The sequence below is a fragment of the Anastrepha obliqua genome, chromosome 4 (assembly GCF_027943255.1).
Source record: "Anastrepha obliqua isolate idAnaObli1 chromosome 4, idAnaObli1_1.0, whole genome shotgun sequence".
Classification (NCBI taxonomy): domain Eukaryota; kingdom Metazoa; phylum Arthropoda; class Insecta; order Diptera; family Tephritidae; genus Anastrepha; species Anastrepha obliqua.
In genome coordinates this window covers 100,425,579-100,569,757 of record NC_072895.1, presented here as the reverse complement: position 1 = coordinate 100,569,757, position 144,179 = coordinate 100,425,579, and the positions used below count along the sequence as shown (strand labels likewise).

General features: G+C 34.6%; 1 protein-coding gene across 2 annotated transcripts; it reads right to left on the bottom strand.

Annotated features, from left to right (window-relative positions):
• Nucleotides 1–37,498: 37,498 nt before the first annotated feature.
• LOC129243521 (CDK5 and ABL1 enzyme substrate 1) lies at nt 37,499–136,786 on the bottom strand. 2 transcript variants are annotated; one of them, XM_054880592.1, is made up of 10 exons: nt 136,092–136,786; nt 124,833–127,103; nt 49,253–49,627; nt 48,945–49,068; nt 48,716–48,867; nt 44,532–44,564; nt 41,239–41,353; nt 40,966–41,156; nt 40,630–40,834; nt 37,499–40,562 (listed from the first exon to the last, which is right to left on the bottom strand). In XM_054880592.1, the coding sequence occupies exons 2-10, from the start codon at nt 125,822–125,824 to the stop codon at nt 40,422–40,424; spliced, it is 2,328 nt and encodes a 775-aa protein (XP_054736567.1). In that variant the 5' UTR covers nt 125,825–127,103; nt 136,092–136,786; the 3' UTR covers nt 37,499–40,421. The 2 variants fall into 2 exon arrangements, with proteins under 2 accessions (XP_054736567.1, XP_054736568.1); XM_054880593.1 differs by lacking the exon at nt 44,532–44,564.
• Nucleotides 136,787–144,179: the final 7,393 nt, after the last annotated feature.

Sequence of the window (144,179 nt, the reverse complement as noted above, 5' to 3'; positions counted from 1 at the left end):
TTTTGAGGACTCATTTTCCAAATGCAAACAAATAATGTTCTGGCTGCGTGTGAAAAAAGTGTGCACAACAAATTTCACGATCTATAGGAAATTGAAGGATTACCTTTCGCTTCCCTTTCGACCTGCAGTCATATTTGTGCGCCTGATAAATTTAGTAAACTCGTTTTCTTACATTACGCAACTAGATGAACAAAAATTTTCGCACCCTCACTTAAGCTATGTAGTCCTTTGGAAAATATTTCCTTACCCACAAGCAGGCAGACTTTGATTTAAAAAGACAATGCAGCTCTTTGAAAAAATTTCCTTCTTTTGTTAACGAATTTTCCTTGTGAAACAAATATTTGCATCTTGTTTTGCCTTTCAACCTACAGTAATATGTGTGCGCCTAATTAAATTTAGTAACTCGTTTTCTTACATTACGGAACTCGTCGTACTCATCCATACTCGTGGGAAAATGAAAAAAAAAAAAAAACGTGAACAATTGAAGTATACTAGAAAATTTGTTCGCATCTATTCAATCATAATGGATCGGCAACGCTCTAAGTAAGTTGGCTTAAAGATTGACTGCCTACCTATCATATACCTACCCTATCTACTTGCCTACCCTATTCAACACTGAAACCTACGCAGTGCCTTAAAAAATACTTGTTTACATACCTAACTCAGAGGAAAATTAAGTGCTTGTTTTCTTTTATCTTGAAAAAAAAAACATGCTTTGTCTCTTCTCATTTCAACTGGGATTTTCTATTTGCCTGTTACGTTTGTTAGCCCGTTTTCTTGTGTTGAATTACTTCATGTTCCACTGGTAATTGACTACGAGGTTCTGTTGATGTACGGCATCCTTACTCAACTATAGAGAGAGGAAATGCTCGTAATCTAAACAATTTCTTTAAATTTTAAGAGGATAATAATTATTCACGTTTTCCCAAATTCAACTCAAAAATGTTTACCAACATTTGGCGATCTTTCTCTATTTTCTGATGTCCTGTTAATTAAGTTATCTAACTTTGAAAATGTTACCAAATATTTCTCACGATGCTGGTGGGGAAAAGATCTTCATTATGTGGACGGACAAGAAAAGGAGGAGGATGTTGTTAAAAAAATTGTCATGACACTTCTGGGAAAAAATTGAACAGAAAGTTCTCATGAATTCAAGCACAAGCCAACCAAAGTAAATCATTGAAGATTTCCCACGGTGATGAGAGAATAGATTATCCTTTTCGTTTTGCCTTTATTATTCTTTAGGTTTTCCTTCTGTTTTGTTAGGAAAAGTGTAATGGAAATCGAAATGGAAGTTTACTGACATACTGGGACAGCATTTGTTCTGTTATCCTGTTAAATTGCTACCCTATATCAACCGTGCTGAGTGCTAAGAAATGAAACAATAAGCATATAAATAAATAAACACTGCCATGAATAAAGTTTTCTTGGAAAGCATAATTTTGGCAGCCGTTGAGAAAAGACAGTTTTGGTAGCATTGAATGCAATGAGTTACTTATACCAGTTTTATGAGATACTCTGACGAGGCACTGATATGCGCTTGTGACGAAAAATTTGTTGTTGCTTTCACATGCCAATTTTTCATCAAACAAACAGAGCCCACATAGAGCAGCGAGGTATCGAATAGAAGACGCCTGCTGCTTCGTGGTAAAACGGAGTGGAGTAGGACTATTTTGCGTAGATATTTCATCTTATATTCATACATGAATACATTTTAATTTAACTTTTTGCTTTAATTCTAGTAAAAAGATAAATTAAAAATCTAAACACGAAATTAAAGCGACTTAACTACAATAACTATGTATGTATATCAAAAAGAAAATGCTTCAATATAATCTGTACCTTTATTATTATTTACATAACAAAAAAATTCCGTTTTCGTACAATTTGCAATCAAATTCGTTGACGCACTGTTTATATCAGACGCGTGAGCGAGTAGTTCTCTTCATTCTCACAACGTTTTGCAAAATTGAAATATGTGATTGTGTGAGGTTTGACTAGCGCTGCTTTAGCTAGTAAGTAAAAGTACTAGAGATGTAAAATTGCGTCATTTTACTGTCATCGGAGTTTCCGTCCTCTTATTTTGTGATCTCGGGACTCCGGGACTGGCATCGCTAATGAGCGCATTGACATGCCTAATAAACACATTGACATCCCTAAGAAGCACATTGATGTCCCTAATAGTGGCTGTATGCCCAAATATATATTACAATTACGTTGGTTCCATTTCTTTTGTGTTTTATGAAGGCATTTTGAACTTGCTAGATCATTTTCTAACCATTTTAATTCTAAAATTCTAATGTTAGCTAGAGTTCTCTGGTTCTTCTTTAATCTTTATAAATTTCTGCCGACCTGTTCTTTCAATAGGAAACTCTTTTGTTTGTTTTCGTTTTTTGTTTTTTTTTTCTTTGCGACGATGAGTTTAGATTTTTTTTTTCTTCTTTGAGTCTAAGAAAAATTTCTTCTTCAAATCGTAAAAGGAAAAAATGCTGCTTATTTCAACTGCGCGCTTGTTAAAAATATGTAATTTACATTTATGTAATGGAGCAATTACGAACAAGAAGCTAAAAAGGACGAGCGAAAAGGGTCGAAGAGACCACCCACACGGGTAAGAAAAAAATTTTCCGTAAAAATGCGCCATTAAATTTCATTATATCGATGGCTTTCGAGAAAAATGACATAATTCAAAAATAAAAATGCGACACCACTACTGAGTTGGGTCAGTTTTCTAGATAAGTGACGCGCCAATTCGATCACCTGACAAAACAACACTAACGCCATCTCTCAGAATTGCTTCAAGATTCGCTTATGACGCTTTTCCAGATAAAAATATATACACTCTGTAGTTGATTTTTGCCTTTAACGGCAAAACTCCGAATTTTGAGTTGTGTCGCTTTTCTCGAAAACCATCGATATACTCTTAGAATGATAAATGTACGAGTTTATTTCCATTATTTTAGGCCGAATTAAAAAATCCTTAATTCAATTCAATCTTTTTTAATTAGAAAATCTTCAATTCACTGTTGTTGTTGTTGTAGCAGTTCATCAATTCCTGCTAGTACGATGTAGTCATCGATCGTTATGGCCTACCTCATCTAATGGAAGGGCCAGGAAGCGTACTGTTTCGACGGGTTGAGCCCAAAGGGAGAGGGGTATTAGGTGCGTAGGTTTATGAGGACATGTGAGCAGGTGGTTAGTATCGTGCGGGGTACTTTCAGATGCCCACAATTGCAATGCATTCCCTTGGAAGCCGGTTCCATGTACCGGAATGACTCGGGTTTTTTCCCGAACAAGGGCTGCTGCGCCAGTAAACGAGTCCTGGTTAGTGCGCTAAATCTCCCCCATCAATACATTTGAAAAAAATTGCGAAAAAGCGACAAGTGGCCCAATATTCTACAGCGCTTCTATTTTCATAATTGGTAAACCACATTATTATCCATTTATGGTATTTTTATTTTCATCCCATTTTGCTGTACAGTGTAATTAAATCCTTTTTCATTCGTTTTCTTACTGCTATTTAGAACAACTCATAAATAATGATTATGGGCTAAAATATGGACAGAGGAAGTTTATTTTGTTTATAAGTCAAGATCGGTCTCCTCTGCAATTATTCTTATTTAGTTTTTTAATTTTCTCAAACTTGTCTTGCACTCAGCCTCGTTATATCGACATCCAAAATTACTAGGAACAAAATTGTAATTTCAAAGTTGTTCTTTAAGGGGTTAGGTGGGTTTGAAAATTTCAAAAAATCGATTTTTTTTTTTTTGTCTTATTAAATAGTATAATATGTTTAAAATATTCTCCTAAAATTTCAAATTGATCCGAGTAAAATTCTACGAGATAGACCCTTCAGAAGTTCCGCCCATCAGGCCATGTCAGTGCAGCGTTTCGCAGGTATACGCGTTTATCTCAAAACTCAATTTTTTAAGTCGGTGGACACGATTTCTCGAAAAGTTATGAAGCGATTTTGTTCAAATTTTGCACACATCTTTGGAATAACATTATCAAGTTATTGAACGAAGGATTTTTTTTTATTTTTATTACAACTAATTTTTTCGAGCCAACACATGACGAAAATTTGACCAAAAAATGTGTTTTTTTGTTCAAAGTCTGTCAAAAATTCAAATTAAATTTTATTTTTTTTTCCTTCGTCCAGTAACGAGATTTATCCATGTACTAACGAAATATTTTTGGTTTTTTGATTTTAAATGAACCAATAATGAGTTATGCTGTCCACGGCAAGAGCATTTTTTTGTGAGACGTTAAGGGAGATGAGGTACCAACGGCTGAGTTTTCGGAATTTTTAAATAAAAACTTCACAAAATACTGTTTAAATATGTATCTTTGATATGCTGAATTGTTTAAATAAAATATATGATTGTATATATTAAAAAAAAAATAGTAAAAATACCCTTTTTTTGAACCTCTGTAACCCACCTAACCCCTTAACTACAATATACATTTTTTGTTTTTTCATTTTAACAAAATTTAACGAATCTGTGCTGGTTTTCCCGAATTTCTGTTATTCTTTTTATTTTTTACAATTTCTATTTTTCACACTTTGCTTCCATTATAAGAGCTGCTTCATTGACCAACTGACCCAAAACTCGCATGCATGTAGCCCTTCCTTATTCTTCTTCTCTCCTAATGAAAACATCCAATTAGTTATCAAGTGGCTGAAACAAATTAGAATTTCAAATAAGCATTTCGTACTCTTTGGAAATGGGGGTTGCTGATTACTTCCTTAAATCCACTAAGAAATTAATTCTTTGCTTTGGTAATTATTGCGCTTGTGCTGTTTCTGCTGTGTGCCTGGTAGAAAATTCCAATTAACATGCTGAGAAGTAATTAATTTGATGTATAAGAAAGAGGATAGAAGAAAAATGAGCAAGAATGGACAAAATGGGGGCGCTTAATTGTATTGAAGACACAAAAAATACTTATGTGTGTTTTCATTTCGATTTTATTTTCAGCTTCCACATTAGGATATGCGTTAATAACTAACATTCACATTCACGTATGAATGGCTAATCAGTTCTGTTTGTACTGAAATAAATGGTTTGAAAAATACATCGCACAGGAAAAATTAATGTCTTTCCTGTCTTCACTGTCTGCTTGCTGCTCACTTAAGTCTCATATAGACTGTGCCGATGACTACACAGAAAGAAAATTTTCAAGCCAGCATTTCGATGCATATACATGTAAGTAGTTAGATTTGTTTCAAATATCGTCTACGCGTTAAAAAAATACAAGGAATGCATATACATTTTTTACTTAAAGACTATTGCAACATACTAAAGTAAATGTAGTTATGGACCTAAGATAAAATATCTTTCACTTAAGGGGTTAGGGGTAGTCAGAGGCCCGAAAAAATGATGATTTTCATGAATTTTTTTTTGCTACTTAATTAATTTATTTAACAAAAATAAAAACATAGCATAAAAACATCATGTTTTAACTTGACTTCACCAAAATTTCAAAAAAAAAAAAAATTAATAATTGCAAAAGTTATCGCTGTTTGTGTGAAGCCCGTTTCTCCAGAAGTCCCTTGCGGTGAACATCACAAGTCCTTGCAGATTCATCTAAAACCAATCGGATGAGAAAAATTATTTTTATTGATAGATAATCTCGAGCCGGATCGAAGCTTTTTTTTTCAAAATGAACAAAATGGCGGCCTCAGAAAATTTTTTCCAGATTTTAGAAAAAAAAACCAACAGTTAATTGTTAAAAAAAAATCGAAATTTTTGAAAAAAAAAAAATCCTTCGATCAGGCACAAGTTTTTTATGTTTTTCAAAAGCTGTATAACTTTTTTTGAAATCTACGTAGCGGTTTTTAAGTTACAGTGTTCACCAGTTTGAAAAACATAGTTTTGAGAAAAACGCATTTAAAGTTTTGCTATCGGCTCCGGAGCGGCCGAGCGCCCTTTGTTAATTGTTGAATAACTTGAAAAGTATTTGTCGGATTCACTTCAAATTTTTACACAATATTTTTAAAACATTATACTTTAAGAAAATGCAAAAAACAAAAAATCAATTTTTTTTTAATTCTGACTACCCCTAACCCCTTAAGGGGGTCTTCTGGTCTCGAGGCCCTGAAATGAAGGGTTTTTTTGGGGATTGATTGTGACAAATCCTGTGAATATTAAAAAAATTTTTTTTTTTTATTTTAAAGGTACATGTCTTGGCTTTTAAAAAATGGTTTTGACTTTGAAAAAAATTAACACCCGCGACCTTGAAATGGCGCTGAAGACGTCCACCTCCAAACGAAACAGGTCTCCATTTTGGTCACGGTTTTTCCACCTGGGTAATCAGAAAGCAAAAATTAGATATGCGTTGTCTTCAGAGTTGCCCTGGTTAAGTTTTCCCGTGACAGATTTTTTTTTTTTTATTTTTTTCAAAAGTTATGCAACAATTTGCAAAAAAAATTTTTTTTGCTCATTTTTTGAACTTTAAAAGGTTATAAAAATGGAATGAAAAAAAATTTCAAAAATCGTACACGGGGAAACTTAGCGGTAAGTTTTCCGAACCTTTTAAGACCAAAACCATTGAAATTGGAGTATAACTACTATGAAAAGTGTGACCAAAATGCTTAAAAAACACGATTTTCGGTGAAACGCGTTTAAAGATAAAGTTTATGATAAAATGGCCGAAGGAGGGTACACTTCGGTGCCCAGAAAAATGTGAAAAAATGCGATTTTCAAAAAATCCTTTCTGTGGCGTATTCTCGCATACACATACAACAAAATTATGCAAAAAAAAAAAATCGATTTTTTTTTCGCTGGAGACCAGAAGACCCCCTTAAAACCACACTTTCACTTTAAAGCAGGTTTTATATTTTAGTCAGTAGTAGATATACCGGATTTAGCTGAAATGAGAAAGAGTAATTCCATGAAATGAAAAAACCCCTGTCTCGTTTTTTTTCTTTTGTCGGGGCAGATTAGCAAGTTCAGCACTCAGACACAATTAAGTCCATTGTATTGCACTCGGGTTGCCTTTTTAATTTTCTTTAAACCTACCCGACCTCTGAAGAACTCCGCGTAGATCTTGTGCTACCTAGTAGTCAAGGTGGTCGTTTCTTAACACATCAGTGCCAAATACCTCAAGTGGTCCGCCGTCTCATCCTCCTCTCAACATGCTGGGCAGAGTAGACTGTCTGAGATGCCCACCTTTTCCATGTGCTTAGTTCATAGAAAGTGGCCCGTCATCAGCCCTATCAGCTGCCTACAGTCTCCTCTGCTTAGTCATAGGAGGAACTGCGACATTGGTTCGGACATGACAGGTAACATCAGTATTGTCCATCTGCAGCCTCTCTCAGCCTGCCAAGCTCGCTTGTGGGGTAGAGTAACCAGTTTACTAATCGTGGCTTTGAAGGCCGCAGACCTAAATAAATCACAGTGCTTATAACATGAAGCTTATCGTATGCAGCGAACTAGCATTTCCTGTTTTTAGTCGGTTCGATAACCTGATAATTATTTAAAATCATCACCAGCTGATGTCCTGTTAGTAGTTCAATGCAAAGTTTTATGTCCTTTCTGCTTAGGTTAAGGATTGTTTCTGCCTTTATCCGTTCTGGATCTATGAGTCCTTTCGACTGCCGCATGCCCGATTGGGCTCTCCAGTAGTCAATTAGGCCTCGTTGTTCCTGCTCACGCAGAAAGGCACTTTGGAAACTGTTATTTACCCCGCAGAAAAGTTCAAGACCTATGAAGGGAGTCTTTGCCCCCTTTTTCGTTAAAGTGTCCGCAATTTCATTCCCTTCGTGCCCCTCATGTCCCGGAACTCATATCAAGGTAGCAGAGTTTCTTGATGCTAGGGTGTTGAGGATTTTAAAACTTTCCCAGACCAACCTTGATTGGAATGAGAAGCTATCCAGCGCTTTTAGAGCTGCTTGACTGTCAGAGAGACTATCAAAAGAAAAGATATGATACTTAAAGAAGAAACCGAACGCGATCTAGTAGCCATTGCGCAAAAATTCTATAAGCCGATGTAACACTTTTAGTGCATAAAGGCAGTAAATAGACTGATTTATAGACTTTTTATTATTATATTAATTAACTTTTTTGTTTTGCTCGAAAATGCAATGATTGTTTTGTTCGGAATTCGTTTGAATAAAAGGTCATGCGATAAAATGCACACGTAAAAAAATATGCGATAATTGTTTCGCATGCCGTAGACACGATAAATCGCGTGCGATAAATCAAAAAAAATCTAGCTGCGTTCGCGTACGCAAGTCTCTCTACTCAATTGAGAGAGGGAAGCGACATTTCATTAAGGTACTTTGCCAGTAAGTTAATTTCGCAGAATTCGCTCTCAAAGAAAAAAATATCGAAGAAATTACATGAACGCACATAAACTAGCAACAATTTGCAAGTTTTACGAACAGCTGATTTAATTGTTGACGGGAAAAATCACAAAACGTAAAATAAAAATTCAGTTGAGTACCTCGTATTAAATAAATAAAGCAAATAAAATGCAAAATAACAAGCTTAGGATCGCATGATTCTACTTTTTCCACAATTATTTGTTCCATTTCATCCTCGGTGTCAAATGAAAAACATTCCATTAGCATTTGAAATTCGGAAATTTCAATTCATGCTAATTTTTACTTTGCGTTTTTACTTTGTGTTTTTTCTTACATCTAAAAATGTATCCAGTAAAAAGCAGCAACTTCCCCTCAAAATGAAACATCATTTTACTCTTTCACTTTCCACTACTTTGCAAGTTTTTTGGGTTCACGGACACCAAAACGTGATAATTTGTAACTGTTGTTACAAACTATTTGCTTCATGAACAGACCCAATTTTTGTTGGAATAATTTTTACCAGCAGGAAGAACAGCTGATCGAGCACAGCTGGTTACAATTGAAGCAAATCACATAATTTAAGTTAACTTCGGAAAGTGTGAATATAAATAATTTAATTATGGAAGAAGTAAGTAATTATACTTGACCTCTGCGGAATATGTCTTGAAAATACACTATGTCCAGCTTTTTTAGTTTTTATGTTTAGCTTTTTACACTATTCGCTTTTCGTGAAACTTGTAATTTCTTTTAGGGTTTTTTTTTTCGTTTGGATTATATATACAAGGTGAAGTCCAAAATAAACAAGAGTGGGGTCAGGAAAATGTTTGTGAATGCGCCATCTTTTTAATAAGTTAGTTCGTTGGCAGTTATATCCCTAGCTGACTTCCAGTGAAAGCTTGGTGACATTCGGTTCAGTGGAAGCGAAGTTATTGCGTCTAAAGTGCGAGTATGCTTGTGTCATCGGTACAAAAATGAGTTTCAAATAAAGAGCTAATATCAAATTTTGTTTTCAAATCTTTAAAACGTTTACCGAAACATTTGAATTGATGCAAAAAGTGTATGGCGATGATTGTCTATCTCGTGCCAGAGTTCAAAAGTGGTTTACATGTTTCAGAGATGGTTGTGAGGACATACAAGACAATGAACATACGGGCCGCCCAAAATCAGTAATCATCAAAAACTCCATTGAAATTTTTCGTAAATTTATCAAAAATCAACCGAAATCATTATTGAAATTCATGGAATCGGAGTTGAATATCTCCAAAACATCGACTTATCGCATTTTTTACTGATCATTTGGGCTTATGAAAGGTCTGTGCACGTTTGAAGTTGAGGACCGCACAAGTTAACTGAGGACCAAAAATTGCTCTGAATTCAACATTCGAAAGACTTCATTAAAGAGGCGAGAAAACACGAGAACTTCCTATACAACATTGTAACTGGTGATGAAACGTGGTGTTTCCAACATGAGAATGAAACTAAGCCTCAAAGTGCCGAATGGAAGGCCACAGACGAGCCACCTCCCAAAAAACCCCGTTTGGAGAAGTCAAAAATCAACTCGATGTTCATTTGTTTTTACGATTCTAACGGAATTGTTCACAAGGAGTTCGTGCCAACAGCGTTTTGAAGCGTTTGTTGCATCGCATTCGTCGAATTCGCCCTGAATACCGCGACTTGCGCTTATTGCATGATAATGCACCATTTCAACGATCCACTCTTGTGACTGATTTTTTGACTAGAAATCGCATTTTAACCATCATCCACTCACCGTATTCGCCTGATATGGCTACCAGTGACTTCTACATATTCGGAAAATTGCATTTGGCCGTGAAAGGAAAAAGTTTTGCGTCCATAGAGGCCATCCAATAGGCTTGTACCGACATCCAGAAGGACATTCCGGTCAGTGACCTGAAACACTCTTTCGAAAAGCTTGTAAATCGCGCAAAACAGTATATCGAGGCCAGAAGGGGCTATTTTGAATAAATAAACTCGAAGTCATTAGAACAAAGCTCCTGTCGTTTCTATTTTAGCTCATTCTTGTTTATTTCGGATTTCACCTTGTATATTAGCGTCTTAAGAGTTTGAGAAAAGCATTCTTGACGTCTTGTTGAGCAACAAGGGTGAATTGAATTGGAGTGAGAATTGGCACTGATGTGGTAAGAAGCGACCACCTTGGCTCCTTGGCAGCACAAGATCTACTCGGATTTCTTCAGAGGTCGGGTAGGTTTAAAGAAAATTCAAAAGGGAACCCGAGTGCAGTACAATGGATTTAAATATATTTGAGTGTTGCACTTGCTAGTCTGTCCGGAGAAAAAAAACTTCAATGCAATGATCGCTTGCTGCTTCATTTTCCATTGCCGCACGTTCCCTTCTTATTTTTGTGTCTAATTTTTTCCTTTAAAATTTGTATGTACGTACCATGCCCTTCACAGGCATTTGCTGATCGTCTGTGGAAATGTAGAAATTTACTTTATTTGTTAAAAGATCTTTATAAATCTGCAAGAGAGTTTATTTTTGTTGACTAATTTTTACTTCAATAAATAAATAACAAATAAATGAAAATACAAAAAATCCTAATTTCCGTGCGTCCATCTCTTGCCACAACCTACAACTCTCATTGCCTATGAGTTTGTTTTTATTTTGTTTGATTCCAAAAATTAACAACCAGCTCAAATGAAATTTTACTAAAACGTGCACGGGTATCGAAAGTTCGATGCGGATCGAGTTTAGCACTCCCTTACTTGTTCTCAATGCACTTATGTTGTCGTATTTTCCTTAGTTTCTAATCGGTCTTGTAAATGTAATTGAAACTCTTCGCATTAGCTTGCGGCGCACATCTCTCCCCCAGTCAAGGGTAGGTTTCGCATCAGCTCACAATTGCTCCCGAAGTAATTTCAAAATTCTGATTTCATTGAAAAGGTAACAATAGAATAACCTTTACAACGAACAATCAATGATCTTCCACACATTTCTTGTACATATTTGGCTTTTCTTCTGTATTATCACAAACTGTAACAACTCGCGCTGCAATTACCCGCTGTTATGTGGCCTTTGCTGTTCGCCTATTGCCCATCTAGATTTTAATCCTTGCAAAATAAGTGCCCAATGTTGCAAATGTTGCAGTGTATAAAAAGAAGAAGACATTTTCGCAAATTGCTCCAAAATCATAGGCAATGAAAGAGATGTTGTCCTTGCTGTTGTTGTTGTACTTTCGAATTTATTTGTCATTTTGATAGCCACTTGCTGCTGCATTCTGTGCGCTTAGTAAAAATCAGGGTCAATTAAATTAATTTGCGCTATCAAAAAGGATATCAAATGATTGCTTGTAACTGCTTTTTTCGATAAGCAGACAGTTTGAATGTGCGCGCTTGTGTGTGCTGTGTGCGTGTGTGTGTGTGTTGACATAATATACGACGAGGATGCCAGTGCAGTGGTTTCTACATATAATTGGCAGCGTAGATCTTTTGCTTTTAAGATTTTTTCTAGGGGCAATTAAAAAGATTGGTTGGTGGCTTTTGTACGTCTGTACATACATACACACATGCTATGTATTTATGTGTATATATGTACGTGCGGAGCAGCAAACGTTTGTGTGTCGCTTGTTTGGAGCGCTATTTGTGCGCCCGCCTGTTTTTATGTTTGTGGAGCGGTGTTTGCACGGCAATTAATTGCTATGGGATGCCTTTGCTGCCGCCTGTCGGCTCGCCTGTTTGGCTGACGCTCTGCTTCATGGCTGCTTCATCGTTTTTTATTTACGGCATAGTTGGCCGACTTTTTAGCTGCCCGACGACTAGTTGATGTGCTCGTTGTCTATCGTTGGCTCCAATAGCCGAAAAACGCACGCTCATTGACATTTGGTGCTGCTGCATACATACATAGGTACGTATGTGTTTTGTTGGTTGGTCGTCGCGTTGTGCTGGAGGACGGTCGTTCAGACCGTGAGCGTCGCGATGGACGCCGCTTCTTTATTCGACCAATTGGTTTGCTATCTCTTTGTTTATTTAGCCGTTTGAATACCCGAATGTTTGAGAATGTGACTGGCTGGCGCGAAGTGGCTGGTTGGTTAGTTAGCGAGAGCGGCAAGTAGCAGCCGGCGAATGCCAACAGGTAAGCGTTTTACTTGCCACACACACGCACGTAACATTTTTAGAGCATATGCAAGCATACATACAAAGTGTTGCATATAGGCTTTTATGTAGGTATATGTGTCAAAAGACTAAATACTGAATTTTCACTAATGAACTTCCTCATTCTGCTGGCAACATCGCCGCCACTGCTCCTTCGTCGCTCCCTGCGTTATAGTGTGGGTACTGGGCTGTGGTTGCTGTTGCTGCTGTTTTTGTTGTAGTTGGTGTGCTACGGCAGTGCCTTACGGCCAACGGCAAGCCAGTCAGCCAGCCAGCCAACAAGCGAGCTGGCAGACAGTTTGCAGTCCGTTCGTCGTTGAATATCAGCCAGCCATCCAGGCAGGCAGGCAGGCAGCAAGCCAGTCAACGCCAGTCGCCTGGCTGCATGTTGCTGTGCGCCTATTCGAAAATCCAACTAATTGCTTACTTTTAACCCCTTCAAATTGTACTTGTTATTATTATTTAACAAAAAACATCACCGACAACAACAACAATAACAATAACAAAGCAAACTGCTACGGCAACGGCAACACCGGCGGCAACAACCGGCAACATAACGAATGAACGGTACTAACGAGCTGAAAATTGGTGGCAGCAGCATTCACCCCATCCGAGCGGGGGGCGATGGCTCTGACACCGAGTGCAGAGTTGAGATGAGTGAGTGAGTGAATGGCGAGACGAAGAGCGGTGTTTGGACCATAGATAGAGTGAAGTAAAGGGAGGTGGTGCAATGCATTGCAGTGCCAAATACAAATTTAAGCTTAACAATAACAGCAATAATAATAACTAAAAGTGCAAGAACAACAGTGAGTAGTTGCGGCAACAGTAGCAGCAACAACAAATAAATACACCAACAACATTGGCATCATTCCATTCAGTTCCATTCGCTTGCTATACGTGCCGTGCCGTGCAGTACCGTGCCATTCATGCCACATATCAATTCGTCCCTCCACCCTCGTTAACTACTCACTCCCCGTACTCCACATCTAACGTACCTCGTGATACACATTCACGTACGCTCATGCTGCCCTCATGCCGCTCATGCCCCCCATGCCTTCATTCATTTGTGGCTTTGGATTGCTTACTGACTGTTTCGCACGTTCGTTCGTTCGTTCGCTCGTTCGTTCGTTCGTATGTTCGTTCGTTGTCTTCCATTCATTAGTGTTCATTAGTGCAACAAAATGCTCATTTTCCTGTTGCCAATTAAATTTCCACTTATGCCAAGTTAACTCACTTCGTTAATTGTTGTGGCTTTTTAATTGGGCCCTTTTCACAAATTGAATTGAACGAACGACAATAACAACATGCAGCACACATACAATTGCAATAACAACAACACCGGCAGCAAAACCATAAATAACCATACAACAGCCAGCCGCCAGCAATGCGCCAACAATAACAACCAGCATCGCAGTAGTAACAGCGGCAGCAGCAACAACACGCTACGCCGCCGCCGCCAGGTAGGCAACGAACATTCATTACGGTTTAGTCGAAGCAGCAATCGTAGTAGCTGCAAAAAAGGTCGACCAACCGAAATGTACGCTAGCAAACATATACACACACATACATTCATATGTATGCATGCCATCATCGTCTGTCCGTCGATAGCGCAAGCCAAGCGGCGGCTCCTCCAACTTTGTTGCCTCGTTAATGAAATGAAAACTCACGACGCATTGTGAGGTGGCGCTTTGCTCGTTCTCATACCATCGCTTGTTTACCTGTCTGCTCGCACCTTACATACCTCCATACACCTATACCCGTATGCACACACGTACATATGTTTGGATGTAGCGGACGCTCTCATCGCCTGCCACCCGCCCAATGTCATCCCCGCTCTGGTCTTCACTAGGATTACGTTCTGTTGTGTTGTTGTAGTTAGCTTGCAAATGAGAATTCGTGGCAGAGTTGCCGCCTCAATATATTTAGTTTTGTTCTGGCATCAAAGGGAAAGATGAGTTGAGAAAATTTCGATGGCTTGAAAAATTGTTTGTTTTTAATATTTAAAGTTTAGTATTTGCATAATTCAAAATTTCCTTGATTTCTGGTCTTTTGTAATAGTGGAAGCTGATCTAATTAACAAATCAACGTCGAAGGTAGAACGCCATGCCTTGGAACCAGCATTAACACCAGTAATAATGTCAGCCTTGAAATCCAACGGATAATCTCGCTTGCCAACAAGTGGTACTTTGGACTAAGTATGCAATTGAGTAGTAAAGTTTTCTCTCGATGAACTAAACTAACACTGTATAAGTCGCTATCATGCCCGTCTTATCGTGTGACGCAGAAGCTTGGACGATGACAAAATCCGATGAGGCATCCTTTGAAGAGTTTGAGAAAACGATTTGGAGAGGAAGATTTTTGAACGTTTGACTTTTGGTGCCGAAGGCGTTTATTGTAAGAAGAAGATGGAGAAAGAGAACTTCATACCAAGCGTTCCAGGGGATATATGTAACTAAAGCGTCGTTTTGATACCATTATGAGACCTCCAACAGTCACATATCTACAGCCAGCTAGCTGCCTAACTCGGACATTTACAAAGAAAGTTCTCAACAGTCCCTCTGAAAGTTCCCCAGACCTTTTGAAATAGAGATTCAATGGTAATCTTCGCTTTTCCGCGTGTGTGCTGATCGTCCAATGACGGGCAAGCACAGCACCGAGTTTGGAAATTGAACGGCGTGGACTGCCCAGGATTTTTTGAGTCCAGCACTTTACATATTCAGGCAACCTTAGTGCCTGGAGCTCTTGGCATGAAGTTTTGCTTCCATCCAACCATAGCTTCTATCATTTTATTCACAATTTGTTGGTGTCTTCATAGGATTTAGTTGTGCTCCTTTTGTGCCTCGTACTATACAGGTATGTAGACGTTTGAAGTATGCCAAAGCTGTCAGCAATTTACTTCGACCCGACGAGAATGACAACTAAAAGCGAGGCTCATGATTTTTATAATATTGTAAGAGGTTGCGTTAAATTTTATTTGAGACAGGAAATTTCTATTGCAAAAATATTAAAAACGTTACAAAAAGCCTTTGGTCATTGTGGATGGCTTGCTGAATATAAAAAACAAGTTAAATATTCTAAGAAGAGATAAGCACAGTTTTAATACACTGAATTCAGTTATTACGGGGCACTGCCTAATCGGTAGGCACGCCCAGAGAATGGGTTGTCTAGACGAGGAAGAGACGATCCCGTACCTTCTGTGTCACTTTTGGGCGAACAATTCTTTAATGAATCAGAAGAGCTCGGCTCTGTCGAAATTAAGGATCTTAGGAAATTTGTACAGTTCTTTTCAGGACATTTATATTAGCACCAAATTTCGAAAATTTAAAGTAAAGGGTCTTTCTCTAGATGTCAATAGTGAATAATACTTAGACGTTACTTTTTTTATGCACCTTTATCAAGTAGCCAGATGTAGAAGATTTTACAAGACAGAACAACGCATTAAAATTATTGAAACTTATTATGAAATTGGTCGATCTTTGAGAACAACATATCGCAGAATTCGTGATTTTTTTGGTGGAAATAATCGCCCGAATGAGTCGACCATTCAAAGGTTGGTGCAAATATTTCAAGAAACTAATCATGCCAAGTATAGAAAAGGAACTGGCACTCAAAAAACTAGTGTTGCTGAACAACCTGCAACATGAATATCTCGACGTTCAACGTTCTTAACTATTAGATATTCGTGAATCAACTGGTTGGCGAATTTTACCTGTAGAAGTGGTGCTCATAGTGGACATTCATTTTTCACATTTAATTCACGTAAGTTGAAAACCATATTTATAGTAAAAATCGTAAAACCTGAAATAATCTAACTTTTTACATGTTTTATTCCTTCAACGTCTAGGCGCGTCTTTTTAAAGATCCTTAGGCTTGCGCACGAAAATTAAAAAGTCACCTTAGTTTTTGAAAGCACGTCGTATATTGAAGCCCATTAAAAAGTAGTTATGTATGGAACGAAATAAAATGTTTTACAGTATCAGTCCTATAACTTAATAGCTACACCTCGTATTGTGTGTTTCATTGGAAAATTCCAGATCCAGGTTTGGCTGTATGCAATTTAGAATCAACTAAAACTCAATTCTTACACTTCAAAAAATATATGTGTTATTTTCAGCTTAAAAACGGCACATGGCAACTCTAAGGAAACATTAGACACCGACTTTATAAAAACCCTAATTAAAATGCATTTTCATTTTGGGCTTTTGTGTACCAGCAGCGCCAGCAGCAGCCATAACAGTGGCAATATGATCACACTGGTGGTGGGAATAGTGCAGTGGTGTGGGTACGCTGCTGCACCTGCGATGGCCTCATAGGGCACGTTGTATGGAACAACTTCGTGCTCGCATGAATCATTATTGTGTGTCGGAATGTCTGTAGCCACCATCGCCATTAAGACCTACACTGCCGTTATTGTGCTCGTTGCGTATGCGTTTGTGTGAATATGTGTTATAGTAATTAAGTTTTCAAACATATCAGTGAGTAGTGTGCGTTTGTGTGTGCAGCACTATATGGCTGCGGGCATATTTAATTACAAAAGCTGCTAATTAGGACGCACAACGCCCACGTTAATTTGTTTGCAAACCAATTAACTCGTCGCGTAGTATCAGGCGCACAGCAAATCGCAATAGGCCACATTCAGACGACTCCCTGTTGCTGTAGCTGTAGCCGTGGTTGCTACTGCTGCTGCTGCTGCCACTGCCACTGCCGTGTGAAATGCGGCGTAGCGCGGGACGTCAGGCCAAACCAAACCCAGCCAAGCCAATTCAGGCAGGCAGGCAGGCAGCCAGCCAGCCAGTCGACCAGACAGCCAAGTACTGCACGACATGCGACGGTACGACACAGACACGGATGGACGCAATAAACAGCCAGCGCTGGTTCTGGGCCTGACTCGAGTTAGTTTCGGGGCAGAAGTAACAGCTAAAGCAACAGCAGAACAGCGCGACGACCGAACGACCAAATATTGAACGGACGGACGGACTACCGTATGGCGGTTAGGACAGAATGACGGTCAACAGGCGAGCAAATAGTCAGCTAGTCAGACCGACCGGCCGTGGCGGTTAGTTTTTTGGACAGTCAGCATGACTAGATGACGGCGCCGACGTGCCGTCAGACCAAAACAACTACAATAACAACAGCACAAACCAAAGAGCACTGCATAGTAGCAGTGACAGCAATAAAATCAGTAGCAAGTTGCTATAATATTGGCCAACACAGCGAAGGAGATAGCAATAGCCAAACCAAACGAAAGTGAGACTTAATGAAATTAAATGTCGAGATTGCAGCCGCGCCGTGCTGCTGGCAGAAGGTCGAGGAAGTAAACAGCGGCGGCAGCGGCAACAAAGCGAAAAACGAACGAAAAGAACGCAAACGCTGCGTGCTAATGAGCAATGAACTTGAATAGCGCTGACACCTTCAACGCTAAACCTAGTATATGTGTATGTGTGTATGTATGCATGCATGTGCGAGTATGTGAAAATAATGATAACATGACGATGACTTCAGCATAGGAGCGTCAAGTTCAAGCATCGATCGTTACTGCGGTCATAGCAACAGTCGTTTTAGACTGCTGGGCGGCTGAGTGGCGGACATAGTTTGTCTAGATGCTTGGATGAGTCAGTCAACAGTCGAGTGGATGTGAAGCGCTAATACTACGTTTGCGCGTTGCAGCGAAATAATGGCGCTGCATTGCGTGCTTTGGCTGGCAAAGTTTTGCCAATACGTAACCCCCGCCCCCCCTCGCTTTTGTGTAAGTGCACACATACTATAGGACGTGTGGGGGTTTGTTTGATTGTTACCGAGAATTGCGGTAACCAGAGTGGCTTTAATTCAATGCATTGCGGCGCGGTCGGTTTCGCATGTGATTAATTAGTGCTACAACCAACAATACAAACGCACACGCAGAAAGTGATTACCCTCTATATACACAAACGTACATACACACCTACAAACTGGTCTAGTTGCCGCTTATCGAGAAATAGCAAGCAACCGCCAATCAGCTTAGGGTCAATGCGCCAAAGGGGCAGATGATGTAGCAGTTAGAAGGTGGCGCATTGAGGTGGAAAAAGAAAAGTGAAAGTGAAAGCGAAGATGTGGAGAAAAATTAATTATACGCGAATCGGCGCGAGGGCGCAAGGGAAAAGTGTCCACCCGGCATTGCGTTAATTGCTTTCTGTGTGTATGCAATAGAAGCTGCCTGCAAGTGCCTATGAGTTCCAACTAACGAAGGGTGGCCAATGAATGCACGATGTGGCATAAGCAAAAACTTCCGTGTGGTATGGGAGGACCCACTTTTTACAGTTCTTATTCGCTGAAATCTAAAGCGACTGCTGATTTCTCATTGCTCTCATTGAATTGTATGGTCGTTAAAAGCGTTTTTAATTAGTTATTGTCACTCAAGGGGACAACTGAATGGGGAAAGTAGCAATTAAGGCTACAAGTGAACAGAAAGCTCGGTAGTGCTAATGCATCAAATATCTTTTCACTTATAAATATGTATTTTTGTATATTCATTAGGGATGTAATGAACAGATGACGAATATTAGAAAGTCCACTTGATGTCGACCGCCGTAGTTCTGGTTATTGTAACAGCAGAAAACATTCCGCATACGCTTTTGGAATACGACAGTCTTTGATGGAAAATAAATTTGTATGTAGAACCGACTCTTGTGGGATTACGGCCGCAAACGAGTGGGCTTGTGAGTGACTACCTCAAGCAAGTTCTGGATCAGTTCAATCTACATCGCTCAGGCCAATAGTAGATGCCTCACAGATCAAGGTAACGAGACATGCCTGTCCTAGATGTAGCGCACACAGAACTAGGTCCCTCAGCAATCTAGACCGGCCTTCTATTGGAACAGTGGTTGGCATATTCATCCAGCACTGCCTAATGGGGCACACGAAAAGCATGTGATGACTTCCGTCGTAGCTGCAGAAACAAGGAGGAAGTGGAGAATGTTGAATACTTTCAACTCTATGCTTGCCAGAATGCGAGATCGCTGTCTAAAGCCTTACTGCTTTGAATGTCTGGCAGACTATAAATCCGCAACTACAGGTATTCACAATATTTCATCATTCGGCTTGGAAATGAAGTGCCTTCACCACACCGAAAATTAGAGGGGAGACTTGTGCCCAAACAAGTGGTATCATGTGGTATCAATGGATCTCAGGACCTAAGTGGAAGCCTCTACATTCTCACGAAGAGTAGCAACCACCGCAACGTAATCTAACCTAACCATTCGTTTTGTGCCAGCTAAAGTGAATCATCATGAGAAAAAGAGGTATTTTCTAACAGTGGTCGGTTCTTGACAGGCATTTCCGAGTACTTTTCTGTTATGCGAAAGCCATTCGCAGGCAACAAGAAAAAATCTGCATTCGAAGGCGACATTAAACTCTACATCCTCACATTTCTAGGGAAACATTGACTTTATTAAGCCATAATGCACTGCGATCTCTGATGTGGTTTGAGGAGTTAGGCGACCATAAGTCGGTGTTATGTGGTCATGGAAATTTTCAGCCTTCCTTTCACCATCGCTTTATATGATCGCTGTCAGATCTAGTTCCTTTGAAGGACTTTATAGTAATATTTTGTCTCAACTCAAAACCTAAAAAAAGATTGAAATTAAATGGACTGATTGAAATATGGTAAGGCAGTAACCGGCGTAGCTGAATGGGTCGGTGTGTGACTACCATTCGGGAGTGCGTAGGTGCGAACCTCCGTGCATGGAATAGCAAAATGACAGAAATGAAAAATGATTTTTTCTAATAGTGTTCGCCCCTCGACGGGCAATGGTAAGCCGCCGGGTGTGTTTCAGCCATGAAAAAGCTCGTCATAAAACCATATGCCGTTCAGAGTCGGCTTAAAACTGTAGGCCCTCCATTTGAGCTACAACATCAAGACGCACGCCACAAATAGGAGTAAGAGCTCAGCCAAGTATCTTACAGGAGTGTATGCGCCAATTATTTTCTATTTCATTTAAGTGAACTCTCCCAGAGGCGACCAAATAATCGAACTTACTCTCGTCTACTACTAAAAGTTTTTGTATAGCCGCGACAAATATCTTGCTTTTGACAACGAAATAAATATTCTTTGTTCTTTAAGATGTTCCTTTTAAAGCGTTTTATAACAATAATTTGTCTCAACTCAAGACCTAAAAAAGAGATTGAAGTTGAGTGGACTCATTGAATTGAGGTAAAGCAACGAGTTCTTAAAGCTACGTTTCGATATCAAGAAGTTGCTCCAGCTGCATCATTCATTTTAAGCCCAGTTAGAGCTAAGAGCTCTTGACTATAGAAGAAATACAAATATAATAAAATAATAACTGAAGGTCACCTTGCTATGACTTTCAGATACTTACTTTATATCGACCTATAATGGCAGGCTCGCCCTAAATCGTTTGAGTATAGTAGTACACCAGGAAGAAGAATATTTCATAGGGGGCCGTGTAACTGCACTGGGAGAAAAAGCGGTATGAGCGATGAAGACAAATACGAGTACATCCGGATGGAATGGATTAAAGTCACGTGACGCTCACACATCCGCCATTCCTAATGCCATATTTGCACATAATAATATTCAGTATTCGTTGCCCTGTGCTCCAATGGGAGATCAAGGAAATGATGTTGATACGTTATACCGTTTGGCCTCGCATTGCTGATAGTATTTGCCAACCTCACATGCATTTATGTAACTAATATTACTGTACCACGGGCACTGATTAAAGAAACTTAGCTGATGTACTTGATACACACACGAATTAGTGTATGTGTGTAAGTTTGTAAATACATGCTCTTCACATTTGTTATTGTACTCTTCATACAGCTTCTACGATTAACTTTTTCCTTTACCAACGCTATTGGTGGTGGTTGCAATGGTTCACTGCAGCGTCCCCCCTTCATCATTGGCCATTATTTCTTTTAGTTTATCTCGAGTTTAATTAGCTCATGTCACTCGCTTTGTACCGCATCGCGTCGTTTGCTTGCTTATCTGCTTCGCATACACAACTTTGTGGCGCTTAATTAAAGCGGACGTTTCTCGTATTATGTCCCCTTCTTAGATTGCCATTACTTACCGTTGCTACTTACCATCATTTCTGCCATCCAAAACTTTGTCTGCTCGGCGCTGCTGCCGATGCAGCTAACTTGAGCAGAAACCATGTCCAACAGCAGCAGAAGTGAAGCGTTAAGAACACATGGCGGCGCATAGCAAAAGTTCTGTTTGCGTTTGTGTTTCGGCTGCTTCATCGTCATCATCTTAATATTATATGTGGATGTACTCTTAGATAATAAAACAGGCAATTAAGAAAGTAATCTCGTTAGTGTTTGGGCGCACATAAGTCAAGTATGCCTGGGCTCAGTATGTTTGTATGTACGTTTGTACGTAGTTTGGGTGCATAGGAAAGTTCATTGACTAGTACATCCTTGTAATAGTAATTTCAATGTTGTGCCACTAAAGTTCTGAACGCCAAAATAAAAGTTAATTTGATACCAGTATTTCATGTACTGAGTTTAATAATGCAAATTTAGTAGCTACCGGCAAATTTAAATATAAAAAAATATTTAAAAACTTTATGAAAGCTCATGAAAGCACATATCGACTGTAGATTTTATACCCTCGCATACCTACGATTAAGTATGATACTTCAATACCCTGGGAGCAAGGCACACCGTTTTGCTGGGCTGGTTACCAAAACATAAAGGCCAGGAGAGCAACAACAGGTTAACTGCCTAGCGAAATTAGATGCTACACCAAAATTCCAAGTATCAAATTCGGTTTACCACCGCAGATATAGAAGAATTTATCAAATGGAAGAACACGAAATGCATACAACACTGGATGAAACGTCCAGGATGATAGAGGCAGGCATAAACCATTCATCCTTCCTCCTAGAAGGGAACGAGTTAGCTGATAAACTGGCCAATGAAGGCTCCACTGAAGTATGCCACTAGGCCCTGAACCCTTTCTAGGTGTCAATTCTGCATCGATTCAACTATTGATTGACGACTATTGATGAGGTCTACCCATAGAGGACGTTGGTCTGGGTTGAACTCGTGCAGAGTAGCCAAGAGCTTTGTGAAAGAACCAAATAGGAAAATAGCGACCTTTCTCCTAAAACTCAGCAGAAGGACCTGAGAGTACTGGTGGGTGTACTCACAGGGCGCAACAACTGTATTCAGCATATGTCTGCCATGGGGGTCGTCGACAGCCCGATATGCCTATCCTGCATTGAGGATGACGACACTGCAGAGCAATTTCTCTGAAGCTGTCCGGCATTTTTCAGAATCAGACTTAGGATATTGGGTTGCGATACACTGAGTGTGTATAAAGTTCATACTCTTCCTCTTCCGGATCTCTTAAGATTCATCAATGAATCCAGAGATTTGTGGAAGAGTGACCACAAACTAATCTATCCGTTATACCACCCACTTTTTATCTTTCGTATCTCTATTCTTTCTACTGAAATCTTTGCGGGTGTAGTACAATGGTCTCCTGACTGAGTGCTGGTCTCCTCCTGTGCTCCAACCTCCCATAAGTCTAATCTAATCTAATCTAGTCCTCCAAGAAGAGCGTCAAGTAGGGTGCCAAACCTGAATAGAGTGGATTTACGAACTCTCACTGGGTACTATATGAGATACTGTAGTCTTCGTTATCATTTCAGGCAACTAGGACTAGTAGAAATAAGCGTCTGCCTTTTTTGTGAACTGGGCGATGTTATGCCAGAACACATCCTCTTCGAACGTGCGGCTCTTACAATACGAAGACAAACTCACCTAGGTGGTGTGACTCTCAATCCATCGGTCATGTGGAAAAAAACCTGGAAAAGTACTCAAATTCATTTGAAGCCTCCAACAGACTGCAAAAAATTACTTCAGAGGTCTGAATTGGGAGACCTAGAATCATATAATTTTGGATACTTGTTCTTCTACGGAGCTGTGATAACAGATTATCTAGTAGACATTGGCATAGTGGCATCAGGGGAGCTGCGGTTTAGTATACCCCATTCATATAAACTTATTGAAATTTTCTGTAAATTCAAATGCAATTGCTCCAATGGCACGCTGGCGACTTGTCCAATCATTCTGAAAAAGTAGGCGATCATATATAATATTTCGAAGCGCTTCGGGCACGAGCAACTGTAGTTAGATTTGACGCGCCTTGAGATACCCACATAGTTTATTTTTGTTTAGTTTCGGCATTATCTACATATAAAGATCGATAATTTGTCGTCGACTGCCACGCACTTATAGATATTTTTTGAAGTACCGAAAGGGAATTTTGCCTACATTTTTTCCAAAAATCATTTCTACCCTTTTTCAGCGGTGATCATCAAATTATGCGACAACTAACAAGAACAGATTTTTTTGACTGCCAATTGTTATTGTAATATTAAATGTGATGACCAAACTTGTCTTAACCTGGAGTTGGCACTTCAGCACCGCAAGTGAATTCAAATTGAGCGGCGGACTTTTGTTGTCATGCAAACTCCTCGCTTGAAAATCACGATGCAATAATATTTTGTTTTTTTAAATATAAGTACCAATATTTCAAGAAACTGTAAACAACGCAAAGATCAATCGATTATCTTTGGAAATGTCAAACTTTACGATGGCAGTATCAGGTTTGACATGTTTGCATTGATGTTGATATATCTCAAAAACTAAAATAAGCACCCTCGGATACTAACTTCAGTTTTCTCTAGCTCAGAGGTTCCTATGCATGCTCATATGTGCTTGCCTCATTAAATATTTTAATGCTATTGAATTAAAAAAATTAAAAAAAAAGTATCATAAAATTTAGGAAAATTTAAAAATAAAAAAATGGATCTAAAAATATATGAAATATGAAATTATGAAATATTGAAAAATAAATATAAAAAATTAAAGTAAGAAACTAATGAAATTAAAAAAATAATAAAATTTAAAAATAAAAGAGTATAAAAATTGAACGAAAAGGAGATAAAAAATAGGAAATTATAAAAAATTAAATGAAATTTAAAAACATTGCAGAATAAAATAAAACCATTCATAAAATTAAAAATATATGCAATATGAACTGTAGAAAAATAAAAATATGAAATTATAAAAAATAATAAAATTTAGAAAATAGAAAAATAAAAACAAAACAAAATATAAAGAATGAAATTATAAAATTAAAAAAAATTGAGATTTGAAATTAAGGAAAATTGAAAAATAAAAAACTATAACAACTTAAAGTACAAAATTCAAAAATATGAAATTACCATATAAAAACTTAAATACAATTAAATCATTTAAAAAATTAAATTAAATTTAGAAAAACTGAAAAATCATGAAATAATTAAAATAAATGTATACGAAATATGAAATGTGAAATTCAGAATATAATAAATAAAAGGCTACTAAAAATGAAAGCAAGAAAATAAAAAATTATAATTAAATTAAATTTAGGCAAAAAAGAAAAATATATAAAATTTCTAATTATAAAATAAAAAAAATTGATAAATAAGAAATATAAAAATAAAATAACACAAAAACAAAAAAAATTGCAAATTAATAGGATTATGAATAAGTTCGTGCGGTTTTACAACAGATGGCGTAACTTGATTATTATTCCATCGATCCACATTTCCAAACATTCATTGGAGAGCTACTGTCGTAAGGCACAAACGTCAGTATAAGTTTTTTATTTGAAGCGTAAACAACAATATTTTTACCACACTTGAAAATGTCGAATTTCGTGCCAAATAATGTGTTTTTGCGGGGAATTCTTCTTCATTATTTTAATATGAAGAAAAAAGCAGCCGAAAGTCATCGTATCTTGGTGGAAGTTTATGGTGAGCATGCTCTAGCTGAGCGAACGTGCCAGAAGTGGTTTGCACGCTTTAAAAGTGGTGATTTTGGCTTGGAAGACGAAGAACGCGAGGGTGCGCCGCCAAAGTTCATGGATACCGAATTGGAGGAATTGCTCGATCAAGATCCGGCTCAAACGCAAGAAGAGGTTGCGAAAACTTTGGGAGTTGATCAATCAACCATTTCCAAACGTTTAAAAGCCATGGGAATGATCCGAAAGGTAGGCCATTGGGTGCCGTATGAATTGAAGCCAAGAGACGTTGAACGCCGTTTTATGGCATGCGAACAACTGCTTCAACGGCACAAAAGAAAGGTTTTTTTGCATCGAATTGTGACTGGCGATGAAACGTGGGTCCATTACGACAATCCAAAACGTCGGGCAACGTATGGATACCCTGGCCATGCTTCAACATCGACGTCGGCGCAGAATATTCATGGCCTGAAGGTTATGCTGTGTATCTGGTGGGACCAGCTGGGTGTTGTGTATTATGAGCTACTGAAACCGAATGAAACGATTACGGGGGATGTCTACCGACGACAATTGATGCGTTTGAGCCGAGCACTGCGAGAAAAACGGCCGCAATACGCCGATAGACACGACAAAGTTATTTTGCAACATGACAATGCTCGGCCACATGTTGCACAAGTGGTCAAAACATACTTAGAAACGCTCAAATGGGATGTCCTACCCCACCCGACGTATAGTCCAGACCTTGCGCCATCCGATTACTATCTCTTCCGGTCGATGCAACATGGCCTGGCTGACCAGCACTTCCGTAATTACGATGAAGTCAAAAAATGGATCGATTCGTGGATTGCGGCAAAACCGACCGAATTTTTCACAAAGGGAATCCGTGAATTGCCAGAAAGATGGGAAAAAGTAGTAGTAAGCGATGGACAATACTTTGAATATTAAATTTGTAACCATTTTACGTCAATAAAGTTTCAAATTTCGAAAAAAAACCGCATGAACTTATTCATAGTCCTATTATAAAATTGTAAAATTAAAAGAAAATTAAGATATGACATTGAGAAAAATTTTAAATTTATGAAACTATAAAAAATTAAATGACATTTAGAAAATTTAAAAATAAAAAATTATTAAAATGAAATTATAAAATTTAAAATATGTATATGAGATAGGAAATTTAGGTAAATTGAAAAAATAAAAAAACTTAAAGTACAAAATTATAAGGTATGAAATTATGAAATTCAAAAACTGTAAGATATGAAGTTTAGAAATAATTAAAAGGGAAACAATTTGGAAATGTGAAATTATAAAATGTGTATAAAATGTTTTAATTTTTCTAAATTTCATTTAACAATTTAGAAAGAATAAAACATAAAAATATTCCAAAAATGAAATTATAAAATTTAAAATGTATGAATCTATAGAAAATTAAATGACATTTAGACAGTTTAAAAATAAAAAACATGCAACTATAAAATCAAAAAATTTATGTGATATGAAACTTACAAAGATTGAAAAATAAAAAAACTTAAAAATGAAATTATAAAATTTGAACAAATTAAGATATGAAATTCAGAAAAATTTAAAAATAAAAGAATATAAGAAATGTGAAATTATAAAAAATTAAATGAAATTTAAAAATGTTAAAAGAAAAGAAATTCCCAAATTGAAATTATAATTTTATAATTAAAAATGTATGAAATAATAAAAAACTAAATGAAATTTAGAAGAATTTTAAATTAAAGGAATATACAAATTGAAAGCAAAAAAATTAAAAAAATTAAGTGGAATTATAAAATTAAAATTAAAAAAAATATGAGATAAGTTTCAAGAAATTTGAAAAATAAGAAAATATAAAATTATAAAAAATATGAAATATGAAATAATAAAAAAATTAATGAAATTTAGTAAAATTAGAACATAAAACCTCCAAAAAATAAATTTCAAAATTGAAAATGTATGAAATTATAAGCAAATAAATGACATTTAGAAAATTTAAAATTAAAAAAAAAAAATAAAAAAATTAATAATAATAAATTAAATGAAACTTAGAAAAATGTATAAATAAAGAGATATACAAATTGAAAACAAGAAAATAAGAAAATATTAAATTATAAAAAATTTAATCAAATTTAGAAAAATTTAAAAAATTTAAATAATATAAAACTGCACTTGTCTGACTGTTTCATTTCCTTTATGAAAATATGAAGGTTAGACAAAAAATAAATATATATAACAAATTGATTTTAAATAAAAAAAAAAAAAAGTTTAATAAAAAATATACAAATAAAATAAATACAAAAAGAAAAACAACTTTAAACTGTAAAATTGTAAAATAAAAAAAAATTAAAATAAGAAATTGAGAAAAAATAAAATGTATGAAACTATAACAATTAAATGACATTTAAGAAATTGAGAAATAAATAAAATAAATTATAAAATTAAAAAAATATGATAGGAAATTTAGAAAAATAAAAAATATAAAGATAGAAATTATGAAATTTAAAAAATTTAAGAAATGAAATTTAGAAAAATTTAAAAATAAAAGAATATAATAAATGTAAAATTATAAAATATTAAATTAAAATGAAATTATAAAATTAAAAATGTATGAAATTATAAAAAATTAAATGAGATTTAGTAGAATTTTAAACTAAGGGAATATACAAATTGAAATAAAAAAAATATTAAAATATAAAAAATTAAATTAAATTTAGAAAAATTTAAAAAATAAAAATAATATAAAACTGCACTTGTCTAACTGTTTCGTTTCCTTTATGAAATATGATAGCAAACCACTTCTTTGTTGTAAGAACGTCATAACAAAAGAAAAATTTGCTTAGGTAAGCACCAACTCTTCTTTTATGCTGTGGAAAAATGCATGTAGGTATCAACTAACAGCAGTTCATTAGATGAAAACATGCGTTTACCTTTACTCAGAGAGAGATTTAGTAGTTAATTTATGTGTTAGGTGGTGATAGGTAGTCAATAAGTCAGGCATGTGATATTATTCCAACCGACTTTTTTCCGCAGATTACCAGGCGCCCAAATCACAATAGCAGCAGCCAATGTTTACCGCTATAGCGCTGCAGAGGTGCACGTTTATACTTTTCTGTTTCTGAACATTCAAATAAGTACAATCAATAAGCGGTTTAGTCAAGCAGCAGAGCTAAAAGCTATGCGCAATCGTCTATCAAATCGTTAACGTTTCAACGCTTATCAGTGCGATGCGATAAGAGGAAATATCGATTGTCGTACACGAACAATAACAAATCAAACGAAGTAAAGCGAATAAATGCAATGGATTTGGATTGCATGGCTACATAAAACCAATGCGACAATAGAAGAAGTACTGCGCGCGCGGTGAAAAGGTTAAAGACCTACGAAATTGGGGAACAGCGAATGCAACGAGCCCGCCATAGAGGGAAAGAAATAAAAAACTGAGCTGTAAAAAAACTTATTACATGAAAACGAAAACGAGCATACGTGTACAATAATAAGCTATGAGTACAATAACAGCGCTGTTGGACAGACTATTGCTTTGTGGCTGCTTTAAGGTAGGGAGCAGTGTTTGAACGCAGTGCTAGGAGGCGAAGCTACACGTGTCAATGCACTGTGTGACGCAACTGCCGGACGGACAGATCGAGTCGTTTGTTGAACACCGTGCCCACTTAGCAGCTTGGCTGGTGGCGGTCCCTCGCTCGATAAGCCATACAGGAATGCACGGCACCACTTGTGTTCTGTGTTTGCTTGTAGTTTGAATGCTAAGAGTTGCTTGCTCAGCCGCACGACATTCGCTCGACCAACCTACCGCCACGGCGACCGCCGGGGTACCGTGCGAAGTAGTCGTATGTAAAGTAAGGTATACACATATATATTTACATATATAATATATTATGGAGTGACTCGATCTAGCGGTTGTTGGTTTCTGTGCGCCTAATGAAATGACAAATAATCGATCGAAATAATTTATTGATTTTTGATTGATGACACCCGGACCCATACAAGTGAGTGGCAAAAGCGAGTGTTTTTATGGCATAAAAAGTAGTCGAATCGGAGAAAAGACTTGCAGGTACACACATACATACATACATGCGCAACATTGTGGCCCTTATTATTTATGGCAACTCTTTGAAGGCTGCTATACTTTAAGCTTTTTATTTTTATACAAATGACAAGTTGGACGTTTTCAAAGGGAGTTTCTTTAGTAGTTGATGTTTTTTTGTTTTGTTATCTAGAAACGGCGAAATTGTGTTTATACGTTTTGCTGGCTGAAAGTAAATTGAAACTTGTTGTATTTTGTTACTGGCCACTTATTTATATACAAATATGCATACCTAAGCATGTATGTGTGCATAGGTTTTCTTCTTTTTTCAATTTTTTTTTCAGATGAAACGGATTAGTTAGCTTTAGCTGCACGGGTCCCAGCACGCTCAGCAGGTAGGTGAAAAAAATAACATTTTAACTTAATATTAAAATATTCAAAATCACAAAAATTCGACTACCAAACATTTCATAGTGCATTTGCTGTGTTACCGGGGTCATTCCCCTCTTCGTTGTTAAATGCTCATAAATATTTCTATTTACTATATTTACATACCTACACATGTGTATGTTTGTGTATATGTGTGTTAGCGTGTATATATGTATGCATTCTTGCATATACATACTTGTTGTGGAGTCCATTAGCTCATCACTTGGTTTTCATGTTAATTTTATATGCTCCAAAACCTGTGCGTATGTAAATGCAGTGGAGCACCAAGCCACATATTCATATCTACACGCACGTGCATATATGTATACATACCTATTTAGTTCTCGTAAAATGCGCATTGGATTACCTCTTAAGTTTATTAGTTATGTGTGTCTCTTGCTTTTCATTTGGGCCATTTTTTAAACTCTGCGTGGAATGGGGTATATCGGGGCTTTGTATAGCAAAAAAACAAAAAAAGCCCCAAATTTCTTAGTATTTGGGAAAAGATGCCGTAGCAGCGAACTTTCACATTTGATATTACAGGGTCCGGTACTCGAAGTGTAACCAACTTCAGACAGTTAGTTGGCTAAATGACAGTCCAGAGTAGTGTTGACAAGCGCGCGGAAGCATTTTGGCGAGAGTAAACGCGAAAAAAGAAAATCAGTAATGAATTTCAAACAGCGATTGTTCATGAGCTCGAGCATCTTAAAGTAAAAGTTTTTGTTTATTGCACCATTACTCGTTACAATGATACTGGTAGCATCGCGAAAAGTCATGGAGGTGGTCATCAAAAGATTGCAACGAACTGAAAATATCTGACCGTAGCATCCGGCGCATACTCAAACATAATTTCAAAGTCAAGCCTTACAAGATCCAAAAGGCGCTTGATCTCACACCAAAGCAGCAAAAAGTAAGATTTGAGAGAGCGAAGGAGTTGCTTCGCTAGGCCGAAAGCGGTCAATTTCCGATCATTGTGTTTCCAGACGAGACAATTTTTCAAATTGAGGATTTATTTGACCGACTGTTCATACGAGAATTTGAGTCATCGATTGGCCAGGAGGCAGCACCCGCCACAGGTAATGGTTTAGGCCACTGTAACCGCAGATGGGCGCTCTCCAATCGTTTCATCGAGCCTGGCGTCAAGATAAATACGAAATATTATCGGGAAAGTATTCTGGAGGTTGCTTTGGAAACGTGGGCAGACAAATATCTCGGTGGCAGACCATGGACGTTTTAACAGGACTCGGCACCGTCTCACAAAGCTCGAGTGAATCAAGAATGACTAAAAAACAACGTTCCGAACTTCATAACGTCCACACAATGGCTTTCAAATTCATCAGACGCGAATCCGAAGGATTATTCTCTTTGGGCGATTTTGGAGAGCAAGGTCCGAACTAAAAGATTCACCAGTCTCGAGGCGCAGAAAAAAGCCAATGTCCGCGAGTGGACAAAAATACGTGCAGGTCACATTCGCCCAGCTTTCGGCTCGTTTCTGGACCATCTCAAGGCCATAGTCAAGGCATAGTCAAGCAAAAGGAAATTGATTCTTAATTTTGTATTATTTCCCCCACATTCCTTTCTTTGAATTGAATAAAAGTAATTTCCCAAACTAAATGTATGGCCTTTTTAATTGGTTACACTTCGAGTGCCGGACCCTGTATATCATCTCAGTATATTTAATTATGAGGTATACTAATTTACGACAATTTTTGTTGAGCTATGAAATACGCGTAGACATTTGTTGGCACAGCTCGACTAGTTCATTGCTGGCAAGGATGATAGCTTACAAGGTTTGGCTATCCGAAGCAAAATTGTGCGAGTGACTTGGACTGCCATGTCATAATTGATTCGGCAGCCGAATTGTGCCCGCTCATTCCACACGTATACTTAAGCTCTTTCAATCAGTCACCCTTTAGACGACAACGAAGTAATATGAGCATTAATTTTCAATCTCATTTTTTTCATAAACAAGCCTCTGTGAGATCACCCGTAGCAGCATAAAATATTCCTCGTACATGTACAGTGACAGTCCTTGGCCGGATATAAATCCGGGTCGGTCAGGTAATGTAGAACTGGCTGCCAGGCCACCTGCTCCGTTTACAAATCAGTTGATTGCTTCAAAATCGCTGAGAGCCGGTTAACGGGCTGATGTTGGCCATACCTGTTGAATTCTCTTCGCCCTGATTGCTAGTTTGGTTTATAAGAGGAGTTTTTAATTATCTATATGTATATTAATTAATTAATTTTTTGAAATTCCTTGCTTTAAATGTTTTTTCTTTATGAAATCTTTTCAAATTAGTAAGCAGATTATAAATTGCTTGTTATACATAGCGGCTTAAGGTTTTGTTTTGCAAAACTGCACTAAAAAAATCTCTCAAACAATTTTTAACCGTTCACTTTTCGTAAATTTTTGAAAATAATTTTAAAAAATTATGTTTTTATTGAAATTTTGTGAGAAAAATTCTTTTTTATGCAAAACTGCAATAAAAAATCTCTCAAACAATTTTTAATTTTTTACTTTTCGTAAATTTTTGAAAATAATTTTTAAAAAATTATGTTTTTATTGAAATTTTGTGAGAAAAATTCTTGTTTTTGCAAAACTGTAATAAAAAATCTCTCAAACAATTTTTAATTTTTTACTTTTCGTAAATTTTTGAAAATATAATAATTTTTAAAAAATTAAGTTTGTATTGAAATTTTGTGAGATAATTTTTAATTTTTTACTTTTCATAAATTTTTTAAAATAATTTAAAAAAAATTACGATTTTATTGAAATTTTGTGAGAAAAAATCTTAAAAAAATTATTTATATTAATTTTTGGATTTTTATTTAATTTTTTCATTTAAATTTTTACTTCATTACTTCCAACAGTAATAGATTTTTGTTGTTAAAAGTAAAAAAGATAAATTAGAATAAAATTCTTGAATTATGGTAGTCAATTCATCCGCCAGCTGGGTTGAAGTTTAACCCTTTTGCATGATTCCACGGAATAATTCGCGCACAAAAACTCTTTCTTACCACCAGGAGCGGAATAATCTATAATAAATTATTTTTTTGTTAAAGCTTGAGAAAAATAAATAATATTGGTAATCCTGAAACATTCCTTTACATTAGAAGAAACAGTAAAAGTCTTGCCTACGCAAAGTATTATGGACGCAAGGTATGTATTTTAAGTACATCGCGCATTTCGAGCGGTGATGCAGAAGGGTTAAATATTTAAAATTAAGGTATTTAATTACAAATTAAGAACTTGAAGCTCACCTAACACCTCTCTTTATGGAACTATCTGCATATACACACATATTTTGACAAAACCGCTAAAAAAAGATATATTTTTCAATTCCTCATATCATCAGCTTTCATCAACATGAATTTTATATATATTAATATAAATAAACTACCAATCAATAGAATGTACTGCACTCTCTTTAAGGGGGGGGTAGGGTCACAAAATCGAAATTTTTTTTCTTCACTCATCTTATAGTAAATCATTTGAAGAATGTTGTGTCAAAATTTTAAGTGGATCGGAGCAGAACTTTCAAAGTTATAGCCTTTGTAGGCACTCTACCTCGAATGCGGAGCATCGATAGTTTCTCAGAGTCATTTTTTCAAACGCGTTTTTCCCGAAACGACTTCTTAAAAGTCGGTGCCAATCACAACTCCGAAACTATTCAACCGATTCTTTTCAAATTTGGCACACGTTTTCTAAATCAAAAATACCTCCCCCCTACACTGTTTTTTATTTTATTTTTTTTTTAAGGTTGTTTTTCACTTACAAATATGGCGAAATTTTTCGCCAAAAATGCTCGTTTTACGTTTTTTTGCCACCAAAACTACAAAAATGAAAAAAAAAATTTTTATTAATGTAGGGGGGAGCATTACGTCATACTTTAACTGAAAAATTCGACTTTTTTAGTTTCAGATGATTCTACGACGAATGCCGATTGGCACCGCAGAGCGCCTCTCGAAAAACATATCTCCAAAAAAACTCTGTCATGGGCTTATTTGTCAATATTTTATTATTAATATTTTTTAAAAACTTATTGAAAAGATGTACAATAACATGCAACTGATTTTATTAAAGTATCTTAAGCCATATTTCTGTAAAAAATTCAAAAAAAAAGTGTTTTTTTTTTTAGCGCTAAACCCTACCCCCCCCCCCCCCCCCCTTAAATCGAGTAGTTGCCCCCGTGGATATGCTTTTATTTTGCGTAACTGTGTTGCAGTCAGTAGTGATTGTTTAAGGGTTCCCGGTGGTCTAGAGCTCGAGAATTTAATGTATTTTCAGGACTTTTTTTTACAATACAAAAAACGAAAAACGAAATTTAAATGTTTAAGGCTTTTTATTTTTACTTCTTTTACATAAATATATATATAATTGTCGCGCACACCTTTTTTGGGTGTTTGGCCGAGCTGCTCCTCCTAATATATTTGTGGTGTGCGTCTTGATGTTGTTCCACAAATGGAGGGACCTACAGTTTCAAGCTTTTTCATGGCAGAAATACACTCAGAGGTTTGCCATTGCCTGCCGAGGGGCGACCGCTATTAGAAAAATGTTTTTATTAATTTTGCTTTTACCGAGATTCGAACCAACGTTCTCTCTTTGAATTCCGAATGGTAATCACGCACCAACCCATTCGGCTACGGCGGCCGCCATACAAAAATAAAAAATAAAAAAATTTGAAAAATGAAAAAAAATTTTGTTTTTAATTTTAATAATTTTAAAAATGGCGCTGAAGCTGACCCTCTCGAAAAATTCGACCTGGACGGTGTTGTCCATTTTGACTCTTCTATTTATCTGAAGCACAAAAATCAAAAGAGTTATTAATCAGTATGACTGTAGCTATGCCCCGTACTAGAATAAAAAAAAAATTGACAAAATGGCGCGGTTATGAATTCGACACTCTAAAAATCGAGTTTTTTCAGTTTTCTAACAAAACAAAAAAAATGATTCTAGTGCGGGCGATAGCCATTGATGTTGTGAACAGCGTATTAAAATTTCAGACAATTCGGTAAATAGTTTTTTTTTTGACAACACCAGGCCGAAAAGTCGTTTCGAGATAAATGAGTTTAAAGTTTGAGGTACAGGAGCGGCCGGACCGCTCTCGACCTAGTTAACGGGCTGTAGCTATAATATTGGGAATTTCCGCATGAAAATTTCACAGTGTATTCTTTTGATACTATACCTTCGAAATATCGGAAAACCAAAAAAAATTTTTAGAATTTCTAGACCACCAGTAGGCCCCGTAAGATCGTTTGCCCACGTTCACACGATAGTCGGTTCTAAGTTGCGGGAACGACCCACATTTGTATTCGGCTAAGGACTTCAGCAATATGAGGAATATTTATGTTGCTACAACATCAGGCCGTTGGTAACAGCACTAGACCGACAAGGCCGAATTGAGTTTGCACGAGAACACATATACTGGACCCAAAATTAGGGGCGTTATATTTTATTCAGCGATGAAATGAAAATAAAAAGAGTCAGTTGAGACAGTAGGAAGTACGTGCGGTGGCCCAAACGTGCAGTGCTCGAATACACCAAGTTCGTCTCATCAATCATAAAGCACGGGGGAGGCTTAATAGTGATGTGGGGCCAATTCATCGTATTGAACGTAATATGGATGCGGTCAAGTACGTTCAGATACTTCAAAATGATATGCTAACTTAGGCAAAAACAAATTTAATGGGAACTTGAAAATTGCAACAAGACAATGATCCGAAGCCCACTGCTGGTGTGTCAAAAAAACTGGGAAAATTGGGCATCTTCGAGTGCCGACTTAAATCCAATAGAACATCTACAAGTTGGGACTTACAAACAACGATAGCTGCAGATTTTGCAATCAACTGAAAAAGAGGGAAACTCTTGAACACCTTCTATGTTCTTGACCTGCGTTAGCTAGAACCAGATTGAAATGCTTACGAGCTCTACAGTATGAGGTGTTAGAATGCCTCTCGGGGTTAGAGCTTCAGAGTTTACTTAGATTAGCAAAAGACGTAGATGATGTCTACTACAAAGAAACTTAAAGGACTAGTTCCATCTGGTAACACTAAGTACCTATAGGTTCATGTGATGGCTTTCAGCCAGCCAGATCAACCTAACCTGACCTGTTTGAAAAGACCAAGGCAGCATGGGAATCCATTCCGGTTGCACGTTGTAGAGATGTAATAATTTCAATGCAAAGGCGCTGTGCAGCAGTAATAAGCAAAAAGAATTTCCAACAAAATATTAATGCATACTTTTCCCATTCGCCTGCATTTTTTATGATTTGACTAATATTTCACTTCGTTCTTAAGTATTTTTCTGAAAGGAATTTCGCATTGTATTAGCTTTTGTGCATGAAGTATAAAAATGTATGGTTTCTTTAGATAAAAAGTCTAATGCAGATTGGAAACCTTTTAAATTTATAAAATAAAACCTAAGATATGCAAAACATTTAAGGCCCTCTCGCCTCATTTGAAATGATGTTTTTGGGTGCTTCTTTAAAAGCGTGTAAAACGCAAAACGAAAAAAGATTTTTTACTTTTGTTTTCAGTATTTTATTTTTTGATCCATTGAAAAAAAAAAAAACTTTTTTTCGCCATACGAGGTTCGTTCAAAAAGTTGTCAGTCTTCAAAAAATGGTCTTCCAAAAAAAGATATGTCGCTGGTGACTCGAATTCCGAGACTCATAGGTGTTTGAAATCTAAAAGACAAAAAGGTTCTTGTTCGGTAGGCATGTCGTTATCGGGTGAACTGCGATCTTAAAATAAATAAAATTTGACAAAATGGCGGACGTTCAAAGATGAAAACCCGTTTTTGACGCTTTTTTTATCTTAAAGATCCGAAAAAAATCCAAATTTTTTTTTCGAATGATCGTAGTTCACACGATAGCGGCATCATTTCTACGTCATTTAAATTTTATTTCATCAAAATCGGCTTAGACTATTTTTTTAAGGCTGACAACTTTTTGAACGAACCTCGTATGACCAAAAGAATTTTTTTATGTTTTATTTTAAGGGGTTATATATAGTTAGAAGGCCGAAAAAGCGCATTTTCCAGAATTTTTTCGGAGAAAACTTTTACTGATTTTTAAGATTTAATTTAAATCTTTTAACTGTATTTTAAGGCTTAGTATTAGTAAAAATATTTGTTTGGAAAGGAGCTACAGCTGATCTCCGGGAGCTTCTCTCTGAACTGGATCCTCTGAAATTTAAAAACCAAACAGGTTTCGTTAAAGTAATGTTAAATCTAGTAATTAATCGAAGGAATAAGCAAAATAAATTTTTTTGACAAATGACGGTTTCTCAAAAAAACAAAATCGATTTTTGACCAAAATTTCGGCCTTAAATTGTTTATAAAAAAAATATTAATCGGTGAGAAAAAATCTTTGATTAATTACAAAAAATATATTTACGAAGCTCGTGTCAAAATTTGAGACTAATCGGTTTTGCCGTTTTTGAGTAATGTTGGTCACTGACTTTGAAAACACCATTTTGAGAAAAACGGGTTTAAAGTTTGAAAAACACTTAACAAGCACTCTGAAACTCCTTTTCAAATTTGCTTGTGACTTCGAAAATATTCAACGGGACGATATTAAATTCTCTTAAATATATGTATGTGTATTAAGAAAAAAATATATAAAAAAACAATTTTGTTTTAATTCTAACTGTATATAACTCGTTAAGTGATTTTATTGAAAAAAAGACTCAAATGGAGAGAATTGGGCATCGCTCTTAAGTACTTTTCAGCGGCTGTAGTCCTTCAATCGAAATCAAGTACTAGAATAGAAAATACTATACTTCTGTTACATACATATTTGTCTTTTTATTTAAAAAAATATAGTTTTCAAAACAAACATATAACTTCCAATAAAAAAAGTTTAACATTTCGTAAAATATCTTTGAGCAAAATAAGGAAACTTTTATACATAATCATGTGAATGAAAAAACATCTTTAAAAAATTGTAAAACATTAAATATAAAAAACTCGAACCAAATCCAAAAATATTTATATGCTTATAAAAATTTTAATCAACGCACCTCAACTTAGACTAAAACGTTTTGCAAAACTTCTTATATATATATATAAATATAAATATAATGTATTTAATATAATACATACATGCGTGGCTAGACCAAAGAAATGTGGTTTGTGAATATTACAAAAACACGCTCAGCTATTGTACATAAATATTTCTGGCAAGCATACAAACACTTATACATACATTCTCACGTTCTCACGCACAAACTTCAAATATGTACTGCGCAGCATACACTTTATATCATCTTAAATACATACAAATATCAAAACGCCATCGCATAAGCATAAGAAGTAAACAAAATTTCACATTAAATATTTTAGGTATATATATATTATATGTATTTTTTTTTTTGTTTTCAGAAAGTCTTAAGCTGCGAACAATATATGATTTTACTTACTACTATACTTTAGTGCTTACTTTCTTTTTCTTTTCAATAACATTTTGTATTTTGTGGGTGAGTAAGTTATTCATATTATTCAAAAACTTAACACTAAGTTTGTATTAAAATTTTTATTGAAATTTGTATGCTTTATGTGCTTCTAGCACTATTTTTAGTCAAGAAAATGTGTGTAAGCTTATTTTGGTCGACCTTTTTTTTTGGTTTAATTTAAAATCTAAGCAGTACGCTAAGTGAAGCTAGGAGATATGATCACGACTAGATGACTCGAAATTTGAATAAATTTATATGTTCCGTCAGAGAATATAACAGATCAAATGAATTTCGTTTGCATTTTTGATTTTGTATTACTTTTTTCAGAACAAATAAAAAATTTGGTAATTACATAATAAAATTTATTTCTGATTTTTTTGTTATTTAATAATTTTTCTAATTAGCCCGCGTAGCGGTTTTATGCTAGTTATGACATTTTCAAAATGTTTTCTATACAAAAAAAATTTCGTTAAATTCTTTTTTTTTTTTTGCTTTAATTTCGTCATCATTGAATTTCGTTCAAATTTCCAAACCATTTGGTTGATTGACAATTATTTAATTTTCGTTTACTTTTTTCCAATGTTTGTATTTGTATTTGTATTGCATTACTTCTAATTAAATTTCGTTTAGTTTTTAAAAGCCTTACCTGTTAATATTCCACTAATTCATTATTTAATTTATATATGCATGTGTGTAAATTATTTCATTGTACATTTGACCAATTATCTATGGATAAAATAGAAACTCTTTTCGTTTGTTACAAGTGAAACAGCAGTTAAATACACAATTTTTTTCTTACTTTAAGTACAGGAATTAGTTTAACGCATAAGTTTAGCGTCCCACTTACACTGAAGTGTAGAAACGCTTTAAGGGGTTAGGGGTAGTCAAAAGTTTCAAAAAATTGGATTTTTTTTGCATTTTCTTAAAGTAAAATATGTTAAAAATATTGTGTGAAAATTTGAAGTGAATCCGACAAGTACTTTTCGCGTTATTCAACAATTAGCAAAGGGCGCTCGGGCGCTCCGAAGCTTTCGAGAGCAAGTAGCTTTAAGCTGCACGTATGAAAGTGACAGATAAGCGCGCAACAGCAAATCGATATTTTGGGAGCTGCTATGACGGCTGAAGAACTATTACATGGCCCAGGAATAGATGACACAGCGTAAGTAATTAAATAATTCGTATAACTCTACTTAAATCGATAGCAAAACTTTAAATGCGTTTTTATCAAACTATGTTCTTTGAACTGGTGATCACTGTAACTTAAAAACCGCTTGGTAGATTTCAATAATTTATACTGATTTTGAAAAACATAACAGACTCGTGCCTGATCCGAGGAATTTTCTCAAAAATTTCAATTTTTTTTAACAATAAATTGTCGGTTTTTTTCTCGAAAATCTGAAAAATATTTCCTGAGGCCGCCGTTAATTTTGTTAATTTTGGCAAAAAAATCGATCAGGCACAAGATTATCTATTAATAAAACAAATTTCTCTTATCCGATTGATTTTAGATGAATCTCCAAGGACTTGTGGTGATCACCGCAAGGGACTTCTAGAGAAACGGGATCCACACAAACAGCGATAACCTTTACAATTATTAATTTTTTTCTTTCGAAATTTTGCTCAAGTCAAGTCGAAACATGATGTATTAATGCTATGTTTTTATTTTTGTAAAATACAGCAATTGACTAGCAAAAAAAAAAATGATTAAAAATCATCGCTTTTTCGTGCCTCTGACTGGCCCTAACCACCTCTTAACGCTTTCTTCTGTTTGTTGCTGTGTGCAATGTTCAAATTAAATTTCCTCTATAAAAAAAGTCGCCAATGCTGACTAATTATTTTACTTATAAATATTTTCTTATACACTATAAAAATGTTTTTTTTCTGCTCGCTTAGCCTTTAAGTACAAATTTTTGTTTTCCAAAATATCGTTGCAATTCGTTTTGCTCAGTGTTAAATTTACGATTTCCTTACGATTACTACTTTAAAAGGTTTCGACTTCAAAACTTTGCTCAATAAATTTTTTGCATTTGCAAACTGCTTTTTATTCACTCTTGTAACTGGCTTACTTATAATTTCAATCGTAGCCAATATTGCCTTAAAAGAGTTCCTTTCTTTCGCTTACACAATTTCCTTTTTTTCCTGTACAAATTACGCTTATTCCATTTCCTTATTCACTACATTTCATTTTTTACTGCTATGGCGCCGCCGAAAATAGACACGAGATGTCACCGCTACCAGGCGTTTTTCGGCGAAGCGTTTCGGCCAATTCTAGGATTCGTATAGCAAACGCTGATAATGCGGCAACACCTCATGCATGGGTACATGCAAGCTGAACTCCAATGCCACAAGTACAGCGAATTCCGAAGCGATTAGCTCTTTACGATTGAGACGAAATACATTTTCGGTTTTCTGTGAAGTGAAAGGAAAAGATTTTATAGCTCAAAGACAAACACATTTCAAATGCACGCATATTCACCTCAATTAAACTTTTCAACGCTTCACCTTTAACGTCGTTCATTTTGGCGCTTAATAGCATACAAGCGCCTGCGCATAGTTTGCGATTACTTTTATTAATTAAATTGCCCAAGATGAGTTTTTCAAAGTAGACGTATGCCTGTGAAATGGTGACCAAATCGATGCGACTGTCCATTTTGTTGATGCGCCGCATTTCGCGCTTGATGCTAGAAGAAAGAAAATATTGATTAATTTATGGGGTTTCCAGTTTGGCGGAGCGAGAGTGGTTAGTAGCGCGTCGGCAAGTAACCACTCAGTTGAGTGCTGAGACAGGTGTGTTTGAATATGTCTCACTCACCTTCTTAACTTGCTCAGCGTTAATTGTATGTGCGGAAATTTCTCACGAAATTTATCATTCAATTCCTTCTTCAGATCCGATGGACGTACATAATCGATCACCGATGTCATATACGAGGTGAATGTTAGCAAAGTGCGATGCTTGCCAGCAATCAGCTCGGGATCATCTAAAATATTTGCAGAATATTGGAACTGCAAGGCAGAGAGAAAAAGCGAGAAATGTTTGCATGAAATTCAATATTACACAAAATTTATTGTAAACAAAACAACTCACCTGCATGCCGCGCGTGCCATCGGCGCTCAATATCAAATTATCATCCAAATCCAATTTTATATCCGGTGTGGGACTGGCGGTGCTATTGCGATTGTTGTTGTCATAAGTAAAGCACCTTTATAGGGGGAAAAAATAAAAATGAAAATAAAAATCACATTTCAATTAAGTCGCAATCTTTTAAATTAAACAGTCAGTACAAACGATTTTATGACGCGGACATGCAAATCAAAGGAAAAAAATGTATTTTGTGTTACAAAATTAATTAGTGAAATTATGTTTGTTATGGCTTTTGTAATGCTGGGGTATTATGTGGGGAGTTATGACATCGCATTGTGTTCTTATGTTGTTAGTATAATATATTTTGTATGCAAATGTTAATGGTTTAGTATCTAACGGTAAATTAAAATAATAAGCGAAAACGCACACTACGACCCAAACAAATCACTTGATATTTATTTTAGTTAACCCTCCGTTACGCGCAACTGGTCTGATTGATATAAGCGACGATTTTTTGTTGCTGCAGTGATGTTTTGAAACATTAAACCTTCTTTGGCATTTACACATTTTCTGAGGATTTTTTTTAAATATATTACAATTTAAGTAGTATTTAGCATTTTTTATTAAATAATACATTTTTTTATAAGCAACAGTAATTAATTTTTTTGGTTTGTGTTTTCAAGCATAATTTGTTCTTTACGAGTATTCATAGCAATTTTCGACATATGTAATACATTTTTGATATTATAAATGAAAAAAAAAAACGTATAATAATAACAAAATAATAAACAATAGCAGTAATTATTATTATTATTTCTTTTTCAAATATTCTTTTTTTACGATTATTCATACACATTTATGAACATTTTTCCGCGTTCCTACTGCAGTTGGGCCCAGGTTGCCAGAACGACTCCAAACTTATACCTGGTCAGGAACATTCCTCAAACATTTATTGGAAATATTTTATGCGATTACAACAACAACACCTGTGCTTATTCTTGTTTCAAACGACATTGCGCCTATCGGAAGGTTGGGTATTTTATTTATTTTATTTTTGGTAAATCTTATTTTGGATATTTTATGTATCGACATTTTATTGACTTTGCATCAAAATGAAATTTCGCGCCTATAAGAAGTTTAAACTATCGTTTAAGCTTTGCAATAGTTTAAGTGGAATGCCAATTTGAATTAATTCAGTTTAAATCAATTCAATTTGATCAGACTTTTATTTAATTACTGAGAATTAATTTCATTAAAATTTAAATTTATTGGATTAGACTTGTATTTAATTTATGTGAATTAATTTCATAAAATTTTGAATTAATTTGAGTAGACTTTTATTTAATTTAAGAGACTTTTATTTAATTTCACTAAATTTTAAATTAATTTGACTCAACTTTTATTTACTTTATGAGACTTTTATTTAATTTATGTGAATTAAATTCATTAAAATTTAAATTAATATTAAAATTAATTTGATTAGACTTATTTAATTTCATAAAATTTTAAATTAATTTGGGAAGCCTTTATTTAATTTATAAGACTTATTTAATTTTATTAAATTTTAAAATAATTTGTCTCGACTTTTATTTAATGATGAGACTTTTATTTAATTTATGTGAATTAAATTCATCAAAATTTAAATTAACATTAAAATTAAACAATTAAAATTAAAGTAAAATTAATTTGATTAGACTTTTATTTAATTTCATAAAATTTTAAATTAATTTGGTAGGCATTTATTTAATTTATAAAACTTTTATTTAATTTGATTAAATTTTAAATTAATTTCGTTGGATTATCAAATGAAAATTACTTATTAGTATTCTTTTTTATGGTGCAATTGTACAACGCATCTAAAAAATGAACAAGAATCGTTAAAAAAAAACAAAAAAAATTATATAATATAATATTAAATGAATTTCTATTGAAGTCGGTTGAATTCATTTAACTTTTTCAATTTAATTATCATAATTACTTAATGTCTCAAGAGAGTTGTTACATGAATACAAAAACAGCAACTCGAGCAATACAAAAAACCAATAAAAAAATAAAAAAAATAAAAATAAAAAAAAATTAATTTTTTTTTTAATTTATATCACAAAACAAATAATATAATAAAAAACTTTAAAATTCTTCATTTAATTCAATTGAACTTAAATTAATTTACTTCAATTCAATTCAGTTCAAATTTAATTTAATTCGAATTGATTTGCGATTATTTAATTTAGTTTTATTTAATTTTATTATTATTATTATTAATTAAAATAATCTTTTTTTTCTTCTAATTTAATTCAATAGCATTTGGCCTAGTTCACTTTAGTTTATCATCATTTATTTGAAACTTACGTTATTTAATTGAATTAAATTTATTTAATTTTAGTTGCCGCCATAACCGAATGAATGCGTGCGTAATTACTACTCGGTACAATATTCAAAAAGAAAATTGATTCCTTTTAATTTGCTTACAAGCTTTTAGTTAAACTAAACTATTAAATTAGACTTCTCGATTTTGTTTGCAACTTTTCGGGGAGCCCGTGCAATTGAGCCACGAGTACTCTCGCTCACCAGTTTGATGCGCATTACTTGAAAATTTTCGAGTATGAGGAGCTCGAGAACATCGCGCTTTTTCGAGTAATTCGAGCTATACTTTTGATCATTTTGACTTTTTTGTTAGCACTTTTTTAGACTTTACAAATTATTTATAACAGGAGGCAGACCACAAATTTGTCTTTATGACTTTAATTAAATTTAGGTGAATTTAATTTATTTTAGTTTAGCTTTACTTAATCATGAATTGATTAAATTTAATTTAAATTAGAAAAATATACCATAAAAAATTATTCAAAATTTGATGGTTATTACGAATTTTTAATTTTTTTTTTTTGTTTATTAATTAAAAAAAACATGTTGTACAATACTTAAGAAATTAATAGATACGCTGTTTTTGCAATTAATAGTAAATTTTCCATTACGAAATTAATTTTCAGTTGCTAATGTTAGTTTTTTTGTTTAAATTACTTTGCCTTGACATCAATATTTTCAACATGCGCCTGCATACTAGCTTTCGAATTCGAAAATTAGTTTCGTTGCATTCAAAGACTATTTAGAAATACTTAGGAATTTCATAGCTTAAGAAATATAATTTCACAAATTTCATAATTTTTTCAAACACTTTGAAACCAATTATCATCCGTTAAATTACACAGATTTTTCAAAACTATAATTAAACAACTAAATTGTACAGTTTTTACGCCAAAAATTGGTTTAATTTTTTTTTTTCTTTTTTTAATTACCATTTTCCCTTTTGCCAGGTTATAACTTTCGTCCTGTAAATATAATACGCAAAAAATAAGATTCCAAATTAAAATTGGTTTGCATTTTATAGCAATTGGCAGTATATAACTGTGCTTGGAAGTTTTTGTTATGTTTAGTAGATAGCAAAATGTGCAATTTCTAGTTGGATATAGTAAAACAACAACATATTTTGCAATTGTGTGCAATTGGTTAAGGTAAAAAACGAAACAAAATTCTCGCCCTACTCCAAAAAGTGTCGTAGTTCTCAAATTTCAAAACAAAACAAACACCAAAGACAAGGAATTAACGTAAATATTTGCCACTCGACTTTCAAATAATTGCGACGCAATTTGCTTGAATTAAAAGAAATATATTAAATTTGCTTACGCGAAAAAATTCCATCAGGAAAAATATTAATAAAATTTATGTAAGTATCCGCAATTTATGCATCAGCAAATGGTTTCGAATTTCTTTTGAAAACGTTTTTTTTTTTTGTTTTTGCTGTACATTTTTTCGACTGCGTAGAAAACATGTAATATGCGGTACAAAAAATGACGAAGGTGTCAAAATGCAAGAAATATTTAATAATCTAAATCAGATCGAATAACAAAAAGCGCACTTAAGCGAGAAGAAAGAAAAAAGGAACAGGAACTAAAGTACAGCAGAAAAAATTAAAATAATAAACAACTACAAAATCTCCTCTATTCAGCTGATGCATACGATTTGTACTTACATAATATACCTACACAAAATGTGTATAATTGAAACGTAATTAATAAAAACAAAAACAAATTACTACAAAACAAAAACAAAAAAAAAATAAAAAATTTAAAGCAAATGAAAAAAAAATTTAAAAAAAAAAACAAAAAAATAACAAGAAGAAGAGAAAAAAAATATAAATGAATAAAAATAAATAACAATCAAATTAACGAAACTAAAAAAAATAATGCAAATGAAATTTAAAAAATTAATAAAAAAATGTTATTAAATTAAAAATAAAAAAATATAGTTAATAAGTAATGATAAAACAAATGAAAAAAATATATATATAATATATATGTATATAATTATTTGTTAATAATAAAAAAATATTTTACAAATAACAAAATACAAATATTAAATAATAATAGAAAATTTAAAGGCCTAATAAACTACAATTAATAACAATAAAATAAAAAAAGATAAATGAAAATTTTAAATTAAAAAAAAATATATATATAATTTAAAAAAAATAACACAAATAAAAAAATTAAAAAAAGAGAAAAAAAGGAAAATAAAAATATTAAACAATAATACAAATTAAAAAAATTACTAAAAATTAAAAAGAAATACTAAAAATTAAAAACACAAAATTATTAAAAATTAAAAAAAAAACAAGCAAATAAAACAAATAAAAAATAGTAATAATTGCATAAAATAAAAAATAATAAAAATTCAGTTAAAAAAATTACAACAAAAAAATAAATTAAATTAAAAAAAAATAAAAATAAATAAAAGGAAATAAAAAATAAAAAGATTAAATAATAATAAAAAAGCCTAATAAAAATTAAATAAAAAATAATAATAATAATAAAATTAGAAAAATAAATAATTAAGAAATAAAATTAAAAAATTAAAATATTAAATAATAATACAGAAATTTAAAAAACCTAATAAGAATACAAGTAAAATAAAATTAATAAAAATAAAATAAAGCAAGAGGAATAAAAAATATAAAACCAAAAACTAAATCAAATAAAACAGTGATTTATCATAATAAAAGTTATTTTGACATTATGTACGAGTATTCTTTTACAGTAATTATAACTTAAAAAAAATATTTGAAAAATAAATGGATTTGAAAGTAATAGTAAAGCTTATCAAAACGGCGCTTTAGTGCTACTTCAGGAGTGCCAGACCGGCACTTCAACCATTTCAATAGTAAAGCTATAATTTTTTATTCAAATTTCGAGCAGAAGAAATGTGAGCAGTTATCAGTTACTCACAAGCTAATTGAACCGATCTCAGGTTAGATATGACTGATGCCAAGAAGCGAGGAAATTAGTCCTCAACATACTAATACCACAGGTCTATTATTAACAAACTTCATAAGCAGCAAAATTAATCACACTATCAGGAAATTTATAATTTTGGCAAGTCGCGTCGTACGTTAATCATATTTTAATAGCATTAAAAAAATACAATAACACAAAAATACAGGTGGCGCAAAATTAATCACCCTTTTAGAATTATAATTTCTTACATATTTGACACTTGTGAATTTGACAGCAGGCAATCAATGGAGCGCGCAAAAGTCAAAATAAATATTCGCACCACTTAAAATCATTAATTTTTGTTTTATTTAGTAAAAAACTATTCAAAAACCAAGTTGGACGAAGGGGCGCAAAATTACCCCTTCGTATATGAAAATGTCGATGTGCACCTTACATCGAGGATACCTGAAAAGAATACCCCTCACCGGTTAAGACTGACTTTCTACAAGTTTAGATAGCGACAGAGAAATGGGGTAATCGTTCTATCTTCATCAGCGTACCTACAGTGCCCTCACAGAACATTGTCTTATAGAAAATCATGAGTTTTTTTTAACAATCACGTGAACTGGAACGTTTAGTGATAAGTAACTCGATGCACTGGAAATCGCTACAAAAGCTGATTACAACTTTTTCAGCATTTAATAAGGAAATTTGTGTGCGCATCAATATCAATAATTGTAAATTTGTAAATAAATTTGAAGTTATTAAGAGCTGCAGGCGAGTACTCCTACTTCATTCCAACGGCAGTCGGTTCGCGCTTACCGGAATGACCTCGATTTATAGCCGGTCAGGAACTATCACATCAGCAGCATTTCTGGGAAATGTTTTATGCTGTTACTGCAACAACAACTACTAGCGGTTATACGTTCCCATGACAGCTGGTTCTACCTTACTGGAACCACCTGGATTTATATCCGGTCAAGGACTGTCACTCCAGCAGTATTTTCCGTACATGTGAAGGGAATATTTATGCTGCTACAACAACAAAAACTAGCGCTTACATATCTTTTAATATTTTTAGTATTTTCAGATATTTGCTGCTAATTGAACACATTCACTTTTTTCTCCGCCATCAACAACGAATACTTGATGACTAACTTAGAAATTGTCTTCGAAAACCCTCATTTGTCACATATAGCTTAATTTGGTAGTGTAAGAGTACGAGTACCAAAATAAAATGACATTAATTGAGTAAACAATGCTTCAGTTACTGAATAAAATATGTAAACACACAATTTTTGGTGGATTCATATATCAATTCCAAGACAGGCGCACAATGATGTACTAAAGTTCTTTCTTCCCCAACACTTCACCTTAATTGAAAACGTTCTTTTTCGAGTACTAACTGACTTGATGTCTCAGTTTTTACTATTGTCTCATACGCCGAAAACCTAGTGTTTACCAATAAAATCTCTATCGAGTGAGATCATGCCATTGGTTGGCCTAAGACAAACGGGCTATTTTCGGGCAAAAAAAGTAAATTGACACACCCACAAAAATACTAGAAAATTGCGTGCCTAATTACATATGCGCGTAATAGGTATCAAATGCAATCAACGCACGCTGACACTACTAAAGACGGTGGTGAAACGACGCAATTTGTGTGGGAGGACGCCGATTTTCGTTTTATACAAAAGCCGGTAAGGTGAAACTAAAATAATACGCTTGCACCTTGTCAAAATGTTGGTAAGGCGTCAGTGTTGGTGGCCGGCAACAAAAAATATAAAATCGATAGATTGTATGTGCGAGATTGGTTCGATATTGCGTTTCGCTTTTAAGTTCTTGCTGCGCACTAGGACGCAACCGAACTGTGGTATGTACATCGATGAATATTTCTGATAATTTTAATAGACATTAAGCTGAGAAATTTTTTTAGCAATTTGAAGATGGTTAGTAAATGGTATGTATAAGCACGGTATGAGAGGAGGTTTGAATGTATTTTTTCAATTCCTTTCCTTTTGGTTGAAATGTGAAATGCAAATGGAAAGCTAAAGTGCCTAACTAATGTCAATGAAGTGATTATATAACTATGTGGGTGAGTTGTTGCAAGAGCAGTGTGTGAAAGCACAGTTCAAGGCCACTTTGCAAACACGCACACACGACTCTTTCGTTCAACTATTTTCTATGCCTTAACTAAGCTCCTCGCGTACCTGGCGATACCATGATTTTTAAGTGCTGCTGTACTTGTAATTTCCATTTGATTATCCAGCACTGACGTGTTGGCTGTAGTGCCGCCATGTTTGCTCTTACTCTCCTTGCCATAGTGACGTGAGGGAATGAGTAGATGTCCATAGGAGATTTCCTGTAATGATTTCAATTAATTTATGTTTTTTTTTGGTTGTTTTGTTTCATTGAAATTGAAATTCAAGTGCCACCCACCTGCCCACTTTCACCCTTTTCTATGCCCAACAAGTCGAATGGATCGAAGGGCGCATCGTTGATTGCTGAAAGAGGACGTGAACCGGATGTGTTGCGACGACGGCCCTCTTTACGCAATTCGGCTCTGTATGATAAATATGAGGAATATTAATTATTAAGTTACAAAAATTATTATTTTGTGAAATTAATTTGATAATTTCTGATTTTTGGCAACTAAATTGAATCATCACATTTCATTATCACTATTTTGAAATAAAATACAATTTATTCACTTCAACATTTCCCTTCATTAACCACCGAATACTCACCTGCCATTTTTACCCTTATAGTAGGGCAATGCCGAGAAAATGAAGAATGGCACTTTGCGTGACATCAGCACCACGCGCTCATCCTTGTATTGATGCTGTTTGTGCGCTTGTGTATTGAGGAAACGTAAATCTTTTGCATCGTTGATTTGTACGCTCTTACTGATACTGCCACGTCCAGTAAAACTGCCCGGAAAACTGCCGGGTGTCAAGCTCTCCGTACTGCTATCGTCAGTGATGTGTGTGGAACCGTGTATAATGTTGCACGATCGCTTGCCACTACCACTACTGACGCCCATCCGCATACCAGGTGCCGTATTGAGACGCGCACGACGTTCCGGCATGATATTGACATCATTGGCGCCATTACTGAAGGTCCTAGTAATTAAAGAAAAAAAACGAAGAGAGGAAAAAATGATTAGAATATGAGACCTCCATTTTGTCTTTTGGCAAATATTGAAAAAGTTAAGAATAAGGGCATTTACATGACCTATAGAAATTTTGTATTATTTTTTCGTGTGGTATGTACTTTTGGACTAAGTTTTTCATCACTTGCTAATTATTTTTATAAATATTGTTTTTTTACATACAATTTTCAAACAATCAAAATAACTATAAATTTATGCGTTTTTTATTCACGTAATTTCTGCACTAAACTGACTTCTTTTTTGTTCTATGAAGCAAGGCATTAACTTTATCTTGTCAACATTTTATCCAACTGATAAAAAAGTAAACAGAGAGAGGGAAAGATAGAGCGCGCTAAACTCGATTGTGATAGCAACCTCAGTAGACTGTCATAATGTGGGAATTGCAAATTTCAGCGGCGGCTAAGAATTAGCATAAATTCATGACTCGAAAACTTGTAGTAAACTAGTCAAACACAACGAGACGTTACCAATTAATATACATAAAAAGAAAAAAAAAACAAACAAAGAGAGAACTTTTTCTTCGTACAAATATTATGTCAGAGGTTTACTGCAAAATGTTTTAGATTAGATTTGTGGGGGCTGGACAAGTCCAAGCACTCAGTTTGTAGACCATTGTACTACACCCGGATAGATTTCAGTAGAAACAATACAGATAGGAAAGATAAAAGGTGGATGGTAAAAACGGATAAATTAGTTTGTGGTCACTCTTCCAAATCTCTGGATTCATTGATGAATTTTAAGAGATCCGGAAGAGGAAGAGTATGAACTTTATCCACACTCAGTATATCGCAACCCAATATCGTAAGTCTGATTCTGGAAAACGCGCGACAGCTATAGAGAAATTGCTCTGCAGTGTCGTCATCCTCAAGACAGGATAGGCATATCGGGCTGTCGACGACCCCCATGGCAGCCATATCTGACCACAATTTTTGCGTCCTGTGAGTACACCCAACAATACTCTCACTACTTTTCTGTTTGTTTCTTCCACAAAGCACTTGGCTACTCTGCACGAGTTCAACCCAGACCAACGCCCTCTATGGGTAGACCTCATGTAGTCGTCAATCAATAGTTGAATCGATGCGGAATTGACACCTAAAAAGGGTTCAGGACCTAGTGGCATACTTACAGAGCCTTGATTTGCCAATTGATCAGCTAACTCGTTCCCTGTAATACCACAATGTCCAGGCACCCAAATAAGACTAACATTGTTGTGTTTTGCAACACTGTTCAATTTTTGTCTTACATTCACTGACTAACTTCGAAGAGCAGCGTGGGATAGCAAGGGCTTTCAGTGCAGCTTGACTGTCACTACAAATTCCAATACTGTTGCTCCGCCACTTTTTCTCAATTAGCCAAAACGTCACATTCAGGATAGCATAGAGTTCCGTAAGGGAAACTGTGGCCATCTGTCCTGTGGCATAGAAATACTTAGTGTCTTCGTCTAAGTACCATCCAGATCCACTTCCATCACTGGTTTTGGATCCGTCGGTGTAGAAAGTGTGCTGGTATCCCGTTAATAGGTTCTCTGGACTTAACCATTGATCTCTATCAGGGATCAAAACGTCATACTTCAAACCGAAGCTAACGACAGGTACCCGATTGTCCACCGGCAGTGTGCACCGCTCTGACAACTGGTAGTCTATCTGACAGTGGCCAGTGCTTACTTCATTTCCCCAGACTCCGTCTTCATTGCTTCCATTCGAATTTGAAGATCTAGAGGTTGCAAGTTCAGAATGGCATTAAGGGCATCACCAGATGTCGTACTGATGGCAGCTGTGATACCCAAGCACACACTTCTCTGTAGCCTGTTTAGGGGCTTTACTCTGGAATTAACCATTGTGGCTTTCCACCATACTACAGAGGCGTATATAATAATGGGTCTAATCAGTGTACTAACGCCGGTCTTAGACCACATGCCTTGCCAAAGGTTCTCTTACAGTGCCAGAAGACTTTTAGTGCTCGAGAGACCTTCTGCTCGAAGTGCTTCTTCCAAAACGTTTATTATTCAAAATATAAAAACTATAAAAATTACCTTGCCAACGCACGGGCTTGCCATATATCGAAGTAAAAGTAATTTTATAATTCTTACCAACTGAATTTAAGGTATAAACTTTCCGACAAAAAAGAATTAATATATTTGTAAATTGCAATTTCTCATTTTCAACAGGGTTGCCATCTAATAATGTGCGTCATAAAAATACAAATTTTCTTGCAATTTGACGGCACTGCATAAAAAATATTTGATTTGAAAATATATCAATTTAACAATAATTATTTTGCAATCTTTTTTATGAACTGAAGGGATTTGAATCACATCATTTCATCATTTAATGTTCGCAATAATTATTAAAATAGAAATGCGTTTGACGTGCATATTAAAGTTTTTTTAAAATAGGGTTGCCAGAAAAATCGTTTCTATATTTTAGAAAAACATAACTAGGTAAAAGCAGCCATGAACAAAATTTTCGGATTTTGTTTAACAGTTTCCATATTCATATTAAAATATATAAGTACATATATATTCATATTCAAATATATGCAAATCATAACATAAATGATTATTTAATGACATTTGATACGTCCCCACTTTAAGGAGGTATTCTAGTGTAGAATTTTGAAAAAATCCAAATTTTTTTTTGCATATTTACAAAGACATTTAAAAATACGACATTAAAAGGATTTTTTAAAATTCCTATTATTTCATGAGTTATAGCCGTTTTGGTGACATGTCATCGCTTTCGATCCGTCTTGTCTGAAAACTTTGAACGCCTTTTTCTCAAAACTACTTTTTTCGAGCTGGCAGTAAGCATATCTCGAGTTCGAATTAACCAATTTACTTGAAATTCGGGGAGGATGTTCTTTATACATTCCTTTCTCGGATGATCTTAGCTCGAAACTATAACTTTTCATTTAGTATTTAAAACAAAATTGGAATTGTTCAAAAAATATGCAAAAAAAATTTGTTTTCTTCAAACATCCGCCATATTGTGAAAAAAATGTTTATTAACTTGTCCGAGCTCATTCGATAGCGACATCTATAATAATTAAGAATCCGTTTGGTTTTTATGTTTGAGATCACCAGGAGGGTTAGAATCATGCACGGTAGGACACCCTCTTTTTTTTGGACCCCCTACTTTGACTGTGCATAATTTTGTTATAAATAAATGATAAAAAAATGGATGGTAAAACTTTTTTTGTTTCCTTTGTACAAAACGGGCGAATTTCTTGCTACTACACTAGAATACAAATAGGCTAGCCCTAAAAAATTCATATAAAATAGTTTTAATTTAAAAAGTTATTTATTTCCTAGTCAGTTGTATGGTTTTAAAAAAGACCCGTTTGAAAAGCACCCGATTAAATATTTATATATGTAAATGCAATGAGTTCATCAGTTAGTCAGTCGGGGACTGTGAATCTTTGTGAAACACAAAGAACATGAGAATAACAAACCCAGCCGAACAATGACAAAATATCATTTTTGACAGTTTGGGATAAGCCTACAAAAGCATTTAGTATAAAATCAATTTTTTTTTAATTTCTTGAGCTACAAATTTACGGTAAAGCAATTTTCCAGAATTTTTATAGGAATGTCATATTTTTATACCAACATTTTTGTAACACAAATTCTAGACAATAATTATGCTAATTAGTACTAAGGGATAAAGATAATTTCACAAAGAAATGCCACACAAATAGGATAACTCACAATTACTAAGTGCAAATGATCTGGAATCACGGCATTGGCAAATTATGATGGCAAATATTTGTGCGTTTTGTTGTGTCGGCATGAGAATTTGCAAATGCCATGAAAATAGGTTGTTCGCACTTAATTGGGAACTGCCCTAATATTATTCGTAAATAATATAAAATTAATTTGAATGTTTTTGGCAATAGAAATATGTAAGTTTTTCGAAAATAATAGAAATCCAATTTTGACAGGTCTAGGCCGCACGGATTTCGTTGGTTTGTGGTATTTGTTTTATTTTCGTTTACTAACGGAGGTCTGCGTATCTTTATTTCATTTCCGAATCAAGCAAAATTGTGCCCATCTGCTTTGTTCCGCACGAGTTGTTCATCAGCATAAACAAAATTACTCGATTGAAGTAGCACAAAAAGACAAACGAAATAAAAAATGTATGCTCAAAGGCAAACAGCCAATTTCTTATTGGAGGCGAACTAAGAAGCAACCGTAGACAGAATGAAAGAAAAACAGATCTGTTTGGTCAAGAATTCGTGCCAGGCGAACAAAGTTGCGCAACAAGCAGGCAGTTGCTTGCGATTGGGCAAAAATTCGACTGATCCTGCATCAGCCATACCCACACATGGCACACAAACATGAGTATGTATTTGTTGGCTTTGCAGACGATTTCCGTTCTGTGTAGAAAGAACATTTAATCTTATGCAACAATCTTAAAAGCAGCAGGCGCACAAAATTCAACAGCAAACATGTACACTATACTAAAAAGTATACCCACATTTTCTGTATAATTTTATGCGTGTTTCTTAAGGTTAGTGAAGTTGAAATTTTCGGAGTTTTTGTTGTAGGTTTATTTTTATGTTTCATACAGAAATGTTGAAGAAAAACAACACGAAAACAAAACTACACATCTAAAGCGAACTGTACGTACACGCCTCTGCTGCATTGCAGACACAAATTTTTCATTTAGTGAGCACATCAGCAAAAAACAAAAAACAAAAAAAACAAAACGCCACATACGCTAAATGATAAAGGGCCTTGAGAATTTTATATTTATAAAATTTCTTGTTCGGTTTGTGCAGTCGAAACTCAAGTTAATAATATACAATGCGCGAATGAGGAAGAAAAGGCAATACAAAAAACACAAAAAATATTCGAGCTGCAAAGTGTTAGCTGCAGATAGGGTTTTGCTATAACGCCATCGTCAGAAGCCACACACACGTAGCCGAATGTGAATGAATAATAATGCAGATATGGCAAATCACAAGAGGACCACTACAAAACGAATAAATCAATTAAACTGGTAAAACAAGATCAATAGAAAATAAAACTAAATAAAAAACATGAATAAATAAAAATATATGCAAAAAATATAATATAAAAAGAATAAGAATATAAAAAAATTGTAATATATAAAATGAAATAAAAAAATGTTAAAAAAAAATTTTAAAATATTAAAAAAATATAAGAAAAAAATTAAAAAATAATAGGACTATGAATAAGTTCCTTGCGGTTTTACAACAGATGGCGTAACTTGATTATTATTCCATCGATCCACATTTCCAAACATTCATTGGAGAGCTACTGTCGTAAGGCACAAACGTCAGTATAAGTTTTTTATTTGAAGCGTAAACAACAATATTTTTACCACACTTGAAAATGTCGAATTTCGTGCCAAATAATGTGTTTTTGCGGGGAATTCTTCTTCATTATTTTAATATGAAGAAAAAAGCAGCCGAAAGTCATCGTATCTTGGTGGAAGTTTATGGTGAGCATGCTCTAGCTGAGCGAACGTGCCAGAAGTGGTTTGCACGCTTTAAAAGTGGTGATTTTGGCTTGGAAGACGAAGAACGCGAGGGTGCGCCGCCAAAGTTCATGGATACCGAATTGGAGGAATTGCTCGATCAAGATCCGGCTCAAACGCAAGAAGAGGTTGCAAAAACTTTGGGAGTTGATCAATCAACCATTTCCAAACGTTTAAAAGCCATGGGAATGATCCGAAAGGTAGGCCATTGGGTGCCGTATGAATTGAAGCCAAGAGACGTTGAACGCCGTTTTATGGCATGCGAACAACTGCTTCAACGGCACAAAAGAAAGGGTTTTTTGCATCGAATTGTGACTGGCAATGAAAAGTGGGTCCATTACGACAATCCAAAACGTCGGGCAACGTATGGATACCCTGGCCATGCTTCAACATCGACGTCGGCGCAGAATATTCATGGCCTGAAGGTTATGCTGTGTATCTGGTGGGACCAGCTGGGTGTTGTGTATTATGAGCTACTGAAACCGAATGAAACGATTACGGGGGATGTCTACCGACGACAATTGATGCGTTTGAGCCGAGCACTGCGAGAAAAACGGCCGCAATACGCCGATAGACACGACAAAGTTATTTTGCAACATGACAATGCTCGGCCACATGTTGCACAAGTGGTCAAAACATACTTAGAAACGCTCAAATGGGATGTCCTACCCCACCCGCCGTATAGTCCAGACCTTGCGCCATCCAATTACTATCTCTTCCGATCGATGCAACATGGCCTGGCTGACCAGCACTTCCGTAATTACGATGAAGTCAAAAAATGGATCGATTCGTGGATTGCGGCAAAACCGACCGAATTTTTCACAAAGGGAATCCGTGAATTGCCAGAAAGATGGGAAAAAGTAGTAGCAAGCGATGGACAATACTTTGAATATTAAATTTGTAACCATTTTACGTCAATAAAGTTTCAAATTTCGAAAAAAAACCGCACGAACTTAACCATAGTCCTATTATAAAAATTCAGATACTATAATAAAAAATACAAATACTAAAACATACAAAAGTATAAACAAAACGAAATAAAAAAATGTTTAAATTAGAAAAAAAATCTTTTTAATAAATAAAATCATTGATAGAATAAAAATAATGCATATATGTAAAATGAAATAAGCAAGAAGCAATATTAAACATAATATTAAATATTTAAAAAAATTATACAAAAATAGCAAGTTTCTTTAATGAAATAAAATAACAATGTTAATAAAATATACAAAAATTATAAAAAGAAAACTAAATAAGAAAATAAAGTTACAAACAAAACTTTAATACAGTGAAGCAAAAATAGATAACCAAAATGAAATAATAAAAAGTAAAGTAAAATTAAATATTGAGAAGGAAATTAAAAGACAGTACAGTAAAATAAAAAGGCAAAATAAAATTAAAAATAAGAAAAGTAAAATAAAATATAAAAAATTTAAAAAATAATATAAAAAATGTCTACAAGTAAAATAGCGAAAAATAACGTTATTAAAAACAAAGATATGATGAAATAACGGCCGCCGTAGCCGAATGGGTTGGTGCGTGATTACCATTCGAAATTCACAGAGAGGTCGTTAGTTCGAATCTCGGTGAAAGCAAAATTAATAAAAACATTTTTCTAATAGCGGTCGCCCCTCGGCAGGCAATGGCAAACCTCCGAGTGTATTTCTGCCATGAAAAAGCTCCTCATAAAAATATCTGCCGTTCGGAATCGGCTTGAAACTGTAGGTCCCTCCATTTGTGGAACAACATCAAGACGCATACCACAAATAGGAGGAGGAGCTCGGCCAAACACCTAACAGAAGTGTACGCGCCAATTATTTATTTTTTTTTTTTATGATGAAATAAATAACCCTCAATAAAATAACAATAAAAAGTAAATTAAAAAAAAAAATAAAAAAAATTTTGCAAAGAGGCTCAAAATTATTAAAGAACTCAATCCTAGTAAAACAAAGTTAAATAAATATATAAAAAATGAAAGTAAAATAAATACAAAAAAAAACCCATGGTAAAATTAATATAAAAAAAAATTTAATTAAACTAAAATAATAAAAGAAAATATGAAAAAATTTATTATGAAAACATAAATAAAAAAATGAAAAATAATGAAAAAACATAAATAATATTAATATATAATAATAAATTAATATCTTAAATGACTGTTCTGAATTTTGTTAGAAATTAATGAATAAATAAATAAAAATTATTAGGTGCGCAACTAAGTTCCCGCTGTTTGTCAATAGATGTCGCCAGCAGTGTGTGCTAGTTGATTCTAACAGAACCTAACCGTCATAGACCAAGCTTAGACATATGGTAAACTAACTGCTTCGACACATTAGTGATTTTGTTTTGGTATCATATACTTTTGGTATTGTGAAAATGTCTGATTTTGTGCCGAATAATCATCATTTGCGGGAAGTGTTGAATTTCCATTTCATTGGCTTCGGCTGAAGCGCACCGAGAGCTACAAACAGTTTATGGGGGAGCTGCTTTAAGTGAAACAACGTGCCGAGATTGGTTCCGTCGCTTCAAAGACGGTGATTTTAATGTTGACGACCGTCCGCGTGAAGGAAGGCCAAAAACCTTCGAAAACGCTGAATTGGAGGCATTGCTCAATGAGGATCCGTGCGAAACGCAAGAGGAGCTAGCTTCAGTATTAGGAATTACCCGCCAATCCATTTCCAAGCGATTGCATGCTTTGGGAATGATTCAGAAACAGAGACTTGGGTTCCTTGTGAGTTAAAGCCAAGGGATGTTGAACGTCGTTACGTCGTTTTTCGCCTATGAACAACTGCTCCAGCGGCAAAAAAGGAAGGGTTTTCTTCATCGCATCGTGACGGGTGATGAAAATTGGATTCATTACAGCAATCCAAAGAAAAGAAAGTTATGGGGACTGCCCGGTCATGCTTCTACGTCGTCGCCTCGGCCGAATATTCACGCTGCTATGTATTTGGTGGGACCAAGTTGGTGTTATTTATTATGAACTGTTAAAACCAAGCGAAACCATCACTGGGGATCGGTATCGACTTCAATTGATGCGATTGAACCGAGCACTGCGCGAGAAGCGGCCGCAAAACGCGGAGAGGCATGAAAAAGTGATTCTACAGCATGACAACGCTCAACCTCACCTGGAAACACTGAAATGGCAAATCCTACCCCACCCGTCATATTCTCTAGATATTGCGCCGTCCGATTATCACCTGTTCCGATCGATGGCACATGGTCTAGCTGACCAGCAGTTCCATTCATATGAAGACATCAAAAAATGGCTTTATCCGTGGATAGCCTCCAAAGATGAACAGTTTTACCGCGACGGTATACGAGATCTACCAGAAAGATGGGGAAAAAGTAGTAGCCAACGATAGGCAATACTTTCAATGATTCACTTGTATTTTCATAAAAAAACAGCGAGAACTTAGTTGCGCACCTAATAAATAAATAAAATAAATAATAACAATAATATATAATAATAATATACATATATATAAAATAAAATAATAAATTAAGCAAAAAAATTTAAAAAAATTAAATAATAAACGAATTATAATATGTAAAATAAAAATAAAAAGACAATTTGTTTTTAACAAATAAATCTAATATACATATTAATTATGAAAAATAAATAATAAAAAAAGGCCTAACAAGTTTATAAAAACTCCCCAATCGAAATAAATATGAAGTGTGATAAAGAAGAATGAAGCTTCCTTAAATATATAATATTTTAGATATTTTAGTTGTAAATTTCATTTCTCTATAAATTTTTAATTCTTAATGAATAAATCAATTAATTACCAAAATTAGAAATTGAAAGTTGCAAAATGTTTAAAGACGTATTAAACGCGAAAGACGTAAAAGACGCTAATAAAATAAAACTAAATTAAAAAAAATGAAGTAAAAAAATTATATAAATAAATTAATTCTGAAGAAAATATAACAAATTAAAATTTAAAAAAAATAGAAAAGTATAATTGTTAATAATTAAATTAATAAAAAAATAAAAAAATAATAAAATAAAATAATAGCAGAAACCTCATTGAAATAAAAGTAAAATCAGATAAAAATAAAACAACAAACAAATAAAATAAAAATAATATTAATTAAGTTAATTACTGAAAAATTAATAAAAAGGTGAAACATAATAAAATAACAGAAAACTTATTGAAATAAAATAAGATAAAACAAAAACTAAAAAACAATTAATTGAACTCAAAGCAAAAAATGTTTAAAGGTACAAAATTAGCAAAGACACCAATCCTTTCTTCCAGTGTACAAAATTTCAAATCAATTATACTTAAACTTTATTGACCATTTATCGATCACGATAAATTGTTTTGTCGGCAGCTCCTCAAATTGTTTATGCCCCATTAAATGTCACTTAGATATGCTAATGGCATGACATGAACACTAATGACAAAAACACCCCTTCCAAATCGATCGATTTTCGAACAGGCACACAGCAATTGCAGGCAGCGTGAATTCAAAAGCGATCGTGTTAACACTCTCCATCAAACAAAATTAGCTAGAGCATTTGAGGCCACACGATCGAGCGATCGATTAATCGAACGACAAGTGGGCCAACGGCTAAACAGAACGACAACAGCAATTTGGAGCGTACGAACGCCGGTAATTTGTGTTTAGTAGTGCAGCCCCAAAACCCCAACTGGCTCCAAATGATCTGCGCAGCCGTTAATCGTGGCGTATGGTGAATTTGGCAGCCGTTGGTCGTACGGTCGCACACCAGGGTCCCATAATAGTCGACAAGCAAACGCGCTCACTCGTCGTTTGTTTGTGTCGTTTCACCAATTGTACGCATGTGGAAATTTTATTGATTTGATGCGGTGGCCCTTTACCCAGTCGGCCGTGTTGCTATTTTAGGTCTATGCACATGAAACATACAAATACATTGTTTTCTGTTTTTTATTGTTTCTTTTGCTTATTTGGTGTTTCGCTTCTGAAAACACTTGGCTGAGTCGGCGGTATGTGAATTGATCATGCGAGTCTTACTTGGTTGGTAGTTGTTGGACGGTTGCTGCTTACTAAATGGTGTTGATGGGCGTTTTCAATTTTAAAATTCGAGGGAGGAGACATACATAAGTAAAACGAAATAGGTTTTTGTGCATCTTTTGACGTCAAAATACAGTAAATGTGCGGCGTATGAAGTAGATGCAGTTTTAGTACAGTTGCGGTCTAAAGGAAGGGATGTGGTTAAAAAACAAATAAAAAAGAAAGCACCGGACCATCTTGGCAATAGCGATAGTTTGATCAACAAATGAAACAAATACTATTCGGGATATAATTATAAAATTTAGTTTTCGGAATCTTAATTAATTATTGAAGAGGAAAATCTTCTGAGAACGTAATAAAATTACTTTCAATATCCGTTCAAAATTTTAAAGGCGCGCGCTGATATAAAACCTTCCTTATGATTAGTGAATATTTGAACATATGTATGCAGAAGCAACTTTGACCGAAAATCGAGAGTGCATAAAAATGGGTACCTTCAGAGATCAACCTTCACTTCTTAAACAAACCTTTAGTAAAAGACGACGACATTCGTTCTAGAGCCATTTAAAGAAATATAAAAAAAAAAACTTAAGGAAACTAGAAAAAAATTTCGAATGAAATCGACAAGAAAATTGCGTTCGAGAATCTATCCTAGGGGTCCATTATCAACCAATCGCGATCGGCACTTTAAAGAGCGAACAGAGTTTTAAGGAGGAAGACCTTAGCATTTGGGGTACAAATAGTATTACAAATGTCTGATACCCTACAAAATTTTTATTTGTTATTAATAACTGGCTGTAGATATCTGCCTATTGGAGGTCTCATAAAGATATCAAAACGGCGCTTTAATGCTACTTGAGGAGTACCAGTAGAGTTCACCGACCTACCTAATAATAACTGCTGAAACTCTTCAACGCATTAGTAAAATGACACAGTGCGACAGCATTCTTGGGAAAAGTTTGATTCCAACTCAATGTGAAAGACCTAAACCCATATACTTTAGTACAACCACCAAATATTTTTGTATTCTCAGGTGATTTTTTAGTCATATAGAGCAAACCCTAAGCGTTTTTAGAATAAGTGGGAAAAAGCATTCATATTCATATCGGAGTTAAATCTGTACTTTGGGTGCATATAGTTAAATTCCACGAGGAATAATTTCGCAGAAAATTTTAGCTCATTAGCTCTTAGGAAAAGGTCATTCCGACCCTTGTTTTGAAAAGTCTAAATAGTATGGCATTTGAGAGGTTACTAGAAGGCTAAAATGTTCCACAAAATTATTCACCGGAAAATATCACTAGAGACTTCTTCAGAAAAAATTTTTATACAAAGAACGTAAAAGACCAAAAAATTATATGCATATAAAAAAAATATATGTTCCCTTGAAATAGGCTAGAGTTATATTTATGAATAAAATATTAAAGAACGCATAAAAAATTTGTGGCATATTTAAAGTGGACATATTTTTTTCTCTAGACTTAAAAGTTTTTTGTATAAAGATTTTGTAAAACTTTGCATAAGGCTTCTAGAAACCTATTGCTCAGATATGACCCGAAATAATTTTTTATTTATAATCCGCCGCACGGTTAATTGGTCTCTTCTTAGAATATATAACTTCATCATAATAAAATGAAAAATACATTTTTGACAAAATACTTCTTTTTATGCCGCCACTGTACAGCCCTTCAAGATCATGAAGCCGTACCGAAACACCAACAGAATATAAAAACCAGAAAGCAAACAGCAGATACGTATGTATTAAGATTGTCTAAAAGCCACCTCGCCGTGCCGATGCTTCTCTACAAAATGCAACATAGATGGTTTTTTTACATAAAAACCAAACGCGGAAAGAAACAGAAAATAAAAGAGAAAAAAAAACTATCGCAAATGACGTTATCAGTATTGAGAAAAGTTGTGTTTTTAATTACAATGCGAGACGAATGGAACGGAGTGTGGAGTAGAGTGCAGCGGAGTGTTATGGGGCGAAGTGGAGCGGCATGGCGTTGTGTGGCTTAGGATAGCCGAAAAATATGTTGCTGGCAATGGAAACTGTACGATGCGAAGAAACACTATGAAATAAAAGAAAAAAAAAAAACAAAGAAAGAAAAAATACACTGCAGCACAAAAGTCTGAGCGCCCATCAAATCACCCTGAGTTAATTGGTCTAGGTCGAGGCTAAATTTAATGCATCAAACAGCGAAACTAAACTGATGGGCATGAGACCAACGCATGGCTGGATAGAGTAGCGTGTAAAGAAGGGACGGAGAATGGCAATGCGGCTAGTTTTGGGCACCAGCTGGCAGTGTGACTGCCAGAGATAAAATAATGAATGAATGACTAAATGGTTGGCTGGATAGGAGGAGCATGGTTGATGGCGTGCAACGATAAGCGAACACAGGCTGATACCAGAGGAAGGGGAACAAATATAAAAGCTGCTACCGAAGAAACAGGCATTTCTATGATATGGTGGCAATACGGAAATGGGAAACGCCGAGAGGTGGGAGGGGAAGCCAAAAACGTTTAAGAGAACTAATAGGAATCGACATGCACACATATACAAGTGTACATACGTACATATGACTGCTGCGAATGAGGAAGCTAACGTGAAAAAGTACTACGTCCAATTGGAGTTTGGACTTTGCCAAGTGGAAACAAACTCGGCTAATTAGACGAGCGAATGGTGTTAGCTGAAATGGTGAAATATTCAGTTGATTTGCCTACTATTTTCTTGCTTGTAAGGCTGGTAGGGAAGTGATGAGTCACCAGCGCAAAAGGTGTAACAATTAAAAGTCGCCGCTGCTTGCGGACTTTTGGGGGTACCCCATACACATCAAACTCAAGCACATACACACACACACACACAGAAATAACAGAGACGTGCGCACAACGAAAAAGCTGCTTACTTAAAGGAAAATGGCGTACGTGTGTGTGTGTGTGCGTGAGATAGGAAAGAGCAAAAGCAATTAATGGTGGCCGAGCGCTGTTTGTATGTGTGCGTGCGTGCCTCTTCATAAATCTACAAGCACAGTTTAGGGAGCCAACGAATGACTGACTGCTTCGTTGGCTGACTGCCTTTTTTGGCCCCCTCCCCGCTTCGACGCTTGCGGGCCGCGATGCTGTCTTTTTGGCCATTTAACAATTAATTAAGACTGAGTGTCAAGTGTCAACAATGGCCGCAACACATCCACACGCACCCACATTGCCGGTCCGGTAGTGGTCGGCAATAGATTTGAGGTAACAATTATAACCCGTTAATTAGTTGGAGTAAAAGAACAGGCGCCCAGCAATGTGGCACAAGTGGCAGCGTATAACAACTCGACGACTCGATTCGACTCGACTTTTTGTTTCGATGATGTGCGTGAATATGTATATGTTTCTGGATGTGCATACATATGTGCATGTGTATGAATGCTGGCGGGAGAGTGAAGGCGTGTTTGCCTGTATGTGTGTGTGTGTGTGTGTGTGGAAAATGTTAGCGAGGAAATTCTCAAAAAGCGGAAATGCGAGCATACAAATGAATGAGCAAATAGTAAGTTACTTACTCGCTTAGCAAATCAAGCGAGAAATGAGAAATGCAATGAGCATGAGTGTGTAGTAGTTTAGAGGGAATTAGGGCTTACGCGTAGGAGGGAGAGGGGGATAGTTCTTTCAGCTGAGGTGCGTGCGTGCTGGAACGCAATTCACTATTCTTTTCGATTTTTTGTTTGTTTTTGTTTTTATTTTGATTTCTTGTTCAATGCGTAAATGAAATGCAGTTGAGGTGTACTATTTACAACAACAAATGGCTGTAGTATAAATAGCAGCAGCAACAAGAAATATATATGTAAGTACACGGGAAATCCAAAAATTGTTTGCTGAAGGAAAGACGTGACGATTGTGGATTCATTCACATTATACTCGTATATATATACTCAAATATATATATATATATGAGATCATCCTTTATTGGGAGTTTTGGCTTAGCTCCTCTTCCAATTTGCGGTGTGCGTCTTAATGCTCTTCCACAAAGTGAGGGACCTTCAGTTTTATTTCGCCTCAGTGTGTCAGATGTTTTTTTACGAAACATTTTCCTTGTGAAAAATACACGTAGAGTCATGCCATTGCCTGCTGGCAAAGTGAGAATGGATCTCAGAAATTTAAAAACCTAACCGCTGACGTGTTATGGCACCATAAATCCCAGACTTTTTCTGTCACATACGAAAAACAGGTTAAAAGTGATTGGTGAACTAAATATTTATAGGTTTAAAGCAAACGCTATCTGGAAAGTTATCTAGCAAATCTTATCAGTAGATTGCCTTTTTGAGTAAAGAAAGCAACTGGGCTATCGTTATAGCAAGTGTATGCGTGTGTGTGCGTGCTCTGCTCACATTCACATATAAGCGTTTACTTGTAAAATATTCGAGAATCTCGGACTTCTATAATATAGGGTTTTCCAATAAAAGCGGGTCGGAATGGAATAAAGCAAAGTTGTGTGTGAGGTAGAAACAGACTGTTTTTTTTGGTTTTCTTTTTTCACGATCCGATGCATGCGAATATGTATGGAATGCAGCATCGTTCAAATGTGCGCCTCAACTACACTTGACAGCACGTTCCGCCGCGAGGACCAATTCTCAATGACTTAGCGCAGAGATCCGACTAAATTTGAGCAGCAGCCGGGGTGATGTTTACTTTGAGGTCATCGGTCGATTGTGATTGACTGAATAATAAAAATGAGCTATGACAGACGTCGCGCCAAAAGAACGGGGCCACCTGACCCTGCCAACCACGGCCCGTCCCTATTGAAGCACCTTATGTATATAGATGTATATGTGTGTGTACGGAGTGGGTAGCTGCAATTGGAAAGTGAACTTGTTGCTGCTATTGTTGTTAGATGCGTGTTTGTGCGTTACATGGGCAGCTGGTGGCTGCCTTTTGAAGTTTGATGACCTTGCTGAGATTTTTCGATTGGTTTCGAATGTATGTACTTGTGCATAGATATTTTATATACATAAAAATGTATATACGTTTTTAAATAGGTGCCACATACACATACATAAACATGCATACAAATAAATCTAGCAGTTTTTAAGGCAGCGGTGGAAATGAGAATCTGCTGAAAAATCGCTTGCTACACAATTCTGTTTGCCCGTTGGAATTTTAAAGAAATTTAAATACATACTTAATTTTCCATAATTGATGATGAATTAATAAAATACGATTTGAGAAAAAAATATGTATTTATTGTATATTTTGTATTGTATATTTATTGTATTGTAGTAGAGCAATATCATAAACAACATTTAGTCCACAAAAACGATACTAATGCGCCAAGTGTACAAAATTGGAGAAAATTAAATAGCACGAAAAGTTGCACCTGCCTTAACCAAATACGATTTCTTCTGATATATACCGCGTTGCAAAATTATAAACACACCACATTTTTTTTTTATAAAAATATAGTTCATACAACAACAAGAACCGTGTAACGCAAAGTTTCAATCTTTGTACAAATTTTTGAAATTTAATCAAAAATTTAATATTTAACCAAAAGTTTTAGAATTTTTCCTGGGTATACCTATTTCTTTTCTTGAACACTGCCTCTGTTTTACAGCGCCATCTGACGTTTCTACCCTTGAACACTGCTAGTGTTTTCAGGCGCCATCTGACGTTTCAATTGGAAAGTTTGAAATATATCATATAAAAAATTAAACAAATATAAAAATACTCTACCCAATACAAAGTCAGTGGACCTCCATTCAAAACCCAACCCCAGATAACCTCAAAACTTTTTTAAGCTACTTAAAATATTGTAATATATACGACAAAATCTAATCAAAAACCTTTACTACAACTTATTTAAATTTTCTACTTTCTTATGAACTGCTTAACTTAAGACCACCGCAGCCATAGCTTAGATGTTATATTTGTTCTAATTAGGTTTTAAGTACAGCTTACTCCCCAAAAAAAATTGTACCACAAACTCACTCAGAAAGGTTTGATGTGTAATCCTTATAAAGTTGTTTACAGTGGTTTTAAATATTCATCTCGGCAAAAAGTTTTGTTAAACCGCGAACATTTTCGTGCGATTATTTTCCACACAGAATTTTTTAAAATTTCCCCAAAACTTTCAACATTTTTACCAGACAATATAGGTTTGGGTATGCAGTTTTATAGCCAATTGAATTTTAGTACAAAAGTGCAAGTTTCAACTGAATACAGAATACGGTTTATTTTTGACAATTTTTTTCATTCAAATATCACGCGTTTTCTTTCATACAAAGTACTTGCTTGAATCCTTTCATATGGAAGATTGGTAGATAGATAAATTTGAGGATTGCACTTTGACCTCACGCTCTTTTGTGTCATCTACTCATCACAGACAGTACCTCATTCAAACCCATTTCCCTTATTAAACTTAAGATAGAGCTGGATTGAGCTAAGCAATAAGCCTTTCTTCTGGCTGCAATTGGCCAAGATGTCTCATCTTTTTCCACATTCAAGGAGAGGATATATTAAAGTCTCCAGGAATTGGTAGGAGACACGACAATTGTTAGTGGAAGAAAAAACCTAGCACAGTCGAAAACAAAAACAAAATGCCTCTTGACTAACACTTTGTTTTCAGTGGGATATACAAGTAAAAGACTGATCATCAAAAATCTGCGCAAATACGGCGTAAAAAGCCAAGCATATTAGAGATCAAAGTTTACTAGAGCCCAATAATAAATTAAATCCTGCCTCAGAGCTTTCCCTCTCGCAGTCCTATAATTGCTAAATTCTCGACATACCATCTCCTAGACCCATTTTCAGCTCGCTATGGTACTGAAGAAATTATAATTATATTTGAAATAGTATAATATTGTATACTGGACGTAATCGAGGCTTGGACGTGCGGCTGCCGTAGCCGAATGGGTTGGTGTGTAATTACCATTCGGAATTCACAGAGAGGTCGTTGGTTCGAATCTCGGTGAAAGCAAAATTAATAAAAACATTTTTCTAATAGCGGTCGCCCCTCGGCAGTCAATGGCAATCCTCCGAGTGTATTTCTGCCATGAAAAAGCTTCTCATAAAAATATCTGCCGTTCGGAGTCGGCTTGAAACTGTAGGTCCCTCCATTTGTGGAACACCACAAATAGGAGGAGGAGCTCGGCCAAACACCTAACAGAAGTTTACGCGCCAATTATTTATTTATTTTTTTTTTAATCGAGAGAGGATTCTAGAATTTTGTCTATAGTAAAGAGTATAAGAAATCTTGATCGTCCTCACTTCACCAATATGTCAATTGTAAAGATTTTACCGGGAAACCGCTCGCTACTCGTACAGTGTGCTGCCTTCCCAGGAAAATCTACTAATTTACGGTATGCTTGACACAATACGTATGTTAGACACAATAATTAAATATTTAAATTAATAAGAAAAAATATAAACACTTCATTTTGTTTAAAAATAAAATTAATTAGATCGTAATCGTGTGTTGAATATTAATAAAAAATAAAAATAAAAAAAAAATCAAGAAACACTTGAGAAATGGCAATCTACCAAAGTGGGTACAACTGACATGTTTAAAGCTCAAACCTGATGCACGTGATTATAGATTTTCTGATTAAAAAACAATTATTATTTCAAGATTTACATAAACACGTACATACATATGTACATACGTACATACATGCATGATTAATATTAGATCGAAAATGGTAAGAAAGGAAATAAGCTCGCCATGCCAATAAAAAATGTAGCTAAAACAGAATATGGAAATGGAAAACAAAGGAAATCCAAAAAAAATAATAAAATACTGCGCTTACAAGTATTTATTTATTTACATATGTACAGTGGTTCAAACGTCTAATCGTACATGCAGAGGGCTCATCTCAAATATTAGTTTTAAAAGAGAAAATTTGTTTAATTTAAAATAATATACACTGATTTTATTTCATAATAACTTAATTTATTTCGTCATATACAAAAGTTTTAAGTTTTCACAACATTTTCTTAAAAAAAAAAAACAAAAACAAACAAAACTAAAGAAATTCATGTCCAAACGAATAATCGTACAATACTGAATTTATGCTCTCAAACTAAATATTTTTAAAATTAATACTTAGTAGAGAGTCCTTTAGCTTTAAGCACAGCACTCAAACGTTTCGGCATCGATTCTACTAAGTTTTTACACACTTCTGGTGGAATATTATACCACTCAGTTCGTAGAGTTTCTTTCAACTCATTAACATTTCGAAAGACTTTGTCCTTTAATCTTCTAGACAATTCCTCCCATACATGCTCAATTACGTTAAGATCAGGTGATTGTGCGGGGGTTTGGAGTAGTTTTGGACAATTATAAATAAGCCACATCCTCGCAACCATTGATGTATGTTTCGGATCATTGTCCTGGTAGAAAGCAAAATTGTCTATTATCCCCAATCGCTCGGCACTTTGCTTCACATTATTTTTTAAAATATCTAAATACTTGTATTTATCCATATTGCCTTCAATAAATTCAATATTTCCAACACCTGAACTCGAAACACACCCCCACACCATCACTGATCCACCACCGTGTTTCTCAGTAGGCTTTGTATTTTTACAATCAAATTCTGCATTGGGTTTTCGCCATACGTAGCACTTTCCATCGGACCCTTTTAAATTAAATTTACTTTCGTCTGTGAATAATACCTGTCAAAAAAGAAATTTAGTGCCAATAATTTAAATTTTATTTTATTTTTACCGTTTTCCAGAAGTTAATATCTTTTGTAATATAGTCTGTAGCAAATTTCATGCGAGCTTTTTTGTTTTCAGGACTTATGCATGGCTTTTTTCGTGCTATTCTGCCATGATAATTGTTTCTTTTCAAAACATTTCGGATTGTCTCATCACAAACTATCTTATCAGTCTTTTCTTTTAATGTTCTGTTAATTTCTACTGCTGTTACAAAAGCATTTTTTTTCACTTCCCTTAAAATCAAACGTTCATCGCGGTCACTTAGCTTCTTGCCTTAGCCAACACAACTTTTATTTACAATAGAGAGGTCATTTTTATATCTTTTAATGATATATTGTACGGTAGAATGAGCTCTATTTACTAAAACTGCGATTTCTCTAAAAGTTTTTCCGGATTCCTGCAATTTAATTATTAATTTTCGTTCTTCTACCGTTGTCTGTTTTCCTGAAGGTGCCATTACGTACCGATTAAGTTTATCACTTAAAGCAATCTAGATAACTAAATAAGAATTGATTTATAGTCTAGTGAAAAACGCAATTTGAAAAAAATGCTTATAGGATAACGGTATCCAGTCGACGTCTACTTATGTACGATTATTCGTTTGGACATGAATTTCTTTTGTTTTGTTTGTTTTTGTTTTTTTTTTTAAGAAAATGTTGTGAAAACTTAAAACTTTTGTATATGACGAAATAAATTAAGTTATTATGAAATGAAATCAGTGTATATTATTTTAAATTAAACAAATTTTCTCTTTTAAAACTAATATTTAAGATGAGCCCTCTGCATGTACGATTAGACGTTTGAACCACTGTACATGCAAATGCTCGTGACAACAAAAGACTGATAAGGGCAAAACAATAGAGGAAAAAATAAAAAACTAAAAAGCGAAAAACCACTAATAAATATTGGGAAGTTTAAAAAGTTCGTTAAAATATCAACAACTTTAAAGATTTTTTTTAGTTTTTGCTAATTAACTTTATAACTGTAAAGCGAAATTCTTAATGTATTTAATACTTCAAAAAACATAAATAAAAAGAATTTAATACTTGACCACATTAAATTTTTTAAAGAGAAAGGCAAACAATATTTTTTTTATATGAATTTGTTTTTGATTTCATGTTCCTATTTTATATAACCAGGCGATTTCAGTGCTTTTTTAAATTAAAAAATAAGTGGCAACGCCATTAAAAAAACCCCCTGTAATTAAAATGTTACCAATCACAATTCGCATGATATCCAAATCCTAATACTTTCAGCTGTACTATATTATTATTTACCATTTGCTTCTTAGCATCTAGGTGGCAACGCCATACAAAAATGATTTTAACCGATTTCCTTCCCTTGAACACCTAATTTAATTCCCTTGAACACATTTTGTTCAACCTCTAACTAAATTTTCTAATTTAAAATTTTCTTCAAAATTAGGTGGCAGCATCTTTCAAAAATTGTATGGTATTAAAGCTTTACTTTTATGTTGATATGTGTATTCAAATTTTATACCACTTATATATTTTTGTATAAGTAGTCAATTCTTTATTTTTCAAAAATTAAGTGGCAACGCCAGCTAACCACTTTCCTTATTAAAGCTTGTTTAAACACCTTTCATCTGATACCTCTATATTAATATTTAACTGTAATGTGTGGTAAACTGCTATTTTTGCAAATAGGATGCAAACTTTATCAAAAAAAAAAATGGTTTTGGAAAAGACATTTCGTGCAAATGTTTGCTATATAGCCATGCTGTAATAATTGTGTTTATTTTTTTAATAAATTACTTTTTTTCTAAACGGGTAGCAACTCCTAAAAGGCTGTTCATAAACCATCTATGATCTAACGACTATTCAATTAGAACACGGATTTTTTAATTAGAACTCTGATTTCTTTCAGCGAAAAACTGATTCTTGTGCATTTAACACTTCAACTTAACTTCATTAAAGGTGCTTTGCATATAGCAAAACAACCTCAAGGAGGCATTGTGCAAGATCATGAATATGTGATGATTGAAAATTTCTCAGCCAAGCTTGCACAGTGCATGGAACTCGCTGCTCGATCAATTCCAGTAGCATCAATTGAATTGCTTGCTTGAAGAATTTCATTAACTGTTCACAGTAAAGTTTGGAGGGATTATTATGGCAGAATATATCCGCTCATTCTTCATGATATTTCCGCCAACTTCTCCAAACAAACAGAATTAATTTGCCTTGTCATCGATTCCAGCATTGCTATCGTCCGTTTGTGAGGCTACAGAAATGGCTGCGTCTACGATTTTTTCGCACTTTGTGTTATCCATTTTTCATCGCCATTACCATTAGGGAGTGCATATCGAGTCTCTGTGCATGAATATCAAATAATAGACATTTTTTTTCTAATACCGGTCACCCCTCAACAAGCAATGGCAGACTTCCGTGCTTATTTTTACCATGAAAAAGCTCCTCATACAAAAAAATTTGCCGTTCGGAGTCGGCTTAAAATTGTAGATCCTTCCATTTGTATAGGAGCTCGACAAAACACCTAGCAGAAGAATACGCGCCAATTATTTATTTTAATTTTTTAAATATTCGTTTTAAAAATTTCCCGATTTTCTTTCATTTTAACAGAGTTTTTGTGATGAAAATCTGTTTTAGTAAATTTTCCACTACCTTTTAATTCATTCTTCTTTTTGAATAAATTATTATTATGTGCATATATATTTTTTTTTAATTCGAAATCAAGAATGATAGTGGTTTTCAATTCGTCTTGATTCGAAACTATTCAGTACTGGAGATTTAGTTCGTTAACAATGTCATGGCTACTCATGGAGCGGCCTTCTCTAATATTTGGCATAATTTGATCGAATTTTTTCATGATTGGTCGACTAAAGCGAGCTTCAGCTTCGAACATCGATTTTTTTGGAAGTAAAACTAATAGCCCATTTCATTTTCATTGAGTAGTCCGATTTTTTCAATTTTTTTTTTATTTATATCGATCAAATGTCACTTTTCAAACCCGCTCTAGCATTACCAAACTTTCCAGTTTGCCCAATATAAAAAGTGGTCGGCATTACAATCTGGCAGTCATAACCTCAATTGACAATTTATTCCATCTAAACTAAGTACACACAGAAGTGTGTTTAACAAAGAACATTAGTACTTAGCGAAAAGTGGCAAAACAAATTTATTTAAACGCTCAAGCGCACAGTGAGAGTGATAAGTAAATGCGCATTGTACGTCATTCATAGCACTCGAACAAAAGGGTCTTATCAGTGTACATCTGGTCTAATCTATACGTATTATAAGCATATACAAAATATGTCCGTAATAATAACTCCAATTGAAACGGCTAGTGGTACGATCATTGCAAAAAGCCTCTTTTAATCACTTTTGCATTGGCACACATCGTCACTTAATAAATCCAAGTATATCAATGGCACAAACAACAACACGTTCCGCTGATTACAGCTGTTCAATTATAAAAAAATATGTGCTGATTGCAAAACGTGCTGTGGCGGCCACCCTAGCGGCGTCTAAGTGCGTGACATATCCGCAGTAAGTGCTAAGTTCGTTAGCCACTGTGAAGTGAAAATTTCAAACATTTTTGTTTTAACAGCATTCGAATCTTGGTAGTTAACGGCGGATCTATGAGTCTTTCATTTATGAAAAAGGTTTTAGGCGGTCTATTTATTGGGCAACATCTATTCACACGCCATAAATTGGATAAGAAACTCGGCCTAAGTACTTTTCATGGATGTAAGAGTATGCGCCAATGTGTTATTCATTGTGAAACGTGATAAAAATTGCGGCAATCTGCTGAGTTTTGAGTAAAAGGGATTGTGAATAAAAAAAAATTGCAAAAAATACAACAAAAAAATTCTAATCAGTTATTACCAATGCAAATTAGCTGAAACTGGTCTTAAAAAGTTACGTAAACAATTATATGAAATAAGTCAAGTACACACAAGTATTTACTTGAGCGGAAAGGGATGAGTGTGAGTTGAAAATGAATTTTAACATTAGGTTGTAAAATTATTAGTAAACATCTTAAGTTTGCGAGAATATATTGCAAGTGATAAAACTGTCTGCGATTTTTTTTTTTTTTTTTTTTTACTTTTACACTTTTAGCTTACCTACAGCTTTTATTTCCTTTCGACTTTGTATTTCATTTCAATTCTTTAAACCTCATATAATTAGCGTCTATGCAGTAATAAAAATAAAAAAAATTTTTTAAGAATATATAAAATTTATTTTTTACTAGCGTACATAAATTAGATTTCGAATAGATTGACTTTTCGCTAAAGTAATACATTTGTTTATTTTTATTTTAATTTTGTTTTATAGCGGCCACCTGCGAATAAGTCCCGCCTTCGAGTCACTCTGTGTACAAAAAATGGCAGACCGTATTTTCCAAAGCGAATTCTCTCGGCGATTTGAGTTTTTCTTGCGATTTGCTGGTTTGAATGTCAAAGTGAACTGTTTTTTTGTTCTTGACATTTTTACATTCAAACCACCAAACTGCAAGTTAAAATACATGCAAATGCTGCCTTTGCTCACAACTTCATCTTGTTCCTTTTTTCTAATATCGCTCACCGCTCAGCAGTCATTGGCAAATGCACTGCTGCCCAAGAAAAGCCTTAATGGTGGCATAAAACTGCAGACTTTTCCATTTACGGTGGGATTAAATCAACATCCATATCACAAAACCAAAATAGAAGCTCGGCCTAAACAAATTTAAAGGATGTATGAGTCAGTCTATCCTTGCTGTCATTATTAAATTTTGCACTCTCACAACGCCATCTGTCGGGAATCACTTTCAACTATTGGTTAACTTTATAACAAAGAGCACGAGCACACTTGGCAGCACTGACAAATCAACTATTCACCCAAGAACGTACGATCAGGGGCGGTAGTAAATATTCTGTGCTGCGATATTGCGCATGCGAGCGATGATCAGTAACAATAGACACCTATATTTTAACTATAACCATTGAAACAACACTCAGAATGAGCAAATATAAATAAATATGATATTCCGAAAGAACGTATGAGGACAAGAAGGTGCTGTTCTTTGGTGTTCTTAACGGGTGGTGACTGTCTACCCTGACAGCCAAGCTGCCAAAAAACAAAGAGATACGTGAAATATTACTTCCTATAAAGTACAAAGTAGCAATTGAATGCAGAACTATTTTAAAGGAGCTAAATGATTCACCGCGAATACTGTCTCAGTCCTTGGAAGTTGCTGCGTGAAAAAGCTGGCTAGAAGAGGAAGAAATATCTTAAATCACCTAACTCTGACCAGTATATGGACATCCATGTATCCTCACGCAAGCTCTTTATCAGGTTGGTCTATATCGCACAGATTAGCAGTAAATGAATCACGGACCTTCAACATCCTCATAATCAAGTAGCGATTACAGCTGAAGGTGAGCTTTAGCTTCATCCACAATCCTCAACTACGGACCCTGCTTGTGAGATAACTAGACAGGATTCACATAAAAGAAATGAGCACAATCTAAACCCGCCTTCCATTAGTACGGTTGTTTGTATTATTTATCACCGGACACTGTCAACTATGACCAGTATGTGGGCATCCCATTATGCTCCAGCAAGTTCTGGATAAGGTTGATCTACATACTAGCCCACTAGTGAGATAACTAGACAGGTTTGGCATAGAAGGAATGAGCACAGAACTAGGTCTGCCATCACTCTGGATTTAGCCTAATGGGAACACATGAGGCAGGTATGGGGGAATTCCCTCAAATTACTTCTGTCGCAGCTACAGAAACAAGGAGAAATCAATGTAGAACTCTTTCCAAAGACTTAGTTGAAGATCTAGCACCTGTTTGCATGTCGAGGTGGATACACTATGAGGGTAAAAATATAACTAATGAATAACCAAGCCGACTTTTTAAGAAAATAGTGGATAAAGATTGCCAAAAACTTTATTCATAAGCCATAGCCATTCATAAAAGCGGCGAAATGTTATTGGTCCCCATCCAAGTACCCAATTTTTCTGCCCTGCATTGAACGTTTTAACAAATATTCGACTGTACATAATTTAAACCTTACGCACTCGGAAGTGAGCTGAAGGAAATATCAGTAAATTTCACCACGTATTTTGATATTCATTTCGAAGTTGCATAGCTAAGAAAGTTGAAATATATGTGGGCACATATCCCATATATGTATGTACATATGTAAGTAGCATATCCAACACCGAATTTGATAATTCTTTGAGTAAATGCAAGATCACAAACTGTGACATGTCTATTAATTGGTCACTGACCTCTGACAAAACTAGAAACATCAACTATTTAGTAGTCGCGCACACGTAGCATATATTACAGTTACTCATCGTGTAAATATAAAAGGTATTGTCGGTAAACAATACTAAAACGAAGTTGCAAAACAACAATTCATAAAAAATAAGGTCAATTTCATGCCCGCTTACGACGGTCTTTCGTAAACAAATAACAAGAGCAAAACAAAATTTGTAAAATGAAAGGTAAACCTCGGTGCGTAAAAAACAAGCTGCCTGAACAGTGATCAATGAGTACGCATAGATTATAAGAAGTCTCCGGAAATTGAAATTCCAGAAAAAATAATAAATCTTTCCACTTATGGAAAGAAGGACAAAGCTATTTGCTATAGGATCTCCAAAGAAGTTTAGGAAAGATGAATAGCTAGAACCTTCTGTCTCAAGCTACTGAGCATGAATTTACGCGAACTCTGTATTTAAATTATAACCCATTGAGGAACTGTCTAGGAGCCTGCGAGGTTCAGTGGCAGCACTTTTGATCATTCAGGTGACATGGCTAAATCTATGAAACATACTTTGCTTATTTCTTTTCTTATAATAATGGAAATTTTGACAATATATATAAAAATAGTTAGAATCAATGCCATTGAAAGTTTCGTCATAATCAAATTAAATAAATGAAACTAAAATTGAATAGTCGAACAGCCAAATGGTTATTTGTTAAACATACAATGGAATTGTTTTTAATTAAAATCACTCACTTCAATCAATTGTTATGGCCAATTTAGAAATTTATTGTCAATATTAGAATTGTGATAACTAAGAGAAAAATGTGAAGTAAGACACTTTTGTGACTATAAAAAAATTAAAAATGTTTGTCTAATGGTCGGCATAGCAATTAAATGGCGTTTGTTATTGTAACAATAAAGGCAGACGTTGTGAAGGATATACCCAGCAGGGAACAGTTAAAATAAAACAACAAAAGTTCAATACAGGTGCAAATGCGAATCACACTTGAAGTGACTAGATTGTCGACAGTTAAAAGAAAAAACAAATAAAATTATTAGCAAATTGATTGCCGAGGAAATTTTTGGGAGATGGTTTCTCAGGTCACACCGAATTTTTTTAATAATAAAATATTGAGCACTTTTTGCCACTAGCCACTAACATTACTCGCACAACTTTCTCTATATTAGGCTAATAAATTATTTAGTATATTTTAAGTATTAGTATTTTTATGCTCTTTCATGCTGGTTCAACTTTTCAGCAAATTTATTTAAATGTGGTTAAGTTTAACGTGCAGTAGGTTAGGTTAGGTTAGCCTGGTTGCCAATAAGCCACGCATAGACCTTTTGGTCCCTAGCGATACCAGATGGAGTAACGTGCAGTAAAGTGAAGTGAAATTATTTTGGGAGCTGCTTACCAATAACAGCTGGTTTTGATCAGCAGTATTGGCAGCCTTCAAAATATTTGAAGAAATTAGTGGATTTTTCTAAAGCCTATTCATCACTTCGGAATTTGCAAAGTAGCAAATTGATCTTTGGCAGGCAGTTAAGACAATATGAAGGAGTTTACAGGCACTGCCCCACGGCAGTCGGTTCTACGTTACCGGAACGTGCAGGATTTATAATATATCCGGCCAAGTACTGTCACTATAGGAGTATTCCTCGTACATGTATAGGAAATGATGCTGATGCTGCAACAACAACGACAACAACCACCACAACAACAACAGGCATTTCAAAACTAGGCACACTTAGTAAAGGATCCCTTTATTGGCCCTTAGAAGTGTTAAAGAGTAAAATTAAATTAAATCTTGGTATTAAAAATATGTTCGCGTTATTGCTGAAAGCCTTATAGTTAGGTAATGGAATTTATGACTGCGATGACTGCGTTGATTTTGTTTTTTTTTTTCGTATATCACAAACACAATTCCACAAACCGCTCTCATAACGCCGGCTGATTCCTTCAAAATCGGCGAGAGCCGGTTAACGGTCTGATTGTAGCCACGCCTCTTCTTGCTGTGCATTGTGCATGCTGTATTCACCTTATATTTCGATGGTTGATCATCCGACTGATCTGCTCTTTCAGAAGGCTTGGTACTTACGCCGCTCGGTACTCTCTGCATACGAAAGTGAAAATCTAACTCCTTGCATCTCATTTTCTATTCTTACTCTCAATTTTTCATCTTTACCCTTAAGATCGTTAACATTTGTGACTTATTTTTTAAGAAACCTAAGGTGGCACTGGTTTCGGCAGGGCATATGTGCCGCCTCTCGCTTGAAATGGAATTGTGTATGGCCAGAAATTTTCCAAGCACTCAGGCATTAATGTCCATTTTACTTAGGGCAGTGAGGGAGATAGGTGGTGTGGCAGTTCATGTTTATGTTAGGCAAAATCGTTAGTGTCAAGTTTCTTGCTCAAATTTCGCATTCGAAATGCTAAATGAATATTAATTGCGTTGTCACGTGTATAGTACAAAATCCAGTTGTTCAATACTTGTGAATATTTTTAAAGACTGCTTTTGTTGGTGTACAGCTGTACATTTATGACCACATGAGTTTGTATTAATACATATGGATATGTTTGCACGATTACTCATTATTTATTAAACTTTTATTTAGTTACGACACATTTGTTTGTCATAGCTTGTATCGTATAAGAATGCTTTATGGGTTGGGATAGTGAGAAATAAATGAAGACCGATAATTTCTTCCTCTTCGTATTGGGCACTGAACAGAAAGCACAATTTAATATAGGCTGGCAAGTAGAACCATATATACTCGTACTCGTATAATAATCTGAATTTACACTTATTTACGGACTAGCGAAATTTTAACATCGACTAATTGAATGGGTATTAGACCGGATCGGTCGCCGGACCAAAAAAAATGTTGAACATTTTTCATTATAATAAATTATTAAATTTTTAATTATAGTTTATTATTTAATTTTTAATTTTAATTATATAATTATTTTTAATAATTATTCTAATTTATTTTAATTTAAAAAAAATTTAAAAATGAAATGAATATAACTAAATGAATATATTTAATTTATTTATATTTATTAATTTAATTAATACAATTAGTTTTTAATTTTTTTATGATTTATATTTATTAAATTATTTTATAATTTGTAATTATAATTAATTATCCTTGTAGTTAATTAAAATAAATTGATTTAATTGTAATTAAATTCTGCACCATGTTTAAAAAAAAAATATTTTTTTGCTTATCCGTCTAAAAACCGCCGATAATTTTTTATAGGAATTAGATTATTTCTTAAACGGTTTTCAAAAACATATATTTTAGTCTTGAGGAGTTCTATATTTTGTTTTCCCCGTTATTATGTCCTTTTGAGCACCGAAGTAATTTTCCCCATAGTTGAGCCAGTTATGCAGAATTGTACTCCCTAAGATATGCTACAAAATATGTGCCTCCTAAGATATGAGTCTCATCAATCTCAAGTGCTTTGAAGTTCTTTAAAAGTTTGCTTTAAAAATGTTTTGCTAAATTCGCGTCGAGACCAGAAAAATGATATATTGGCTTTGAATCGAATTAACCAAATTGTAATGAAAAACCTATTTCGGCGGTTTTTCAAGAGATAACGAAAAATTTATTTATGGTACCCAAATCCTCTCAACATAAGCTTTCAATATAGGGATGGACTTTTGAAACATTTTTTTCGACGCAGGCTAATAGGCATGCAGGTACACCATAGAGTAAAGTGATTCCACCGTGAGCCGCCTCACGATTAGTTGGTTTTATTAATGAAAAAAAAAAAAAAAAACATCAGATGCTTTTCCAAACATCACGTCGAGGTTGCTTTGGCGTGGGCGTTGAAAATTGCGGAAATAAATAGAAAAAATATCAAAAGCAAATGTAGAAAAAGAGCACTTTTGTCCTATGTTCGAAAAATCTGAAATAATAAGATCGTCAAAAATCTACTTTCAAGCAATCAGAAATTCATTTAAACAGACACGTAACACAGAGTACTACTACCACCCATTGCAGACAAAGAGTTAGATAGCTTCAGCTCTCTCATGAGACCCACATTACTTTGACTCAGTTACGGTCTGGAAACAGTAGCAGGTTAAACTCCTACTTATCCCGAATCGGCCTCAACATACCCAATACTCATATGTCCGGCAGGTGAAGGTACACCGCACGATACTAACCACCTATGCACAGGCTCCTTAAACTTACTCACCTAACATCCCTCTTCCTCCCAACCTGTCGAAGCAGCACATCTATCGTTAGATGAGTTAGACGATGACGATCGCTGACTACACCGCACTAGCAGGGCCTAGTAAGCTACTACTACAACAACAACATAATATTTGTGCGCATTTGACACGCACACAGAGACACTATAAGCAATAAAGCAATCGAGAATGATACCAGGCATGTAAGTACTTCACTTACAAAACAATTAATAACTTTTACGTTAGAGCAACAAAACAAGAAATAGCAACAAATACAGATCCGACTATCTAAGAAAAAGTGTACAAACAATTTGAAGGTAAGGACGTAAAAAAAATTGAAGAAATAAAAAGCAAAAATGCACCAAGGCAGATAAAATAAATTTATAAAAAAATGAGCCATAGTGGAAGAAACCAAATAAACAAAAGTCGGTAAATTCAAAAAAATAGCTTAATATTAGTAAAGCAAAAGTACATTTCGAAATAGCAATCATATTCTACAAGGTGGCACAAAATTAATCACACTATCGGAGAATTTATAATTTTTACAAATGGCATTGTACGTCAATCATATTTTAAATTAAGAGATGTTAAAATTAAAAACAAAAAAATACACAAATACAGATGGTGCAACATTAATCACCCCATCCGAAGATTTTCATATTTGACACTTGTGAACTAGACAGGCGAAGCACACAAATAGACAAGCAATGGATAGTATGAAGGTAAAAATAAGATTTCCATCACTCAAAATCATTTTTTTGTTTTACATTTAGTAAAAAATTGATTCAAAAACAAAATAAGATGATTAATTTTGCGCCACCTCGTGTAAACTTAAAAATTCAAGTCAGCTATCTAAGAGCATAAATAGCTGCAGGGAACATGAAAGCCACAATTTATTGATCCGAAACCAACAAAAAAAAGAAAATATAAAAAAACTTCCACTTTGTCTAATACTTTGTGGTACACCTTTTTGGAGTTCTGCCGGTTGAACATAAAGCAAAAAGTTGTTTATCTCCATTTGCAGTATATTCTTCCCTCTTACATTTTATGTGCATTTTTCGTAAACAAATATAATAGTTAAAACAAAATACGATAGTATTAGAGTGGCTATTTGATCCAGGCTGGCAGGCGAACGATCGCGGCGCTATTCAAATGGACGTACAAAAGGTAGATATTATTTTGAAGAAAAAACTAAACCAAATCAAAAACAAAAACGAAAAACGCATAAACGCCTTAAGAGAACCAGAAAAACAAAGTGCTTGAAAAGAAGAAGAGAAAAATGCAACAGATTATATAAAAAAGGTTTTTGTGTGCTTGTATAATAAGGGGGGATTGGTCGGCAAAATGAACTCTTTTTCTTGCATGACTTGTTAAATTGCTTCCGCATGATTTATTAATGTAAGGACTGTGTCTCGAAATGTAGTACTTGACAAAACCCAAAAATTTCCTGAAGTAGTACTCAATTTAAAAAAAAATTTAATTGCTTTCACTATTTCTTAACTTTTTTTGTATTTAGCTTTTCTTTATATTATATGTATTTCTTACATTTTTCTCATTTTAACTATCTTTTTTTTTAAGCACTCGCCCCCTTTAAGAATTTATTGTATTAACAAAGACTTTTGGAGCTGATGAGCTTAAATTTTTGCTGAAAATCTTTAATATCCTTGAAATTATTAATAATTTCACTTTTTTTCTACATTAAAAACGAATGAAAAATAGTAATATAGGTAAAGCAAATATTCGAACTTTGTATAAATTTTGTTAAACGTCGGCAATTTCTCATCAAAATCTCAAACGTTTTGCTCAGAATTTTTAGAAAAATTTCGGATATGCAGTTTTATATTTCATTGAATTTTGATTCAATAAAGTGCAAGTCTCAAGTAGATCAAAAATCACACCGATTTTGAGAATTTTTTTCGGACACAGCCTTGTGTATTTCCCCCATTTAACGTCCACTCCACAGTTTTTTATATTGAAGAAAACACAACACAGCAAAATAAAAACTTGTCAATATATGGTGTGCACTATCTTTTGACGGTGACTGTAAGTGCGGGTCGTTCCGGTAACGTAGCACCGACGTAAGTTGGTATACTGTTATATATAATAATATATATTTTTCGCCTTAAAAAAAACAGCCTAAAAATTCCTTAAGGCACCTTTCTGGTCTAGAATCTCGAAAAAATCGGGTTTTTTCATGTTATTAATTGTAAATTTTTATATTGAAATTCGTTGTAGTTTAGACGTTTCAGTCCTTTAAAATGAGTCCGGTTTGGAGTACGATGCCCACGTATAAGCGCGTTAACCCTGTTTTTCTCGAAACTATTTTTTCCGAGTTGGCGTTGGTAATTTCTCAAAAAATACTGAACCGATTGATTTGAATTTTTAATAGGTTATTGAGTAGACTTGTGGCTCTCGCAGGAAGTAGAATTTTAATTTTATAATAAATTTGAGAACGTGAAAAAAAACTTTTTTTGTTTTTCCAATAAGCATATAAAATATCTAGAATTTTTTTTTTTTTTTGTAAATCTGCTATCCACCATAACGACATATCTCCTGATGAATAATCGACCGAATTTTTTTTCCCAGTCGTACCTGAGCAGCCCTCAGTTACGGCAGTGGCATCAATTTTTTTTATTGTCATTGAAAAAAATTTTTTTTTTTTATGAGAATTGATTTAATGAACAAAAACGATTTTCAATTGATACCGATTGTTTTCTTCAATTTTCAACGCCTTCAATTTTCACGTCTCTAGACCAGAAGGGTGCCTTAAGTTCACGGATGCTATGCTAATGGACTCCCCCCTCTTAGTTTCTGAAAAAAATTACAGAATCAAAAAATAATTATTATTATTTAGTTAATGAATTAGTAAAATTCGCAAATCGCATTCATTTCAAGTCATGAATGAGAAAAATTATATATAATTAATTAATAAATTTTCTCAATCCGTACATCACCGCTGCATTTCATTTATTTCGATTCGGTAGTTCTTCCCCTATCACTTCCATTTCGAAGAAATTTCGATGATGTAACATTGTGAATGACTCAAATGTATAAATTAAGAAAATTTTATTGCATTTTGACGCATAAAAAGAGAGAACAAAAATTTTAATGAGTGCCAGCCACTAAACTCCAGCCACGAATATTACAAAAATGTATCGATACCTGACGCGAATGGCGATAAATTAAGAATTGGTTGCGCCCACGCAACTGCTGCAAACAAACAAAAAAATCGAACATTCATTTTTGCAAAAAATACCTAAGCAGACTTTTTATATTCTCAGAATTTGCAAAGCTGTTAATTTGGTTTTGTTCTTACGAAGAAAATTACGTAGAAGTAGGTTAAAAATAGTTGGCATTCTTCATTCTTTAACGCTTACAAATTCGCACTGAAACCATTTTCAGACATTTTTGTTTTTGTTGCTCCTACGAGTATATACGTATATGCAATGATGCACACGCGTGTATTACGAAACCTTCTTTGCTATGATCTAATATTGTCTCAAGTCATAAAAGTGCTGTGACCAACGGGACAAAAATAAATGAACTGACTTCCACAAAACGTATGTATTTTCCAGTACAAAATTTGTGTACATTTCTGCTGCGATATTTCAACAAAGTTTGAATACATAAAAGTACATCGTCCTACTTAGAACTTCACACTAACTACTTTTCCGATACGGAAATATGCTCTTATGCAATTTGCCTTGGCGATCGCTGTTCGAGGTTAGTTGAGGGTGGCAAGTAATCAACATCCAATTACTTCTTATTACTAATAGTGAACAGATTTGAAACAAGGAAATAAATTCATATAATTAATGCACAAGTCACTAAGTATATATGTAAGTAAGCAGTGTGCGGATCAGGAAATGAATGGTGCAGTTTTACTTCCAGCTTATCAATCAAACAGATAATTGCTAAGCTGCACACGAAAGTAGTCAAAGCATGGTTATAAACAATCTGTGTAAGTATCAAAACACTGCATCGAAATTAGATCTGATTCCCTAGCAGCTCGAGAAAGCACAGACTACGATAGAACTCAAAAAGAATGCATTCAAGTGTCTTACCTTACATGCCAGTGCCATTACCACCGACAATACATACAATTTGCATTTATTTCGCCTTGTCGAAGATTTATGTTGTAAAGTTAACAATTTTTAAAAGCTGTAAAATCTTATCTTATGTCTATGTGTAAAAATGAAGTTAATACGAAAAACATTCCATCTTTATGGATCGGTTCAACAGCTCTCAAAACCACTTATAAAACTAGAAAGTTAGGTTTCATTATAAATAATAAGTCAAACAACTCTGATCGATCATGTAAATAAAGTGACAATATATTATATAATATGTGTGATATTACGTAGTTTAAGAATCTACACCGCAGGAAACGCGACGAGAAATCGCTGTGCAGTTAATTTTACTCCACTTGACATATATTGAAATAGGCTACAGTAAACTTGACTTAATTTTAGCTCGAAAGATGAATACGAGGTGAAGTCCAAAATAAACAAGACTGAGCTAAAATAGAAACGACAGGAGCTTTGTTCTGATAATTTCGAGTTTATTTATTCAAAATAGTCCCCTCTCGCCTCGATACACTGTTTTGCGCGATCTAAGATCTTTTCGAAAGAGTCTTTCAGGTCATTGACCGGAAAGTTCTTCAGGATGTCGGTACAAGTCTTTTGGATGACCTCTACGGACACAAAACGTTCTTTTCATGGCCAAATGCAATTTTCCGAATAGTTAGAAGTCACAATCAGGCGAATAGAGTGAGTGATTGATGCTTAAAATGCGATTTCTAGTCAAAAAATTAGTCACTCGAGTGGATCGATGAGATGGTGCATTTTCATGCAATAAGCGCCAGCTTCGTCCTTCGCGGTATTCAGGGCTAATTCGACGAATGCGGTGCAACAAACACTTCAAAACGCCAATATAGAAAATTGCATTGACGGTTTGACCCCTTGGCACGAACTCCTTATGGACAATTCCCTAGGAATCGTAAAAACAAATGAGCATTAACTTAATTTTTGAATTCAACAAACGCGATTTTTTGGGTGGTGGCTAGTTTGGAGTCTTCCATTCGGCACTTTGACGCTTAGTTTCAGGTTTATGTTGGAAACTCTACTTACATCACCAGTTCAATGTTGTAAAGGAAGTTCAGGTCTTTTCTCGCCTCTTTAATGAGGTCTTTCGAATGTTGAATTCTGAGCATATTTTGGTCCTCAGTTAACTTGTGCAGAATGAAACTGGCACAGACCTTTCGAAAGCCCAAATGATTTGTTAAAATGTGATAAATCAATGTTTTGGAGATATTCAACACCGATTCCATGAATTTCAACGATGGTTTCGGTTCATTTTTGATAAATTTACGAACAATTTCGATGAAGTTTTCGGTGATTACTGATTTTGGGTGGCCCGAATGTTCATTATCATTTAAGTCCTCACAACCATCTCTGAAGCGTGTAAACCACTCATGAACTCTGGCACGAGATAGACAATCATCGCCATACACTTTTTGCATCAATTCAAATGTTTCGGTAGACGTTTTACCGATGTTAAAACAAAATTTTATATTAGCTCTTTGTTCAAAACTCATTTTTCTACTGATGACACAAACATACTGACACTTTAGACGCAATAACTTCGCTTCCACTGAACCACTCATTAAAAAGATGGTGTCATCAAAAACATTTTTCTGACCCCAGTCTTGTTTATTTTGGATTTCACCTTGTATAGCATTTAATAATTTTACGAGATATGTATATGGCATTGGTCGGTATGCTCACATATCGCCATGGAAAGATAAAGTTCTAAATTTTAAATATTAGTTGGTATGCATACAAAAGACTCTGGCGGCTTAATTTAACAAAATATAATGTTGTAAGAAATAAATAAATAAAATTTCGTTGAGTACTAAACTAACAAAGAGTTTTGAGGATTATGCCACATTAGGTGCTATTGTGGAGGAAGTAGTTCACTCAAGACAGGAAAAAGGTTTGCTTGAGCCTGTTGGTTCATTGTGAAAACGCTTGTCTTAAGCTCTGAATGAAGAATGCAGTACATTTCCTTTTATAGCCTTGAAGAAACACCCTCCGCTTGGCATTTGTGTTGATTTATTACCTAACGCATGTCTGCAATTCTCAGTGGCATTTCGTAATTTTTACTATACCCTCAATTTAAGGCCTCATTGAGAATTGCAGCGAAACGAACGCTCGGAATTAATTTTTATATGGAGGGAAACACCCAATACCATCAGTAGTAAAGATTGTCAAAAATCAACGTAATTTTTGAATTTTTGAAACAAAATTCAATGGACTACCAAACTGCATTATTGAAATTTTTCCAGAAATTCTGCTTAAAAAGTTGAAGAAAATTTGCTGAATTTTTATAAATTGTGTACAAAGTTTGAAATTTGCGTTTGTTTGTGTAATATGGTTTTACTCGTATTGTAGTATAAACTATAGTTAAAAAAAATCAAATTAAAAAATAAATAAATAGTCAAAACATGTCAATATGTGGTGCACACTTTCTTTTCACGATAACTGTATGGGCACAGCTGGACTCTGTTCTAACTCAGAAGCCTTTGAAATCAAGTAGATAGTTAAAAGCGCAACTTATGCTTCCATTTTTATTCGCCTCCACTAGAATTCCTCTGGAACACTGTACAGGCATAGCGCACTTGAAAAACTCTTTATGCCCTCAGTCGTAAGCTCTTCCTTGTAATCTGCAAATCTTTAAATATTACGGAAATGATAATAAGCTGGAAATTCAGTAGTTTTACTAGCCTCAAAAGAAGCTCATTTTACTCACTTAAGCAACACCAAATGGGTGAATCTATAGAAAAACGTGCCTAGGTAAAGTTTCGGAACTTGCTACGTGAACTTTCAATCAGGCCTGCTTGCAGGGCATATAACATATGTAGCAGGTTATTAAATGGTTCATCATAGCTGGTATGCAGTGAATAAAATTGTAACCTAGTTTGTTAAAAAACTCAAGTTATTTCATACAAATTTGAATGGTGTAGAAAAATAATTTGTAGTTGAGAAACTTTACATCTGTACGTAAATATGAATATATCTGTGGGCTTTCATCTAAATTACTTACTAAGACTTTAAGAGGCTTATAGAAAACTTTAGAGTTTTATTGAACTATTATTAAGAGGATTACTTGAGCTATGACTATAAATGATAAATTGATAAAATATATCGAGAAAGGCAAAAAATTGAGTGCCTGACAGAAAAAAGCGCTTAGTCGACTTAAGTTGCTTTTTAAAATCACAGGGATATATAAGTATATGTATGCATTTATTTTTACAAAACTACTATTTTTTATCGAAGTGATGCAAACTTTTGCATTTCAACCTGAGAAATGTTTTGTAATAAAATAATTATGAGTCGAAAATTCTGAACTTCCAGCTTAAAAAAAAAACATCATAAAAATACATATGTGTAGGTATACAAGATGAAATACTGGATTATAATTGCGTCATACAAATAATATTTGTATCGTCTATTAACTGCAATGTTTTTAACAATCAGACATAAAAGCTTAAACCTTTTGCAATGTTGATACAAGTGAAGAAAAATTATTCAAAATTATTTTACAGCGTGGCTGAGAATTGCAATAATACATTTTTAGAGTTTTGTAAAAGTGAAGCTTTGATTTATTAAAATAAGTAGTGAAAAAATTAAGTAATTAAACTACTAAGCCAGATTTCCAATAAAATATTGCATCTGTACACTGTTAGATCAACGATAATTTAATAACCCGACATTGGCCTTGACGTTGTTAATCCATGTGACCCTTTCTTTTCTGCCGTGGCGTAGCGTCAAATGAGCGATTATCGCATTGAAGCGGACTGCAGTCCTCAGCCACTGAAATAGTATAATATTTGGCGGCAAAGTTTATCAGCCATTGCATACACGATTCCGAATTTCGAACTCATTTCAATAATAAATGTAAAAGAAATCGCAATTCGCTGTTCCTAAATTTTGACGCCAATCGCATGTTGTTGTTGTAACGAAATAAACATTTCCGCATCCCGAAAATAGAACAATACTCAAAAATTAGCAAAAAGAAGAGTATTTTGCACCGTGTTGTGGACCTTGTAGCCAAAGGAGCACTAGATAAGGCTAGTTTACAGGGGCGGCGGCAGCCTTTGGCCGGGAAAAACCAGAGTCATTCCGGTACGCAGAACCGGCTGCCATGAACCGATAGTCAAAGAAGCTAGACGCTGCTTTAGTGTGGTAAATCTTTACTATACAGTTTTTACATCTTTAATATGGATCCGTTTAACAGAAGAGCAAGGAAAATTCGCTTAAATAATGAAATTCAAAGATTCAATGATAAATTCTGAATAAGGAATAAAATACTAGAGATCCTTATCCTTACCAGCTGTTAAAGCCGGGGTTAAGGCTAATCTGGACTTATTTTATTTTCCTAAAAATGGTAGGCCCTACAGTTTTCATGTGGTAGAAAGTCAGTCTAAGAATTTTCACTTCCAGCCACGGGTGATATCCACTCTTCGTTGCATACCTACTAGTAAACCGAGGACCAACCTAAATCATACCTATTAGTAAACCGATTTTAACTCTACATCAAATATGAAACAAGAAAATAGTGGCAAAAGTTGGAGATATTCACTAGGAGGCAAACATTGAGTGTATTGAAAATAAGCTTTAATTTGAGTGTCATGACAAGATTCTCAAACTCCACGCTCAGAGACTACACTTAACTATGGCACTTCGGCCATTTGCAAGGAAAAATTAAGACAATGTATTGGGTTAGCAACTAAGTAATTGCGGATTTTTTTTTAAATCAAAGACAATTTTTTCATCGAACTAAATAACTTTATTCTGCAATGTATTCCCCATTTTGATCAATGACCTTTTGCTATCTTTCAGGCAGCTTCATAATCCCACGTTCATAAAACTTCTGGTTTTTCATTAGCAAAAAACTAAATCAGATACGATTTGACAGCATCATTTATTGAAATTTTTCTCATTCAAGGAGTTTTGTAAAGATCGAAACAAAAAATAATCAGAGGGTGCAAGGTCAGGACTATATAGCAAAACATCCCAACCAAGCTCCTATAATTTTCGCCGAGTGGCCAAAGATGTGTGTGGCCTTGCATTGTTATGATGGAATACAATATTTTTTCGATTTGTCAATTCGAGCCGCTTTTCTTCAACTGCATTGTTTAATTTCATTAGTTGTTCATTTTAGACATCAAAATTGATCGCTCGATTGGGTGGTAAGAGTTCAAAGTAGACAATTCCTTTGTAACCCCACCAAACTGATAACAGAACCTTCTTTTGATGAATATCAGCCTTTGATGTTGTTTGAGTTGGTTCACCTGGCCTGCTCCATGATCTTTTCCGCTTGGTATTGTTGTAGACAACCCAATTTTCATCGCCAGTTATCAGTCATTTTAAAAATGGATCATTTTCATTACGTTTCTTTAGTAAATCGCAGATGTTAATGCATTTCTTTCAGTTCGTGATTTAGTGATAAGTGATTTTCAATGCACGTATGTGATACATGAAGCTTCTATGCAGTCTCACGTGTTGTACTGTGGCGATCCGAATCGAGTATTAATTAGGGCGTCATCAACTTCAACTGGACGACCAGAGCGTTTTCCATCTTTGAGTGAAAGATCATCAGAACGAAATTTGGCAAACCAATTTTTACACTGCCGTTCTTTCGTCACCATAAACAGCACATGACTTTTTATGAGCTTGCGATGCGGTTTTCCCTTTGCGGAAATAAAAAAGCAAAATATGACGAAAATGTTCCGTTTGATTTTCTATTTTTCAACGAACGCCAAACGAAAGCTACGCAACCGATCAAAAAACGTTTTTTACTGATTGACAGCTGAATTGCCAATTATCAAACAACAAAATGTGTTTTACATTTGTACTACGCCTGCAAATCTAAAAATTCAACTGAAGCCATCTATGAGTGAAATCCGCAATTACTTAGTTGCCAACCCAATAGTTCGACTATTAGAATAGTTCGAATAGAAGCTCGGCCTAGACCCATCAAGATTTTCTGTGATCCACTTGAATTAATAATTGTACAGTAAAAGCTGTAAAATAAAAACAAAATAAATATTATTTTCTTCACCAACACAACCCCGACAAGGCGGCGTTTATAAGTACACATATATGTATGTTATATGTACAGAGTTATAATTTTTAATTGCATAGCTGAGAAAACAATAATAAAGTGTGATTTAGTACAATACATTACAAGTAGACTTTAAACGGAACAAGCTTATCAACCGTCGTGAACAGAGAAAAACGCTACAATGGCATAGGCTTTGCTAGCTAGTAAGAGACCTTCCTTATATTGTTTTATTGTTATTGTTATTTGATGACTTTATTTTTATTTTTTCTTCACTTCGTAAACAACACCACTGATAAGCGCTTTTTATAAGTAACTGGATCAGCCTACCTATTTTACAATGTGATCACAAGCTCGATTAACAAAGAGAGCTGAGTTGAAAAACAAACGCACAATTTAAGCAAACATTCATACTTGCATACGAGTGTATGTGCAAATATACATATTTACATAGAGATGTTGGTATAACAGAATGATAGCGAAAATCTGGCAAATAAGCCAACTCTCGAGTTAATCAGAAAATCACTGACTGAAGGCTTCATGTCAATGCATATAATATGTATGTATGTATGTATGCATCTTTAAAGTTAAGAGCTTTGTGGCTTGTCGTCGATCAGACTGCCAGCCAGCCAGCCAGCAGTGCGATATACAACATACCATTCAGTCAGTCCATTAGTCAGTAAATTACGCTGTTTGTTTGTCGATTTGGCCATATTTTTTGCACATTTTGTTGCTGCTTTTGTTAGCTCTTTATACCGAGTATGCTCAGCAGTAGTCACATGCGATGGCATCGTCCGAGACAAAATAAACCAGTAACCAGTTGCAATCGGTTCTGATCGGTTTGTGGCGGTATTAACAAAACTTAGATAGGTAGATCGGTAGGTAGGCGAGGCGGCTATGTTGATGGTAAAAAAAATGTCGAGTTGTCGATTTGACACAGAGTTGGTTTGCTATAATTTTCTCATCTTCTTCTTCCTATTGTTTGCCAATTTTTGGCATGTTATTCGACAAATTATTGCACGTTCTTTTTTTTATTGGAACATTGTGTCAAAAGCCGATTGGGTTGTTTGGCAAATTTGCAAAATTTTCGTAATTAATAGCATGTGGAAATAATAAGAGTTGGCAGAACTGACATGCCTGGATGATTAAGCAAGTATTTATGCACAAATAAATGTCAGCGCAAAATGGAAGAATTTAAGAATTTAAACATTTGTAAATACAATTTTTTTATACATTCTTTATAAAAAATGCACGAAATTTAATACATACATATGCAATGAGATAATTTATACGGAAATTTAAGCGTATTCTTGCAGAAAAAAATGTATGGGTGAAAATTTATTTCCCAATTTTTGAGAGATAAATCAGTTTTATTTATTTGAACTATGATAAAAAAACAAGAGTACTTCAGAAAGCGTTAAATGAACTTCCGAAACAGTAAAATATACTTCAGAAAGCATAAAGTCAATGTCAAAAAGTCAGTTATATTTCAAAAACGAAAAAATGTATTTCAAAAAGCGTCAAATGGGCTTCCAAAACAGTAAAATGCACTTCAGAATAGTCCATAATACTTCAAAAACCATAAAATGTATTTCTTAGATCATCAAATGCACTTCCGAAACTTTTCGAAGTACTTCAGAAAGTGTGAAATGGACTTCCGAAACAGTAAAATGAACTTCAGAATAGCCAATTGTGTATCAGAAAATATCAAATATATTTCAGAAAGCGTCAAATGGACTTCCGAAACTGATTAAGATCCTTCAGAAAGTGTGAAATGGACTTCCAAAACAGTAAAATGCACTTCAGAATCGTCAATAGTACTTCAAAAACCATAAAATGTATTTCAGAAAGTGTCAAATGGACTTCAAAAACGATAAAATGTACGCTAGAAAGTGCTCAATGTACTTCAGAAATCGTTAAATTTATTTCAGAATAGTCAATTTTACTTCATAATAGTCAAGTTTATTTCGAAATAGTATATTGGACTTTTCTATATGGTTTCTGAGGTATTAATCTGAAATAAATTTTACGGTTTCTGAATTACAATTTTATTTTTTTTTATTTCTAAGAATTAATATTCAAAAATCAATCATAATAGTCAAGTGTATTTTAGAATAGTCTATTGGACTTTTTCATATGGTTTCCGAGGTATTAATCTGAAATAAATTTTACGGTTTCTGAATTACAATTTTATTTTTTTTATTTCTAAGAATTATTATAATATTTATCAAAGGTTTGTTTTTATATATGAAAATCGCAAATAACCTTCTTATTCAAAAATCAAATCATATAAAAAACTTAAAATCAAGAGGCCTTCCTACAAAAGGAAAAATCAAACAGTAAAAATTATAGTCACATATCGAATTACCTAATCCCAAACAACATCAACCCAAGGCCAAGCCAGAAGCGTTAAAAAAACTTTGGTTGCATTTGGTAGGCCTTTTCTTTGCCACACCATTTATTATGTCCTTGCCTTTGTCAGTTCTTTTTTAAACCATAAATTAAGTAGGACATGTTCACTTGAAAATTGTAAATACGACGCAATAGCCAACTGAGGGCAAGAAACGAGCCACGTAAGAAACGAGGCAATGAGTGGAATGCATATAAGCAGCAGTAGATGCAGGGAGCAAAGAAATTTGCACACAAAAAAAAAACATTGAAAATGATTTCTCAAGTTGCTGCAAAGTTGCAGCAGGGGTAGCATTTCAAGGTTACCCACTTTCGGGTACCAGTCAGTAAATCTTGGAATGAGAAGCATACTAAAGTAATTAAGAAAACAATAAATGCATAAATAAAATTGAAAAACATAACAAACAGGAAAGCATAAAAATAAGAAATATAAAAAATACGAAAATAAAAATAAAACATATTGTACTTGTGCAATCAAGAACCAACTCCGAAGCAAAAGCTTCAAGCGACAACTTGTTTGTCTTGTGGCTGATGTTGCAAGCCCTGACATTGAAAATGAGTATGTGCAACGTTAGTAAACAGATTTGTGTGCCGGCATAAAAAAAGCGCGTTTACAGCAGAGTGGCCAAGTCGAAGAATTTTTAAATTATTTTATTTAAACGACGCCCTAGCTTAGGGAATTGAAACGCAGCTGATTAATTTAGTGCCAGCCAGGTTATTTAGTTTGACTATTACACAGGCCACAAGCAATGTTATAGCTATTCATCCATTGGATGAGGGAAACGCTGTTGTTCAGAGAAGAAAGTCGAAAACTATGCGGCGAAAATACCATCCTGATTTCGCCTAATGTTCTCAAACTCACTCGGCCAGCTCAGTCAAAGCTCTTTGTATGGTTAGCAAGATTTGGATAGCTGGTGCGAAAGCAATGTGCCAGGATAATGGCAGCTCTCTGATTTATAGACCAAATCCTCCTTAGAAATGCCAAATCTATTATCTATTATTAAGGACACCCAAAACCCTTCTTAGAAATGTCAAAACTATTAATAAGCAAAACCTAACCTTCCTTAACTCAACAACGTTCGCTAAGTCACAGATCTGTTTGCTGGTCACTGCATAGTGATGAAACAATTGTCGAACATGGACTTACTGGCCATTATTGTACAGGTTGTTTGAAGTAGAGCGCATAATGTGTTACTATAAAGCTTTTCAAGGTCAAGACTCTGCATCCTAGGACTACCGTGCCAAAAAGCACGCGACCTAAATGCGTCGTTCGAAAAAACCTTGCGAGGTTTCTTAATATGTGAATAAGTGAGAATAGACATTTCTTACAATATATTATATCTATTCTAGTCTCTGTGGCTGTGACTTAATTTGGAACCCTAGAATCCGTTGTGTTAGATTAGATAGATTAGATTTGTGGGGGGGTTAAATAAGTCCAAGCACTCAGTCGGGAAGACTATTGCACTACACCCGGATAGATTACAGTGGAAGGAATAGAAAGACAGGATAGATAGACCGCATGGTTGGTAAGACGGAGAAGTTGGTTGGAGACCACTCTTCCGCGAATCTTTTGGATTCATTGATTAATCCCAAGAGATCCGGAAGAGGAAGGGTATAAACTTTATTCATACTCAGAACATCGCACTCCAACAGCCTAAGTCTGATTCTAGAGAACGCCGGACAGCTGCAAACAAACTTTGTTGTGTTTCGCAACACTGCTAATTCCATTGAGTTGCTGATAATTTAGTTTTTAAGCTTAACAGCAGAAGCTAATATTTATTGCAGCTGGAATGAGAAAAGTTAAGTTGCGCTTCTTGGACTTTTGGGGAATGCTGCCGGAGTGAGAGTCATTGGCTGGATACAAATCTCTGTCGTTCAACTGCTGGGATACAGCGGTGGATTTTATAAATAAAAATAGATAATTGGCGCGTACACTCCTCCTCCTATTTGTGGTATGCGTCCTGATGTTATTCCACAAACGCAGGGACCTACAATTTTAAGTCGACTCTGAACGGCAAATGAGTTTTATGAGGAGATTTATCAAGGCAGAAATGCACTCGGAGGTTTGCCATTGCCTACCGAGGGGGGGGTAGCCGCTATTAGAAAAAACTTTTTCTATTATTTGATTTTCATGCACGGTGATTCGAGCCTACCCACTGCCGAATGGTAGTCATGCACAAACAAATTTGGTTACGGCGGCCGGAGTAATGTAGTAATCCTTTATAAACCTTGCAAGAATTCCAAAAAGGCGACATATTCAAGTACCCAGAATTATCCAAATTATGGCAACCTTATTTAAATTTTTTTTTTTTTTTTTGAATGCACTGCAAAGCCGCATAACATGGTTTCAAGGTCTTGGTCAAATTTGAATGCAACGCAGATAGGCACATGAAGCCTTAAAACCGCGTTTGCCTTGAAAATTTAAAAAGTTTTTTTATTTTTCGTATTTGTTTGTTCTTTTTTATTAGCAGAAGCAAAATAAGCAAATTACGCCACATCAAAGGGATGAAAATATAAAAGAAAATTTCGAAGTAAAAAGTAAGCATAACAAGCATATTAATTCCAGGTGCGTCAAAGCACAAAAGGGATCATAATTCCTATGATGTTGTTTTGCTAAAATTGCAAAGGAATCGTGAAAAGAATACACAAAGAAATTAAGTGTAAAACTACAACAATAAAATGCCGATAAAGCCGGTATTCCTCTGCTTTCCACTACTTCACCTTCGACCAAAGGTAATGCGGTATCTAAAGCAATGACGTAATTTCTTATGAAACATAATAACAAAGTGTTGGCATCACATGATTTAAAGTCAAATGTACTCCCAAGCACAAGCACAGCACATAGCCTTTTGAAATTCAATGCTGCGAAACAAATAATAAGCACACAAAGGGTTAGGAAAATATAAATAACAAGTTAGAGTGAAAAAAATGGCAAACTTTGTTTACGTTCTTTTACCGGTCAGGGCATTCTTTCAAGCGTTGCGGATGTGCGTCAATCGTCAATTCCTTGGGATACCCAAAAGCTGGGCGCACAACCATGAATGAAATCTCATGAGATCTTGTTTCTGTTTTGATATGCTCTTGAGGCTTTGCTGTTTTGCGATTTTTGCAGCAGCGGCTTCTGTTGTCTTTTATGTCCGTTAAGTTGGCCCCGCCATTTTTGAATTTCGTGTTTATTGAAATTGTGCTGCAATGTGCTATTCTTGTGCCGTATTGTGCCGCCAAAAGAAATTTTATATCTATTTTTTTCTATTATTTTTTCAATTTTTAAAATTATCAACCGTTAAGCTGGCCCCGCCATTTTCTCCGATCTGGAAAAATTAAGAAGCACTGAGTTCTGTTCGACTTGTGCTGTTTTGTGCCACTTTTTGTTTTCTCGTAATTGCCAAAATAACAGTGAAAAATTTTTTTTTTGTTTTTTCGAAACACACAAAAATTTTTTTTTGCGAAAAAATTACTTGTGCTGTATTGTGCTATGCCTGTGTAATATTTTTGCCCTCTAGCGTTTTTTTCTAAGACATCTAATTAATGGAGAAAAATTGAAAAATAATTTTTTAGAATATAAAAAGAAAATTTTTTGTTTTTTTCGAAACAATTTTTTCGCAAAAGAAAATTTTTTGTTTTTTCGAAACATTAAAAAAATTTTTTTGCGAAAAAATTACTTGTGCTGTATTGTGCTATGCCTGTGTAATATTTTTGCCCTCTAGCGTTTTTTTCTGAGGCGATAAATTTATGGAGAAAACTTAAAAAAATAATGTGTCACGTCTCAGTTTTGTTCACTACCCGGTATATTTGTGTATTATATGGCGCGCCTGAAAGTTTACACTTCAAAACAAAACACTAACACTACAGATTTAGCACACATACGGCAGTGTTTTTTTTCCAAAAGGAAACCTACGCTATCAAGATGACACAAGCATACACAGTCTTCATCTATACTTGGACATCTTGGAGGGGCATGTACTCTTTTGTTTCGAACTGTATCAAACGAGCAGTCCAAGTGAGTGGACGTGCGTCAATAGTTTTCTGTTTTGTGCACCGTTATATCGGTGAAATTATAAAATTGGATAACAAATTAACATCACAATCTTAAAAATAAAACGCGTTCTTTTCTTTGGTAAGTAGTTTCCTCATTTATATCTCATTATAGCTCACTGAATTGAAAGTGCAAAAAACTTTATTCGATGAGCTATAAAATTGTATGCAATGTTTCGTCATCTGAACTCCAGCTGTAAGTCTACGTAGAATTGCACTATCAACATAAAACATACGGCATTTTCTTCGTTTTTTTTAGTAAATGAAAGACTCACACTTTTAAATTTTAGCAAAAATTAATTTAATGTACTAAAAAGCCTTTATAATGTCAGAAATGTGTCTCTGTATATATTGTGTCTGTGAATGTGTGTTTCTGTTTACATTGTGTGGGGGAATAAAACTCCACATATATTTTTATATTAAAACTAACACGCTTTATTTCCAATAAAACTCAAGATTAAGATGAATATATTAACTTGTAAAAGAACTCTAATTTTTATGTGTCTTGTAGTTGTAAGAACGCTTCTCGAATGATCTAATTCTTCGAATTCATAACGACGTTAAATTCAGTTGAATAGTGAATAAAAATGAATAATGAAATCAGTGTGGCCACACTGATAGGTATAGGTGTGTTTCCGTACGACACTTTCATCTGTGTTCCCACAATTGTGTCTTGAGTGTCGACAGAGTGACACACGTATATATAGACACACATTCAGAGACACAATATATACAGAGATATATTTCTGACATTACAAAGACTTTTTAGTACATTAAATTGATTTTTGCCAAAATTCGAAGGCGTGAGTCTTTCACGTACTGAAAAAAACGAACAAAATGCCGTATGTTTTATGTTGATAGTGCAATTCTGCGTAGACTTACAGCTGGAGTTCGGATAACGAAACATTATTAAATTTTGTGCATATATACTTACTTACGTTATTACTATTTTAGATCGGATTAAGTACATCGAGAAAATGGCGGCGACCAGCGTCCAAACCAGTATTGATGTTCTACGAGAGCTTTTAAAATTGCCCACATACAAAAATATTATGGACAACAATGGCACAATAGCCCTACCGAAAGCGCCTGTCTATTTAGCATTATCTCAAGCTATGGATAAAGCATTAAGGCTAAAACCGAAATATATTTATACCATTCTCAAACTCAACAGATATAATGTACATACAGAATTATTAGATTTCTACAACATTAATCATCTACCACAAATTAAATACAATCCAAGCTGTGATGAGTCTGATGAAGATAAAATCCACTTTAATATCAATGTCAGGCCTATTTGGACCGATATACAAATGGAAGAGGTGTCATATATATTTAAAAACCGAACACGAACTGTGGGAACACTCAGGCGCAATTACTGGACAAATTATATATTTGACGAAATTTTTAAAATAACAAAAGTTAAATGCCCATTGACGTTTAAAAGGTGTAAAACATCACAGTCTGGATTTGCAGTCGTCGTCAATGGATATTGTTCTGAATGTGATGCTGAGTTCCGTGGAGAAATTGTGCATGAGCCAAAAATGAATTGTGATGATGGAATTCCAATGGAATGCTGGATTGCCAAATATGATGCATCATTTCCACATACCAAAAAAAGACAATTGAAAGGATCGCATCGCATTGAAACTACGAAGCAACTGACCAACGAAAAAGTGTTACCCACAATATGGAGGCGAAATAAAATGGATGAGATGACCGAACTTGTTGATTCAGAGCCTCCTCATCTATCTCGCTTAGTAACATTAAGAGTGGCTAAGAAAGAAGCGCTACAATCTTCCTTGGGCATTAGCGAAAAATGCTTGCATAAGAGCTTATCAGTTATGAAATATAATACTAAATATAACGGTGCAATAAGGTCCATTGGTCACGATCCATTTTTCGTACACTATTGGACAGATGAGCAAATTGCGGTGTACGAAAAACATCATAATATCCTGTGCATTGATGCAACTGGGTCTTTAATGAAGCGTGTGTCATTGGCGAATAATGAATTGAGTCCACACATCTTTCTCTATCAGGCAGTCACGAAGATGGGCGTTAGTAGTGGTCCGGTCTTTCAAATGATTTCAACGGCACAAAACACAAACGCAATACTTTATTGGTTAAACGAATTTATCCGAGTTAGTCGTACTCATAAAAAAAATTTTTCATTTCCAAAGGAAGTTATCACAGATTTTGATGGTGCTTTGATGGGAGCAGTAGTAAAAGCCTTTACAGGACAAGATTCGCTGGTGGATTATTTATCTATTTGTTTTGATTTGTTACAAAACAAGAAACACAAACTTCCACGTAGCTTGATAAGACTAGATATATGTCATTTCATGAATGTTGTAGCGAAATGGAAATTTTGGTCCAATTACCCTGCTAGAGTGAAGGAATTTTACATGAGGAGTATTGCTTTATTGAGAAATCAAAAAACACTGAAAGGCATAGAGAGTCATGCAAAAGCCATATTTATCACAGCGCTGAACACCAATATAGGACCTGACAGTTCATCAGAGAATTCTCGAAAATTTTTAACAGCATCAATTAGAGGGACAAAACTGGACGATGAATATTTTAATTCACATGGCAAGGATTCAGATCTGTATTTAGAAGATGGAAGTGATGACGAACAACTGTCGAACAGTAATATCTTTCTATACGTTAAAAATACCTACAGTTCATGTGAGGAAATGATATCGGTTGAAGAGGAGACGAGTAACGTAAACGGATATTTGTGTACCCACGCCGCAAAAAAATTTAAATCGTTACTACCATATTTTCCTTTGTTTTCCGAAGTAATGCCGCCGATATTTAAGTATGGATCGGATCGTCCAACATCTGCATTCGTCGAATCCGAATTCAACGATTTAAAAAATCGTATTCTTAAAGATTATTCGATGCCGATGAGAGCTGACTATTTCATTTGCCATCATCTTTCTTCATTCTCAGGAAAATTAAAATGCGCGCTGGCAAATAGCACCAATGATCCAACGTTACAAGTTGATAATATAGGTTCCGACGAAAATAATTTTGACGAACCAAACACAAGTAATATTAATAACAACGATGAAAAATTTAAAGATATTACCAATAAAGCCAATAACGTAGAAGACTGGAATGCTATCTGTAATAGAAATATTAATAAAAGAAAGAATGTCAATGACTTGAATGAACAAAATGAAAATGTTGAAATCATTTGCAGTGATAATAAAATGTCAGAGGTATCCGAGCAAACAGATGAATCTGATCTCAACTATGAGTCAAATTGGCGAAACAAAAATGCACCAAAGCGGCCTCGAAGGTACGGTGAACCACGACCAAATTTCGACCCTGATCTACCAAAAACGACGATGATACCAGTCATCATCAATGGTAACTATTGCCAAAATGTCCATGACAAGGAAAAGATTTTCATTGTTAAAAACACGTGCCCGTTTGACAGCACTTGTCAAATTTTGGCTACATGTTTATTAAATAACAAAGCGTATAAAGAAATTATTGACAACGATCCTAACCCAATACATTTGTGTGCGCAAATATTGCTCCAGGATGGACAAAAGATTAAGTTTTTTAAGCAACGAGCATATCTCCTTCATGAAGTAACAAAAAGTTCAGAAGCTGGAAACATTATAACAGTTAAAGCACAAAGCAATATTGCTAACTTTTTAATTGCCGTTTTTGCAAAGACACCCTCATGTACAATATCGCATATATGCCAAATTTGTGGTAAACATGAAGAACGCACAAGCGCTGTGGTTGGCGTCAATCACAACGACATGAAATGTGGAGGATTCAAAGACCTTGAGAAGGCAATCCGTAATAGTATATTTAATCGCAAGTGTTGCAGCCAAACTCAAACCATGTCACGAAAGTATGGACCAACGCTATTGGTTGATACCGACATGGGAAGTCGCGAACAGATTACGCTAAATAAAATTCCACCAGTTTTGACTCTTGAAGAAGAAACTTATACACTTGCAGGTGTTGTTGCATATGTTGGAGCGTTTAAACTCGGTGTCATTGGACATTATGTCGCTTACATCCCGATGTTTGAGCGCTGGCTACTATTTGATGGAGACAGCAAAAATCCCAAATCATCTATTATATATCCTAAAAAATTAGTACATGCACACATGTGCATTTATGTAATTAATAAATCAAAATAAAAATGTATTTACATTGTATTTTTATATTCCCAAAAATCATTTTTTCAATTTTTCTCCATTAATTTGACGTCTTAGAAAAAAACGCTAGAGGGCAAAAATATTACACAGGCATAGCACAATACAGCACAAGTAATTTTTTCGCAAAAAAAAATTTTTGTGTGTTTCGAAAAAACAAAAAAAAATTTTTCACTGTTATTTTGGCAATTACGAGAAAACAAAAAGTGGCACAAAACAGCACAAGTCGAACAGAACTCAGTGCTTCTTAATTTTTCCAGATCGGAGAAAATGGCGGGGCCAGCTTAACGGTTGATAATTTAAAAATTGAAAAAATAATAGAAAAAAAATAGATATAAAATTTCTTTTGGCGGCACAATACGGCACAAGAATAGCACATTGCAGCACAATTTCAATAAACACGAAATTCAAAAATGGCGGGGCCAACTTAACGGACATTTGTCTTTTTTCTTTTCCGACAAAGCATCGAATTACAAAAACAACCGTCATGCATACCTAGTACTAGTTCTGCTATGTAGGAAGTAACTGCGTAAGCAAAAAAAATTGTTATTTATGAAGCTTGAAAATGAAGTTGGCGGCCTGGGAGCATTCAAGAATAACAAAAACAAAAAAAAAAAGATTCATTCAAAAGATTTTGTCAAAGTAGCTGCGCTTGCGTTTAGGTATTTCATGTCACTTCTTTTGATTCTTATGGCAATGGCTCAGGAAAATAACTTGAATTGCTACGAAAATAAAGAAGTCAACAAAATGCATTTTTTATTTATTTACTGTAGTTGTGTGTGTGTGTGTTTTAAGGTATTCCGTTGCAATGAATTGTTGTTTTATTTAGCACTTTACCGGAATGTGCTTTGCGCAGCGTTTTGAACATTGAAAACAAACAAAAAATCGAAAACAAACTTACAACTTCCAGTATGGCAACGACGCCGCTTTGGCTGGCACGAAAAGGCATCGAAAATATTATATGACCACTGTGGGAAATGAAACTTTGTTTTGTAAACAACTGCATGGATGTGACAATTGGCATAAACAATGGCAGGAAGAGCGCAGTAAGTAAACTTAGATATTTTATAATGAAGATTTGAATGTTAAATGGAAAAATGTAAATAACATTAAAAAAATAACAAAAGCTATTAAATAAATTAACACTATAATTAAATATCAAAAATAAATATTGATTGAATAAAATATAAAATAAGACGAAATAAACTTAAAAAAAAAATGAGAAAAACAAAAAATAAGAAAAAAAACAAAAAATATAACAAGAAAACAGAAAAACAACAAAAAAATGCCAACTCCATTGAACCGTATCAAAATTTGTACAACAACAAAAACAGCTCAATTCACTTTGAATACATAACATTTGAATTTGACCTTTTTTTGAAGCTCGCCACAAAACACAATCTGCCATTCAGCAGCATAAAACTGTAGTTCCATTTCATTTATGGAACAACAGCAAGACGTACACCACAAACCTCGACCAAACATCTTCCAAATTATATGCAAGTTGGCGCAAAATTAATACTAAAGCTTCAAAAATAGGCCTCTTTTATCCGCCATTTCCCCGCTCGCTATCTTTATGCTCGATCAACTTGACGAAAAATATGCATACGAAAGCAGCAACAAAGTTATGGAGTAAGGTTTGCCGATAGCGAGTATGGCTATAGCTCGTTAGACACATTGTCCTACCAACACATGTAATTTAAGGCAGCTCGCTTTCCGCGTTGCCAACATATATTCATTCTACCAGTTGCTTCATCTATGCGCCACTTGCTAACTCTTGGCGAAAAGAAGAGTCCCGATATTAGTAGAAGTCTTGGGTACTGTCTTATAAGAAGGTATGCCAGTAGAATTGGGGCACCATATTTTGACTTTTGCAGAGGCTGTCAGAATGTAGAAGAGTAAGAGACAGCTCTGTGTAGAAGAAGGTTGAATTTGCTCGGAATCGTTTTTCTATGCTGTCCAGAAACGGATGTTGCATATGTATATAAACTTAGCTAGACTAACTAGATTTATAAAGTCCAGAGGATGGTTGAAAGAGGACCAAGTGGAGTAAGAATGGCATAGTTCCGGTGGTATCGAAATTGAAATTTGAAATGGTCGAGCCAAGGAGCACCAGGAGATTTGGAGGCTCCTAAAACACTCAGGCTAAAGAGCCCATTGCATTTAAAGCTCTGGAAAGAGGGTAGATAGTCAAGGAGGGAAGGAGAAAAGTATCAGAGAAAGAGATAGGAAAGAATAGAGACAGAGATAGAGAGAGTTAGTCCTGTGAGAATTTTCCAGATTCTTTGGCAAATCTGTAGATATCTCCCAGTTTTAGAGAACGAATATTACTCATTCTCATGACATCGGAACCCAATACTCGTAACCGTGCTCTAGCAAAGGCAGGACACTCACAGAGAAAGTGCTCAGTGCTATCCGCCTCCTCAAAGCAAGACAAGCACATCGGGTACTCAATGATCCCAATAGGGATCATATCGCACCCTAAATACAAAAGGGTCACAACTCAAAATTTTCCAAAACTGAGTTTTTTGCATAAATTAATTCAGAGTACACATTTCTAACTGCTGCAAATATTTCGTTCACATAACTATCTTCTTTAACTGGAAAAATACAGTTATGTCTATTTTTATGTCAAGTTTGTTGCTTTTGCACGATCAACTAAAGAGAATTATTTTTAGTTGCGTTAATGGGCTCAAGAACAGCTGATTACTTTTATTACACATAAAGAGTTTTATTTTGAGTTCTGCCTCTATAACTGTAAAAAGTGATAAATTTCGAGGTATATTATTTTGCATTGTGCCTCTTTAGTTATGAAAAGTGAGTTCAATTAGGTTAGGAAACTTATAAAATTAAAACATTTTATCAGTTAAAAAGGCACAACTTAAGATAATATCACTAGTTAATCGAAAAAATTTCAGTTAAAGAGTCATAAATCAAAATTTTGTTTTATTTTCGCAAACATAATATAAAATTGAAAAAAATATAGTAGAACCTTCTTCAATGTTGTATATTTTCATGATGGAACAATATTTTCTTTAAATATTACAATAATTTTTACATAAAACTTTTTTCGTCTCTCCTGAAAATCTTAGTATTTTGAGTTGTGACGCTTTTGTATTTAGGGTGCGATATGTTGGCGCCATGAGTTGTGTCCTGTAATAATACCGACCATCAACCGAACGGGTTTCCTTCCAAGTTTTAGTAGAAAGTTTGACAGTTTTCTGTTCGAACTTGTCACAATACACTTTGCAGTTCTGCAGCGTTCCAGACCGGACCATCGCTCTTTATGCATATTGCCTACATAATCGTTGATCCAATTCTTGATTCCTGTGGAACTGATTCCGATTATTGGCTCTGGACCCTGTGGGGGCACCGCTGATCCACGGTTGGCCAATTCGTCGGCGATTTCGTTTCCTTGAACACTGGAGTGTCCCGGAACCCATATAAGTACAAGCCAGTTTTGTCTTGTGACAGAATTAGGCTTCTTCTTACATTCTTAAACAATCTTTGAAGTTTGCTTCGCGTTCTCCAGGGCCTTCAATGCAGCCTGACTGTCTCTGAAGACTCCAATCTGTTCCCCGCTCCATCTCCTCTCGATTATCCATTCGGCTACTTTTAAGATGGCAAAAACTTCTGTTTGGAAAACAGTTGCCATTCCCCCCATAGCATAGTGATACTTATTACTATCGTTTAAGTAACATCCGGCTCCAGACCTTCATTCTTGGACCCATCGGTAAAAAAAATATCGGTCAAACCTCCCTGCATGCATCCTGGATTGCTCCATTGTTCACGCAATGGAAATCTGACATCAAATTTCCTTCCAAATGAAACTGTGGGTATCAGGTCATCTTTAGGTGCCAAAAACAGTGGATACTGCTCCGACAGCAACTTAAAGATTTCTCTGTGACCCGAAGTTCCATCTTCGTGCCAGAAACCATATTTATGGAGTCTACACATTGCTTTTATTGCTTCCTGTTGTATCTTAAGATCCAGGGGGAGCAAATCAAGCATAGAATTTAGGGCTTCACCAAAGGTTGTACTCATGGCACCCGTGATGCATAAACATACACTCCTTTGCAGCCTGTGTAGTTCCCGGATTGTGGACTTAACCATGCTCCGTCGCCACCAGACACAGAAGCGTAAGTGATGATTGGTTTGATAAGTGCTGTGTATATCCATAGGACCACAGCAGGTTTCAGACCCCAGGTTTTTCCAAAGGCTCTACGGCATTGCTGAAAAATCTTCAATGCACGATTCAGCTTCAGTGAAACGTGTGTCTCCCAAGTCAGCTTCCAATCCAAGATTACTCCTAGATCGATGGTATCACAAGGTGCCTCTATTTGGCCTAGGTGATTCGTAAGACAGTCACTTTACCTAACCTAGCATAGGGCAAAATTAATCAGCCTATCGGAAGATTTATAAATTTTGCACATATATTGGCAACTAGACGCATATTCGACACTTGTGAACTAGACAGTCAAAGTATACAAACAGACAAGTAATGGAGGTCAAAATAAAGATTCCCATTGCTCTAAATTATTATTTTTTATTTTATTTTAGTTATTCAAGAGCAAACTTAGATGATTTTTGTTGCGTCACAATACATACACAATACAATACGCATCTGTGTTCAAAGCTATATCTGGTGTTTTTTTAGCTGCATGAGAACGATACTGTTCACTAGACAGGGCTCGTAGGGCGGCGGCCCTTGGTCGGGAAAAGCCCGAGTCATTCCGGTAACGTAGAACCGGCTGCCATGGGAATGTAATAGTTATCGATATCGATAACTAGGGTTTGACAACTGAGAGTAGCAAACTGTGTTGACATTTCTGTTCAGTAGCAACTCATCATGAATTGTTTTATGCCCGAACAACGCTTCCAAATTGTGGAAATTTACTTTGAAAAAAAAAAAAAAAAAACTGTTCGCGAAGTGCTGAAGAAGACGCTGAAATGTCGAATCGTCATCATTCTCAATTAGTTGACCTTTGTTCTGCGACCACGTGGAAAATTTTGCGTAAAATCTTGGCTCGTGCAAGAATTGAAGCCCAATGACCATCGTTTGCGTTGCATTTTTGCTGCTTGGGCTCATTTAGATTTATTTTTCAGATTTATGGGAAAAAGCAGTCAAAAACTGGGCTGACGTATGGATCATGTAACTCGTAGCCGTAGCTCATATTCAAAAAATAAATGTCAGGAAATTATCTACCAGATTATAATAAAAAAATCATTCCAAAAATATTCCTATTTATATCATATTAACACCCTTAGTAACGCGACGAATTATCACGATTCAAATATTTTTTAAATTTATTTATTTTATATTATTTTATATTTTTGTAAATGTTTTTTATATTTTTATATATGTTTTTTATAACAAAAACTATATAGCTTCAAGGCTTTAAACTGTATATAAGATGCAAAATTTTTTTTAATAAATTAAAAAAGGAAATTCTCAACATTTTATTTAGAACTTTAAGAAGAATTCCGGGTATGCAGTATTATAGCCCACTGAATTTTAGTACAAGAAAGTGCCAGTTTGAAGTCGCTCAAAAATCGCGTTGATTTTTCACAACTTTTTTTTCGCTAAGGTGTTGAGCATTTCTGCCCTACAAAAAATTCTCAAAATCAAATTCGTAGTTCTAGCTGGTTACTTTGAGTATTATTTGAAATAAAAAATGAAGTGAACGAAATTCTGCAGTTTTTTTTTTTGTAAATCAAATAAAATCGACAACTGGTTACATTAATTGCAAGCAGCAAAAGAGCACCTGAAAGAAGAATCTGTGCAAAATTATTTTTTTTATCACAGCAACAAAGTGAAACATCGAATGCTAAAATTAATAAAATGGAAAGTAGGGTAAGTAAATTTAAATCTGATTTGCATTTAGTGCGCATGTAGGCTATGTGTGTCAAAAAGTTCAAAAGGAACGTTGTAAACAATGAATGAAATTAAAAAAAGGAAGTATTATAATTTTTATAAACAAAACCGAATGAAAACGTAAATGTAGTGAGTAAAAACATTTTACAAATATATATAAATATATGTACCTATATATATTAACAACTTCAAAGTATGCATACGCACGTAAAGGGTGTTTTATTAGGCGTGATATGATTTATTTAGAACAAACAAAAAACACATTATTTTTTAGGGAAATCCAAATTTAAAATAAAAAAAAAATACAGTCGATATAATTACGCTTCGAATATAACAATTCTTGAGCTCCTCACAGCTCCTCTTGCATGAATGAATACGACTGTCACTACAGCAGCATTCGCCGTACATATCGATATATGGGGAATGTTTATGTTGCTACAATAATAATAACAAAAAAATTTATAATAATAACAACAACAATTATATGCCAAACTTTTTGACAGTACATATAAAATACCAGACTGCCGTGACGTAGGTGTTGATGAAGTTGCGACTAATAATTGCGCAACCCGCAAGGGAGCAGAGGTCGCGGTCGACCAAAAAACACTTGGAGAAGGTCGATGTTGCGCGAACTAGCAGATGCCGACATCTTTTGGGTCGGCGCAAAAGCAACAGCACATAACCGCGTTCGATGGAACAGTCTTGTCGCGGCCCTTAGCTCCCGAGAGGAGTTAATAAGGAGAAAAAAATTACTTAATGACAGTAAATATGTGGGTATTTCTTTTCATGAATGCAAATTAAGGGACTTGATTTCACTTGATGTTTCCAACTGGCGCTGGTTAGCACGAGAAAGAAACAACTGGCGCGCTTTGATAAACTCGGCCGAAATCGCGTAAGCGGTTAACGCACCAATCAAGCAAAAGAAGAAATTAAAAAATTTATACAAACATAACGTATAAATATACTTAGTCTTATTTGTTACATTTATGGCTTTTTATTGGTGCAACATCATAACAATAAAGCATAACCCTCGAGCGCGAAAATATTTTGAAAAACACTTAATGAATGTCACGGTGATTTTTTAATCTTACAAGATTTTGTTATTGTACTAAGTGCATATCCGCAAATATTTGCTGCAAGTGTCAAAAAAAAAAAAAAATTAAATTAAATAAGTATGCAGAAAAAACCATCCCTTCCTCTTTGTTCCCACGAGACTTCTACGTTACTGCAACGACCCGGATTTATATTCACTCAAGAAGCAATCCTTGTGATTGTATGGAGAATGTTTAAGCTACTACAACAACAACAACGATATCTATTAACAATACACATCAGCAAGACAAATGCCGAGCATTCGTTATATGGGGAAAATTCACAAGTCCGCCAGCAAAAATAAAAAAAGACAAAAAAAAAACAATCATCAAAAATCAACGCGTTTTTGAGCGACTTGGAACTTGCACTTTATTACGTTTAAAGTCATTGGACTAAAACTCTGCATACTCGAAATATTTCTAAAAATTCTAATTAAAAAGCGTAATTTTAACGATTTTTTTTTAATTTGTACAAAGCTTTAAGCATGAATTTATCCGATTTTTGTAGGATAATCAACTTTATTTTCCAAAAAAAATGATTAGACTTAAATAAGAAACAAAAAAATTTTCAAAATTTCTCAATAACTCCTAGAGTCATAGTTATTTAACGCATAATTGGAACGCACATCCTTTTGTGGTGTGCGTCTTGAAGTTGTCCCAAAAATTAAGTGACCACTTACTCCAAATGGCTCATGATTTTTAAGAAAATTTTTTTCTATAATGGATGCTTTCCATTTAAATTCAACCGGGCTATTCGGGTCATGTTCTTCGATTTCGATGTAACTTAAATATGTTGCTCTCTGGTCAAAATAATGAGACACGTATTTTTTTGTTCGCCCGAAAAAATTTTTTTTCAAGAGTTATCGGCAATTTTGTTTTTCGGCTCAAACTCGATTTTTTTTAATTATATAAGAAAAAATTTTTTTTAAATGCCCATAACTTAGTCAAAGATGAACCGATTTTAATAATTCTGGATTCAAAATGATCGTAATTACTCACACGACCGACCTCATGTAGAAACAATTGCTAAAAAGTAGTTGAAAATTTTTTATTTAGCAAAAAAGAAAAAAATTTAAATTTTTTCGAAATTCAATATTTCAAAAAGCGTATTTTTTTTTATAACTTTTTCCAAATCAAAAGGACACCTCAAACTTCAATTAAGATGAATGCCCAGTAGCTAAAATGCGTTGTTTTTGAGTAATGAATTTTTGAGTAAAAAACCTGTTTCGCACTTTTTGTTTTTTGCAAAATAAAAAATTTTCAACTACCTTTTTGCAACTGTTTCTACATGAAATCGCTTGTGTAATTAATGACGATCATTTTGAACCCAAAATTATTAAAATCGGTTCATTTTTGACTAAGTTATGAGCATTTAAAAAAAAAAAAATCTTATATTATTAAAAAAAATCGATTTTGAGCCGAAAAACAAAATTGCCGATAAAGCTAGAAAAAAATTTTTTTTGGGCGAAAAAAAAAATACGTGTCTCATTATTTTGACCAGAGAGCAACATATTTGAGTTACATCGAAATCGAAGAACATGTCCCGAAAAGCCCTTTTGAATTGAAATGGAAAGAATCTATATAAGAAATTTTTTTTTAATTGCTCATAGCTTAGTGAAAAATAAGCCGATTTTAATAATTTTGGGTTCAAAATGATCGTCATTACTTACACGAGCGATTTCATATAGAAATAGTTGCAAAAAAGTAGTTGAAAATTTTTTATTTTGCGAAAAACAAAAAGTGCGAAACAGGGTGTTTACTCAAAAATTCATTACTCAAAAACAACGCATTTTAGCTACTAGGCATGCAGCTCAATTAAAGTTTGAGATGTCCTTTTGATTTGGAAAAAGTTATAAAAAAAAAAAAATACACTTTTTGAAATATTGAATTTCGAAAAAATTTCAATTTTTTTTCTTTTTTGCTAAATAAAAAAATTTCAACTACTTTTTTGCAATTGTTTCTACATGAAGTCGCTTGTGTATGCAATTACGATCATTTTGAACCCAAAATTATTAAAATCGGTTCATTTTTGACTAAGTTATGGGCATTTAAAAAAAAAATTGTATTATATAATTAAAAAAAATCGAGTTTGAGGCGAAAAACAAAATTGTCGATAACTCTTGAAAAAAAATTTTTTCGGGCGAACAAAAAAATACGTGTCTCATTATTTTGACCAGAGAGCAACATATTTAAGTTACATCGAAATCGAAGAACATGACCCGAATAGCCCGGTTGAATTTAAATGGAAAGCATCAATGTGATATGTCAATTCCTCAGTTGGTTGCGAAGCAGAGCCCACAAAATGTTAGTCACGCACAAATTCAGGCAGCTACGTCGGCCAAAGCTCTTCGAAAACGACATAAAATTATAACATTCCACTTTTGAAGACTAGACCATCCAGAATTCATGCCATAAATCTGCTCTCCAACTCAGCGCTGGCTAGCTGAGAAAGTACTTATGCATTCTTAAACCACTGCCCAACACTTCTGTGGCTGCCGACGTGAATTTCTATAAGCTTTTGCCACTAAATTTACTTTACAGACGCGGCGTGGAAAATATTTGCTTGTAGACCTAACACACTTTAAATGAGTTGTCACCTCCAATCAAACGACTTGTCAGTCATTCTATGGCCATTTGCTATTTAACAGCAAACATTGGCGAATGCAGACGACTGCTGATTTGTCATGTTTGGTGAAGTCGGCTAAAATAAATATGTAACAATTGTACTTACACTATATATGGCCGCTGGTTGGGGTCAACAACTTCGCAGCAGTTGTTGCATTTTCAGCTGTGCCAATGGCTATTCGCTTGTACATTTTGCTAAACATTTTATTACTCGTCGACAGTTCTATGTTCAGCTGTTGCTATGCTTGTCAAGTCCACACGCTTGCCATTAGCGGTACATCTCAGTGGAGGTGTAAATTTGTTGACGGGCGTGGTGTGATGGTTGGTCAGTTTAAGTTTTAAATTGACACAGTTTTTGTTGTACGCATTCAACTTGTTGGCTTTTTGCAAACACATATTTAGCACTCTGCAGCGAAGCGAATGCAACGCTGTGATGGTGTGGTTGTGTGTTTGCATAATCTAATTTGAGCATTTGCTAAATTTTTGTTGAATGTGAATATAAATGATTATAACAAAATTGTGACGGATTTTTTATAAGGACTTTACGGAAGAATTTAACAAAAAAAAAAAACTTCAAAAATCTACGGTATTTTGTTACATGAGGCCTATTTTCGGCTGAGAAAATTGCCGTATTTGGACTGAAGAGCAAACCGAAGCCATTCAAGAACAGCCGTTACATCCATTAAAAACAACCGTTTTGGTGCGGCCTATGGGCCGGAGGAATCATCGGCCCATATTTCTTCAAAGACGCGTGACATCACATCGTTGGACTTTTACTTGTGGGGCAAAGTCTAAATTAATAATTTAATAATTGGCGCGTACACTTCTGTTAGGTGTTTGGCCGAGCTCCTCCTCCTATTTGTGGTGTGCGTCTTGATGTTGTTCCACAAATGGAGGGACCTACAGTTTCAAGCCGATTCCGAACGGCAGATATTTTTATGAGGAGCTTTTTCATGGCAGAAATACACTCGGAGGTTTGCCATTGCCTGCCGAGGGGCGACCGCTATTAGAAAAATGTTTTTATTAATTTTGCTTTCACCGAGATTCGAACTAACGCAAAGTCTAAATGCTTTGTGGATAAACCAGCATCGATTGAGGCATTGCAAGCCAACATTACTAAAGTTATTCACGAGATACCGACCAAAGTCCCCCAGCGAGTCATTCAGAATTGGTGTTTACGGACGGCCGAATTACGTTTTACGGTCGGCCAATTGCGGCCAACATTTGAAAGCGGGATTACCTTTAAAAAATAAATGTGATGAATGGATGTGCACAAAAATAATAAAGACTGTCGAATCAATTTGAGTTTTCAAATAAAATTTTTTTTTTATAAAAAAATAAAATCGACTCAAAATTCTGAAAAGTTAAGTTATTAAAAAACGTATTAATAATAAATAAATTTAGTAAACATTTAAAACTAAAAAAATACAATAAAATAAACTCAATAAGCTAAACAAAGAAGCAAAAAAAATTTACCAACGCTTTTTTAAAAGATTTTTTATTAAATTTGTATGGCATTTTTTAATACTTAAAAGATTCAAAATTTTTAAAATGCACAATTTTACACACATAATTACTAAATTAAAATAAAAAATATAAAAAAAAAACTATATTAAAAACAAGCAAAAAATTTAATAAAAACATAAAAAAAAATAAATTTATAAAATAATAAAATCGAGAAACAATAATTTCATGCAAACGTTTTTGTAAAATACTGTGTGTTAAAATTATAAATTATTAATTGATAAAAGCTTAAAAATTCTGTAATTTATTAATTACTAAAAATAAAGTAAGATAATATATAATTAAAATAAAATTCAGAAATAATGAATAAAATTTTGAAAAAGTTCGATGCATTTTACCAATAATATAACAAAAAGAATTAAATACTTAAATTTCAAAAAAAAATTATTATTTTTTTTTAAGAATTAAATACTTAAATTTAAAGAAAAAAATGTTTTTAAAGAATTAAATACTTAAATTTTAAATATTTTTTTCTTTTTAATTAATAAACAAAATAATAAAATTAAATGAATTTAATTAAAAAAAATTAAATAAACTTAATTTAAAAAAATAAAGTAAATTTAATTAAAAAAAATTAGATAAATTGAATTAAAAAAAAATTAAATAAATTGAATTAAAAAAAAATAAAATAAATGTAAAAATGAAATTAGTAAACCACGCAAATAAAATAGGCAAAATTTTTTTTAAATATTATACATCCACTAAATTTATATTGCATTTACTATTAGTTGAAAAATTCAAAATTTGGAAATTAGCAGTTTTACACTACTAACTAGGAAATAAAATCAAATCAAATCACCAAAACAAATATGTACTTATGTATATAACATTTCAAAAATAAAAAAAAGTAAATATGAAATTTAAAAGAAATCTAATGCACTAAACAAAATATAACAAACAAAGACGGTACGCAAACGAAATATTTTTTTTAACAAAAGGATTTAACAATTTCTCCAATGATAACCGCACACCAATTATATATATTTCTTTTATTTACAGTACAAAAATGCAAAATTGATAGACTACAAAGTTTCCCTATAATTATAAAATCTGCATTAAACGTGACTATATTTATTTACATATTTCAATAGTTAAGTTTCACTGTCTGCTAAAAAATATTTCATATATACGAGTACATGCATACAAACGTCTCAGTGGACTTTTGACTAAACAACTTAACAGAACAAAAACATTCCATAACTTAGCACGACTTGGCTTGTGACTAACATGAGGATTTTGAACAGCACACAATACAGTGACAGACACCTATTGTTTCAGCACTGCAAATAGCACATATTGGCATTTGAAGGTTACTTAAAGAGCAATAAAATAACCTGATATAAGAAGTAGCACTACCCCTGACTAGCTACAGATAACACTTCTCGAGATTGCTATGCCAAGAAGTGTATGCTCTCAACAGTAGCACGAATAGATGTCAAACGACATTCTTCAATACTACAATAGTGAATAACTGTAATTAGGTGCTGACTATCAGAGTAGATTAATATTGAAGTCGCTATGAGACAAGCTCCCGCCGCCGACTTAAATTGAATTTCAAGCTCCTTACGCCGTATCACGGATGTAGGGAGCATACAAAATATGATACGATTTCCTTTCTAATCTCATCCAATGTGTACGTTAATCTAACCTAACTTTTCGTTATTGTTTAAAAGTTCCTTTTGCCGCAAAACTCCAATATATAAAAAACATCAATCTGTATTAATTTACGCCGCAAAAAGAAATCAACGCCAATATTCTTACATTCACCGCAAAAACTAATAGATTTTCCAACGAGTTCAATGTTTTCCAGCTGTTAAACCATTGAGAGTGGGGAGAGAGAGAGAGAGAGAACATGCAGCGCAAAGGAGAATATTGATATACATGATATATATGTATGTATAACGTTGTTGTATCCAAGAGCTTTGCACAAAAGTAGCGTCTGCAAAAACCCGGACCTACCACACAAAAACCAACATAAAAAACCCTGACAAAAAAAACAATGCAACTGCTGCTATGCCGGTAATGCGCATTTACAGCGAATGCAGATGAATGTGCAGCAAAAGCAACAACAAATGTGCATGCTAGTTTTGTTAGCTGAATTGCAGTTGCAGTGTGCAGCTTTTTTCTCGCTCTCTCTCGCTCGCTATTTCACTGTCACTTCTAACACTCTCGACACCCAATGTAGCATTAGAAAAATTCATTAGGCTATGTGAGCTTTTTTAAATTTCCATTTTTTTATCCACATGCACACATATGTACATACGTACATCTGTTGTTTGGCACATAGCCTATGCAATGCGGCAACATGCTAGCAATTGTTGTTGCGCTAGCTGCATATATTGGTAGGTGTTTTGAATATTTGTGCTGCTGTTTTCATTGCATTGCATGCGAGACAGACGAGTTCAAGGAAGTTTAAAGACCCTCGTCGCCTCGACGCTACGAGGTTGTCATGCTAATGTATTTGGTTACTGTTGTTATTGCTGTTGTGGTTGTTTTTATGTTGCAGTTAGTTTTGCCTGTGGTTGTGCTAATCTGCATTTCACTTGGACTCATTTAATAATGTTTTAAATTACTTTTGCCTTTACACTGCTTTCGTTTGTTTTGCTAGTTGATTTTTGGCATCGCAAATTAAATTTTGAAACAAAGCCGAAACTAACGAGATGAAAAATTTGTTGACCTATTGTGCGACACCGTAGCCTGCAAACATTGAAGAACTTGAACACAAATAAGCATTTGAAAGCCCTCGTGAGCCAGTGGCGTATACGTGATTATTTAGAGCATGGAATGTGGCCTCTAACAAGACTAAAGAGGCTAAATCAGTACTAAGAAAAGTACTATAGAAAAGACTGTGTTTTTCTGCAGCTTTCAAAACGGAGGAGAGGCACGTAATTTGACATTTTTTATTGAAGCATGACATGGCTGGAATCGGCTGTTGATCAACGGATTCCGATTATATTGGTGTCGAAGTCGTAGTTTCTTTGGCCTCTTAAGGGAGTGAACGATTTCGAGCTGATTCTCACAAAGTTGAATTGAGGCCATGCCATTCTAGCAAACTTCAATAATTAATATATATATTATGTAAAGCACTCAAAAGGTGAAAAGACTGATCTGCATACACACATGCCACTACACATGTTCGTATAGTACATTTAATACCGATGTGGTAGAATTAAATTAGTACTTTTAAAAATAATTTGAAACTTAAAAAACATTCATAAATCATCGAAAAACACGCATGTAAAAAGTGCAGTGCTCCGGTTAATTAGCAAAACAAAAAGAAAACGAAAAAACACGAAAAATGAAATAAATCAATAGAGCCTTTTTTTTTCGAAATACTACACATTTGGTTTTGTTTTATGAGTAATTTGTTAAAAAATAGCATCGTATCTTCTGTGGCAAAAGCAACGCAAGCGAAGTCTCATAAACAAGTTCATTTGCGTATTGCGCTTATAATTTACTATGCAGCATTGTTCTCAAGAGTAAATTGCCATAAATAAAATAGTTTAATTCAGCATTTGTATGGCATTTACGGCTTTTGTTGTTGCTGTCCGTCGAGTACTTACTATCCCACCTAAGCGCTCGCACAGTCACACGCCAGGCACACTTCCATTTGAAGCGAATTACTTATTTATAGAATTAAGTACGATATAATAGAGAATAATAAAGCTTGAATAGAGGGAATGTTAAAATGCTCAAAACGAAAACAACAACACAGCTGAAATTATTTTTAACCTAAACAGGCATTTGTAATGGGAATACCAAAGTCGAGAGGTGCATAGTCGAGATTGAGGAAAATAAATAAATACAAATAATGATAATAAAAAAATAAAATAATAACAAAATAGTAAAAACATGCTAAATAAACGCTTACGGTCTTATGCTCCGACTAGGAGCGATATGTGCAGGGGGATAATTATTATTGTAGTAGTTCTTTAGTTCTCCTTAAAAATGTAAAAAAAAATGTATAGGTTTTATCCAGGAATAAAAAAGGAAAACAAAAAATAAAAAGATAAGTAGGCAATAAAATTAAATAGAATAAAAATAATATACAAAAATAGGATAAAAAAATATAAAAAATAGAATAAAATTACAATAAATAAAATTAAAAATGAAGCAAAATAAAAAATTACATAAAAATTAAAATATATAAAAAAAAAATTTGTAAAAATTTTTATTTAATTCAAATTAATAAATCACAAAAATCCAAACTACATAAGATAAAATCAATAAGAAATAATATAACAATATAAAGTAAAAAATTTAAACTAAATAAATTTAAAAATAAAATACGAGTAATAAAATTAAATATAAACGCATAATAAAATAAATAGTAAATTAAAACAAAATTTAAATAAAAAATAAACACTAAACAAAAATAAAAGGTATAAACGTATAAATAATATAAAATATATAAAAATAAAAAATTTTAAATATAAAAATAAATATGTAAGAAATAAAAAAATTTGAACTATATTATGTAAAAAGTGGGCCTTTGCTCCCTCGCGGAACCATAATAGGAAATAATATATGTATAATATAAAAAATTCAAAATATATAAATATATAAAAAATTAAAATATAATAAATAAAAATAGATAAAATAAACCTATGAATAAGCAAAGAATAAAAACATAATAAATAATAAAACAGGTGAAATGAAGTTAAATTTAATAAGATTTAAATAGGATCAAAAACTAATAAATATTGCATTAAATTAAATTATCTATGGATAAGTTCGTGCGGTTTTACAACAGATGGCGTAACTTGATTATTATTCCATCGATCCACATTTCCAAACATTCATTGGAGAGCTACTGTCGTATGGCACAAACGTCAGTATAAGTTTTTTATTTGAAGCGTAAACAACAATATTTTTACCACACTTGAAAATGTCGAATTTCGTGCCAAATAATGTGTTTTTGCGGGGAATTCTTTAATATGAAGAAAAAAGCAGCCGAAAGTCATCGTATCTTGGTGGAAGTTTATGGTGAGCATGCTCTAGCTGAGCGAACGTGCCAGAAGTGGTTTGCACGCTTTAAAAGTGGTGATTTTGGCCGCGCCGCCAAAGTTCATGGATACCGAATTGGAGGAATTGCTCGATCAAGATCCGGCTCAAACGCAAGAAGAGGTTGCAAAAACTTTGGGAGTTGATCAATCAACCATTTCCAAACGTTTAAAAGCCATGGGAATGATCCGAAATTCAAATTTCGAAAAAACCCCGCACGAACTTATTCATAGACCTATTAAAAATTATAAAAAAATTTAATTAAAAATAAATGCGAAACTTATATATATATATATGTAAAATAAAAATAAATAAAGTAAAAATAAAGTAAAATATATCAGAAAAATATTTTATTTATACAAATAAAAAAGTTAGTTAAATACAATTATTAAAATAAAATTAAATTAAATAAAACCAAATATGAAACAATAAATTATTCTCAATAATAAATAATAAACTAAAGATAAAGTAAAAAAAAAATACAAAATAAAATAAAAACATTTATTTAAAAAAAAATTATAAAAAAAATATAAAAAATTATTAATTTTTATATAGAGATTTCATACACAAAGATTTCAGAAAACTCGAAAAATGGGGGAGAAATAAAAAAACGGTTGTTTTTATAAAATAAAAAAAATTTTATTAAAACAAAATTATAAAACAAAAATTTATATAAAATAAAAATTTATATAAAAAGAATTTTAAAAAATTTACTAAAAGAAATATTATTTATAATATTAAAAATGTTTGATGCAAAATAATTCTTTTATAAGCAGTTCAAGCAGTTCAATTTTTATAGAAATATAAACAAATTGAAGTTAATTAAAAAAACAAAAAGTACGTCCACAAACACTCACTAACATTATTAAAAAAAAACAAAAACTATACATTGATTTTACTTACAACTTTTTTATTAACTAAAAATTGATTTTGAGTGATGAAAATTTTTATTTTGACCTTTGTTTGTCTGTTTTTATACGAGCACTGCAGCGGTCCTTTCACAAGAGTCAAATATGATTGAAATTATAAATCTTGCTATAGGGTGATTAATTTTGCGCCCCTTGTATAATTATTGTATTTGCTTTTGTTGTGAAAAATTCCATTTATTACAAAGAATGTAAAACAGAGAAAACTCACATTTTTACACATTTATCTAGTAATTTATTATTGCTTCCGCTGATAAGGTTTCTTTATAATTAAAAAATCTGCAATAAAAACGTGACTACTGAAATAGCTGAATGCCATTGTCTATAGTGTAGCGCAGCGCAGAGTCAATGCCAATATTGACCTATAAACAATCTTACACAAAGCTATATCTGGGGGATATAAACAACTTCAGTCGACTTAGCATTTTCTTAATGCAATATTTCAATTAATAATCATTCACAACTGGTAGCTTAAGAACTTGTGTAAATAAAAGTGGAATTCCAGCTTTAGAGTTTTCCAGAAAAGATCAGGATTTAGCGATCTATAATCACAAACTAAGAAGTTAAATAAGTTAATGTTGCCATAAGTCCATCGATAAACAGCTACATATTTAAGTAAGTATGTATAAGTGTGTTTATACATACATATACAGTGCACTCGCGGTAACTCGAATAGCCGCTAAGTCGAACGACGTGCTAACTCGAACACATTTTTTTCCCTATTAACTACTTTGTAACTCGAACAATATTAAAAAGCGCTATAACTCGAACAAAAAAAACAAATTTATTTGTACACACATTCTTTTCAAACATGTAAATACATTTTGTACATACATACATATGTAATCGTATATGTATATAAATTATATGTATACTAGTGTATTGTCCATATGAATATTTCGGCGTTAATATCCCGTTAGTTTTCTGGGAACAACATCTTGCATTGACCAAATTGCTTTAAATTTGTCATTTGTAGTGTATTAAGAGAGAGGGCTGAAGTCCTTAACAAAATTAAACGTGGACGTAGTGTTACTTCTCTAGCGAAGGAATATGGGGTAGCCCAGTCCACCATAAGTCTTATAAAAAAGAAAGATAAGGCAATTTTAAAAGCAGTAAACAACACGTTTTTGGGTCCTGGGAAGAGGAGAACTTTAAAAGCTTCTGAGTTTCCTAAAATGGAAGCCGCTTTATACAAATGGTTTCTGTCCCAAAGAAAAAAGAATTACCCAATAAGTGGACTCATCTTGAAAGAAAAAGCGAAAGCTTTTCATACCCAGTTGTGTGGGGAAAATTCTACATTTTTTGCCAGTGACGGGTGGCTTCAAAACTTTAAGAAACGTTATGGAGTACGTTTGTTAAAAATTTCTGGAGAAAAACTGTCATCACAGCCAGAGCTGGTAGACCCTTTCAAAATGGCTTTACAAGAAAAAATAAAGGAAATGGAGATATGTGCCGACCAAATATATAACGCCGACGAGTCCGGATTGTACTGGAAACTTCTTCCTGAGAAAACTTATGTTTCGTTGTCGGAAAAACAAGCACCGGGAAGAAAGTCTGAAAAGCAGCGTTTTACATTTATGGCATGCACTAACGCTACCGGCAACCATAAGCTTAAACTTCTCGTTATTGGCAAAGCAAGAAATGCTCGTGTTTTCAAAAATTTTAACTGTCCGGTGGAGTACAAAAATTCCAAATTAGCCTGGATGACTTCGGCGATTTTCAAAGACTGGTTTCATAATTCGTTCGTGCCGCAGGTAAATTCCAGATTCATTAAAACAATTTGTTTACATTACAACTTTCTTTTCGGCCTAACTTTTCTGTTAAAGCTGACTTTTTTGTGTAACTGACACAAAGACTGCCAAATATTTGATGAAAAATATTGAAACGAATTAATTATTTTAAACATATTCATGTTCATATCCATATGTAAATAAATAAGTAAATTTAATTGAAAAAAATCGATATCGATGACTGTGTTTTTAACATAGCACACTCAATTGATAAGTCGAACAAATTCGATAAATCGAACAGCGCCTGTTTTAATTAGTTCGAGTTATCGCGAGTGCACTGTATGTACATAGCTATGTGAAAATTGGCTTTAAACCAAATTCCTGAGAATATGTCAAGCGCCAGAGCATTGGACGTCGCCGAATGAAAATTTTCATGAACAAATATATCTTCATACGTTAACACATATATGGTATTTGTTGGTTTTTACAAACGTGAATGGTCCATGCGGTAGTGTCACAGCAGAAACTTAAATAGCAAACATTTTTTAGCAACACACAACTCAAGGTGTTGAATGCTTGAATTTTTGGCTAGAAAAAGGGAAATTAAACGAAAAATTACTTGTATATATCTATGGAAAGCTTTCCATGTGTATGTGTGGACGACATTATAACCAATGTATGGAATTTTTAAGGTAATCCGGAAGTAGTAAGAGGAGAGGCGTTCACATATTTGCCGAATCACAGAGACTTAGAATTTCAACAAATTGCTGATATTCCTGGTATTTAAAAATGCAGATTGTGATCTGTGGAATGATAGACAAATTCACAGCAAGTATTCAAAACAAAAAAAAAAAAAAACATAAAAAAAAATAATAATAATAATAAAAAAATATTAACAAATCCAAAATTTACGTGTATTTAAATAAATAAATATTTATTTTTGTTATATTCGAAATTCGGAAAGTGGAAGGTGTACCATCTTTCAATATGTTGCTTAATCTTCAAGATGCTAGGATTTCTCAAGAGTACTATTATTCGTAAACCAACATTTTTAAGTTTGTTGCAATATATTTCGACACATAAAAGTTCACGTAATTCTTTTTTATATTTTCTTTTTATCTATAAAGAAAATTTTTTCTCATTCCAAACCTTTGAAAATGTTGGGAATTACTTATTTTATTTTATGTTTTGACAGGGCCACCTTCGGCAATTTAGTGGCATGAGATATTTTTAGGCCATACACCTTAAGTATCTTAACTAACAGCAGAAATACTTATAAATGACGCAAAATTAATCACCCTATCGGAAAAATTTATAACTTTTACAAATGGCTGTGACTCTTGTGAACTTAACAGCTGCAATATATGTACAAACAGATTAGCAATGGAGGTCAAAATATAGATTTCCATCACTCAAAATATATTATTTTTTTGGTAAAAAACTTATTTATTTTCTTTATTTTGTTTTTTGTAAAAAAGTTATTAAGTTATAAAAAAACAAAATAATGGATGATTAAGTATAGGTGTCGAGTTTCATACAGAACGGTTTAATAACATAAATAGTATACAACTCTCTCAATCTCCTCTCATGTCTGCAGATAGAACAAAAATGGATAGATCGGCAGCTCATTCCCCTGTTTTTAATGCATTAGGCCAACATTCCATCACGTAAGTTACATTCTGTTACTCTAACAGCTTTGCTATTTTTCTTTAACTATGTTAAGCTCTCGTTTAGTTTTCAGCTTATATTGAAATTTTTAATCTTAAGATCATTGCTGAATAAAGCACAAGTTCAAGCTACGAGCTATTTATTCACACTACTCGTATGTCCATGTTTTCTGTGTTATCTAACAGCCGGGTTACGTTGCCCGTCGAACTAAGTCGTTACTTACAAAAAAGTTAGTGGAAAGGCTACTGTTTGAATGGAGTTACGATTAATAATTCTGTTTCTAAGTAGTTTTTACTCAACGCTTTTCCAAGGAATATCCCTGCAAGCAAAACAAGCTCGTTCAGAACTATTCGTGGGAATGGAAAATTCACTTTTCTTCGTAGCAAAAAGGTGGGACTCATTAAGATCAGTCTGTTCTATGATATCGGCACGACTCGGATACATATCCGGCCAAAGAGGTACTTTCAGCAGCATTTCACGTACATACCTATATGGGAAATATTTATACTGCTTCAATAACAACAACAAGAATTCATTAAGAAAAATTTTACATTTTAGAGAATCATCAGCATTTGTGGCAGATGTGTTAGACCTCGCATCGTAGACACAACACAAGCAGAATCATTCAATGGTAAATATTCTTAATTAAGGCAAATTGCAATGACCAAAACAAAAATATGTATACACTAAAATCGTAATTTAGTAAAATGCAATTAGTCGTAATAAAAATGAAAGTCAAAATAAACGTCTCGTTCGTTGCCACACATATCTATTGTGCTTGATTTATTAGATTAAAATTTTCATGCAAACTCAGCTAAATTGAACATTTCGTGTGCAGAAACATATACTTACCGACATACATACAAGTGAATTTAGAACACGAGGCATGATATATCATTTAAAGCAGATAAACAAAACGTAAACTGTGAACTATTGCTGCATACACTGGTGCACAGTAGAGCAAATAGCTGCAGTGGGAAGTGGAAAATGTGAGACAGAAGTAAACATTTGGAAAGCGTCAAATGTTTTTCGCGTTTACTGGCAAAATGTTTGTGGCTAATATTTACCGATATGTGTGCATGGGTATATATGTACTTGTATATACAAATGTACCTGAGTGAGTATGAATTCATATTCATTTTCAATATATGTAGTATACTGTTTGTGAGTATGACCACCCAGCAACTCGGCTGACTTGAATAAGGAAATCACTTCGCACAGTGTCGCGTGCGTTCGATGCGTTGTGGCGTCAATTATGATTCATGCGAAATAGTATGGCGCCGCATGGGCATATTGACATATCAAATTGAATATCAATATATGTATGTAAATATATGTCTGCTCAATCCAAATATACAAACATACAACAATTGGCGCATACCTAGCAGGAATTTTTATTCGTTCCATTTGATTGCATTTTCAGGGAGCTAAAATTTGGTGATTTTTCCATACGCGCGTGATAGTGTTTGCCTAGGAATAATCATTTACACGCCACTACTATCATTTTTTCGATAGCAGGATTTTTGCTTCGATATTCATTTTCGTGGGAACATCATTGTGTCCATATAAACTCGTATTTATGAGTAATACTTATTTTTATTGATTAAAAAATTGTATTAAAAAAAAAAATAAATAAATAAATAAATAAAAAAAAAATAAAAATAAATAAAAAAGAATAAAAATAAATAAAAAATACAAAATAAAATAAAAAAATACAAATTAAATTAAAAAATACAAAATAAAACAAAAACATTTATTTAAAAAAAAAAAATTATAAAAAAATATATAACAAAAGTATTAATTTAATTATTAATTTTTATGGAGAGATACACAGAGATTTCAGACAACTCGAAAAATGGGGGAGAAATAAACACCAACACACCGAATTTTCAAGTGAATTTCAATCAAGGCGCATTCATTGAAGGTAGTGGCACTAGACCAACAAAAATGTTTTGTACGTTTGATTGCCACGGCAAAAGTAAGAAAAATATTGGCAAAGTAGAAAACAAAGAATGAATTCGCCTTGTTCTATTCTGTGCGCTGAAAGCCACATGGATACGGCAAAAGAAAAAAAACAAATCAGCTGATTTACCCATACCAACTTTAATAGATTCGCCTTGATTTCAATAACACAAAATATATTTTTATAATATTAGTGAAATTTATAAAATTTGAAAACTGGATACAAAATATGCTCTCCTCTCTTCTAATGTTGAGATTTATAAAATATACTATTATTCACAACCAATATTTTTAAGTTGGTTTCAATACATTCCACATAAAAATTCACATAATTAAATTTTTTAATATTTTTAAAATAATTTATAATGGAGTTTTTTACAATTCTATATATTAAAAAGAGAAAAAGAGCTTTCGATATATTGCTTTTTTTGTTTTTGTTTCTGTTTAATAATTAACAAAAAAATTAAAACACATTTCAATGCATTTCGAAATAATTAAAAATTACATAACATTTTTTATACGAAACGTGAAGTGAAACGAAATTTATTAAAAATTATAAAAATTTATAAAAAAAAGTTTTTAAAAAACAAAAAAACCAAAAAAAAAATTAACTGCTACAACAACAAAAGGAAAAAACTGAGTTTTCTACAATATGAAAAACGTATATTTGAGGATATTCGTATTGTACAAAAAAAAAATATAAAAAAATGTATTCATTGAAAAAGGTGAATATCGTTTTTAATCACTTTTATACTCCTGAAAATTTCAATACTTCCTCATTGGGTCTTAACTGAAAAAATTTAAAATTTATAATCTCGGAATTAATTTCACTAAGGTGGATTTTCCCTACCGGGTATCAGTATACCACCACACACGTATACTGAAGCAATCATTTGAGGTCATTTGTTATTTCCCTCTAATCTAGCGATTTATTGAATTTGTTGCAATTTGATTACAAATGTGCGGAAAATGTAAAAACTTCACAAGAAATACACCATCGCCGATTGCAAAAGTGCAATAGACGCTGAGGCAGCAAATTATTGCAAACATACTTCTACAAATATGTATATATATTTATGGCAATAATTATATTGCAAGCTTACAAATGTCTATAGTATATTCGCGATAGACCACACGCACACATCTGTACGTGCATCAGCAAACAGCAAAATTCTGATGTCGTCGCCAAGTGGCCCATGAACAGCAATGTCGTCTGATTCGCCGAAAATATTATTTAAAAAATATATGTATATATAAATATATTTACGTAATACTCGCATTACAATCGCATAAATATACAATTGAAGTGGAAATTTTAAGAACGATTTTGTGGATTTATACTTTTTTGCAGTACTTAATGTTTAAGTGATTTTGCTTTAAATAAAATTCTGACAATTTTAATAAACTTATTGCACAATATGTAGGTATGTGCGTAGGTAAAGTAATGGGTTTTCCTTATCTTATCTCGAAGCAATAAATGAGAGCCTTTTAAATTATCAAGGAAATGCGATTGACAATCAAGTTTGTGGTTGCATATAAATTTGGTTAAGTTGTGACAAAGAAATAGAACAAAAAGCTCACAAACGCCCATATCTGACACTTTTCAAACATGCATTCTATCAAAAAACTGACGGAAATTGATTAATAAAACCAAAATTTTGTATAACTCAACCCGCGACATTTTATAAAAAATAAATTAAATTATTTTAAACCAAAGACCAATGCCGGAAAGGCAATACATTCCCATGGGAACCGGTTCTACGTTTCCGGAATGACTCGGGTTTTTTCCCGACTAAGGGCTGCCGTCCCAGTAAACTAGCCCTGTCTAGCGAACCGTTTATCATCGAAAAGGCACCCAGTGATCCCAGTGATTCAAAACTGCATAGCGATTAAAGTTGAGCTTTTTTGATTTTTCAATTTCCTCGCTCGAAATTAGCATTGATTTTTGATAACTTTTGTTGACGTTGTTATGCCTTTTTCTTCATATATGTACATCAAAATTACGCGAGTTTTTTCTATTTCTCATTGATGCAAATGCGCAATACGCACGCATAATTTTAAGCCAAAATTGAACGGGCATACCCAGATTTTTTCTGGACAAGAAAGTTTGAAATTTTCTACAAAATTTACAACTTTGGATTATATGTTTTTTGTTGTAGTATGAACAATATTTTTATAAGCAAAACACAAAAAAAAAAAAACAAAGAAATATAAAAAATACATAAATAGCCAAATCTCTGTAAAGCTGCTACTGTGTGAGCGCTCCTGTACATGCATACATACATACGTATGCACAAAAAAGTATACCGACGTTATCACATTTAACTGGAAATAAAATCATTTTTCGCACTCACCTTTCACGCAATGGCATTAGTATGCCAGCACCCATGCTCGAAACTTTCATTGGTATTTTGACGCTATCCGAATCACTGCCGCTCTCAGCGCCCGAGCCGCCGCTACCGCCAGCCAACTGTTGCTTGCTGGCAATACCCATTGTACCTTGCTTAGAAGTTTGCTTGCAATTTTGATTGCCCTGTTGCCGACTACTCGATGTAGGTCGCTTAGCATTGCGCTTCTCTGGCACAGATGCTCCACCACCACCGACAATGCTGCCGCCATCACTGCCGATGACGTCGAAATCGTCACCATATCCAGCCGCTGCGGATTTATCCAAATGCTTAACTGCTGTCGACTTAGCTGTGACAGCCGTTGCTGCTGTTGCTTTAATGCCTCCATCGCCCTTGTAAGCGTTACCTTGCCGTGCATTTATCAAGTGTTGACCCATATTTTCAATTTCACTAAAATGCCCATCACCATCGGCGCTGCCGGTACTATCGGCACAACCATCACTACCAGCACCACCGCTGCCATCACCGCCGCCACCGCCACCAATGTACTCCATATGCGAGTCATCGCAGCTGGTGAGAAACATAACGGCTGAAGGTGCGTGCATGCCAATGCCAGTGCCGGCGTTGCCGTTGCCAACATTGCAACCGCCATTCGTATGATGTTGCGTATAATAGTATTGATGCTGATGCTGATGATGCTGTTGCTGTTGCCGTGGATGTCGATTATTGCGATTGTAGTTGTTGAAATGTAGTTGCTGCTTGTTGTATTGGCCGCCACCAACTCCGATGCCGATATTGCCGCCGCCGCCGCTTCCAGTTGTTGCGCCACTTTGTAATCCCGCTGCCGTTGCGTTGTAGGTTGTAGCCCCGGTGCCACAGATACCAATTGTTGCTCCAAGTTTAGTATCCCGATGTGTGCCATCTAATGAAATATTCGATAGAAACGAGATCGCAGTCAATCTGCGCCTGTGTCTCGTTTTATTAAGCGAACTTGCCATTAGGCAGTGACGGTAATTGGTGTGTGACAACTGTAAGGCGTCTATTGAATGTCGGACGCGTAGATATTTGCACTTGAACTGCTTCGGCTGCTGCTACCTCAAACGTTGACTCTGCTGCTGCTTTTTCTGTTGTCTCAAACTGAGTACACTTTGCGATTTGCGGTTTGGGAGCACGATTTGCGTGCCTGAAGTCTGTTTTCTTAAAACTTATGGAATGTGTTTAGGGTCGGTGGGGGCACAAAATAATTTAAGGGAGTAAATTGTTTTCTGTTTTTGAATTTATTAGAACGATTTTTGAGTTTTTGCGACGTTTTTTTTTCTCGGTTAGTTCAAAGAAAACACAATTTTTTGAACTAAAAGTTTTCGATTAGAACAAATTACTTTAAGTAATAAATGTTTTTAGCAGACTTTTTAAACTTCTCGTTGGAGCACACCGTTAACGCTTACTTTTCGTGAGCTTTTTCTAGCGAAAATTACGCAGTAGTTTTAGGCATAAATTTTTGCTTTCTTTCTGATTTCGAAACTTTCGTAGCCGATTTCGAAATCGGTAGCCGCTTTTGGTACAGAAAAATTCACGCGCTTATATCTTTCGTTTTTAATAAAATTTGATACTTCGCTGCGCTAAGCTTTATATTAAGCTCCGTTTAACTTAGTGCGGAAACTTTTTTAAAAAGCGTCCGTATGTAAAAAATGCCACACAGTGTTGGAGCGACTTTAGCGTTTTGCTACCAACTTTTATGCAAACGCGCAGTTTTTCTACTGCAAAAAGTTTTTCCTAAACTTTTTATTACTATTGTTGTTGCTGTGGTTTTTCTGAGACTACTAAACGTATACAAATATCACATAAACTTTATAGTCTTTAAAAGCGACAGTTTCTGAGACGAATTCGATTTACTTAAACGCAACATTTTGTTGATTGTTTTGTGAAACTTTAGTTGCAATAAAAAGTCAAAAATGATTTTAAGTGAAAAACTATTAAAATAAATATTGTATTTAGCAATTGCAATTTTTCGCACAAAACTTTTTTGAATTACGTTTCACACACGCACACACTCAAACACTGGATTTTCACTGCGGTGTACGAAATATACTGCTGATTTTGTTGTTATTGCCGTTGCGCTGCTGTTTGCGGTTGAAGTCGTTGAATTTACTTACTGGTCGTTGGCCGCTGGTTCGGTTCAGTAGTTACAATTTTCCAATTTATTTATGTTCGCCGTCAAATGCTGCTCAGTGTAGTGTACGCTTTCGAATTCAAACGTAGAGTGGCTGTCGGAAAATTCTAGAATTAAAATTAAGAAAAGTCTATATAAGTTGCATTTTATTGACAACAACAAACACGTAGTGTGGACAGTGCAGACAGAAATTGGTAGAGAAAATATGCCTGCATAGCCCGAGCATAGTTGCAGATACAGTGCCATTGCAGAAAGCGCTTGAGAGTGAGAGAGCGTGTGGAACTGCGAATAAGAGCGAAGCTGGTATGAATGAGCCATGCAAAAGCATTGCGCGTTGTGCATAAAATATGCATATGTACATATGTATGTGCATGGTAGTTGTGGTGGCATCCACGTAGCCGTTGACAATAGTAGCGTCGAAAATGGATTGCTAGAAAATATGCATCAAGGCATGACCAAACAGGGTGTCGCCGCAAATGCAAAGCTAAATAAGCAGGGCCGTCAATATCTGCTGCAAGTGGAAGTATAAAAGTAGGCACTTCGCAAAAAGCTTTGATGGGCGGCGTATTCCACCCGATGGTGCGGCACTGCTTGTACGACCTGGTTTCAATGCCCATAGCGTTCATAAAAGATCACACGACAGGCGATGTCAAACCTCGAGTGAATTTCTGTCACGAAAAAGCTGGTTATAAAAATGATGTGACATTCAGAGACAGCAGAAAAACAACATAAATCAGAGAAGACTTTTAATGATGTGTACTCCAGTCTAATTTTCCATTTAGCTGAGTTGGCGATGTAACGCTCAAAATCGTTTATAGTTCAAATATCCGCACACTGATAAAGGCATCTGAATTAAGACCCTCGCCTCATTTTAAATGGTATTTTTTGTATATTTTTTTAAAAGCGAGTAAAACGGAAACGAAAAAAGTTTTTTGTTTTTAGTATTTTATTTTCTGATCCATTGTTAAATTTTTTTTTATCATACGAGGTTCGTTCAAATAGTTGCAGCCTTCAAAAAGTAGTCTGTGAAAGAAAATTTCCCCTAAGACTGGACCGAACATTCATAAAGGGCCTCTGAAAATGTGTCATCGCCTACCCAGACAGACTTAGATATACATAACTAGTAGAGGAGGAAATAGAGCCGAGTGTGACCGGCCAGTTAAGTGGCAAGGAAACATATGTATATCGGTTGTTGTTGTTGTTGTTCTACAAAACCCTGTCCAGTGTAGTGAAGTTATTGGTATTCGTTATCTCATCTAACGGTAGGCTTCGGGGACATACGGTTTCGACAGGGTGGAACCAGAGAAAAAGGTGAAAGGTGTGAAGTGGTGGTCAGTGTCCTGCAGGCTATATTCATATTATAAATCCATTTTTTTTTTCTTGTTCACTCCTCTCGGGAGCATAGGGCCTCGACAAGACTCAGTCTTGCATTGGTTTTGTTAATCTATTTTGATTTCTGACAGGGTAGGTGATTAGCCTGCCGCAAATCCATTACTATTCATTTATTATATTTTTATCTAATTTTTGTTAAAAAATATAGTTTATGATACAATAAAAACCATATAACTTTAATTTTCAAACTTTGTACAAAATGTAAAAAATTTCAACAAATTTTAATCAAAATTTTAAACTTTTTAATCAGAAAAAATACTTTTTAATCTAATATAAAAAAATTGCAGTTTTATAGTCCATTGAATTGTGACGCGTTGACTTTTGAATATTTTTGTTTTTGCTGGCGGTTTTGTGAATTTTACTCCTGACGGTTTTTCGAACATTTGTTATATGGCAAAAAATTCCTGTTATGCGAAAAAAAATTATGAAAAATTAACGCGCATTTTAAGTCACTTGAAACTGGCACAAAACTGTATACCCAAAAATAATTATGACAAAACAATGCGGGCCTCACGACAATGAGACAGACTCAAAACTTGGCGTATAATTCTCCTTTAGGACAATTATATGAGAAGGGGAATATAAAGGATTTTTTCTTGTTTGTGCTTTATTTAAATGACGGGATAAAAATCTAAAAATTGCCAGTGTATTCGAATTGATTTTTATTTTATTTTGACATCAAACTGTACTTGTCTAACATTACTCCCCTGTCCGTTATTACGCCAGCTCCTTCTAAAACTTATGAATCTTCAAAACATCGGGTACACCCGAACGCCATACCTGACTGTTGCTTCGCGTGTAAGAAGGATTAAGGGCAACAATTAGCTGAAACTAAATTGGAAAGCAACAACGATTTGACCTGTGCTTAACTTAATACGTAGCGCACTGACGAGAGTTCGATCAAAAAGATAAACAGATATTTAATTTTTTTTTATCAAAAATTTATCCAGTAGATATACTCTCTTGAAACTCCAAGCACCCTTTATTGCACATTTTGCGTTGCCAGACAGCTGGGTGGATGCACAGGAATGCCGTCGCATACTATACATATGTACATATGTTTGTACGCATGTCCGTTGACCAAGTTCGACTGCACTGCGTATTCGTGTATGCTCTGCTGTTATCGCCTGTGGCGGCATTTTTGCATTCGTTATTGGCCGGCGAAAAGGTTGCACGCATTTCTTGCTGCACAGAGTGCAATGAGCTTCACATGGCCATCATTGACAAACGACCAACCGAACGAGTGAACGAGGCGTACGGCCACGATTGACGAATGTTAAAAAATTAGTAATAATCAATGAATCGACGAACAAGATGCATTTACATGCGAACTGTGAAATGTGAATAAACGAGTATTAGGGTAAAGAGAAGTAGAAAAAAGCACTGACACTAATGTTGCAAGGCGGCTAATATCAGCAACTGCTGAGGATGTTACGATCTAAAAGATGCAACCGACCAACCAGCAAGCCAGTTATCTAGACTGCCAAGCGTTAGGAAAAACTACATCATTCGGTGAAATGAACTTGAAATGGGGAGTGTGGCGTTAGAAGACCCTTTGTTTCGGTTTAATGGCGGGGGTGTAGTGAATTTTGTTTTTTTTAGTTAATTCGGTGGAGAAGGTATATTTTAAGAATTTATTTTGACGATACAAATAGTGTGATAGTTTATTCAATCAATTTCCATATAATATAATACAAAAATTTGAAATATATTTCCCTAACTTTTCAATGCAAACTATTGAAAATTGACAGGTGACAGTGAACTTTCAGGAGCCCATCAAAAAAAAACTAATCTTGTTTTACGTTGCACATCATAACTCGCAACACTCATCTGAACAAAAAAATTAAAATGCTTTTCCTAAAGGAGGTGTTTCTCAAAGTATTCCTTAGGGCATTTTTTTCGAATTCTCAATTCTCGCAGCACTTGGAAGCCAAAAAACCGATTTTCGCTAAAAAAAGTTTATCTCATTTATTATTCTAAGATTAACGGGTTACATACGTTTAGAATTTTCAAAAAAATCGATTTTTTTTACAGATTATTATTCTTTATAGTTTTAGTCGTATTTCTGTGCAAGTCGATTGTAAAAATTCCCCACAGATACAAAGTTATGATAGAAAATGTAACTGCACGACGAGAGTTTCATGCGCACAGGTAGCTGTCCTTCGTTTGAGGCACTTGAAAATTTAAACTCGTTTTTCTAGAAACTACTTTTCCGGCATGGTCTACACGATAACTCATACAGTTTTTAATATTTTTTTATCCGTTTTTTTTTTAAATATTCGAAAGTGTCTCTATAGTCAGTCGAGCCGGATTTTTGAAATTTTTATTAAAAAATTTTATAAACCCAATTAAAGTGTGACATTTATGACGTAAAACGCATAGTTTTTTTTAAAATGCCGTAAAGTGCGAAATTTTTCGAAATTCAAAAATCCGGAAATAGTCTGTCGCTATAACTACAACTTTATTTTACAAGCATTTTTTTACTTTTTACAGATCCATCAACATTTCAAGGAGAAATGATGCAGCCCTTGGAGCAACTTTTTTTTCATTGTACTTTGGGTCACGAGATTTTTTATATTCTAATTTTTGTAAAGAAAAATTAAAATAAATTTTTTTATAAAGATTAAGTACTAATAAACAATGAATAAAGGTTTTTATATTTATTTCTATTGTTATCCCTTCTAAAAACAGTATGTATGGGTGTATGTAACCCATTAATAGTTACAAAAACACAAAAAACCGCCCAGGGATACCTGGTGAATTATGTGTACTTCTTCAGGTATATAAAAAAAAAAAAAAATATGTGCGAAAAAACACGTTGCCTTATTTAACAGTAAAAAGGTATACTTTATATACTCTTATGTTGTATTTGTATATCTAACGTGTCAGGTGGTGTAATTTTCATCTCCAGTAGTAGGTAGGAATGGGTCGTTGTCTTATTGTTCTATTTATTATTTATTGTGCATTGTGTTCAGAATCAGTAAACAATGTAAACGGCAGCACTTTGTATTCGTTTTTAATTTTACGCTTCACTATTGTTGTTGTACTCAATTTGCAGTCACAATGGCTATGACTATTGTAATACAGTATTTAGCGGCGACAATACCGGGTAGTCGTCAGGCGAGACTCCCAATCGGCAGATTGGTTGGCTAACTAACGTGCCATTGTATGGAACGTGCCAAAACGACGATAAGGTAACATACATACACACATACCATACATGCATGCATGTATTCATGCATACACGTAGTTATATAGAGAGGAACGAACAAGTGGTAGAATAGGCAGGCATTCGGCCGGCAAGTTGTTCGGTAGTGACAAACCGATTCATATGGTGTGCCATTGTCGCTGATGTTTGAATTTGTTGGGTATTTGTTCGACTTGCATTTGATCGATTTCTTAAAGTGAGAATTGGAAACCTGGCAATATGCCACATCCACTTACTGTAAGCATTCGGTTTTTTTCCATGCTGGTAAACACTTTTCGTTGGCGGTAGCGGCTACCGTAAGCGGTCGCACATGTACGTAGGAAATAGGTTGGTGATAAGAAAGGAGTGGGGTTGATTCCAACCTCTTATACACGAAACATTAAGATTGCACGAAATAATATATTTGCCTATGTGCATTATAAACATCTAATCTAATTTGATAAAATTCTACAATCGATGAAATTAATCCTCTCGGGCGAGCTGACGAGGGCTGTATACTCATGCAGAGCCAAGGTTTTCTCAACAAAGTTTTGATATACCGTTTTGTGTACATTCAGTTGGCTTTGCTGCCTTAGGTAGTTGGCTACGAGTGTCCATCAGTAATCTTTTTGAGTGCATAATTGGAGAAAAGTCGACTTATTCCGTTAGAGTTTGATTTGCTATAATAAGCAGGGTTTAATTAGTAGATAACAGACTATCTGGGTTAAACTTTGATACATTCCCTTCCGGATACCACATTCCCTTATTCAAAACCGCTGGATTAACGAAACACGCGGCACTGGGCAAAGGCTAATAAAAGACGTCGCCACATGGAACAGAAGGAACTTCGGTGAACTAAATTTTTATACAACCCAAATGCTTTCTGGTAAAAAAAAATCGATTGTCTTTAATCTTACAGGATGTAACTATTCATGCGATCGTCATCATTTCTGCGATTAAGGAATACCCTCCAGTTCTTAAAAAAATGTCATTTAATGCTCCTTACAAGAATCTCCAACGACTTGAAATCTTAAATATTAGTTTTTCTATCTACTTAGTCCTGCCATAAGTTCTGTTACAAGTTAAGTTCGTTATAGATATGAAATTGTAATACTTTTTTCAATGAAGTTAGTTTTATTTCATGTAACTATTAAAAGAAAAATGTTTAACTTTCAAATTAGTCGCCGTTTCGTTACGTTTACAGATTTACGGTTTCTATGGATATTGACGTCGCTTCTCGAACCAGACTCTCCAAATTTCTGTGAGGTCTTAAGACAGGCCATGCTCTCCAATTCTGACCACAAACTGGATTTAGATTTGAACCCAGGAATATAGTTTTTTAGCCACCACTGGATGGTTTTTGCCTTAAGGGGGTCTTCTGGTCTCCAGCGAAAAAAAAATCGATTTTTTTTTGCATAATTTTGTTGTATGTGTATGCGAGAATACGCCACAGAAAGGATTTTTTGAAAATCGCATTTTTTCACATTTTTCTGGGCACCGAAGTGTACCCTCCTCCGGCCGTTTTATCATAAACTTTATCTTTAAACGCGTTTCCCCGAAAATCGTGTTTTTTAAGCATTTTGGTCACACTTTTCATAGTAGTTATACTCCGATTTCAATGGTTTTGGTCTTAAAAGGTTCGGAAAACTTACCGCTAAGTTTCCCCGTGTACGATTTTTGAAATTTTTTTTCATTCCATTTTTATAACCTTTTAAAGTTCAAAAAATGAGCAAAAAAAAATTTTGTTTGCAAATTGTTGCATAACTTTTGAAAAAAATTAAAAAAAAAAAATCTGTCACGGGAAAACTTAACCAGGGCAACTCTGAAGACAACGCATATCTAATTTTTGCTTTCTGATTACCCAGGTGGAAAAACCGTGACCAAAATGGAGACCTGTTTCGTTTGGAGATGGACGTCTTCAGCGCCATTTCAAGGTCGCGGGTGTTAATTTTTTTCAAAGTCAAAACCATTTTTTAAAAGCCAAGACATGTACCTTTAAAATAAAAAAAAAAAATTTTTTAAATATTCACAGGATTTGTCACAATCAATCCCCAAAAAAACCCTTCATTTCAGGGCCTCGAGACCAGAAGACCCCCTTAAGGGCTAGAGCGAAATCTTGCTGGAAAATCCAACGCTTTCATGTCGCAGAAACGATATGAATCCGTAGACTAAATCTCGAGCATTTCCAGATGACTACGCAGTCTGTAGTAGCATGTGAGCATGCCCGTGAGCCCTACCTCTTCAAGCTTTTCCTTGATGGTGGTTGGTCCCATAGCAAGGAATGGCTCGGGTCCTATTAAAGGCGAGACCGCAGCCAACGCCTCTGCTATTTCGCCCTGGGCTCTGGGACCTAAATTAATCGAATGCGATTGCGCATTCCTAGTAGAGTAAGTTTCTCATTGCACTCAAGGACTAGTGAGGTCTTGATCTCACTTAGTTAGCGCTGCCCGCACCGTCCAGAGAGTGACTCTCGATGTCCAAACGACCGCTTCATGTAACCATTGGTCTTATTATCATGATGTATGTACATCCAACATAGGATTCCTGGATTTTCCTGCTAGATGTTTACAGATCATGAGAGCCTTCCAGCAAAACTTGGCAACCAGAACAAGGCCGAGATACTAAACTTCCCTCACCAAATCGTTAGCAATCCCGACTATGCTGATCTCTCTCATTCCTGGTCAAATCATTTTCCTGGTGAAAGGAATGATGGCTGTTTTGGACAGGTTTACATACAGACCCACCCCAGCACACCATTTTTTTATCAGGTTTAAAGCTCTTTACAGTATGTCGCAAATAGTGTTCTCGAGCCTGCCTCTCGCTATAATTACAACGTCATCAGCCGAAAGTTCCCTCGATATCGAGGAAGGCACAGAGAGTTGTTTCCTCACAGTCAAAGGCACTCTGGATGTTCGAACATAGCTGATACAGCGCAGTTTCCGTAGACCTTCCTGCCCTGTACGAATGCTAGTTTTAATGGAGGAGTGTTATACGCAGAGTGTTTAATCTGATTCCATTATCAATTATCTTCTTCATTGCTTTTAATACAAAGGAAGTAAGACTAATTGGTCTGAAGGACTTAGCCAGTGAGTAGTCATTTTTTCCTACTTTTGGCATGAAGACCACTTGTGCTCTTCTCTACACTGTTGGTATGTATGCCAGCGCAAAACTTTGTCGCATTAGCCCAACTACACGCCTTGCTGTAGTACTACCGGGGGAATTCCATTAGCCCCCGGGGTCTTGTATGGTTTGAGGATTGAGGAGCTAACGGCCCACTTTATGGTTTGCTGGGTAAACATTTGTTTAGCCAGTTTCCAGTTCGATTGGCTCGGCCTCGAAAACACCGTTTAGTACTGCGAGATCTGAGTTACGGCTCACGGAAAATGTGTAGCCGGTAAAGAAGCATGCTCTTTCCACCTCATTGCATGTACATATATGTGCAGCTTGGCTATGCTGAATTTTGGTCAAAATGTCATCTTCAGTTCGGCATATAATTCTTAAGGTTATTATAAAAGTTTTCAATCTCGTAATTAGCACAGCCAGGATCATATTTAAATCAACTGGTTTGTCGTAATAGGTCAAGTAAAATAAATAATAAACCTTTCGCATTTTGTCGTTTGGAAAACAAACAGCCATTCACCTCTATTGATTTTCTATGCACAGCTTTAACACGCAGAAACTTCTGGAACTTGCATGCAGACGATTGTGACTTAAGCGTAGCCGAATTACAGCTTTTCAGTTACATACATATGCAAATGTGTGTGTATGTGTGAATGGCGAGCCAGCGAACAACCAGTGCCATGCACTGCAATATAATGTGCAATGACGTGTGCGCCCACATAAATTCAAGAGGCAAACCAAACGAAATTCTTTTCTGCTCGTTTGCCACTTCGAACACTTGAGCAAGGGAATATTCAAAGCTGTGCTTGCAAGTTTTTCAAGGACTCTTAGAGAAATGTACCAACACTTGGATAGCTTCAAGCGTCAGTCTTGGCGAATAGTTACCATTCAAAATCACAAGGGGGTGAGTTAAGCAGCAATTACATATTTGCCGCACTTACGGGCTCACATACATAGTTCATACACATACACACATACATTCACAGAAATCTGACTTCCTCTGTGAGGAAAATCGATTTCTCTGCCTGCTTTGCTTCGTAAATAGTAACCTCTGCCGCAGCCTCAAAGGCGAAGGTTGGAACAAAATATAATAGAAACAAAATAGAAGAAAAATATCAAAACAAAAAGAGGAACAGACCATTCGTTGGCTGGAGCGCCGCATAGAGGAATAGAAATGGTGAAATGTGAAATAGAGAACGGTCATGTCAAGTGGAAAATTTCTAGAAAATCGTCAATACATATGTACACATTTATGTAGTTATACATGAATGTATATATGGATTTGTGCAAAACCAAGCCCATAGGGGGTGGATGATAGGTAAGTACGTTACGGAAAACACGAAGATAGTCTGCGTCTAAGAAGTTATTTTAAGGAGGTGGAGTTATAACAACTTACCCCTTTCGCTAATTTTCTTGTTTCAAAACTTTTGGCAAACTCTTCCAAATTTACACACAACGGTGGTATATAAATGCACACACGTCTTTCTAGCCCTGGCAACAGTGGTTGTGACGCAAAGTTGCGTTATTTATATATTTTAATAGTTTATTTTTCGTTTACTTAAAACAGTTTCAGGCGAATCATTTTGTCTATTTTTGTATGCACTCGCTGGGATTTCGGTTGTTGACAAAAGTTAGCAATGCGCGTAAATGGAATTGTGCGGCTAAACAACTGCACTGACACTTTTTTTAGCGAATTCTGAACTTGAAGGTAGCGAATTTTAGCTCTTTAACATAATTATCAAGTCATAATCGCTGCTTTCATTGACTGCTCTTGTTGCTGATACAAGTATTTATATCACACGCCCACAAGTATAGGTTTTTCTTCCGGAAAATCGAAAGAAATCAAGTGCGGTTGGTTCTCTGCTATTTATCTAAATCTCGCACGCATTTGCAATCTACTCGTTGATTCACAGTAAGTAACCGTGGCACTGTTCACCATACGATGTGTAAAATTACGAAATATTGTTGTTTTTTTGTCAAACTTTATTACTTTTACAATTCACAGACATATATTAAGAACCTTTATGAATATTTTCAAAAATAGAAACTTTTATTATACAACGATAAAAACATATGTGAACTTTTTCATGACAGACAATTTTTCGGACTGATGAAAAAATCCGAGAATCGTAACGAAGAAAAAGAGCAAAGCAAACAATCCAATTAAAGTGCTGCCAAGTTGTAAATATGGTTAGCGTTGCCAACCACGGAGAATGAGGATTCAGAGAATGCAAGACGTAAAATTAGTACACCACAAGTTTATCGTACGGTAAACTTCCGCGGAAGAAATTTGACTAACTTTGGACAAAATAAACTACGAGCAAAACTTACCCTAATACTTAATCCGTGACTACATTAATGTAAAAACCCGCACTGATACCCGCTCAAGAGCTGTTACAACAGCAGCAATAACTTTTCTTTCCGTGGCACCGTGACTCATATATATATATAATTGGCGCATACACTCGTTTTGGATGTTTGGCCGAGCTCCTCCTCCCATTTGTGGCGTGCGTTTTGATGTTGTTCACAAATGGAGGGATCTACAGTTTCACGCCGACCCTGAACGACAGATATTTTTGTGAGGAGCTTTTTTATGGCAGATATACAGTCGGAGGTTTACCATTGCCTGCCGACTGGTGACCGCTGTTAGAAAAATGTTTGCCCAACGGCTCTCAAGAGCAAGTAATTTGAAGTTTCTGACGTATTTCTTATTGAAACTATATCAAGCCTGTGGTACGTCGACCAGCAGAATAAGACCGCAGAGTAAGCAAACCTTTCGTTGCATACGGTCTCATATATTCCAAAAAGAGATTCGAAATTTGTTGCTATGGGATAACACATCCATTCTGATTCAACTAGAATAGATAACCAAATGTGAGCGTTCTCACGATAGTCGGTTTTATGTATTCGAAACGGCCCGGACTTTTATCCAGCTAAGGACTATCACTCTGGCTCTAAACGCTCCGGCTCTGAAATTATTCGATGCGGTATCAGCTGGTGGTAGCAGAGGAAGGAACAGGTAGAGTAGCACTTGGCTTTACTTGGAGTATCCAACTGGTGCTGGTTAGGACGAGAAATAAACGACTGATGCGTTTTTTTAATCTCGGCCAAAATCGCGTAACCGGTTTTCTCACCAACCAAGAAGATAGAGAAGAAGGACTATCATTCTAGCAGCATTTCCCGTCAATGTGCAGGGAATAATTATGTTTCCACACCAACAACAGTCAAATGCAAGCAAAAAAATTAATTTTTTATTATTATTGTTTTATTATTATTACTTATTACAAAATATAACGCTTAATGTCTATTCATTTTTTATTTGTGGCATCAGTAGAAAATGTAAATAAAGCGAGTTTAAAATCTAACGTTACCTTGTTTTTTTCAAACGCTATTACACGATAATCGTAAATGATTGTAGTTGGTTCGTGCATGGGGCTCCACTATTTATCTACAATTTTTTTGGTTGTAACAGTTATGAAACAATCTGCCAATATAGGAAATGTAATTCAAAATTTTGGATTACTTTCGACACTTCTCTTTTTAAGATTTTATGGAAATACAATAAGTTTTTACTAAAACCTTAAATACTACTGATCATTGACTTTCTTTCCGGTAATTGTAAAAATGTACTTATTCGCATGCAACTTTGCCCTCGTGAAATGGCAACTCTTCCAATCTACCATTTTTCTTCGCATACTCGAAGTTTTATCTTGTTTACGATTATATTGCCGCTCGCTCAATTGAATTAAATTAATTTGTTGGCCACGAACAAATTAGAGCCGTAATTAATTTTTTTATTTGTTTATTTAAGTTTTGTGTGGTTTTGTTTAGTGTTTATTTTAATTGAAATAATGCGGATTCATTAACTTTGAATTTTGTGCCTATGGAAATGCAAAAGGAAAAAGACTCCCAAAACTGAAAAGTAGTGGCAAATGTAACGATAAAAAAGCGTACGAAGAGTGAAGCAAGGTAAATTTAATGCAAAAAAAGGTGAAATAACAGTAGACTTGGCCTAAAACGGCTAGTCTATCAAGTACATACATATATACACACAAATCCGTGTGTACATATTCATTGTGACCAATTGCGTGCTCGGGGTGAGGAGTAGAGTGGACAATACGTGTTGCAGAAAACAGCTAATAGAAAGAAAATTATTAAAAAGAATCCAGTCATGTTAATAAAACAAGGTAAGTAATATAAGCCGAAAGCGAGCAACTAAGAAAAAGGAATCGCAGAAAGAATCGGAAGCACTACGACTGTCGACTGTGGTTGTACATCGTCATCAAACTAATGGTCAATGCACGGCAAAATATGCAATCAATTAAGTGGAACACCACGCTGGCCGGATAGTTTCACCTGGCAAAGGTGCCAGGAAGGCGCACCAGGCGATGAAGCTTTTGGTATAACTCCCATTTTTTAGCAGTGAAAAGTGTGAAATGCATACGTACGTACATACATGTGTGTATGTTATTAATTGGTTGCGGCAAAAGCGGTTGTGCTAGATATGTGCGGAATGTGTTAATACCTATTTTATCTCTTGGTGCTTCACGTCAGCACAGTGAAGCATTTAGGCGAAACCAACTTGTTGCATGATTCATTGCTGGCTGGCACAGCAACGAAAGATAGTAAAAAAGGGCAGTTCAATCACAGACTAAGGTGCTGCCATACAGTTCTAAAGTGCTTAAAGAGTGAGCGCAAACATATTTCAATACAATAAATTTTGTAAAAAATATTCGAATTTCATTTTGATTGCCGACTGCTGTATATTTTTGGCGCGTCGTCGCACTCAAGTTATATTTATTTTCATTCCGCACATAACCACTTGTGGATTCTCGCTCGCATTTGTTTACATTTCGTATTGAAACATCATTATTATCGTCGTCGTTATATGCTTTTGGTTGTTATTGGTTGAAAGGGGGGCGGTTGAATGCTGGGGCATATGAGTTTATCGCCCACTCGTGTATTTTTTGTTTTGTGCGATACAGCAGCGGTGTTGCCATGTTGACACAATTTTTTCCCCATTAATTTAATCAACTGCTCCCAACTGTATATGTTTTAAATTATCTCTATTTTTTCTATTTACAGCTACTTTGTGTTCGTACTTTTCGTTAAAATAACCGAAAGCGTGCTTGAGAATTTTGTGTATTGTGCCTTCAACGTTTTTCTACCAACAAATAAATACAAAATTAAATTATTCTTCAATTACAAATGCAGAAAATGCCTTCACAAATCATTCCGGACGGCACCAACGCCAACAGTGCCACCAATGAGATCAAAGTGAAAACTGCCTACAATGGCGAAATTATGATTACCTACATAGATGAAAATATCACTTATGAAAATTTATGCCATGAAATACGCGGTATATGCCGATTTCCATCGGATCAAGTAAGTTAGCCATTCAAATATTTTATGAAGTTTCAATTAAATCGAAATGCATTTTTAGCCTTTCACCATAAAATGGGTGGACGAAGAAAACGATCCCTGTACGATAACTACGCAAATGGAATTAGACGAGGCAATACGCTTGTATGAAATAAATCGTGATTCGGAACTGGTTATACATGGTGAGTAGTTGATTGTGAAAAAAAGAGCACAGCGAAAACTCCAATAGATTTATTTGTTACTGTTGTTTTGCTAGAAAAAGATGTAAATTTTTGTGCGTAAAATGTTTATAGGTATGTAAACGATTTTTTATTTATTTTTTATTAGAGTCAAACATACAGCCATGGGTTATTTTTACACTGATTGGCTTTAAGAAAAGTTTACATAATTAAATCATAGATAAAAGGATTAACAATAAAATCAAACTTAAAATTAAAATTACAACAATTACAACAAAAAAAGAAAGAAAGGTAAAAATATTAGTAGTAGGAGCAGAGATTAATTGGAATAGATTGATATAATGAGAAATTATTTGAGTACATTCAGCAATTTTCGGTAAGGTAGCGAAGCATTTTATGTTTGAAGCACGAGCTTTCTTTTTCGAGTATACGTTTAATTTTATGAGCTAAGGCATTCCAAAGGCGAACAGAAAACACAAAGTATTCACGTTCAGTCACCAAACAACTGTATCATCGGGACTAAGTTTAACGAACGGCAAGACTTTGACTGGGTTCCTAAGTGTTTATGATCTTCTGGAGTAAAACTAAACATTTAAACCTAAGCAAATCGTTAAACGGAAACAATTTTGTTCGCAAAAACAGAAATGTGGTCAATGGTTTGGCTTAAATTTTTGCTCGTAGTATGTCGGAAGTAAACAGATTCGAAACCACGTGCGCGAAACCCCAATTGATAGAAAAAATGTTTTCTAATAGCGGTCGCTCTTTTGCAGGCAATGCTAAACCTCCGAGTGCATTTCTGTCATGAAAAAGCATTCATATAAAGCATCTGCCGTTCAGAAGCGGCGTAAATCTGTAAGCCCCTTCATTTGTGGAAAACATGAGAAAGAGCTCGGCCAATCACTATATGTGCTATTATGGACAGTCAGTTGCGCTATTTATTCATTGTACTTGTCTGCATCTCTCAACTGGGTTATGAGATCGTAAATTGAAAGCGTTACTGCTTGCTTACAATCTCATGGAGTCCCTGTATCGGTAGATAAATGATAGGCAAATAAAATTGGTACGCGCTTAGAAGCCACCCAACCTATAAAACTCAAATAAATAACCCTGTAACCTCTTTGTTACGTACGCCGTATTACAGAGTGCCGTTTTTGCGGCTTCTTGCAATTTTAATGATTTCACTTCTTAAGTATAGTACTAAATTCGCGTTTCACTTGAAAAAACTGTCAAAATCCATACAAATTGCATTGCCGTGAAATATGCGTGAAATTTCATATGTATCTCACGGCAAAGTAATACTCAGTTCATGTCGTGAAAACACCGCTCAAAGTGCCAACAACATCTACACCTATTTAAAATTGAGCGAAAACTGAAAACTCGTTTGTGAGTCAACTGCCTGAGTTCGAATACTGCGAAGATATGGCTTTTTTTAAGCAAAATGTCTTCGCGAAGAGTGCAAGTAAATCTTCTTTATATTTTTAGGTGTCAAAATACATATGTAACGGGTGATTTTTTAGCTATTATCTCTTTAAACAGTTGGTTTAAACAGCTCACGCACGTTTCGTGTTTTGTTTCACTGTCAAACATCTTCAGTTTGGTCTATAATTTAACCATGGATCGTTTTACAAACGAACAACGCTTGCAAATCATTGAATTTTATTATAAAAATGCGTGTTCTGTTAAGAAAGTTTAAAGTCGAAAAATTGTGTTCAGCGACGAAGCTCATTTTTGGATCAATGGGTACGTAAATAAGCAGAATTGTCGATTTTGGAGTGAAGATCAGCCAGAAGAATTGCAAGGGCTACCAACGTATCCAGAAAAGGTCACAGTTTGGTGCGGTTTATGGGCTGGAGGTATCATTGGACCGTACTTCTTCAAAGATTCTGCGAATCGTAACGCAACTGTGAATGGTGAGCGCTACCGTGAAATGATATCCAACTTTTTTTTGCCCAAAATGCAAGAACTTGACTTGCATAGCATGTGGTTTCAGCAAGACAGTGCCACATGCTACACAGCACGCGTAGCAATGGACTTGTTGAGAGGCGAGTTCGGTGAACATTTTATTTCACGTACGGGACCTGTCAATTGGCCACCCAGATCGTGCGATATAACGCCTTTAGATTATTTTTTGTGGGGCTATGTTAAAGCTCATGTCTATTCAGACAAGCCTGCTTCAATTAACGCATTGGAAGACAACATTAAAGCATTTATATGTGAGATACCGGCCGAAACATTGGAAAGAGTATGCCAAAATTGGACTAAGCGGATAGACCATTTGAAGCGCAGTCGCGGTCAATATTTTAATAAAATAATCTTCAAACATTAAATTATATGGACTGTACTATCGATTTAAATAAAAATAGCATACATTTTTCTGAATTTTACGTGTGTTTTTTTGAAAAACTTTCCTATAGCTCTTAAAAAATCACCCTTTATATGATATGTGTATGATTTTGTATAAAAACACTTTTCTTACCAAATTTTGCCAATTGCTTCTGCGGTGATGCTCATAAATTTGATTTTACTTCTCAGTGGGCAATCAATGTTGCTACTAACATTTCACGGCAAGCCCAATGCATGTATATTAGCTGACGAAATTCACGGCTGTGAAATTAGTACCAGCTTTTAGAGAGCAATCGAATCACTTTAAGGGCTTGATTGGTTTCCAGAGTGCACGCAAAACAACAAAGAAAAGTCCAGCAGGGTCGAATTGTAGCTCCATAGCGACCAACTGGCATCGTTAAAGACGATTATAAATAACATCATTTAGCGCGCCAAATATTGATTGTTTGTTGGAATGTATGGTATGTCGTGCTAAATTGCTGAAACCAAAGTCCATGCCTTCATTTTAGGCCACAAGTAGCCGGTAATAATGGTTCAGTAGCTATCAATATTAACCAAAATAGGGTTTTTAGTATAATTAAAAAAAAAAATATATAAAAATATTTTCGTTTTCAAATGGCAATATGGTCATTACTAAAAAAATTGGTCGTAGATTATTACTTCTGTGAATGCATTGACTTTTGTTTTTTAACTGGGCCATCATTCGAAATGCTGCCTACATTCGTTGTCAAATGTGAGCTACTATAACACCTAAACTCTGAAGTAATAAGGACTCAAGTGGTCACTGGGCGTCAATTTTTAAGTCAATTGGGTATTTTAAGTGAAATGTTCGATCTGTTTTTTTATAAAGTTCTTATCAGACTGGTGCTTTGTTGTTGTAGCAACATAATCCTTCTCTTACATGTATGGGCAATGCTGCTGGAGTGACAGTTCTTGGCCGGATATAAATCTGAATCGTTCCGCGTAAAATATTCTGTTGTTGAGTCTCTCGAGTTTGTTGTACAAGGTGAAGTCCAAAATGAACAAGACTGGCGTCATAAAAATGTTTTTGATGGCGCCATATTTTAAATGAGTTAGTGCGTTGGAAATTACATACCTAGCTGACTTCCAGTGGAAGCTTGGTGACATTCGGTTCAGTGGAAGCGAAGTTATTGCGTGTAAAGTGTCAGTATGCTTGTGTCATCGGTACAAAAATGAGTTTCGAACAAAACAAAAAAACGCGTTTGGAGAAGTAAAAAATCAAGACGATGCTCATTTGTTTTTACGATTCCAAGGGAATTGTCCACAAGGAGTTCGTGCCAACGGGCCAACCGTCAATGCAATTTTCTATCTTGGCGTTTTGAAGCGTTTGTTGCATCGCATGCATCGAATTCGCCCTGAATACCATGAAAGAGGAAGCTGGCGCTTATTGCATGACAATGCACCATCTCATCGACCCACTTTTTTGACTGATTTTTTGACTAGAAATCGCATTTTGACCATCAATCACTCACCGCATTCACCTGATATGGTTCCCTGTGACTTCTATCTTTCGGAAAATTGTATTTGGCCATGAAAGGAAAACGTTTTGCTTCCGT

Bases quoted from the DNA above. Each gene is read 5' to 3' on its own strand.
- LOC129243521 (XM_054880592.1), bottom strand. From the start codon at position 125,824: ATGGCAAGTTCGCTTAATAAAACGAGACACAGGCGCAGATTGACTGCG. The intron at 49,069-49,252 runs GTGAGTATTCGG...TTTATCATACAG, and splicing joins TATAAGGGTAAAAATGGCAG to AGCCGAATTGCGTAAAGAGG. The intron at 44,565-48,715 runs GTACGCGAGGAG...TTATATTTACAG, and splicing joins AAAAATCATGGTATCGCCAG to GACGAAAGTTATAACCTGGC.